The 119,592-nt window shown below is 44.5% G+C and overlaps 4 protein-coding genes and 1 pseudogene across 14 annotated transcripts in view; 4 read left to right on the top strand and 1 right to left on the bottom strand.

Annotated features, from left to right (window-relative positions):
* The window catches only part of KISS1 (KiSS-1 metastasis suppressor), a 3,657-nt gene extending 947 nt beyond the window's left edge, over positions 1-2,710 (top strand). The window contains exons 2-3 of the mRNA XM_053393202.1: positions 1,571-1,690; positions 2,391-2,710. Coding sequence (XP_053249177.1) covers positions 1,588-1,690; positions 2,391-2,665 — 378 coding nt within the window. The 5' untranslated portion in view covers positions 1,571-1,587 and the 3' untranslated portion in view covers positions 2,666-2,710. The remainder of the gene's footprint in view (positions 1-1,570; positions 1,691-2,390) is intronic.
* Positions 2,711-10,259: 7,549 nt separating this feature from the next.
* On the top strand, positions 10,260-18,823 carry REN (renin). Its single transcript, XM_053393199.1, has 9 exons — positions 10,260-10,439; positions 13,650-13,806; positions 14,436-14,559; positions 14,746-14,864; positions 15,587-15,783; positions 16,468-16,590; positions 17,277-17,421; positions 18,006-18,104; positions 18,473-18,823. The coding sequence occupies exons 1-9, from the start codon at positions 10,306-10,308 to the stop codon at positions 18,632-18,634; spliced, it is 1,260 nt and encodes a 419-aa protein (XP_053249174.1). The 5' UTR covers positions 10,260-10,305; the 3' UTR covers positions 18,635-18,823.
* LOC128416088 (39S ribosomal protein L32, mitochondrial-like) lies at positions 12,146-12,552 on the top strand (annotated as a pseudogene).
* A 4,818-nt stretch (positions 18,824-23,641) lies between the features above and the next one.
* On the top strand, positions 23,642-48,546 carry ETNK2 (ethanolamine kinase 2). Of its 6 annotated transcripts, none has more exons than XR_008331126.1 (9): positions 23,813-24,191; positions 32,732-32,991; positions 35,344-35,481; positions 36,965-37,113; positions 37,489-37,572; positions 42,001-42,194; positions 43,049-43,122; positions 43,694-44,013; positions 48,400-48,546. XR_008331126.1 is itself a non-coding variant. In XM_053393194.1 (8 exons), exons 1-8 carry the CDS (start codon positions 23,844-23,846, stop codon positions 48,416-48,418), a joined length of 1,266 nt encoding a protein of 421 aa, XP_053249169.1. In that variant the 5' UTR covers positions 23,642-23,843; the 3' UTR covers positions 48,419-48,546. The 6 variants fall into 6 exon arrangements, 4 of the variants coding, with proteins under 4 accessions (XP_053249169.1, XP_053249170.1, XP_053249173.1 ...); XR_008331125.1 differs by having other exon boundaries at positions 45,287-48,546; XM_053393194.1 differs by lacking the exon at positions 43,694-44,013 and having other exon boundaries at positions 23,642-24,191.
* Positions 48,547-54,256: 5,710 nt separating this feature from the next.
* Positions 54,257-111,262, bottom strand: SOX13 (SRY-box transcription factor 13). Of its 6 annotated transcripts, none has more exons than XM_053393193.1 (15): positions 111,111-111,262; positions 110,340-110,487; positions 77,767-77,974; positions 75,986-76,091; positions 74,787-74,873; positions 72,540-72,712; positions 70,287-70,355; positions 68,421-68,535; positions 67,481-67,563; positions 67,236-67,395; positions 65,227-65,336; positions 63,377-63,473; positions 62,473-62,616; positions 55,334-55,550; positions 54,257-54,572 (listed from the first exon to the last, which is right to left on the bottom strand). In XM_053393193.1, the coding sequence occupies exons 3-15, from the start codon at positions 77,971-77,973 to the stop codon at positions 54,293-54,295; spliced, it is 1,848 nt and encodes a 615-aa protein (XP_053249168.1). In that variant the 5' UTR covers position 77,974; positions 110,340-110,487; positions 111,111-111,262; the 3' UTR covers positions 54,257-54,292. The 6 variants fall into 6 exon arrangements, with proteins under 6 accessions (XP_053249168.1, XP_053249166.1, XP_053249167.1 ...); XM_053393191.1 differs by lacking the exon at positions 110,340-110,487 and adding an exon at positions 95,537-95,822; XM_053393192.1 differs by lacking the exon at positions 110,340-110,487 and having other exon boundaries at positions 111,111-111,261.
* Positions 111,263-119,592: the final 8,330 nt, after the last annotated feature.

Raw genomic sequence — 119,592 nt, 5'->3', positions numbered from 1 at the left:
ATCTACTGGTTGGACATCCCTTTGACCCTTCGGGTCCCTTCCAATTTTACAATTCTATGGTTCCATGAAATTTCACCCCAGCTTTGGAAGTCATGGGGTGGGGGCGGGGGGGTGCATTAGGCAAGTCTCCCTCTCTTGTCAGACTCAGTTTCCCAACTGCAATTATTACAGAGAGAAGATGCATGATAACGCATGCTTGAAGAACACAGTAGAGTGCTGAGTAATAATGATAATAAAGAAATAAATATGTGCTCAAGCACAGAAGTAAGGTTCTTAAAAAGGCAGGACATTGCAACAGGAAAAGGGGATCAGGCTTCCTCTGTCCCTCTCTTCTAAAGCAACAGTGGGGAAACATTTGCCCTGGAAAGAACTTTTCTAAAAGCTGAAAACTCCTTGCAAAGATACGTGACTTTTCATTGTTCACCATATCAATCAGGAGCCCATAACAGGCACATTAGTATAATGCAATGGTCAATGTGCCCTGGGCAGGCAACATCCCCTACTGGTGTGCTTCTACACACAAAGATGACTCAAATCATACACAATGCATGCTGATTAAATTTAGCTAAACAGGAAAAATGACCTGCATGTATTTCTAATATAGCTAAACAAGATTTTCCCTTTGTTTTAAATTTCCACAGCTATTTCGTCTCAGTATCATAAGCCCCCTAACACATACTTCTCAGGGTTTCTTCTAATTGCACAGGACATTGAAATTCAAAGAGATGAAGGAGCAAGTAGCTTAACTGGACATTGTTAGACATCCTTCGATTTGTAAGATTCCAAGGCTCTATTTTGTATTCAGATTTTGACTCAGTCCTCCTGAGTTGGCCACTGTATTTCCTTCTTTAGTAACTGGTGTCATTTCCCTAGAACTTTTTTCCCAGCTCTGCTTGTTCTCACAACAAGCATTTGCTGGCTTGAATGGCAAAGGAAATATAATATATAAATCTTTTCCTGCAAACGTATCACATTACCTTTTCTATTAAAACAAAATATTTACAGGTCAATAGAGACCTAAAAGTAATTATAATTATTTAACAATTGGAAAAGACACCAAAAATAGTTACTCAGAGAGTCAGCTTTGATTGGAACCCTGTGGTGGAGAGGACTCTTCCTACAATGCCATTGTCTTTATAAATTACTTGGTTAATTTAGACCAGGATTGGGGGACCTATGGCCTTCAGCTATTGCTGGACTACAACTCCCATCATCCCTGCCCATTGCTGGAGTCCAACAACATCTTGACTGAAATGCTTGATGGCCAACCCATCTCTAATTTCAGGGGGCTGCTGTCTCAATGGTGTCCCAGGGTAACTGAGGCTGAGAGGAACTGAACCAGAAAAGTCTAACTGCAAGATTTCAAGCCTTGTCACCCCATCAGCAGCCTCCCTCTCCTCCCCTTGCCGTCTCCTCCTCTTTCCTTCTCTTGTATATGTCCTTGTGATTTGGAGATCAGTGGCAAGAAAGTCATGCAACTGCCCTTTTCACCCTGCCAGCACTGTTTTTCTGCTGTGTTTTCCTCCAGCATTTCCCCACCTGCTCTCCTTTCCTTTATCTTTCCTTTCAGATCCGCTACATCCCAGGATGAGCCTGTTCCATTCCTCGCTGGTGCTCCTATTACTCTTCAGCGCTCCCTTTGGAGAACCAGCTGACAGCTATTTCCCTCTTAAGGACTCCTGGCATGCAGGTAGCAAGTGGTATCAGTTGTGACCCGTTCCTACATTTAACCTGCACTCTTGATTCCAAGATCAGGAGTGTCATTTTAGTATTTTGATTTTCAAACATGGGCTGCATTAATTCATGCTGGACCCCACTATGCCGATCTGCAGGGGACCACTGTGGGCTCTATAGTCCATGTGGCTAATTCTTAGGAAGGTGTGGGTATCGCAGATGTACTTCCCTCCTACCTGCCTCCCTTTGGGAAAGAACTGTGGCTCAATGCAAAAGGTCCCAGCTTCAGGCCCACTGCATGTGTAGGACTGAGAATGAATTCTAAGTGAAACCCTTGAGAGCCACTGTCAGTCAGTGTAGACCATGGATGAGGAACTCTTGCCCTCAAATGCTGAACTCCAACTCCCATCAGCCCCAGCCAGCATGGCCAGTGGCCATGGATAATGGGATTTGTAGTTCAACAACATAGAGAGAGCAACGAGTTCCCCTGGTATAGAAAGTATTGAGCTAAGAGGGCCAATGAGATGACATAAGGCAGCTTTCTACCTTCTCATGCCTTTCCATCACATGCCTCACTATTTGTGAAAGTTCATGGTGGGGAGGGGATAATGCAAACCCTTCGGAATTTACTTTTCAACAGGTTTCTCACCCCACCCGAACAGTAAGCCTCAAATTACCTCTTTCTATCGTCTCTCTCTCTCTCTCATTCTCCCTAGGGGAACTTTCCAAAAACATTGCCAACCCAAGCCACTGGGCTGATGCCATCCCATGTCCACAAAGGAAGTCCACACCACCTTTTATGGGCAAGCGTCAGGAGCAGCAGCAGCAGCAGCTACGGCAAAGGATGCCTCCAGGGAAGAGCAGAGTTGTCTCCGTCCCACAGGGGGCCTTGCTGGTGGAACGGGAGAATGACCTCTCCACCTACAACTGGAACTCCTTCGGTTTAAGATATGGCAAGAGACAAGCGTTGCCAGCAAAGGAGAAATTATGAAAGTGTGGGGCTGCCATAGCCAAGTATGGTGGTCCGGGGGGAGACCTCAGGGGAGAGGAAGTATTGTGGTGGGTTTCTTTCTTTGCTCTTCTGAAGGAATGGAAAACAGTTTATGGTTCTCAGTTCTCTGAAGTTCACAGTAAGATGCTGGCATTTCAGCAGAGCAAGGATGGAAACATATGTTTGTTTTTGAAGTAGCAAGCTGGTCATTGCTTATTTCTTTCACCAGTTCTAACTGGATATTATAATAATGACCATGTTCATTCTGTTTTCACTAAGTGGTGTATACTATATAGTATTACGATGGCGTAAAAAAAAACAGGGAAGGGGCAAAGCGTTTGGATGTCCACAAGTTGTTGTGTTAAACTTTTCTGTCTACTTGTCTATATCGCATGCATAATTGTATAAACTTCTATTATGTCACCTCTTACTTGTCTTTTCTCTAAACTGAAACTCCCAAATCCTAAAAACTCTTCCTCACAGGCCCGGCGCAACCATTAGGCGGGGTGAGGGCACTGCCTCAGGCAGCAGAAGACTCTGTGAGGCATCACTCCTGCAGGCACCCCACCTGCCCTGCTGCCTCCATCAGTGACAGAGAAGTGGCAACAACACTGGCACCCATTTTGGGTGAGATCTCACCCCAAATTGGTGCAATCTTGCCCCAAATCAGTGCTGATGGCAGCACTGTTTCTTGGCCAGTGGTGGGTGTGGCAGATTGTGTGATGCAGGTGGTGGCAGGTAAAGTGCGGCAGCTGTGGCGGCAGCAGCGGCAGAGCAGCGTGCCACTTCCCGATTCATCACAAGCAGCAAAACAGGGTGCGCCACCCCTGCTTCCTTGTAGGGGAGTTGCTCCACCCCCTTGATCATTTTGACGGCCATTTTCTGAACCTTTTGCAGCTCTACAATATCCTTTTAGCGGTGACACAACCAAAGGAGCTTTGGCAAAGGAACTCTAGGGCTGGGGGCATATGGTCTACATTTCCGTGAGGTATAGTCTTCATTTCCTAGTCTTCATTCCCATGATGTATAGAAACAGCAACGGTGGCTGAAATTAGTTGTAAAGGACACACACAGCCCCTAACAGCAGTTGGGTAAAGGTTTGCGTAGTTAGCAAAAACAACAACACAAGTCTCAAGTTAGATTAGACCTCAGATTTTGCCATTAGAATGTTCTGAACTCCCATAAAACTCAGATGTGACGTGCCCTGCTCAAACCTATAATTCATTCCCAGAACCCATGAAGCACAAATAAGGCTTTTCCAGAAGCAGATAATAACTAAAGACTGCTACTGCCCACTATTCTGGTGACTATTTCTGAGTCTTTCTCTTGCCCTTCTTCTTTTTCCTCCTCTTTCTTAGCAGTGTGAGCCCCTTGCCCCACTGCAAAGCATAATTTCCTTGTTCATTAATAAGCTCATGAAAACTACTGTATTTGCCTAGCTGCATGAACAATGCACAAAACCCTTTGGATCCTTTCAATTTCACTTTAGATCTCAGCTGCTAATTTCTACAGAGAGGTTGGGCCACTGGAGGAAGTAATTGAAAAATTCTTTGCAGGGACTTGGGCAGCTGAGAGACCCACGACTGCTTCTCTGTGTGCCAGGATGGCAAGAGGGGAGATTTAGGAACAAACTGCCCCTAGATTAGGGGAGGAAGACCAGGGTCTCATCCAGACTCCCTTTTGTGCCATGTTTCTAAGTACAGCTTCTGCGCATTACAGCTCCGTGTCCAAGCAATTTCCCCTTCCCCATCAGCGCTTTTCGCATGCAAACCTGCTCTTTATTGCTGAATCGGAGCAAACAGCAGTTCATGGAAAACCAAAGACCCTCCAAGTGTCCCTATTTTCCAGGGACAGTCCTGGATTTACAGAAGTTGCAGAAAGTCCTGTCCACAAAAGTTCAAGCAGCATGTAAATCACTTCAGAAGAAGCAGAGCAAACATCCACAACAACAGTAATGGGGCAGAGAAAAAACAATCATGGGGTGGAGAAAGTGGACGAGGGAAAGTTTTTCTCCCTCCATTCCTCACAAATCTAGAATTCAGGGTCATCCAATAAAACTGATGAGAAGAGGATTCGGGACAGACAGAAACAAGTGCTCTCTTTTCCTTTTACACAGGGCATAAACCATTGATGGAACTTGCCTCTGTAAGATGTGGTGATGATGGCTACTAGCTTAGATGGCTTTAACAGGGGATTAGACACATTCCTGGAGGATCAATCTGTCAACAGCTACTAGTGATGGCTATATGCAGTCTCCCAGTGGGCTCAACAAAAGGAGAGTGATTACCTTTGTATCCTGCTAGTGAGCTTCCCATGTACATCTGGCTGGCCACTATGGGAAACAGGATGCTGAACTAGAAGAGCCATTGGTCAGATCCATTGTCTTATGTTCTGAGCCCAAACAAAGCCACTTCCGGCCTTCCCAGGAGGTGGGGTTGCGGGTTTCAGCCGCCACGAGAACAGGGGAATCCCAGTCGCATCTGCCCCCCCAGCCAGCCAATCGGCTGGCTGGGGGTGTGTGGCCTGCCCTATTTAGGGCTGGCATGGAGGGGGCTCGCCCTCTTTTTGCCGGCTAGCCCTCACGTTTTTCCCCACCCTCCCTCCCTTTAGGTAGGCTTTAGGTAGGTCTTTGACTTTGCTATGGACTTCAGTCTGTCGCCGCAAGGGGCATGGTAGGAATTTTTCCCAATTGGCAATTTGTAGCCTTTTGGTTTTTCACCTACCTCGTAGCAACTCGTCACAACTCTTCGGCATTGGCGGTAGGCATTGGTAAGAAGGGGTTAAGAGGATGTGGGGGGGGGACGCCATCATCTCCCCCCAGTGAGTGAAGGGTGGTCCGTTAAAGGACTCCGGGGGGCGTGGCCCTGTCCGAAGCCTATGGAGGTGTGGGCCAAAGGCACGCCCCCGAGCGGTGACCCGGGGGAGCTCCTAGTCGACGTGCCTCGGCAGGAGACTCCCCCGATATAGTGTTAACCCTTCCCCGTGTCTCCAGCAAATGGGCTGGAGCCAGATAGTCGATAGGACCAATGCCTAAGCCAATGCCTCTCATTCCTGAATTCAATAAAGTTGTGGCCTAATTCGCCCAATTAACCTTAAATTATGGTGTCTCGTGTCTTTATTTATCCTGGTGGGGGGCGGGAACCCGCCACGCAACTCCTGCAACGTTGGGCATTTGTTTGCGTGAAGAAAAGTTACAAAAAACCCATCAAACGTTCATTGGCGCCTTTGGAGCTTTTATTTATTTAATTTACATATAAGATTTCCTACTCACCCTTCACAAGGGATTAATTTCATTTCTTAGGCCGAGCTGCTACATTTCAAATTCTGTTCCTGGATTCTCACCAGCTCTGATCTGTCTCCGCCTACTACTTTGATCTACTCAAGAGAACCCTGTCTCCTCCTCTAGTGCTTCTTTCGGTTAGCACTAAGTCGATGAGAAATATTAGAGGGGGAAACAGGAGATCAGAGGAATGCAAAGATGTGGATGAGCCCTGATTATCCAACTCAATCATTTTCCTGCCTGACACAGTTTGATACATGTCGGGCATATGCAGTAAACTGACAGATGAATGCAAAGAAATAAAATGCGAGGCAGGATCAAGGTCCATGTGAAGTTTCCACGGGAGTGAACCACATTATGACTTTATGTGATTGAATTGTGGTCTATGGATCCCTCAAGATGGGGGATTTTGTCTGTGTGTGCTTGTGTATGCTAATGCAATAGTAGTGGATTTATACTGGACTGCTCACATATCATTTCTATTAGTTGTTGTGCAATGCTTCCCCAGTTTCACTGCATTATTGCCATCTGGAGGGCCACTCTTGTGCAAACTTGACACTAACACCCATCCATCCAACCCAAGCGCTTGTGGCATGAAAAGTTGCAGGATTTCGGCAGGAAGCTATGGGACATGCACCAATTGGAAATGAAGCATTATAGTATGTATGCCTGCCCCAAAACCTTAGCATGCGAAAACGGTATTGAAAGTGGGGACCCTGATATTGTCATGAGCAGAAATCATAATGAATATTCAATAAAAAAGGACAACTGTAGCAGAACTGAGGATATCAGTCCCAACAACTCCTTTCCTCTTAATTTAAAACAATTCCTGTATCCTGAAGTTATGTGAAAGATACTGCCGTGATGGGATTATGCTCTGAAAGTAAACAAGGCCTACTGGGTGACCTGGAAGTGCATTTATTTCTGCAATCTCCTCTCCTGCATCTTTCTTATATCTCTGTCCCAGCTAGCAAGCAAATGCAAACAGGGGTTGGTGATTTTTTGACCCTCTGGCCATAAGGGTTTGCCTAAGGGCTTGCAGGCTGGGCAGTGTGACGCAGTCACTGGAGCCTTAAAGGGTGGGAGTCTCCCAGTCCCTGCGTGGGAAAAGGCCTCTGGTTCCTGCAAAGAAGAAGGCTCAACAATGACCTTGCGGAGCCAGGCTGACCAAGAATGGGCAATCTGTAAAGGGAAAGGAAAGGGATTAAAAGCAAGGCAAAAGGTGTTGAAGTCTACACTGGCATAGGCATAAAGTGAAGGTCTAAGTAGTGAAAATCAGCTGGGAAAATTGCATGCAGAAAACTCTGCTCTATCCCAACTGCTTGGATTCACATAAGCAAGAGTTGTGTGGATCCAAGAACAGTTTAACTGCATCATGTGATTTTCTTTAGCAACCAGCAACTCGGTCTGCCATTAGTATGCTACTGTATAATCCAATTTCAGTAGCTTTGGTTCAGGATCTGCATATGTCATGTATGCTCTAAGTATTGTTGCACACCATCCCAATCTCCGAGCAGCACAAGATCCCAGGGGTTCCAGTTTGTGTTTTCTTTGGAAATGACACAGAGCAGAGACTGTGGTGACTTTATGATATATGGTTTATTTACACATATATACAGCATGAGCTTACAATGGAGGGGTTCTCAGCATCAACACCCCAAGAGGGTCTTCATAGAATTGTAAAGTTGGAAGGGACCCTGAGGGTCATCTAGTCCAACCCCCTGCAATGCAGGGATCTCAACTAGATCATACACGACAGATAGCCATCTGACCACTGCTTAAAAACCCACAAAGAAGGAGAGTCCACTGCCTCTCTTGAGAGTCTGTTCCACTGTTAAACAGCTTCTACCACCAGTAATTACGTTCTTCCTGTTGAGACGTTGGTGGACCAGTGCAGTCTGGTGTGAGGATAGAAATGCAACGTGTTCCCCTGCTAATTCCTTCTCTTTTAGTAACTACTAAGAGTAAATGACTTCCTTTTAGGCTTTACTTCCTTCCTGCTTCTACTCAGTCAGTATCAGTATGAGCTAATACTGTGGTTCCCAACGTGGGGCACACGTCCCACAGGGGGACAATTTGATTTTTAAGAGGGGCAATTCGAGAATGAGTTATTAACAGTTAATGGCCTCCACGTGAATAGGAGTTCACTTTTTGAATAATAAGAATTATATGTCAAAGGGCGGGGGGGGGGCATCAGGATTTTAGAGATGCTTAGGTGGGGCATGGCCAAAAAAGGTTGGGAACCACTGAGCTAATGTATGCTAGTGTCAGCTTCTTGGCTCCAACTCAGTCGCATGTAAAACCTGTGCTCAGAATGGCTTTTTTGCCATGGACAATAAACCTTACTTTTTCTTCATCTCTTCAAGTAGCAGTCTCACCAGACTATTACCTTTTGCACAGTGCTGCGATACATTTATCAAACTCCAAGAGGGGGAGTTTCGCTCCCCTTACCCACACATTTCCATGGCTCTTTAAAGTGGCCCTCCAAGGCGTCTTTCGCACTCGCATCTGGAGATGCCAGGAATCCACTCGGCCGCATGCAAAGTGTGTGCATTCCCAGTATGCACTCTTCCCATATGTTCTGTTTGGCCCCAATATGCCAGTTGCACCACAAGTTAATGCAAATGTATATTTTTTGCCAAGATAGGTTTTACATTTGCAGAGCAGGCAGATTATTCAAGCTGGCGTAAGCTGTGTGCTTGTGAAAATCCATCAAACGCTTCCCATGCCTCTCTCCGTCATATAAAAAGTCTCACCCAAAGGTTACCGAGGCCATCACAACAGAAGTAACTTAGCTGACACTTGGAGGAGCTTGCTGTTATGCTGCCATATGTGCCCTCCTCCTCCCACCAAATCCCAAGTGCCTGTAATATTATATCATTGAAAGACCTTGTTGCCAGCCCCTTTGTGCCCTTTAACCTGTTCAGGGGCGGGGGATGAGCTTGGGAAAATCTCTGCTCACAAGCATGATGCCTGACACAGTGTGTGGGAAAACAGAGCTTATTTATTTACCGTGGTAACTGCCCACAGACGTAAAAGGTTGCCTTGGCCAAAAAGAGGGCAATTAGTTACCCCTTTTTTGAAAAGGCAGTCTAAAGCGGCAAACCAAACTGGGAAAAGACCCACTGAATTCCATAGAAATTATTTCTGAGTAGATATGGTTAGGATTGTACTATATTGATAGGGCCTGAGTGCATGACCATGACTTGTATGCTTCTGCACACCCCATAGCATTTGCCACCTGAAGCAGCTGCCTCACTCCACCAATGATAGGGCCATCACTGCTGCAAAGCACTTCTAAGATTTTTTTTTGAGGCAGAAATGCTGGGCCAGGCCCATATTTATTTATTTCACTTATATCCCACCCACCACAGGACTCAAGGTAGCATACACAGGGCACTGATCTGACTCAGACGTTCTCAACTTTAGCAAGGGGCAAAGTGGCTTCATCAGCTACCTCTGTATCATCGAGTAAGAGAGGAAAGCAAGAGATGTATGCAGTTATCTAGCTTCCCCCCTGCTTAATACCGCTCATAATACTCCCTACCACCACCACAAAAATAGATACTCCATATTCTGTGAAATAGTAAAGGTAAAGGGACCCCTGACCATTAGGTCCAGTCGTGGCCGACTCTGGGGTTCCAGTGCTCATCTTGCTTTGTTGGCCAAGGGAGCCGGCGTACAGCTTCCGGGTCATGTGGCCAGCATGACTAAGCCACTTCTGGCGAATCAGAACAGCGCATGGAAACACGGTTTACCTTCCCGCCGGAGCAGTACCTATTTATCTACTTGCACTTTGATGTGCTTTCAAACTGCTAGGTTGGCAGGAGCAGGGACCGAGCAACGAGAGCTCACCCTGTCGTGGGGATTCGAACTGCCAACCTTATGATTGGCAAGTACTAGGCTTTGTGGTTTAACCCACTGCGCCACCCGCGTCCCTCTGAGAAATAGTACAGGCCTGTTAATTTCAATTTTCACTATTGCTTTAGTAATTGCAAGTGTTCACTGGAGTCCACCTGCTAAGGATCAGGAACATAAAATATTTTCTAAGAAATGCTATTAAATAAAAAGAGCAAGACTGACCTACTTAGGGGTATGTTTAAATTTGTTCCACAATAATAAGCGGGATCTTGATTTCCTCACTGAGCTACGTACTCTGAGCTAATCATGGAAGAGAGTGAGTCTTCATACGCATGCCTTCATGGGCTCTGGCCAAGCTGCCCTTTGCCAGGAAGTGAGGTCAAGCTTAGCATCCCAAAGGCACTCCCCCCCCATCAGCAAAATTTATTACTCCTTCCCTACCAATCAGTACTGAGCAGAAACTCAAGTTCGGCACAGCAACATTTTCTATAAAAGCCCAATGGACGTGGGTTCTCTTTGTATACAACACCAGAGTGAAGGTTCTGCTATCCAAAGCAGCAGTAGGATGCCGTGGTCCTGGGTCTTTGTAGTGGTTTGCTGCTTCTTGTGCTTTTCCGGTGATGCCTTCCAAAGGTAATGTGCCTTCTCTTTTCAAGTCAAGTCAAGTCAAGGCCTAGTCTTGGGAGAACTGCCTGCTTCCTAGCGCACGATGAATGCGTAGGCTAAGTACCTGATGCAGCAGGGTCAAGGACAAATCAGAATTCCCTGATGAGGTGTATGTAGCTACTGTGCTGGGATTGATGTTAGCATTCACATGTTTTTCCTCCAGCCCATTTTGTATTATATGTGACTGGTGGCAGGTGGGAAGTTGTACTTACGTAGGAGAGAATAGACCACCATGGTGTACTTCAAATTGGGGGAAGGTAGAATTGAAGAAGTTGAAGGCATGGGTGAAGATATAATAAGAAACGAGTCAAAAGGCAGAGTTGGGGAGCAAGAGTATGGATAAAGCCTGTTAAGGCTGTGTAAACACTATATACCTTGTTTTTCGCTTTATAAGACGCACCAGACCACAAGGTGCACCTAGTTTTTGGAGGAGAAAAACAAGAAAAAAATTATTCTCAGAAGCCAGAACAGCAAGAGGGATCGCTGCGCAGTGAAAGCAGCAAGCCCTCTTGCTGTTCTGGCTTCTGGGATAGCTGCACAGCCTGCATTCGCTCCATAAGATGCACACACATTTCCCCTTACTTTTTAGGAGGAAAAAATACGGTACCTTTAAAGTACAGTGCTACCTCGGGTTAAGAACTTAATTTGTTCTGGAGGTCCGTTCTTAACCTGAAACTGTTCTTAACCTGAGGTACCACTTTAGCTAATGGGGCCTCCTGCTACCACCGCACGATTTCTGTTCTCATCCTGAAGCAAAGTTCTTAACCCAAGGTACTATTCTGGGTTAGCAGAGTCTGTAACCTGAAGCGTCTGTAACCTGAAGCATCTCTAACCTGAGGTACCACTGTACATTTGAAGCCCCTTCTTTCCCTCAAAGAATTCTGGGCACTTGTTAAGGGTTGCTGGGAATTGTAACTCTTTGAGGTATAAACTCCTTTAACTCCTTTAATCCCAATACTATGGAAACACCCTTTGATTTGATGAGTGGGTTCTATGTAAAAGGAATAAAAAAAGTGGACACAGAAATAGTAAGATCTGGTAACAAACTGTCTGGTGGAAAGGTTGGTGAAAACAAAGTCTAGACTGTGGTGAGGGGACAGATTGTATGGTGATGTTTTTACCAGAGAAGATCAAGAAAGAAGAAGAGGGTGGAGGGAGTACAACTTTGGACATACAGATTGGCATAAATCACCTCAGCAGAGAAGTGAACAGCTGAATTTGGGAGAAAAGCCTGCAATAAGCACATCCTTTCCTTTAAGCTGCTACTTAACATTCAGTGCTGCATACAGTATTGAGAGATGTCTCAGTTCCACTGAGAAATCAAGGCAGGTCTCCAGAAAATTGTGATTAGGCTTTGTTGCCTAATTTGGACTAAATTTAAACAAGCGTCAGCAAAGCTGTTTTGGAGGGGTGGAAGGTAGAGGAACACAGGGTTTTTTTCCTACTTTTGAGATTGAAACTGTGACCTTTCAAATGCAAAGCATGTTCTCTACCCCTGAGCTATGCCATTTCCCCCCTAATCAATGAAAGGGTCTCATAAGACGAACAACTGCTTTTTCCTCCCCATTTCTGGAAAGGTGCTAATAATGACATATCCTAGGTCCCTGCTTCTACATAACAATACACTTTCCCAGTAGCTATGCCACAGCAGCACTGCGGAAATTTAAATCTGGATGGCAGCCCCAAAATCAAGGCGGACCATTGAAGTAAATCGCTGCAGGTGAAGGAATCCTAGGAACCCTTATAAAGATAAAGTGAAACATTGATGTCTGTCCTCAGTGTGGCAACCTGAAAGAGAAGCATATTCTATGTGGCTATTGTTATGCAAAGGTTAAATGGGAGACAATTGCCATAAGGAAAGAAATATGGGCACAGGAGGGAGGACCACATAAGGCTCCACCTATAGAGACTGTTGTACTGTATGAGGGAGAGAAAGCTAGAGATGAAGATGAAGGCAAGCGGATCATAGAAAGAACAAGGAAGCGCCCATCTTTGTTCACACAGGACTGATTATGTCGCACAGTGGAATCTTTGGTCACAAAATCCTTGCTCTCGCAGAGTAAAAATAGCTGAAAAAATGCTACTGATAACACTTATCCCCAGAAAGGGTAAATTTTAATTGTATTTTTTAATTTGCCATTGTAGTACAGCATCACTGCTGTACTTTAAATGTTAACAAAGAAGATTCTAAGGGAAGAAGCAAATGCATTTGGTTATTGTACTTTTGGAAATGACTAATTTAGCTACTGTAAACTTAGCTGATTTTGTCATTGTATTGAAGTTGGTTAAGCAAAGTCAATCATTTGCAGGGGCAGATTCTTACGGCATCTATTTGGTCATATTACACTGTACTGTGTATTGGGGGGGGAACCATGGATTTAAACTGCATTTGTAAATGAAATGAAGCATATTCAGCAACCTGCCAAGTCTGGTTAACCATTGTAGACAGTAGTGGGATTGTGAGAGAGGGTGCCGCAAAGCAGGTATGGGAGTCACTGTGATAAAAAAGGAAGGAGTGGTTGGTCCTCAGGAATAGAAAAACAAGTTGTAGAGCAACAAATGCAAATAGTGATGGAGGAAGCATTGTGTAGGTGGGTGGCAATAAAGAATTATGCTTATGTAACAAACATGAAGCATCCTTCCCTTAATATTGGAAAAATAATAATTTTAAAAACATCCAAAATGTAAGGACCACAAATTTATGCAGGTTTGAAGCTGTGGACAACAATATGCAAGACTGAAGAACATGCTTCAAAAACTGCTAAATGACTTTTAAATAAAATCGTGTGATTCTATTCTCTCTCTCTTTAAACATAGATTAAAACTAGAGGAAAATTACTTGCTGACAGTCCATTGCAAGCATTTACTGCCATCTAGAGCAAGTGAGAGGTATCTTCCAAGCCAAGGCAGCTGTCATCTGTGAATCAAGGCTGCTTCCCCCTTGCAGCAAAGTCTGAAAGTGGCCTCAAACAAACTGTATTTCCTCACCAGCATGACTTTATTTCTTGCAGCAGTTTATTCAGCTCATTGTGAGGTGGAAGTGGGAGAGGCATTCTGGGTATCCCAGAGAAAACACAACAGCATTAGAAGAGCCCTGCTGGTTCAAACTAAAGATCCTTCTAATCCAACATTGCATTCTCACCCAAGTTTTATAATTCCTTTCTTAACACCTTTCAGGATTCCACTTAAGAAAATGCCCTCAATCAGGGAGACCCTGCAGAAGATGGGGATGGAAGTGTCTGATGGCTTCCCTTCCATGGAGCACAGTCTATACCATCTTGGCGAAGCGCTTCATAATGTGACAGCACCTACCACCCTCACAAACTACAGAGATGTGAGTGTTTGATGTTGCCCCATGAGCAAGCGAGTCAGCAGATCAGGAGAGCCCAAGCATCTTTGTAGAGATATTTATGGAGCGTGCTGTGATGGAGGGCCCTTCCACCTGTCCTTTTGAACCATGCATCCATGATGATTTGTGCTCATGATGGCAACAGGGTGGTTTTGCACGATCCTGCATTCCTCACTGCGTACACCTGCAAAGGTGGGGGTTTTTTTGGGGGGGGTGGATGCACTGCTTCATCTCCCATCAGTGCAGGTCCTGTAACTTCCTGCAAAAATGCTGTAATTTTTATGGTACAAATCTTTCAGGATTGTTCGTGTGTTGCACTTTTGTGGCACTGTAGAACAACACTGCTTACAGATTTGTTATTAGATACTGAGCAGCTTGTAAATGTTATAAATAAAAAAAATGAGAGTGTTCCCCTCCAGATGCTATAATAGGATTTGGAACACATCACAAAACAACTAATAAAGCAGAATAATGTGTAGTTGGTGCAGCATCAGTCTACCACTCATGCATTATTATAGCATCAATGATATCTTGCCAAATGCAGTCTGGAGGGGCACTAAGATTTAGGAATCAGCAGCACCCACTATTTATTTGTATTGCAACATGTCTTTCAGACGCAATATTTTGGTGAAATCAGCATTGGCACACCAGCCCAGATCTTCAAAGTCATTTTTGACACAGGGTCGGCCAACCTTTGGGTGCCATCCCACCAGTGCTCCCCACTGTACAGCGCCTGTGGTAAGTGATAGCGAGTACCATGCATACTCAGGGAAACACATGCCAACAATATAGTATGGAAATGCCTGGATTCATGGGTTTTTTTCCATTCGAATGCATGGTAATTAAAACATTTGTTCATCGTGGAGTATGATCTGTTTCTGGTGCACCACTTAATATAACCTTAGTGTCTTTCTTTCCTATTAGCTTCCCACGCCCGCTACGACTCCTCCAAATCAAGTACATACAGGCCAAATGGAACTCAAATTGCAATCCAATATGGGAAAGGACACGTCAAGGGTTTCCTTAGCCAGGACATTGTGACAGTAAGTACTACAATGGGGTAGAAGGCTCCTTTCTTTCCACTCATATGCCTTCTTGCTTCTGAAGGAGGGGAACTGGCGCAAAGCTTTCCTCTATCCTGGCAGACACAAGGCCATTCACAGGCCTGGATTCTTCTATACCAAATCACTGGTTGAAGGCTATGACCTCTTGCACTCAATCAAGGAGAATCCCCATAGTCTGGACCAGCCTTCCCCAGGTTGATGCCCTTCAGATGTTTTGGGCTACAACTCCCATCAGCCCCAGCCAGCAAGGACAATGATCAGGAATGATGGGGATTGTAGTCTGAAACATCTGGCAGGGGGAACCAGATTGGGAAAGGCAAGACCAGACTGCCATGTGTCACTTCAACCACTAGATCAGGGATAGGGGACCTGCAGCTGACCTGCCAGGTGTTGTTGTACTGTCACTCCCATCATCCCTGACCAGGAGCCTTGCTGGCTGCAGCAGATGGGAAGCAGAGTTCAACAATATATTGAAAGATTTGGCATTTAGCACTGTCACACTCTCCAAGTTATCTGAATGATGAGAAACTCCAGGGGCACAGTTCATTATAATTTGGAAGGAAGTAACGGGAGGCTGGTGAAGTTTTGCAAAATTTATCTTTATTTACAAATATGCAGGTTGAACATTGGGGAAGAAAAACCCATGCCTGCTTTGCTCCTTAGCAAAGGTAACCTTTCTTTTCCTTGTTTCTTCTATCCAGGTTGCTGGCATTCCTGTTTTCCAGGTGTTTGCAGAAGCCACAGCGCTCACTAACAAACCTTTCAACTATGCCCAGTTTGACGGAGTGCTTGGTATGGGGTATCCCAGTCAAGCCATTGATGGTGTTACCCCAGTGTTTGACAAGATCATGTCTGAACAGATTCTGACGTCAGAAGTGTTCTCTGTCTACTACAGCAGGTGATGGTTGTTTGGAAGCGCCTACATGCCAGATAACTGGGAGTATAGGTGGTCTGGACAAATCCTTCATAAGGAACCAAAAACTCATTATCTAGTTCAGGCCATCCCCAACCTTCGGCCCTCCAGATGTTTTGGACTACAATACCCATCATCCCTGACCACTGGTCCTGTTAGCCAGGGATCATGGGAGCTGTAGGCCAAAACATCTGGAGGGCCGCAGGTTGGGGATGCCTGATCTAGTTGAAGCATGTTTTCAGTAGTAGAGTACATGCTGCTTTCCAGGTTCAATTCCTAGCACCTCCCATGTTCAATCAGGGGCATAAGAAGGCCCTATCTCCATTTCTTTGTGGCAGAGGTTCTGGCCTGAGGAGTCCTGAGGGTCACACAGAGAGGCTACTGGGCCTTGATGTACAAACACTGGGGTTGCTCTTCTTTGCCTGGAAAGCTTAGTTTCCATTCACGCAGAGTTCGACACTGGCCCATCACTGCACCACTTTGAGTATCACTCTCCCCCTGCCTCATTCTCATGCACAAGAACGCTCTCCTCACATTAGTACCTATGCATTTTTTTTGCTCCTGCCAACAAGAATCTAACCAACAGAACCTGAGGTGTATCATGCCAAGTGTATCAGGTACAAGAGTGGGCAGGAAGGAGAAAGTGACTGCTTGTGATTTTTGTCCTAGGAATTCTGCACTGAACACTGGGGGAGAAATCATCCTGGGAGGCAGTGATCCATCTTACTACACGGGGGACTTCCACTATCTCAGCATCAGCCAGGAAGGCTATTGGCACATTGATCTTAAAGGGTGAGGGATACTGCTTTTTACTGCTCCAAGTAATTCACAAACCCTTCTAAGCTCCATCGCCGTGTGACAATCCAATAAACACTCCATTTATCAAACTTGGGTTCCTTTTTAAAAACAACAACAACAACCCTTATTGAGCTTTAAAATTGTACAAAACATTTCCCCCCCAAATATCCTTTCAAAATGATAACAAGGACTTTAAAAGCATTAAGGAAGAGAAGGGAAAGGGGATGTCGAGGCATTTTCATACGCCAGTTTATCCTTTCCTTAAATCAATATATGATGCAGCTGTAAAATCTACATTGCCTGGAATGTATAATTTTATTTATTTGTCTTTTAATGTATTCAGCGCTACATTCACACATTCATGGCCATAATATCACAAAAAATAGTCAAATAAACTTTCGCAAGTGTGCTTGGTCTCTAGGGCTGGGGAACCCATTGCCCTCTAGATATTGCTAGACTACAACTCCCATCATCACTGGTCTTTGGCCATGCTGGCTGATGGGTGTTGGTAGTCCAACAACATCTGCAGCGCCATAGATAACTCCATATATTAGCACATACATTCTATAGGCTACTTATCTTCTCTAGGTGTCAGAATGGCTGCTTCACTGCAAGGGCGAGGGTGGGTAGGGCATAAGGGTTTGTCTGAAACATGAAAGGCTGTTTTGCTTTCTCCACAGGGTTTCTGTCGGGGGCGAGCTGCTGTTCTGTCACGAAGGCTGCACAGCATCTGTAGATACTGGGACTTCCTATATCACGGGTCCAGCTAGTTCAGTGTCTATTCTGATGAAAGCCATAGGAGCTACTTTGTTTGAAGAGAAAGATGTACGCAAACTGAAAGCTCTCCTCCGAAAGCTTATCCTCTCTTGCAGTGGGTAGACAAAGAAATGACAGGTCAAAAAAGGAAAAACAGCAGTGGAACCCAAAGCCTGATTGCTTTTTCATGCATACAAACACTCCCTTGGTCCCCTTGAATGCTGTTTTGTTTTGTTTTTGTTTTGTCTTGTTAAAAAGTGAAGTGCTGGGTCTCATATATTAGTAAAAGTGCCATGCGTGCCAGCACAAAATGGCTGCCATAAGTAGCAAAAGAAGACATGACAGTACTCTATGCCTGAGACTCCCATTACAGGTGCAATTGTCAAGTCTGAAACTAGGAACCTTAGCACTGCCCCTTCTCCTTGTAAGTAATTTGCTGGTCTTCTCAAAAGGTGAAGAGTATAGACAGTATGGATTTGGAGGTTGCTTTTGCTTACATGAAACCTAGATTGAAATCTAGGCATGAGGGAGATACTCCGATGGATATTAGATGGGCTTGGTCTTCAACTCTTGCCTGAAGTACTTTGCCCCACAGTCTTGAGTACAGGACCTAAAAGTTTCATTTTCCTATTAACTCCTTTCTCCTCTCACAGTATATCATCGAATGCAAGAAAATTCATTTGCTGCCTGATATCTCCTTCCATTTTGGAGACAGAGCCTACATACTCAGTGGCTCCGCCTACGTCCTCCAGGTAAGATGCTGGGCAAGATTTGCAATAAACAGGAAAGGTGGAGGGCAGCTAGGAATTAGAGGAGTTGGGGTAGAAAAAAATTCCAGGGGATATTTTTTGAGGTCTGATAGTTTGAGCAATGGTGCAGCACTAATAGGCACAGTGGAAAACAGGAGTGCCTGGGGTGCTCTGGTCCATGGGGTCACGACTCTTTTGTGTTTTGAGACTACAATTCCCATCACCACTGACCACTGGTCCTGCTATCTAGGGATCATGGGAGTTGTAGGCCAAAAACATCTGGAGGGCCAAGGTTGAGGAAGCCTGATCTAAGGAAATAAAACTGTCTCACTGACTCACTTCCCTGCTTGGTTGTGCCATTCTCTCTGCAGCATTCTGAATATGGCCAAGAGTTCTGCACCGTGGCGTTCTCAGGTTTTGATATTCCTCCTCCACTGGGCCCTCTCTGGATTCTGGGTGCTAGTTTCATCGGAGAGTACTACACTGAATTTGACCGGCAGAACAACCGAATTGGCTTTGCCACATCCCTCTGACACGGAAGAGTCCTGTTTCAGAGATTACTAACTTTTGAGAAGAAACTGCATAAACTGTGAAAGAGAACAGCTTAATAATATATTGTTTTCAATAGCAAAAAGAGCTTGTGTCAATATGTATGCAAAGCCCTCCAATTATTCTGCTGCATTGCTAAAAGCTATAAAACAGTAACATCAAGAATAACATAATCCCTGGATTTCAATGTCCTCTTCCTATATTGTCCACTGAAGTCAGATAGCTGAAAGTTCTGCTTCCCATCTTAAAACTAGGATAGTTGAAATCTTTCCACCTTAAATTATAACCTGTAGACTTCCCTTTCCTGCTTAGAGGAAGTGACTGGGAAGTGTCCGTCTTCTGTGGTTACTTATTTCCCTTCACTTTTGTGGTTACTGACATCCATACAAAAAGCCGTCCTTGTTGTGAGAGGGACATTTCATACTTGGCAAAGTCCTACTTGTTTTCAAGTGAAATATGATCAGGCTAGATATGGAAATGATAGCCAATGAACAAAGGTGAGGAAAAACACAGTGTAAGAGAAAAAGAAGGTCCCATGCAACACATCTGAACAATCCTGAAGCAGGGTTCATCTGGCAGTCTGGGTTTCTCCCAAAGAATCTTGGGAATTACAGTCTTGTGGAGCTCCTGACACTATATCTTCCACTGAATGGGAAACATGACAGGATAGAACTGCCCTGGTTTAAGAAGTATAGTACAAAATCCTTATATGACACTCCCATTTGGATGTGGTAATTTTTTGCATTAACATTGCGTGTCTGTAAGTGATTGCATGAGGCAAGTTGAAGAACAGAATCTTCCATTTCATTTCACTCACTTAGTATATCTATATCCTGCCTTTCTTCTGTCACGGAATTCAAGAAGACATATATGGCATTTCCAGGCATTTTCCACCCAAATACTTGCTAGACTCTCTACACCAGGGGTTGTCAACCTGGTCCCTATCGCCCACTAGTGGGCGTTTCAGGATTCTAGGTGGGCAGTAGGGGGTTCTACAGCACGAGTGGAATCCTCCTTCCTTTGAGCACTGGTGGGAAGTAAGGAAATTTGTATTAGTGGGCAGAAGGTATAAAAAGGTTGACTACCCCTGCTCTACACTGACCTAACCTGCTTACCATCAGCCCTCAGACCATTCCGTGGGTTAGAAATCAAGCTAACGTTCTAATTTTGTCCATGGCCTAACCGTTGAAGGTATTGACTTAGGATGTCGTCAACTTCTTGAAGTCAATAGCAAGTGCATTAAAACAACGCATAGGATAGAGAAAGTGGATATAGACAGGGACAGCCCGTCCAGTTTTGCCACCTGAGGTGAAACTGGAATTGCTATCTCCTGTCTCACAGCCCACCAGGATCCCACCCAACTACTGCCACTTCTGCACCCTGCACCCCACCCCTGCCACCACTGGAACACCCTGGCTCTCATGGAACTTGACAATAGCTTGGGCATTCCACAAAGCATTGCCACTCGACTTCTCCTCTCAGGCGCAGGGAAGCCAAGCAACAACGTGGGGTGCAGGAACACCCTAGCTCTCGCCAAACCCAGTAGGAGTCAGGGCTTTTGCATGCCATTGCTGCTCATCTGCTCTCACCTCAGGGGTGAGAAAGACAAGTGCCAATGCCATGTGACAGAATGCAAACCTCTCACCAGTGAGAGGGAGGTATTCTGGCATCAACGGCAACAGTTGGGCAAGCAGAGCACTGCCTCTTGAGCTTTCACCACCTGAAGTGAGAGCTTCACCTTGCTTCATGAGCGGGCCAGTTCTGGATACACATATGTTTTTCTCCTCTCTACAATACTAGAATTCAGGGCCATCCAATGGCACTGAACGAAGAAGAGTCAGGACAGTTGGGCAACAGAGAGTACTTCTTCACACAGCACATAGTTAAACTATGGAATTCACTTCCAGAAGAGGCAGTGGTGATCACCAACTTGGATGGCTTTAAAAGATTAGAAAAATTCATGGCGGATAAGGCTATCAATGGCTAAGATGGCCATGCTCAAACTTCATAGTCAGAGGCAGCATGCCTCTAAAAGGCAGTTGCTGGGAATCACGGTGGGGAGAGTGCTGTTGCTTGTGGGTTTCCCATGGGCATCTGCTTGGCCACTGTGAAAACAGATGGACCTCTGGCTTGATCCAGTAGGCTATGATGTTCTCAGAGCCACTCCCCCTCTGATCCTAGCTGTGAAATATTACAACCACACCTTGTAGCCATTACAGCCTTATCCTCCACAAATTCCTCAAATTCTTTTCCAAAGTTGTCTAAGTTTACATTTACATTTGATTGGTAGTGAATTTCACAACACATGGTAGTGAATTTCACAACAAAACAGAACTTCTCTGGCAACACATTTTCAGTAACCTCAGTGAAGAAGAGCTGACACAGTAATCTCATCTCCTTGAGGGATGAGCCAAAACCAACAAGTGGCACAGCAGTTCCTAGCTAGCCTTTACCAACCAAGATGGAAGATGGACCTTTCACACCTCTGAGCAATGTAAGATTTAATTTGTATCCAGAATTAAATGACCAGTGAATATTTCTGCCATTGGGACTCTTCAGCTAATGCATCTGAATGACCCTTAGTTCAGCCTATTAACACCTCTGCCAATGTGGCAGGACAATTTCCTGCCTGCCCATTTTGTACAGGACAGGAATAGGGCTTTAGATGACAGCCACTAATGACCTGCAACCAGGAGGTATTAGCACTTCAGACTATAACCAACAAGGAGGACAATTATAGCCATTCTGATTAAAATAATTAGAGTCATTCTATTTCATGAGAAAATGAAAATCACTCTGTGTTGCTTCCTAGATGTTTGGGAAAGAAGCAATTCTTCCTGGTTAGAAATTGGCACATTTCAATTTGAAAAATAAACCAATCAAATGTAAATGATGATCTCCTATCAAAATACTTTAAATATTTTGCTCCCCAAAGTTTTTGGGGGTTATAATATGTTAAATCCCAGATCTCACAAGGAGTGGGTGTTCACTTATAACAGTTACCAAGGCTGCTGTCTTAGCTCTACTGATCTGGGAGCAAGTTTCACTGAATTCAGTAGGACTGACTTCCAAGTAGACGTGGTCAGGATTGTGTTTTAAGTGCTCTACAGTGATTACAGAAGTTAATCCCCTGCTCACAGCCTCACAATTTAATAAACACAATACAAAATTGGAAAGGAATGAGGAGGGTAGAGGTGAGCATGCAAATTCAGGTACCAGTTCTTGAAAGTTACATAATCTCCACAGTGTCATCTGATCCAGACAGCCAGCAGCACAACCAAGAAGTCCTTAGTCCTTTGGGCTATAGTTTAAGCTAGTTCCTTTAAGTTCTGCAGCTCTGGAACATGTAAATATCACTGCTTCAAGCTCTCTCACTCTCCAGTTTCTGGGAGACCATTCTCCTAACACTTTGTTCTACCCTCACATAGCCCAATCCCATGCCATTTACCTCTTGAGTTTGCCTTGTTGCATTTAGGCCCCCATTACAGCATGCAGGGTCTCTGGCACCTGCACCTCTCCTTATAATATGACAGCTACAGACCACTGCACTCCTCCATCAACAGAATTAGTCAAAGGAGCTCTTGGTTCAGGCCAGGCCTTATCTGTGTAGCCTGTATACATGTAGAGCCCTATTGCCTTTGCATGCCAACTAACAGATTTGTTTTCTATTAAGTACAAGCTGCTGATTCTCTTGCTGATTTCTCACTCTTCTGTGTGAAAAAGGTAACAGCCTCATGGTGTGTTGTGACTCCAGGAGCTTTTTTAAAAAAGAAATATGCTTTAGTGTGTGTTTGCATTTCACTTATGATCAGGAACACCTGTGCTGAGTTAAGCATGGACCTCTCCTTCAGGATTAGCATGGACTGAAGTAGCCAATGCATTGTGGGGTTTGAGAGACAGACATACACTGGATGGCCACTTCACACGTGCCCTTCAGAATGATGGTTGCTGCTACTCTTGTTGCAGATAGAGCATATCAGGGAGCACCTTTCCAATCACTGCATCTCCAGGTCAAGAAAATCTTAATTGCCTAAAGCTTTGCCTGTCATGCACCTGCCTTTAAAGGCACATAGCCACAGTCAGGAACAAAACTGGAAACCTTAATAATTGTTGAAGAAACTAATAGCTGAGCTATGGATCATGCTTTGGGCTGAAGAAACTGAGTTACGTATATTCAAGCAAAATTATTAGCTAACATCACCATCACATTTATGTTCCATAAGGTGGCTGGCATACATGGCCCCCTTGTTTTTTATCACCTCAATCTATGAGGTAGGTTAGACTGAGACTGACTGGCCCAGGTGAGTTTCAGAACTGAGTGGGGCTTTGACACTGGGTCTCACCAGTCATCTCTCAAATCCAGGGATGGGAAACCTCTAGTCTAGTCTTCCAGATGTTGCTGGATCACAACTCCCATTGTTCCTGACCACTGGCTATGCTGCCTGCAGCTGATAGAAGCTTCCCCATCCCTGCTCTAACCACTACACCACACATAATTGGGACAATTCTTTACAGGGCCAGCATCCCTGCTCACCAAAACACGCTGCCTTCAACTGATGTGTGAATAAGTACACATTAGACAGGTATAACATCCCCCTCTCCATACTATGGGGAAGCTGCTCCTGATGAATTCTTGCCTGCCATGCCCCTCTTTAGCTGCCAGATCTCTAAATATGTTTACCTGAACCTGAAATTTCAGTGGAGCTTACTTCCAAGTAAACATGCTTTGAAAATTGCAGCCTGGAAGGCCCAGAGCCTCTGCCAGGGTGGACCCTTTTCTCCCAGGGGACTTAATCACAGCAGCCTCCCCTAAGAGCCTTCCAGCACGAGACTCTTCCATGGGGAGCGGCGCGTTTACTTGATAGAGTCTCCAGCGCTGGCTGCCTGCTCGCTGCTGTCAACAGAACCTGGAGCCCCACCTGGCACCTTACCTGGCGGGATGCTGATGCTGATTGCAGCAGCATCCGCAGCAACATCCTTGGAGGAGGCGCGCTCCTGCTCCCTTGCCCTGGCCGCAGCATCTCTCCGCGGCTCGAGCTGGCGAACGACCCCCTCCTTGTGACATCACAATCCGGGCCGCGCCGGCTGTTCCACTCCGACCCCGGGGCGGGGGGCGGAGCGGGCGGACGAGTGACTCATGGATTCCGAGCGGGGCCGGCTCCTCCCCGGCCAGCCCCTTCCCAGCCCCTCCACATGGGCTCCCTCGCCGGCCTCCTCCAGTCGCGGAGGGGGTGGAGTTGCTGGCGCAGGCTGCGCTCGCCTTCCTTCCGCTTTCCCAACTCGCCCGCCGCCGTCGCCGCGCACCTGAAGAGAGCCGCGCTGTGGCCGGGCTGCCTCCGGGGCATGGAGGAAGGAGTGGACGAGGACGAGAAGCAGAAGCAGCAGCCGCCGCCGCCGCCACCGCCGCCGCGCGTCTCCACCAGCTACCGGGCCATCCAGCGTGTCGGCATTGCGGTGGATGAGACCAACGTCCTGCCGGGGGCTCTGCAGCTGATCCGAAAGCTGAGACCACAATGGGAGACCGAGCGAGTTAAGACCAAGGTACCGAACGCCAGAAGAGCACGGAGTTTTCGGGCCAAAGAAGGAAAGAAAGAAAGAAATCCAAACACTCTCTCTCCTCGGGGTAGCAGAGGGTGTGACGCTTGGGTTTGGAGGGGAATTATCCAGGAGGGGCGTCTGGGGCGGGAGGCTTGGCACAAAGGGCACTTCAGCCCCCAGCCAGAATTTGGAACATTCAACAGGTCGAGGCTGGTTTGGGGATGAGAGCCATTCGGTAGTAGGATGGAGCCGGCATTGTTCTCCCTTATGGGTAACAAGATCATTTGATGGAGGTTAGCCCTTGCCAGAACCACCCCAATGCTGCCTTATTATAGTCACCTCACCCTTTCCGTGCATGGTTCTGGGTCAAGCAAGAATTAGAATCCTTGTCAATAGTTGGGAGTACCGAAGGAGGCACTTAATCCACATGGATCCCAAGGCTGCAGTCTTGAATCTGCCATTCTGTCCTTCCTGGTTTCTAAACACAAGGTGGAACTTCCCATGCCTGTCCCTTGCCCCTCAAAAAATGCTCTGAGTGGTTATAATGAATTGGTCCCCAGGTGACACGCCCCGTACTCAGAGCAATGCTTTCTTGTTTTGAGCCTTGAAGACCACTTAGTGAGAGGCTCATGCAGGAGGCAGTGGGTGATCTAGGGCTTGGAGCCGAGGGATCTGGCAGTCGCTGTCTGTGTCTGCCCAGGCCAAGGAAATTCTGACTCAGTTTTCACATCTGTAATTCAGAAATGGAATGAACTGCCCTGTTTCCCAGTTGTGGGGCATGACTCCATAGGTGGAAAGACAATCCTACAGAGCCCTAGTGCATGGCTAGGTATAAACATTTAGCAAGCTTCCCTTTGCATTACAATATAGGCTGAGATGAACTGAAATGGGAGTCCTGCAAGAAGCATTTCCTGACCTTCCAAATGAAACAAGATTCCAAGGAGCTGCCTGGAGCTTTAACATCTTTGAGATTCCCACCAACTGCAGAGTCTGTAGAGAATAAAATTCCTGAAGGAATTCCACTGGAGTTCACGCCAGCCTATATTGTAATGCAAACATTTAGCTTCCAAAAATATTCATAGGTAGCCATGCACTGGTTTTGTATTTTTTTCCAGGTGGAAAAAATATTTACCCTACCATTCCCTGTTTATGCTCTGTTGGTGCTCAGGGGAACACACAGTCCCTGGCTCAAAGGATATAATGGTGCATACTTGCACCATGTCCACAAGTGCAACTTTGTTCAGGTGAACCTAATGACTCCCATCACTTTCCCTGCTGTTTCCCTGAATAAAATTGGGGTGCTGGGCAATCTGCTCTGGTGAAAATGGGAGAGCTGTGTTCATTTCATTTGACACACCTTCTCAAGAAGCAGGGCAATACCTCACTAACATCATGCTCTGGTGTGCTTTCATGAGGGCTTTGATCATCCCCCAATCTCTTAGGCAATGAGTTTACGTACTTCAAAGTGTGTTTGCACCTGTCTTTTCAAAAGAACAAGAGTTTATTCCCATATTCCTGAAGTGTAGTTGAATGTCATGGTTGTACCCCCGCTTCAGTGAAGCACAGAGAAACTCTGTTCCTCTTTGCTTTGCCTTTCTGCTGAGAAGAAAATTAGCAGCTATTCAGTATTCCCTTGTGTAGCGTAAGGGAGGATCTTTCTGCCAAACTGTTTCTGCCCAAGGGTGAGGCAGAAGAGTGAGAGCTAGTGCCATGTAGTGGTTAGAGTATTGTGTTTCCAGGACCTGGGGGACCAAACTTCAAATCCACACTTAGCCCTAAAGCTCACTGGGTTATCTTGTCCTACTCACTGTCTCTCAGCTTAACCAACCTTACAGGGTTGTTGTGAGGCTGAGCTCCTTGGAGGAAAGGTGGGATATAAAGGCAATAAATAAAATAAGCAATATTCAGCACTTTGCTTTCTATCTTTCAAGTAGTAGCAGGCAGACTCACTTTGGAATTGTGCCTAGCCAATTGAGGTATTTCCCAGCTCAGTTCCAGAAATGTACAGACCCCTCTATCACTCTCTCTCTCTCTCTCTCTCTCTCCCCCCCCCCCACACACACTCCATGAGTCCCTGAATTCTGCCACACTAGCCCTTCCCTTTCAGTCTTTCTGGTGGCAATGGACATAAGCTGCAAGTCTTGCTGAGAAGCCTCCATTTCCCAATATACTTGGGACATGGGCTGTTGTTGTTACTGCACTCACAATGCCATGGGACTGGGAGAGACACACCCTTTGTATATTGTAATCTGAGCTGAAGAAGAATTGTGTGTGTTTATGTGAATCATGCCCACTTTGCAAATGACATGAGCATTTGAATCTGAACAGTTTCATATCCTGGACCAGGTTATCGCAGACTTCCAGGATGTCCCTGCTAACTTTCATGCATCTGACTGGAAAGAGATCTTAACTGTCACTCTGGCTTCCTGCCCTAATATAATATCAAAAAGAAATTGGGTCATGTGTTTTTTGGTCTTCCACCTTTTTGACATAATTTTGCTAGCGGTTTCATGGCAGATTCTGACATGCAGTTGCTCTTCATTGCAGCCCCCACAGCCCCACCCATTCTAAGACTATGGTTTGCATATGGACTTAATGCAGGCATCGTGGCTCAGTGTCAAGCAAGCTTTCCTCCTTTGCTTTCCCCCTTCATTCCTCTCCTCCAACACACCTTTGCTTAATAACCAGTCTAATGGAAGAGTTTTGATTGGCTCAGAAGCTAGCATGTTATTTTGTTGACACATTTTGTGTCTCAGTAAAGAGATATTTGAATTTTTCTCCCCCAAAGTGGCAGTTTAACCCTTTGCCATGCATGCTAACCTTTTCCTTTGCTGAGGGCTTGTTTGGTGGCTTTCTGTTTGAGAAAAGCTTATATATTTGACATACAGAGGATTGGCAAATGGCACTCCAGGAGGCGACATCATCATCCACGCTGTGCAATGAGCGCTGGGGTTTCATCCCTGCTTTGCTACACCACTGTTGAGGGAGCTGATGAGAGAACCAGTGTAGTATAGTGGTTAGGAAGCTGGACTAGGCCCACAGTTCAAATCTCCACCCGACCATGAAATCCACTGGGGGAACCTTGAACCTGTCTCTCAGCTTAGCCTACCTCTCACAGTTGTTGTGAGGGAGGAAATGGAGCTAGGAGGAGCTGTGGCTGGTTCCTTCTGCTCCTTGGAGGAGAAGCGGGGTATAAATAAAGGAAGGAAATAAATACCAATTAAAAGAAAATTCACCAAGATGGAAATGGGTGCTGACATCCAGATTTACTATTACTGCCTCTGAGGTTCTGCAGGGCAGCAGAGGAAGCACTGCAGCTGCAGCCCCAGCCACTTACGGCGTCAGAAGGGGGGCGCAGGCAGATTGAGCCTGATCCCTGTGCCAGCTCCAGACTGGCACAGTAATCAGGCCCTGTGGTGGTTGGTGCAGGCTGTGAGAGCTTGGGATCAAACCAATCTTAGGTTGGCTAAGTCACACCCTGTCCATTTGGGGGCCTTTTGCTAGTCTCCACTGGTAGGAATACCACTGACACGCTTTCTGCCCTCCTGCCCATTTGGCAGGTTGGCATCACTCTGTCAGCAGTAGCTGGAGGGAGGCCAGCTGAGCAGGCAGAAGCAGGGAGAGGGATGTTTCCTCTCAATTCAGACCCCCAAACAGTTGCATTGCCGCCTAATATTCAGCCCCGTCTTGGTGAAAGAGTGCAATGAGCACCAATTCCATCCATAAAGGGCTCAAAGGCAATCTGTGCAGGCCATTCCCTTCTCTGTGCACCCCTCAAAAAGGATAAGGTAACCTCAAATGTGTGTTTGGAGGGTTCCCACAAATGGAAAGCATAACGTGGGTTTGAAAGGAAGAGAGACGGATCTGTTATATTTGTTTGCATGCCCAATTTGGCCGGGTGCCTTCAGCAAGCAGATTCCCAGGAAGTGTGGGGAGTCAGTGACAGAAGGATCATTACAAATTTATAAATTGTCAAGTGTAATCAAACAGAAAAAGCTGTGTGGAAATGAATGGTAAAGGTCATCCGCAAACAGCCGGGAAAGAATGAGGCTTCAAATGAGGCTGCAAGTTCTCTGGGGCAGAGATTCCGTCTGTATCTTATAGGGTTGCTCAGTTTATAGGGGAAGGGGCATAGGAGCCCAACCCCCTTATGTGACAGTCCTCTTAGGGACTGTTTTGGAAAGCTACAGGGGAGCCTTACTTTGGCTGAAATTAGCAAATGGAGCTTGAGGATATTTCCTGTATTTTCCTCCATAATTTGAGCTTTGTGCTTGACATACCTGTATACATAGAACACCCAGATCCTGACATCCAAAGCAGTGCTAGGCAACTTGTTCCCTTAGCACAGGGATTTATGCTTGCACAATGGAACTTTCTCCCCTTTCCTCCCTCTTGATGTCCCCTAAATCTGTTCTGTGGTTGCTCCCAAACCCTCTGTGGCAGATTTGGGGAGGGCAGGAGGCACATGTAGGGGGAGGAGAGGGGAAGTTCCATTGCACAAGTGTAAATCTTGGTGCTGATGGAAAGAGTGCATTGGATGTTACCCATGATCTCACCTCGTCACACCTAGGATATGTTGAACAGACTGGAGGAGTGCCTCTGCTGCAAGCTGCTGCATAGTTTTGGGTTGCTGGGAAAGGGTTTTGCCCACTCCCTCACCTTGGGGAAAGCAGTGTGGAACCAGCCTTCTGCTTCTACTTACCCGCATCTCTGACTGACCACAGTTCTTGCTTCATCAAGCTTGGGAGGAGGAACAGGTTTGCAAAAGTCCCTCCCCCTGCTTGCCCTTCCGGCCATCGCTCATACCACTGCCATGGGTGGTACAGCATGCTAGGCCCACTTCTCCGGATCTGGCCCAGTGCTATGGCACCAGCGAGGACCCTAAAGATACTGGGGGGGGGGAAGGGTGCAGGTTACACAACGAAGTGGGTCCTATTTGCAGAGGGTTATTGAGGATTAACCATTAAGCAGCTAAAATTCACACTATGGAATGCAAGGAAAGTGTTGTGGGGATAAGTGCCAGTAATCCTATTAAGGTCCACAGGAAATATCCTCCAAAAGCTTTATAGCAAAAATAAAGAATAAAAATTGAAAGCACAACCAAAGTTCATGTCATCAGCATGGAAGTCACATAGAAATACAGTTGCAAAAATATATGGAGAGGTGGCTGCTTGAGGCATTCTTTTGGCAAGGAACTGCTCTCCCCTTCCTCCACCCTGATCTTTTTAGATGGAAACTGCCACTGCTTCCCAATAATGATCAGACTTAAGGTCTTCCCAACTTAGCCCAGCTCCCTTCTCTTCGCTGAAGCCTTGCCTGTTTCTTAGCATCCTGGGATGTGGAGAAGACACAAGCAGCTTTTTCATATATTGTGCGTCTGAGGACTGACTGAGCCCAGGCAGGATATGAAAACAGGTCAAACCTTTATGAGCTTGGATCAAGGTAAACCCAGATCCCTGTGCACAGTTCACTAAGGCCAAAGCAGATGCATGTATAGATGTGCTGAAGGTACTGAGGATCTAATGCTGCCCTGTTAGAAATGACCTCATGAGCATGTACAAAGGAGCACAGAGGGCACACACAAGTCCAAGAGCTTGTTTTTTGAGCCTGGGAAAAGGGAGAATTCCATATGCTGAGGCAGGCAGCCAAGCGCCAGGGAGAAGGCAAAACAAAACCCTCTGTCCATCTGTGAGGAGCCGTCAAAGCAACGAGGGACGCGTCCTCATCAGAGACATCTCCATTGATCAGGCCCTCCCAACGCCACACATCTCACAGCTTGTTTATGTCTTTGGGTCCCAAGTTGTTCAGTATTAAACTTGTTGTGCTAATTCAAGGGTGTTTCTCTGAATTGGGGAGGCATTTGCACTGCTGTCAAGTGTTCCACCAGTTAATCCATTCTTTCATTTCAATTCAAAATGATCCTCAAGGTGGCATGCAATAAAAATAAATCAAATGCAATTACCCTTGGGCTCCTTCTACCCTCTTCGGCATGGCTCTTAAGTAGTAAACACATCCTTCCCAAGTGCCCCAGATCTTATTAAGTCACATCAACCTTTATCCTATTGCAGTCCCCTGAGTGTTGGAAGTTTATTTATCAAATGTAATTTTTGTGCCACTTGACTTAAAAATAATAATAAGTAGAAGAAAGTCCAAAGCAGTTGGGTGGTCCTTTGTTTGGCTGCACACTCCTTATTCCCTGGAAGATGACTGTGACCAGTCTTTACATTGTCCAGGGGCAGTGAGGGCGTGGCCAGGTGGAGCACCTGTGCTCCAGGTGAGCTGCTGACCAATGGCTTTTGGTGCTTCAGGGAAATAAAATTCAGAGGTGGTCCAAACAAAAGCTTCTGTAGTTGTTAACTATTTTATTTATAATGTCAGTATCAATTCAAACCATAAAGCACACACACACATGATTTACTCTCCACCCTCTCCTTCCCCTAGCTGCTGCCCTCCAAATGTTTTAGACTACAACTCCCATCATCCCTGACCAAGCTGACTGGGAACATCTGGAAGACACCAGGCTGCCTGCCCTACAGTGATGCTTTCCTCACAACTTAGGCACTTTTTTCTTTTTTCTTTACATTGCACAGCTTTGCTTTCCCACCATGATTTCATGGAGCTTGTATCCCAAGGGTTGTTTAAAATAATCCTTCATGACCACAATTCTGCTTTTGCAGAGATTTCCCTCATGCAGGTCAAACAGAGATGTCCACAGTCCCAGTTTGTACTTGTTGTGAGCTATTAGGACAGTCCACTCAGCACTGGCATAATGCAGTGCCTGGGCAAGGGGGAAAGTGACTGGGCATATGCAGAGTGGTTATGAAATCTGGCTTCTTCGTGGATCCACTTTTCTTTTCCCAGCATAGGAACTTAATCTAAATTGATGCTCAGATGCAGTAAGCCTTGGTGCCTTCTAAAACCAAGCTGGATTACAAGTCTTTTGAACCTATTTATCATTTTTTAATTGGTCCACCCAGTTATAATATTAAAATTACACTTGCATCATCTCTGTTGTCATCAGAGTACAACTGCTCCTCACTGCGATATCCTAAAATCCATCTTTTCTTTCATCTGGTACTACAGCACTACTCAAGCATGTGACATCAGCATCTCATTTCCACCCTTTTCGTACAGCAGCTCCTTTGCTGACTCTCATGCATACTAAAAAGTATCTAAGATAGATTCCTTATGTCAAAGAGTTCACATCACAAATATGCCTCTTACTGTGGCTCAGCCCTGCCAACCTGATTTCTCTCTTCCCACCACCCTTTGCATTTAGCTATTTTTTATCTTCCTCTCTCCCATTTTATCCTCACAACAACCCTGTGAGTTTGGTACAGCAGAGAAAGAGGAGAGAGAGAGACTGGTGTAAGGTTGCCTAGCTGAGTGGGGATTTGAACCTTGCTGTCCCTGGTCTTAATTCAAAACTCTTAATAACCATTATTACACTGTGTTGGTTTCCAGCACACAACCTGAACAAGATGCTTGCTGATGAGTAGTGTAAATGAGCTGTCCTGTGGCATATATTGCCATGATTTCAAGATATGATCATCTTCCTAATACCATACCTATCCATACAGGTTTGAGATTTCACAAGACTGTTTTGCACTGCATTTTATTTTATTTCATTTCATATGGAGGTGAACTTGCTTAGAAAGTGAAATTTAAGGAAATACCTAATGAAATGACATCATAGAAAATTGGTAATTGCTTCATTTTGAATTTTAGTCTATCTACCCAGAGCTTGAGGATCAAATGCACACAATTGTGGAAAGACAAGACATACAGGGAGAACTTTTGAATGGTGGAACCAAGCAAAGTTGAAGAAGCGACTGGTGTCGTGGGGTGGCCTCGCAGTTGCCTTGGCAGGGCTGCCACATTGATGGTGGTGGCTCTGCTGGTGTAATTGCACTGCCCTGACCCTCACCACTGTCCTGCTCCATTCCAAGCCCCATCCCGGTAAACAACAGCAATGGCCGTGTTTGGAAGGATAGGTCTGTTGTACCACATGCCCCACTTCTAAATAGATGATCAGTAGTATTATTTGTTTCAGAATCTGTGGCTCCGCAAACAATTTCTAGATATCAAGGACATGTGAAACTGAGAGCTACATATTCTTTCCATGCACTTTTGGCAAAGCAAACACAAGTGTCATTCTTCACAAAACATGTAATCTGTACTTTATTCCTATTCCTAGAAAATAATAATACTTACTAAAAATAAGAACAATACTTGGCCTTTTTATTTAGTATTATAGGCTATTAATAGGTTTTCTTTTCATGGTGGGTAGTATCCGACTAAATATTTGTGCTAGTGCATTTGCAATGTCAGGATTGGGTTCGTTTATTATTTTGTTAAGAATTACGCTTGGTGCTGTAATGAAACAGACTCTGGGCCACCAAAAATTGTGTCATAATAAATATGGTTAGTCTTTACGGTGCCACCCCTTTGTCATTGTTGCTGCCATAGACCAACACAGCTACCCCTCTAGACACTGCTACACCATGACCTAACCACTTCCTCTCTATCTATTCCTCACTTAGCTCTTCACTGAAGGCATCACCAACAAGCTCATGGCTTGCTTCACAGCTGAGAACATGGGGGATGCAGTCCTGGTGAGGGTCTATGGCAGGAAGACAGAGCTTATTGTGGACCGTGCTAATGAGCTGAGGAATTTCCAAGTGCTTCAAGACCACAGCTGTGCCCCTAGTCTCTATTGCACCTTTGAAAATGGCTATTGCTATGAGTTCATGCCAGGGAAGGCCTTGGGACCAGAACATATACGACAGCCAAATATATTCAGGTGTGTGTGTGGAATGGGAGGTGGGGGGTTGTGTATTTCCTACTCTAAACAGAGGCCTATTGCTTCTCTGTCAGAAGGAGTTCCTACACTTGGTGGACATACGAAGAGTTTTGTGGGTGCTTGGCTCCTCCCAAGTTGTTCTGCTGCTGTAATGAGTCATGGTTTGGTTTAACATATTACCCAAACCCAGTCTTGTGGCTTAGCTTTCCAACCATGAGCTGCAACCAGGGTTTATTCTAAGGTTTACAGCTTGTAGTTCATCTAGGAGAACTAAACTACAAGCCTGGGTCACTGACCAGACTAGCTGTGGCCAAAGGTAGGTCTTTCTATTGAAGGAACACAAGATCTGGCAGTAGCCTTGACCAGAGAGAAATCTGTGACACATCATGAGTTTTGTGTCCTTTGGCTGACCTCACAGACAGAGGAGAGGACCAGGGGGGAAATAATAATTCTATGATGTAGTAGCATCCTGTTTTTTCTCACATAGCTGTCACAGTGTGGATATGCTGAACATCAATGAATGGTGAAAGGGAACTTACATATTCTTGCTGAGTTTCCTGGAAGTATAGTAAGCCAGAGCCAGCAGAGCAAGAAACTTCCACTGCTTGACACATTCAGCAAAGTCTTGTATCCAGAAGGTGATTGGACTTTTATAGATTTAGAATCAACAGAAATCTAGGGAATTGCACATTTTGGGAACCAAGAATTATTCTCCCACTTTGCCTCCATTTAATAAGAAATGCAACTCCACTGGCAGGCAAAGAAGACTGAAGGCATCAGGGAAATTACTGTCAGTGTGAGCCATGTTAATGGCAATTTCACATGGTTTATAGACCACAAGAGGTATGACTTTTCACTGTACAGATCCCCTATAGGTAGGTAAGTGGTGTAATGTCTAATAGTATCATGGATTATCCAGTTTGACAGCGAACCAATAGCGCAGAGCCTCAGTTGCCCACAATCTAGGCTTAGAGGTAGCAACATGTTTGAAATCAGAATAAGCAGTCAGTAGAATTCCTGTGATAGCTTAACCAGAGGAGAACTGTTAATATGTGAAAGGCACCCTTTGTTCATTATTCCCTAGGAATGGAACTACAAATCTTACCCTAAACTTGAGCGATGTTCTTCTTTCGCAAAAAAGAAAAAGTGAAAAGTGAAATCTTTGTTGTTGTGGCCCTTTGCTACAGTGGGTTGGATCCAGGCTTATTCATGCTTAGAGCAGACCCATGGAAATCAATAGGAGTTGATAGTCACAACTAACTGAAGACGCATTGATTTCAATAGGCCTACTCTCAGCCAGTGACGTAGCTAGCTGCTCAGGTGCCCGGTGCTACGTGTGCATCCTGCAGCCGGGGGCAGAGTGAGCCATCCATGGGGGCGGGGTGAGCCAAGGCAGGGCACGCTGCATAGAGCCTCTCCACAGCCTCCCTCTCAGCTGTAGGGCAGCTGAGAAGGTGGGCAGACGCAAGCCCCCGCTGCTCAAAAAAGCAACATGGAGCTTGCAGGCAATCTGCCCACTGCCTCCCCCTAAGGAGAGACGCGTGGCTCAGGCATGCTGCAGGCCCCACGGTGTGGCGCCCAGTGTCCCCCGCCTCACCTAACTACCAGTGGCATAAGAAGGGGGGGTACAGTGGGTGCGGGAGTTGTTGTTTTTTAAAAAAGTGTCATGAGCCCAATTTTTAAAAATTTATTTTAAAAACACGTTGTTGTTGTTGTTTAGTCATTTAATCGTGTCCAACTCTTCGTGACCCCATGGACCAGGCACGCCAGGCACATATTTTGGCCGTTTTGTCACCACCCTCAGTGATGACACATGGGGCAGACCGCACCCCCCATATCCCCCTTCCTACGCCACTTCTCTCAGCATGACTAGGTCTGGATCCAACTCAGTGTTCTGTTTCTGAGAAGTCAATAGACTAGCCTTCGCCAATTTGATGCCTTCCAAATGTTTTGGACCACAGCTCCCATCAGCCTCAGACAGTGGTCAGGGATGATGACATATGTTGTCCAGCAACATCTGGAGGGCACAAGGTATAGGAAGGCTGTGGTAGACTATGTTCTACCATCTTATATATATTGAAGGTGGGTTAAGGGGAGTAAATGATGTTTGAAGCTGCTCCAATTTACAGAGGATTCGGTAGAAACATTTTAGATTTCTAGCAGGGAAAACCATGGAGCACTTTTAAAGTTAAGATACCAAATTACGTGAAGTTGAATTCACATGCCAGACTGGATTTTAAGTGGGTGTTTGGCTGCACGTTTTTATCCAGGTTTTGCTGTTTTCTAGAGGCTGCCATAGCTTCCATTAAAAGCAGTGTGTGGCTACTGAACAACTTTTGTGATTTATTTTAGGCTAGTAGCCCATGAAATGGCTAAAATGCACAGGATTCACACCAATGGAAGCCTCCCCAAGCCTTGCCTATGGCATAGACTGCACAAGTACTTTAACATTGTGAAAACAGAGTTTCCAAGAAAGGCATCTAATTCTGGGTAAGGAAATCAAGAGTTAATCTCTAATAAAGATATTCATTATCCGGTAGCTTTGGCCTGCTATGTTGTAGTTATTTCAAGCATACGACACAAGAACTGGAATAGAGAGAAGTCACAGGAACTAATTTTAAGAACACAAACACAGAGCAGAGTGGCAAAGTCGTAAATGGATCCTAGACTTTGCCACTAAAACTTCACAGCCAAAAGGATGCAACTAATGGTTCTTGCAGCTATAAACTATAAAGGGGGAGACAATTCTGCCTGGTTTCAAAAACTAAGCCTATTCAACACCCACTGTCAGGGTGGGTGTCAGGAACAAGTCAGCAATAATGCACAATGTGTCAGTAGAATTAACTCTTTATCCCAAAGCTCTTTAAGTCGTTTCCTCCCCCGGTCCTTCCTAAGCAATCTGAGACTCTGACACCTTGTCTGACTCTCCTACGCCCTTTTCATACCTCTGCAGGCTCTGGGAGACTTATGGGGAGGGGAGCTGGTCACAGCAGCAGGAGGAGACCCTCCCGCTTCTACAGAACCCTATTCATCATTTGGTTTGAGTCTAAGTAGCTAAACCACAGGTTTCCCAAATTTTGGGGGTGTCATGGACTGACTGGATGCAGAGGAGTGGTGGGAGGCACCAGCTGGGGAACCCCCATGGGGAACCACTAGGGAAAGAAGGCTCAGAGCCAGGGGATTGGTGGTAGGATGACAATGAATGGTCAAGAGGGAACAGATGGGAAGGAAGAGGTGCTGGAAGCTGGAAAGGTAACAGGGTTTAGTGAGCAGGAAGAGAGCAGTTCAGAATCAGAGTATTTCAGGCATGCAGACTTGTCCACCCTTGTCCACAGTGTGAGGTCACTTGCATTGAATTCTATGGATTGTCCTTTTTGCAGTAACATGTGCCATGATGAAACCGAGGTGAATCAAGAGTCCTAAATAGCTGCTTTCAGGCTGCACTAGCTTATAATCAATCTCTTAAGTGTGCAAGTAAATTAAAGAGCGAAGTAAAGTAAAGGCAGTTGAGCTCATAAAATAATTTTTTGTTTCTACAAGGAGAACCTCCTTTGATTTCATGCAGAAGCTGCAAAGAGTCCCTTTGGAGATGATCTGATCCTTCAGAGAGATTTTATGTTAGTAATATCAGTTTAAACTTTCAGGACCGTATAACAATGTTTGTCCAAGTAAGGAAGGTCTACACTAGTAATACAGTCTCATTTTGGTCAATTGGGGGTTTGAAGTTTTACAGCTAGTGATCACTGGCCCTAATACAGGATTCAATTCTAGTAGATCCATTCATCATGCTGGCTGGGACCAATGGGAGTGAAGCCCAGCAACATCTAGGGGACCACAAGTTCTCCATCTCTGTCCTAGGAAAATATTTCTCCAGAATAAGAAAACCCTGTTTTACCAGTTCTAGAAAACTCATCCCTTGCACTAAGAAAGGTTTAGCATCTGCAAGTGGCTTCCTTTTCTTTTCCTTCCTAAGTCTCCATCAGGAAGTGCACATTCCCAGCCTAGAGGTGTTAGAAGAAGAGATTCGGTGGATGAAAGAACATCTCTCCCAGCTTCGATCTCCAATAGTCTTTTGCCACAATGACCTTTTGAGCAAGAACATTATCTACAACAAGGCAGAAGGTTTGTTGCCTAACCAGCAGGTTACTGGGGGGGGCTGGGGCGGTCACAACTAAAAACATTTAAGACAAGCTGCAGTCACAGGAATTGAGTGGGTCCTGAAAACATATTTTTTGGAGTAATAAATGCTTAATGCTTTGCAAAGCACTCAGAACCTAATAACGAGAAAAAATGTCAAAATGCAAATGCCAGAGAAGCTCTCCTGTTTCTTTGAAGAGACACTGGGTCTAACAGTGTTAATCCTACTCACACTGGACCTGTTGAAAATAATGGACACGACTGCCTTAAGTCCATTAATTCCAGTGGTTCCATCCAACTTAGTGGGATACAACCCACTCTGCCCAAGAATCCCAACTATTTCTCTCATTGCTTTTTCAGGTCACGTCCGGTTCATAGATTATGAATACACTGGTTACAACTATCAAGCATATGACATTGGGAATCATTTTAACGAATTTGCAGGTGAGTTAAACTCACCTTTGGTGCTGTCTCTGCCCCCCCCCTTTCCCTCCCTTCTTCCATCTCGCTTTTTCTTCTCATTCTTATTCTTCATGGAAGCAGAAAATAGCCATTTAATTCCTTTTTACCTGTCTTCAGAGACATAAGCTGAAGCTTTTAAAAAACTGATTTGCAAATAATCGTATTATTACACACATTATCAAGCACTAGTAATTAAGTTTATGCATGAAAAGGAATTGCCTACCTGCCTACCTGTTATCCAATAAATTTCCCTCCAGAAAACAAGAGAAACATCTTACCATTCCATAGGTCTGAAAGGTCTACGCCATCAAGATGTTCATTCCTTTCCCACACAATCTGTTTTCTTACTAATTTCATAGTAACACGAACTACCTCTGCTCCTTTAAGGCCTAATGCTTTTATCTAATATATTAAATTACTGGGACCCACTTATTTAAACTCCTTTCATAATCTTACAGAAGGGCTGTCAAAGAAGTAAAGCAAATCTACACCTTTATTGTTCCCAGGACAGTATAGGGAAGAATTCAGCGTAGTGCTAAGCACATCACTCTGTCAGCGCAAGCATATCTGCTTGCCTGATGCAAAGATCTGCCTTCTCCTTCCTCTGCATGCAATTCTGGAGTTCTCCCAACACACCCTGAGACCATTTGGGGGAGCCTGATGGGAGGAGGCAGAGAGAAATCCCCGCCATGCTATCAAAAGTCCTTGTACGGGTTTTCCCCGCTGCGGCTTGCTAACTGAATCCTGCAGGTTATTTGGGTAGGCTGACCGCTCCCTGTACTTTGCTAGTTTTATCCTGGATCAAACAATAATGCCAATGCAAAGAGTGCAGCTGGTGCCACATGGTCACCCAGCACTGACATTGCCATCCCTACCCACTAGTAACGGCACAGGGGACCCTTCAGTCTGCATCACCACTTTGCAGCCACACCAGCTGTTTCCTCTCCACCACACCTCTTCACAAGTTGCTGTCACTTTTTCCCCTGGCACCGTTGGGCCTGCCCTCACTTAAGTATAGTGCACCCACTTCACAAGACTCCCAAACCAGAACACAAATTACCTGAATTCCTACAAACTACCCCAGATTATCATGTGGGGGACTTGTGTGAGGGAAAACTTAATAATTTTGAGTCTCGGGCAGGATTTGATCAAATAAACAAGAAAGATTTTATTAAACATTGGAAGTTTATGACACAAAGTGGTTAAACATAGGATACTTCAGATTCTAATGTTATTCCACTTCAGTTCTTTCTCAGTTGTTGCACAGCTGTTGCCGCTTAATACTTTGGTTCTTAAACAAGGTGGTATTTTCTGTCAGTTACATACCCCTTTGACAACCCTACTTCTAAGGTACTCCAGGCAACAGACCCAAGGGATCACCACACCCCTCTTAACTGGTTTGGGAGTCTTCTCAACGTAGAAGAATCTCTCCCCTCCTGATTGGAATGAGTCCTAAGTAGACTGTATTCTCACAGCTTCTACTTCTCCTGGCTCAGCCTCCCAGTTAATTCCTGGCCTATTACTCTTACAGGACACCACACACTGTCCTTCACACTAAGCTCAGAGACTCCTTTCTCTAGCTTGTGATATATTCCTCAGAGCAGATGTTTCTACCCAGAACCAACTCTCTCACCTCTCACTCCCTATCTCCCAACCTATTCTCCCAACTCTGGTCCATGGGGGTCACGAAGAGTCGGACACGACTAAACGACTAAACAACAACAACATTCTCCTAACCTCTATCCTAACCTATAAACTGTCTCTTAAAATCCTCTCCTTTTCAACCCCCTCTCCTGGAACCCCGGCCAATCATAGGCTGCCATTCGTTAACCATTTGCTGGCAGGGAAAAAGAAAAAGAAACAAAAACCTGCCCAGCAAAAACAAACACATCACAGCTGCCTCCGCCATCTTTCTTTCTGGAAGTCCAGTCTTGAATAGTACTGATGCTCTCTTATATTATGTGGATGTTTTTTGTTCTAGAAAGTTATGCATCCTCTGTTTTAAAAATGGCAAACTTGTGGCAAACAAGGCTAGCCGTACTAACGTATGGCAAAATTAGTACTTTTGGATTGTTAAAAGATTATTTCCACCCTACCCCCACCCCTTAATTCTAATTCAAAGGATGGATTAGAAGCAAGCTCCTTTGGAAGGACCTGCATGTAATTATCCAGGTCTCTATATTAATTCTCTGCTAACTGAGCTTTTATGTAAGACAGGAAATCATTGTGTGGCTAATTACATCTGCTCTCATCTCAGCTTGCATTCTGTTTCCACGAGGATCATAAAAGCCAAGCAGGGTCAAACTGGAAGAGTTTCAGAAGGGGACAGCAAGAATCAGGGACGATAATAATATGCGGCTGTTATTTTGAAGTTGTTGTTTTTAACTGCTATTTAAAATTGTGGAATTGGAAGCTTGTATTTTGTTGATGTGCTGTAGGCCACTGTGCAGAGGGTATTGGCTGTCTACAAATACAGTAAATCAGTGTTTCCCAAACTTTCTCCCACCGTGAACCAGGGGAAAATTGCTGAGGGTCTTGGTGGCCCAATTAATTATTTTTCTGCCTGTTATAGCAATTGTAATGAGCTGTGCTAAACACACTGTGACTTTACAATTGTATGTTTATTGCTTCTTTTATTTCTTTTTTTTAAAACAATATTTATTAGAGGTTTAAAAATTACAGAAAAAAGAAGAAAGAAAAGATGAAAAGTTAAACAAAACAAATTAATACCTTACAATACATAGAAAAAAGAACAAAAAACAATACAACAAAACAAAAAGAAAAACAAAAACAATTAAAAAACACATCCAATATTTCCATATCTTTATCTTTCATTTACTTGTTTCATCGACCTCCTCACACCTCCCTTTTTTGTATTCTAATTCAATTAGCTATTTCAGCAAATCCTTTCCATCTTTCTCAATTTTTGTTCTATAATTTATCTTAACACAATCTAACCTTAACCTTCTTTTATTTCTTATACAGTCGTACCTTGGTTTTCGACCAGCTTAGTTCTTGAATGTTTTGGCTCCGGAACACCACCAACCCAGAAGTGACTGTTCCGGTTTGCAAACTATTTTTGGAAGCTGAACATCCAACGGGGCTTACTCGGCTTCCGATTGGCTGCAGGAGCTTCCTGCAGCCAATCAGAAGTCGCGCTTTGGTTTTCGAACGTTTTGGAAGTCGAACGGACTTCTGGAACCAATTCCATTCGACTTCCAAGGTACGACTGTATTTTTTATTGTACTACAATTTGAATTCAATGGGGGGGATATAAATAATAAGGCAGTGGTTGTGCTATTTCCTGTTTTCAACCACAAAGACAGGAGAGCCAGTGCAGCTTAGTGGTTAGAGTGTCAGACTAGGACCTGGGAGACTAGGGTTCAAATTCCACTCTCAGCCATGAAGCTCACTGAGTGATCTAGGGCCAGTCATTGCCTCTCAGCCTAACCTACCTCACAGGATTGTTGTGGGGATAAAATGAGGAAGAGAACCATGTGCACCACCTTGAGCTCATTAGACAAAAAGGTGAGGTACAAATATTAATTTGATAGGCATGATGAGCACCATTGATGGCATTTCTACAAAACAAAACAGATGTGAGCCAGATTGAAATACTCACTTAATACTCAACCACTGTTTGTACCAAGCATAGGGGAGAAAACAACAACAACAACAACAATAATTTTATTATTTCTACCCTGCCCATCCGGCTGGGTTTCCCCAGCCACTCTGGGCGGCTTCCAACAAAAGATTAAAAATACATTAAAACATCAGTCAGTAAAAACTTCCCTAAACAGGGCTGCCTTCAGATATCTTCTAAATGTTATATAGTTGTTTATTTCTTCGACATCTGATGGAAGGGTGTTCCACAGGGCAGGCACCACTGCCGAGAAAGCCCTTTGCCTGGTTCCCTGTAACTTTGCTTCTCGCAGGGAGGGAACCGCCAGAAGGCCCACGGCACTGGACCTCAGTGTCCAGGCTGAACAATGGGGGTGAAGACGCTCCTTCAGGTATATTGGGCAGAGGCCATTTGGAGCTTTAAAGGTCAGCACCAACACCAAAAGCTTGAGGGAAATGAGAGCACAAGGACCAACCACTTCTGCCAAGACATAACACAGCTATAGGGAGAGTTAGTATTTCCTTCTCCAAACATGTTTGTTTCTTCCATTTTAACCTTAACACCTGCAGCTTTTAAAAAAGCAGTTCAGCTTGGAACTATGTAAGCCAGTTCAACTGCCAGGTGACCCAGCGGTGCAAACAACTCTTAGCATCCCTCAAAAGTGTCCCAGTGACCTCACTGTGCTTGCCACCATTGTTCTTGAGGCTTAGCTTTCAGGCATCCTGAACCCACTGAGCTGTCCATACTGTCCTATGTCATGTTCTGTCAATTGCCTTCTCCTGCTCCAGGACTGAACGAGGTGGACTACAGCCTGTACCCCTCCAAAGAGATCCAACTGCAGTGGTTGAGGCACTACCTGCAGGCCTACAAAAAACTAGGCCAGGAGGACCTGGGGGGAGGAAGCAAAAACAAAGGAGAGAGTGGAGCTGTGTCTGAAGAAGAGCTGGAGAGCCTCTATGTGCAAGTGAACCAGTTTGCTTTAGTGAGTATGTGCATCACGAAGAAAGTGCAAGGAAAGAGGGAGAGAATATTGCAGACAATGGACACTGATAGCACACAGTTCACATAACTCTGAGGGCCACTTTTACATTTTGTCAACTCAAGAGAGCTGCATCACTCCCTGTTAATGGTTCACCTCTCCCTTTTCACAATTTTTTCTCTGCAGTCTTTTTCATCTTCTTGTACCACCAAAGGTCTGTTTCCTCCACAATGAATTCTTCCATTTAAACGCCTGCTGATTTTTCCCCCATCAGGCTTAATGCAGGCAATTAAGACTACATCTTTCCACAATGGTTAACTGCTGTCTCTCTTAAACTTTTTGTATGATTTTAATTGTATGGTTTTATGTGCTGTTGTTGCAAAATTGCTCCGATATTTTTAATGACAAGTGGAATTCTTTGAAAAACTGTTGAAAAAAATCGCTCTAGTGTTTGCAGAAGATGATTGTGCTGGGGATGTCACAGGAACAAGTCAATATGTGCATTTTGCAGCTGGATTTTTCCTGGTTCAAACGAAGCCATACATTACACTTGCAGAGTCTTAGAATCATTGAATTGTAGAGTTGGAAGGAATATGCAGCTGTCCCATATGGGGATCAAACCTGCAACCTTTGCGTTATCAGTACCACACTCTAACCAACTGAGCTATCCATGCTGGGTCAGTTTTCGTAGCTTGGCCCAAGACAGAAGCACATGTACTTCTACTGAATGCAGTGAGTGGATTTTCGCATCACCTTCACAGCTTTTAAATTTGTATGCTTGTCTTCACTCACACTTTCGCTCACTCTCACTTAGGCAATCCCAAATATGTGTCCTTGATAATTCTCTTTTTTCACAGGCCTCCCATTTCCTGTGGGCTTGCTGGGGCCTGATTCAAGCCCAGTTCTCTACCATAGACTTTAATTTTGCCAGGTGAGTGTGATTTATTTGCATTGGTAAAGGAAATTTAAGGGAGATAAGAGGGATGCTTGTGGGTGTCATTTCTCCCTGGGGCAAGGATGATTCTGAAGCAATATACCATTTTAAAATTGGTGGTTTTGTGCCACGGGAGTTGCCAGTGACGATCTGTTCTCCATTTTGATTTGATATAGGCATAAGCTGTTGAGTGACCCAATGTCACTGTGTGATCTTCGTGGCTGAGTGGGGTCGAATTGCATCTCCCCCACTCCCAGTCTGGCACATTCCCTATAGCACAGTCACTGTAACGTACAAAGCACCTAAAATAACCATACTGTGAGCACTGGGTGAGATAGATCCATATATTAGGGTGTGAATAGAGATGTAAGGGGGATTCTTATCAGTGTGAATGGCGGGGGGAGGACCAAGTGGTGTGTGTGTGTGTGAGTGAGTGAGAGAGAGAAAATGTAAAGGCATGGTGCTATGAGCACCCACAAATAACAGTCATAAGGCACTGATAAACTAGAGTGGATTCATATAACTAGAACTTCTTTAACATGTCTCTGTCTCTTTCCCTTCTCTGCAGGTATGCAGACATAAGATTTAAACAGTACTTTAAAGCAAAACCTGCAGTGACATCCTTCAAAATGTCCAAGTGAGGTTAAGGCCCCAAAGTGTCTTCTGGTCCTCAAGATCCCATACTTATTTTCTCTGGGTGTAGAGCACCTGCCCCCCCCACCCGTCCTCCTCCTCCTCCTGCAGTTGCTTCAACGCTGAGCGGTCAGACATCATGAAACGGGGGATGGAAAAGGAAAGCACACCTTTTTTGAAGCCAAAAATTAAACCAAGCCCCTGGAACATGGCTGTGCCATCCATGGATTATCTGCCACGTGTTGCTTTCAGAAGGTGATGTTAGGACATGGCTGCTGGCAAGAGATTGCATTCACAGAGTCTGGGGGATTAAGGAATGCTTCAAGGGCTTCTGGGCTTAAGGGGTGGGTGGAAGGGGTTGGCTTAGAGACTTGCATAGCCTTGAAGGTCTGTACTGGATGGAATCTCCTCTGTTCCTTGGCTGGGAGGAATGGCTAGGCAAAGGGTTTTTAATAGTTCAGTCCTGTGCATGTCTGCTTAGAAGTTAAGCCCCACTGAGTTCAGTGGAACCTGCTGCCAGGTGAGTTTGTCTAGGATTGCAGTCTCAGCAAACCGTGGCATTCTCTTATTTTGATCTTGGGCTAAAGTTTGAAGAGAGGGGTGGTAACATCTCTATACTACACTGATAGGAATAGCTTGAGTCCCTCTCAGACCTCCCACCCCTCAATTTCTTTCAAGAGATTGAGATGGGAGAGTTTGGAAGATACCTTGCAATGCCCTGCAATGATCTCTTTAAAGATATTGAGGCAGCAGGAAAGCCCCAGACCGTACAACTTTAATGCAGCAGCTGCCTAATACATCAGCTGGCAAATGAGTTGTCTACATTGCAAGTCTTACTATAGGTTACTGGAGAGAAAACATCTGTCAGGTGGGGTATACATATACAATTTAAGCTACACTGCTTCGAAAAGGGCCAGTGTGTATCAGCATGGTGAAACACAGAAACACAGTAATGTTGGCAAAAAAACATGGATATACCAGGTTTACCAAATACTCGGCCATCATGATAGCTGGGGGTGGGACAAGTCCCCCAGTCCTTTGCGTCCCTCCCACTGCTGTGTTTGTCAGTTCTGTGTGACATCACCCTTGAGCAGGACTTTGTGCCATTCAGTATTTAGAGAATGTGAAACGACATGTTCCTTCTCCATGAGATTAGATCACAAAAGCAGGCAAATGAAATCGATGCCAGTCTAGCAGAGAAGACAATTGCACTAGTCAAGTCTAACGATGGACCTTTTGACCCCAAAAGCTGCTTGAGGAATACACACTAAACAATTGAGGCTGCAATCCTAAACCCCATTTGCCTGGGAATATGCCCCTTTGAATTCAACAGGACTGACTTCTGTGCAGACATGGTGCTGTTAATGGCCCAAAGAAAAGACAGACTGACTCAGTGGCAGTGCCAGTTCAGCGGTAGGGCAACGCATAGATTAGACAAGCCCAAGCTCAAATGCTCCTCCTGGCCTCCTCTACCACCCCTTTAGCATCCTGTTTTACTTTATATGTCAATATACCTTATTGTCCCTAGATGGTGAAAAACTGGAACCAACTTGAAACATTCCTTATGAACTGTGATCAGCTCACATGGTGCTGTGCCTCACAAGCAGGCCTCTTGGGTTCCTTTGACAAGAGGACCAAACCTACGTACACACCTCCTACTGGTTCTCCAGTCAGAATGGGAACATGGCTCCGGCTTTGCCCCAAGGATGGAGAAACATGGATGGGGAGAGGCAGAGTGAGAAACAGGAATCTATCAAACATGAGAAGCTGTCTGTATGCCACCCCCTGTCCCTTGGGATATTATTTTGCTTAGTGAACCATTAATAGAATCAGGAACAACAGATCCCTCGCTTCCTCATGATGTCCTCACTGCTTAGTTAGGTACTTTCATATCCCCAGTGATCAGATTTTCACTGAATATGTATTTTGACAGAACCAACCAGCCTCCTGCAGTCTTTTAATTGCTGTGCTGTTTTAATTAACTTCCTCACCTACAGGCTACTGCTCCTAGGATTCAATTTCCTGTGGTTTTTCTGCACTGGTATAGTTAAGGTAGAATCGATTTCAAGGGAGGTCATTAAGTGCCCTGTAGATGCTACTCTGCCAAAGTAGGGGGCAGTCCCAATTTGTCACAAAAGCAGAACTATGGGGAACAGGGTAGGGTCTGAAGTCTACTGAGTTTTGGTCTAAGACTGGCCACTGGTGAGAACCCAAAGCTTTCCAAATCAGTCCTTTGCACTAAGCAGGGGAGGGGAACCAGCGATCTTCCAGATTTGGGACTACAACTCCTGCCATTCCTGATCACTGGCTATGCAGCCTGGGGCTGATGGGAATTGGGAATTCAGCAACATCTGGAAGACCACAGGTTCCCCAAGGAAAGTGGATTGATATTTCACTGAAGCTTCCCAGAATACCCGGTCACCCATGCAGAGTTTCTCATTTAGGAATGTGGGTTTTAATATTCTTGAATTTTCTCTGATTTACTTGCTTTTGCAAGCACTTGTTCTTTTAAAGAAGGTCAACCATATGGGAATTTGTATATGAGAGACTGCAATGCAACGGGTGAAGAAGACAGTTCCAAGATCTTGCCTACGATCAGATCCATGAGCAGCAAATATAGCAATCTTGCTGATAGGCAAGATTCATGGGTTTCCACTTGCTGTGTTCTGCTGTCTTCATATCTGTTGTCCCAGGAATGACTTCAGTGGAGACACTGGAGGTGGGAGGAATCATGAATGAATGGAATGGTGATGCAAACTGGCCCTTCCATATGCACCCTTTTAGGCAAAAACCGTACTTTCATAAGCAAGGAGCAATGCCTTCCCAAGCTGCTCTGTCTCCAACCCCAACCCCCTGGTCAGCAGCACATGTGTGCTGCCGAAATGTGAATGTAGAAGTGATTTCTAACTACTAGGTTGCTTGGTGCACTTTAGGAAATGAGACCTTCACAAAATCAAGTTCTGTGTGATTTCTGTCCTATACCAGAGAGAGAAAGGATCAATGTGGAGGCTGCTGTCTCAACGGGGAGACCCCATAAGCTGCATCCTGGCCACAGTTTTTCTGGCCACCCCTGTTTTTCTAATCCCTTTCCTTATTCTAGAATATTTCAACATTTGAGGTGATTTCTAGCTGTCACACATATTTCCATGTGTCCATCTCAGTGTTTGGTCCACTAGATCACAGTGTGCAGAAGTTCTTTTTGGAGTAAATGTGATGCCACTGCAGTGTGGGAGCTTCAGCATAGTCCAGACTTCATAAAAACTGGAGCCACTCCTCTGAGAAATGCATGCTTGCTGCGCTTTCGTCCACAAGCACCAATTTTGCCTTGAGGGTCAAGTCCCCTCTCCCCAGAAGAGTTTTGCAGCTTAAAACAAACAGGCTGGTTGTGTTTGTATAAGCAATGCTCTAAACACAGGTAGCCCACTAAAAGCATAGAGGAGGAACCAAATTGGTGGGGGGAAACCCAGGATTAAAGATACATGCCCTTTGGAAAGTGAAGGCAGACACTGGGTCCATCCCACAGGGGCAAAGAAAACCCAAAACATACGTCTGTCCGAACCCTCATAGAACCAGGAGCCAAACCACTCATGTTCCAGAATGAAGGATTCTGAGTAACCTTTTGGTATATCAACTACTATCAATTTACAAGCATGAAAATGGATTTTTATTATTCCATATGATAAAATATACACTACACATACTAAGCATGCACTTCCAATATTCTGCTTATAGACCCAATGCCAACTGAAAGTTACTGAGCGCTCACTTCTATCTGGAATTTGGCCTACGAGCAAGCAGTTTTGGAGTGCCTTCTTAATGTGTCTGCACTGTGTATTTGATCATATAGAATATTAAGAATTTATTTTTGTAAGCTCGCTATTGAGTATCTTACCTTAACTCTTGTCTTTTTGTAGCTGTATGCTACCAAGATCAAACATTCTGTTTTTATTTTGACTATTGTGCCACATGACAGCTTTGAAAAACCCTGGAAAAATTATTGTTTAGGGCCCGAGTAGGCTTCTGGACACAAAACAAGTGTACAATGAACTGTTGATGCTTACGTGTTGTACTGTGTACTCAAGGAGCAGGTTTCCCTGTGTTGTTGTGTAGTGTAGAAAGTAGTCCTCAAAATATGACCCTTTTAAAGCTCTTGAGGGCTCTAAAGCTTGCACTATCTTGACTTGGTTGGGCAAAAGCAGGATATGCCAACAAAGGTGTGCCCTGTTAAAATGTGTAAGCTTTCCCAATCCAGTACAAAGCCACCAATCAATGGACGAGGCAAGACTAGTTTACCAAGAATTGGAACTACATCTCTTAACTCAGGGATAGTTAACATGATGCCTTCATGTTGTTTGATTTCAGCTCCTATTGACCGTACTGGCTAGGGCTGATGGTCTGCAACATCTGAGTGTGACATTGGCTATCCCTACTTTAATTGGTTACTGATACTTCTCCATCCCATGCAACCATGTTATATGCGTTCCCTCAAGTTGCAGGTGTGGACAGAACTTTGAGTTGTGACCCAACCACTTTCCTCATCAGTAGCGACCATGCGTTCAGCTCTGTGTATATAAAACTGCAAGATTTCTCTTCATTATGGTAGTTGCTGACACTATCAAATCGATTGTGTGTTATTTACAGGAGCAAATGGAATCAGTGACGTTTGTTCCCTAAATGAAGGGAAGAAAGGAACCCTTTTAACACCAACTGTGTCTCTCTTTATCTATAAAGCCAATGTGATAAAATTAAAACGAGTCAAAATGCTCTCCTCCCTCTTGAGCAATCTAATATTCATGGCTGTCGTGCAGTTCTTTGCAAGGTTGACTTTATTATTAGATTGCTGGTATTTTATGCATTCAGGAAACAGTCTGTTCAGACGTGCTTAAGAGATCCTTCTCTGATAGGAAGTATATATTAACTACAGCAGAAACATGTGCCTCTCTTTATATATATTTTCAGCAAAAAAGAAAAAAAGAGAGATAATTAAGACCCTGGGTGTGCATCATTTTGAAAGGCAACTAATGAATTCCAAGAAGTGTTATGCGGTTCCTTGAGCTGGGCTAGGCACTGGAGAAAACAAGACACGCGAGTGTGCCCCACAGCGAGCGCCAAATTGTGTAGCCAGCCACTCCATCCTGTTTGTGTTTTCAGAAAGTAGAATGTTCCATCTTGCCCTTAATAGGCAGGTGTTGGGTGAGAGGGGAGGAGGGAACTGCCACCAACCCAGCCACTGAATGACAGGCCAACATGGCTGGATGTCTCACCAAGGCAGACTGCATGGATTCTGTCTACCCCTTTTGTCCTCCAACAGGCTCAAAATATCGTTCACCTGCCCGAGGTCATTTCCGTCAGCAAACTATCCTTCAGATCAGCCAACAAATAATTCCATCACATCAACGCTGCGTAGCATATTTGCACTCCATGGTAGACAGACATTCTCATAACGAACTATGCACTAACAATTCAGGAGAACAAAGCCAACTTTCTCTGGCAGGTTAGAATTCAAATCATGGCCAAGAAATCCACATACATTTGAGCTGTTGAGCCTTAAGGCTTGCTTGGCGGGTGGTGATGTTTGGCTGGTGAGGCCGTTGCAAAGGAAAAGCTGCTTCTGGCCTTTGATGAAGCAAAGAAAAGATGGAACATTTTGCTAGATGTGCACCTCCTCTCCAGTGACATGGGGCAGATAAAATATGAGCTGGGAATGCTGTAGCTGGGACCAAGGCAAACTGGGTCTCAAGATTCCCAATTTCCATCATTAATTTAAGTGGCGATTCAAATCAACCCTACTTATAGGGCAGAAGCGATGGACAGAGCGCCGCCTTCTTACCTGACCCCCCCTTGTCTCCTGTCACTGGCACACCAGGAGGGCATGGTTCAAACATACCAGCAGAGCCAATCCGTTGGTGCGTTTGCACCACACTAAACTCATCACCACTTCATTCCTGTAGCACACCACAGCAGTGGCAATGATAGGTCAGGTAAACTACTGTGGAAGGCTGATTCTTTTTAATTTACAGTGGTGCCCAAAGTGGGGTGGTTACAAACTAGAAGGGGGAAAAGGAAGCGGGATGGTTAGTCCAGGCTCAATTATTTCCAATTGAATAGAAATGATGACATGGGTAAGTAGGTAATCTCACCCCACATCTAGTAGTGATTTAAAGGCTGGATTGGCAATCCCAGCATTTGGGACATTTCAGCTACACGAGAACTAGGAATCAAAAGCAGACACCTTCACAAAGCAACTGAAGCTAAGGACAGCAGGTGTATTTGGGGGGGGGGCCTTGAATACACTTCAAAGACAACTGCTGATTCAATGGGCTTTTTCCTCTTGTAAGCAAGTTTTGCAGGGGTCCTTACAGGACTGGGCTGCATAGCTCACATCTGCAGTTTCCTGGTCAGTGCCAACATCTGCACATTAACCCAGAGCAGGTTTGTCTTGTCCAATGTACCTGCTGTATTTAAGAGCATAACCAGTAAGTATTCTCAATCTTCACCTGCAGGCAGAAAGTAAAAAGGACTGGGGGCTGTTGCGTCAGCTCCACAAAACTAGATCTTGGCACAATCCTCTGCTCAAAAACATCCTTTTTATTGTACCACGGAAAAGAAAACCCATTATAAACAAGTATGTTGAAATATACAGGTTAAGTTACTAGTCTTATTAACAAAATAAAGCTCTATCTATATGTACAGGTGTCTTTGTGGGGGGGGGGAGACAGGGGACAAAACAAAACAAAAACAGCAGCCAGTTGCTAGAGAAAACCAGGGTGGGCGGGTGGAGAGATGGATGTGTTTATAAAAAAAACAGCAAGAGGCAAAGCCTTACCCATTCCCTCGCTAATTGTCTCACTTCCTCTCCATTGAGCCTGTCATGTGCCTTTCTTTGCTCTCATGAAGCTGTCTTTAACATAAATGAGAGTTGGAGAGGAATAAATAACCAGGGAGGTGCAGGTAAAGCCAGTCAGGGGAGCCAAAGCAGCCAGCACAGGTCACACGGATAGACAAGGGGAGGTTCCAGAGGGAATTCCTGCATTTGTCTGTTGTGGCAAAGAGAACAGAGTGTCTGGTGTGATAGCTCAAAGACTTAACACAGTCAGAGAGGAATAAACCTTTGTGAACGAGGGTCCAGGTGCAAGGGCATTAATTAGAGGTTTCACCTTTTTTAAAAAAAATGGGGGAACACCTTGCCACTCTTCTTGCAAGTGCCATTTTGCTTGTGATGCAAGGAAAGCAAGGAAATCTTGGTCCCTTAGGTTGGGTCATGTGGATAAAAAAGGTTGATGTTTCAATACAGTGGTACTTCTGGTTACAAACTTGATTCCTTTCGGAGGTCCATTCTTAACCGGAAACCGTTCTTAACTTGAGGTACCACTTTAACTAATGGGGTCTCCCGCTGCCGCCGGCGCACAATTTCTGTTCTCATCCTAAGATAAAGTTCTTAACCCGAGGTACTGCTTCCGGGTTAGCGGAGTCTGTAACCTGTGGTGTTTGTAACCTAAGGTACCACTGTAAATTACTTTTGCCCAAAGAAGGAAGGACTTTTCAGATGACATGTAGTTTTTCTTAAAAATAGAAGTGGAGCTGAATTGCTTTTACCTCCAACTCAATCCTCCTTTCTCTCATTGTTCATCTCCACATCTGGAACAAAAAGATGTGGTATACATGCACTGTTCCAAGATACGAGGGAGGAGGATTCCCACTTGGGACGGCCATCCTGTCAAAAGCCAGAGACTATCCATTTTCACTATTGAGATGAGGCAGAGTAACGGTGTCTTTCTACTATTTTTGCTTTCTCTGTGCCATTCCATCTTTGGCCAGTAGAGAGCAAACGCCTCCCATGTTTTGGAGCATCTCTACTTTTATATTCTCCATTGGCTTCTGCTAGATCATTGTCAGAGAAGACTGAGAAGTTTAAGAAGGTCATCAGGTGTGGTGAGGTGGGGGAAAGGGGTGTATGCAAACACACACACACTATACATCTATATATTTTAAGACCATGACCTTCTACATTCCCTCTCAATGCCCCTGCTTCTCTTTCCTTCTTTTCAAGTGGTGAAATTCAGCATTCTCCACTCATTGGCCAAGGACAATGTGAATCAGTACCAGAACTATTGCAGCTGCTTTGACCAATTCCACAAAAGAATAAATGGGAGTAGAACTGGGCCAGAAGGATGCAGGAGAAGCCCCTTCAGCACTGGGCCAAGGAGGACTTGTGTATATAGTCATACCTCATGTTACGTTTGTTTCATGATACGTTTTTTCAGGTTGCGTCCCACGGCGACCCGGAAGTACTGGAAAGGGTTACTTCCGGGTTTCGCCTCTGGTAAATGCGCAGATGCACAAAATGACATCACAGGCATGCGCAGAAGCAGTGAATTGCAACCTGTGAGTGCGCAGATGTGCCGCTGCAGGTTGCGTTCTATTCATGTTGCGAACGGGCCTCCGGAATGGATCCCATTTGAAACCAGAGGTACCACTGTAATAAGCAAGGAAGGGCTTGTGTTGTGACCACAGCAGGTACAGAAAGTTGACAGGGTGGACATCTAAATACATCTAAACACACCTGACAGGGTGTGTGCTATTGGCCCACAGTTATTTAGAGTTACCAATTCATTTAAGGTTTTAAAATGTACTCATTCAAATTACTGGGCCTTGAATGAGTCCCGTATTGCAATTTTTCCTCACAATCTCCCTGGGTTAGGAGAGGGGAACTCAAGCACCTGCTGCCTTCCTTGGCTGTGCTAACCATTTCTCTGGCTTCCTTGCCGGAACTGAAATCCGATTCCGCGGGGCCGACATGGTAATCACAGACCATGGCAGTGGAGGCACATCCTAATGCCTCCCTATCAATGTTAAGTGGTACTGTCTCTGCATACCATAACAACCACAGGTGATGGGGAACCAGGGTTCGGTTCCCAAGAGGGGGCCTGAGAAGCAGTCACCACATCCAAGGCAAGCAGCTCCTGTTACCTGTGCCATCTTAGACCCGCTTACCTGGGAGGAAGCTCCATTTAACTCAATGGTATCTGATGCTATGGAGACACATAACCAGGGTAGCATAACTAGAATTAACTCTGTAAGAATCTCTGCCTGAGTTGGGATTCTCCTCTTCTCACAGATATGACCAAGGAATCCTGACCTCCACTAAGGATCTAGTTAGTTTTGAACCCTGCTGCTGCTGCTGGGTGTCTCCTGCTGCTGCATATACTGAGAACTGGCAAGCACACAAGCACAGGAGGGAAACGGGCAGTGGCTTATTTTACAAACTGGGCCAGGGCTGCCAAGGGTAGAAGAGGGCCCCTCCGAGATGTCCGTTGTTATTCATTCAAGTCCAGAGCTAAAAATGGCTCTATGGGAATTTACTGGCAGGGCCGGTGGGAGCAGAAAGAAACAAACACAGGACAAAAGTGGAGTTGGGGTGGGGAGGGAGATGCAGAACTGGCAGGCATCCGGAACATACAGGGAACAAGCGTTCCACCCAGTTTGAGCAAAACTGAAAGGCCCCAGAGAGGTCAGATAAACTGGTGGTGACTGTGTGGCTACTAAAAGCTGGTGCAGAACGCCAGCAGGTGAGGCCTCTGTCCAACCAGCTGCACACACCAGCTTTCAAGGAAAGGAGATCAAGCAAGCAATGGACACAAGGAGAGATTTGCTGGTAAGCCACAGCACAAGTGAATGCTGCATGGAAGACACATGCAGTTGTGACTAGGAGTAAACTTCTCCCCAGTCTTGCATTTGCTCCGAAGAGCAAAAAGATTGGTGTTATATTGCTCAGTTGGATTCAGGAGATCTTACATTCCTGGATCGGCTTCAGGTTACATTCCCGGTTGTATACACTCCCTTGCCAGTCCATAATGGATTTTGTTCCCTCTTATATAAACTCACACCAGCTTGAGGAGAGAGCCCTGCGCCTCCACCCAGAGGGCAGGAGCGATGTCCCTCAGCAGTCGCAATGTCATCTGCATTCCAAGGCTCTCCTTGAATGGCGCCTCTCTTTGAGCCTGACCCTCATGCACATTCAGCAAGCCTGAGCCAAAATTCCTTCCTTTCAAGAGAGAAGATGATGAATGATCAAGAATCCCTACCAACACTATGGACACCAATGACACACAGGCCAGATCCTTTCTTTCTTCCTGCTCCATGTCTGTCTTTTATATAAAACATCTAGGAAAACACTGAGTCAGACCATTGGTCCATCAAGCTCAGTATTGTCTACTTTGACTGGCAATGGCTCTTCAGAATAAGAACCTTTTCATTGGAAGTGCCAGGGATTGACCTCCTGCACGCAGAGTGTGCCCCCCAATGCCGCTGAGCTACAGCCCATGGGTACAACTTGGTACAACTACCCACAGGTCTGGCTGCTTCCCAGGAATCTGCAGCCACACAGCGGAAGAACCTGGGGGTATTTTCTCTCTTCCTTGGCCCTCTCCCGCCTTCTTCCAAAGTCAGCTAATTATTTTGATGCTGGAAAGAGGACAAAGGCTGGGGAAGTCCCCTGTTTCCACACACCTCCCTCCCCCTTCACACCACTGGCTTAGTCTGTGAGAACCACCAGCTCGCCATCGCTCTTCTCCTCGCCCTCCGAATCCTCTTCTTCGCTGTAGTGGTACATCTCGCCATCGGGCACTGAATGACTGTCCTCAGCCCCATCCCCTTCCTCTGGCTTCAGGCTACGGGTGTTGATGATGACCGGCATGTTTGCTTCCATGCCACGGGGCAGGTAGTGGTCCATCAGGGGTGAAGCCAGCTGCATCCCAACTGACCGCTGGTACATGAGATCCGAAGAGGAAGGAGGCATCTGGCTGCCCTGAGGTCTAGAAAAGACATTACAGCATGAGAACCATAGCCTCCTCCCTGCTGCTCCGCCACTAACATATGCCCCACCTCTCCACAAGGGACTAGGGACTCAGCTGTACAGCTGCAAATATAACGTTTGAAGTGCATTATAAAATATGACACTAGATGGCGATAGTGAGCTTATGGGAAATTCAATATATTTTTCAAAACTTTTTTTTTATAAAGCATTTTCACAGCATTTCTAAATGTGTCTAGATTCCGCCTAGATTGCAGTGTGTTTGGGCAATGCTGCCCTCTAGGAAATGCAAGTGAAACAGAGGAGCTGTCTGCCACGACCCTTGCTGGATACCAGCTTCCAGGTCCTGGGAAGGGCTTTCGGGGCTGCCTGTCTTCTGTGAAGTGCCAGCTATGCTTATGTGATGTGATCCAGCAAAGTATTTAATCACATGTGTGATCCCTTCAAAGTCAGCGAGGCTATCCATAGGCTTAAAGTTAAGACCCCCGGTTTATTGTTTGTCTGGGTCAGTATAAATCAGCTGTGTCCTTGCCACCAAGGCATAATTTTTAAGAATGTGCATGCCTCTCTGTGGCGACTACCAAGGAAGCCTTTGCTGGCCACAGTCAGAGGTTTTGCTCGTGCAAAGGGCACTTTGCAGGGGACGTGCTGGGCTGTCTTTTGCTCCCCAAATCAGCCACTCCCTAAGTCAGATTTGAGCAACAAGAAGCTCCTGGCTGGGCTCGGGAGCAAACAGAGGGGAGAAGGGGCAGGGAGCCTCACGCAATCAGGTAGCCCTGCCTGGCGTCCTGGCGCCGATTCCTCATCAATGCCTTGTATTCGCCGACACGGAGCCGCTTCCCTTCCACGATGCAGGTGCGCTTGGGGCGGGGCTTGTACTTGTAATTGGGATACTTCTCCAGGTGCTGGCGGCTGAGCCGAGCCTGCTCCTCATAGTAGGGCTGCTTCTCCTGATTTGACATTGATTTCCATCGTGAGCCTGCAAAGTGGAAACAAGATGCAGAGGGAGAGGTTTAACCAGTTGACTTTGTTCTTGCTTCCAGCCACATATAGCTAGCCTGTTCTGCGCTGTCAAAATACTGCTTTTTAATGTAAACAGGAGAGGATGTCCTTAAAACAAAAGGAGAAGGGGAGGGACGACACGAAAATAAATGGATTTCAGATGTTGGAGATGAGAAATATAGGCAAGCAATTACTCTTCCAAGTCTGAAGTCTGAACCCAACAAAAATGGGTTGTTCAGCAGGCCATAAATTACAACAAACAGGCTGCATCAGGTAGATCACATAGTAGTAGTAGTAGTAGTTGAAGTAGTTGTACCCTGCCCATTTGACTGGGTTGCCCCAATTTCTCTGGGAGGCTTCCAACAAATATAAAAGCAGAATAAAACATCAAACATTAAAAATTTCCCCATATAGGGAATAGTGCTAATCTAGAAATTGTGCTAGACTTGATCAAGGCAATGGATATGCCAGATGGAGCACCCATTTCAAAAACAAAACAAATCCTATATCTCTGCATCCCCTTGCAAAATGCCATATGTGCCTTTTAAAGGAAGAAGAGCAGAGGCAGGTGTCCATCAAATATTTTCAATCCACTTAAGCTAGGAGCAAGGACCATAGATTCCTCCAGGTGTTCAGTTTGCACATTTTTAAATAGGTATATGTTTTATGTCCTCAGTGAACACTAACCCTAACGTCATGGTTAATGTCGCTTCACACTACCAGAAGGAAACGAAGTTATTCACAAGGACAATGTACAAAATACAATATACTATGAAATCCATTAACACGAAAGAAATATAATGAAAGTGCTCATCCACAAAAAAATTATCCAAGCACAAGATAACCACTGCAAAAGGATGAACACCAAAAATCAAACCAAACCACCAAAATCCAGGAGACGCAGTGCTTAATAAAGACTTCTTCACCTTGTAATGACCACATATAGCTGAAAAGTTTTCATTTGAAACTCTTAGCTATTGTCAAGCAGCAAACACTGACTCAGAAAGGTTGTTTACATATGTTATTATTTCAGAGAGATGCACTGCACATTTCAAACACTGCATTACTTGAGAGGTGGTAAAAAGAGCCAGACTGCAAGGCCCAAATGCCAAAACAGACAAGTGAGAATTTAATTAATTTTATTTCTTTCAGCTATTTATATGCCACTTAATCGCTGATGTTTCTAAATGGTGTGCATAAAAAATTACAAAAAGCATATGGTGAATAATATCAATGAAAATTAAACATCAGAACAGAGAACTTCCTTAAAATGCTTGCTGGAACAGAAAGGTCTTTTCAAATGCCCAAAGTTCTAACAGGGAGGGGATCTGCCTGATCTCAGCTAAGAGGAAGTGCCTCAGAATCAGGCCCACAATACCAAATGTACAGCTTGTGGGGGATACAAGTCGTGCATCTGAGTCACTGGGGACCACTAACAGTTGTTAAGGGCTTTGCAAATTAATACAAGAACCTTTAACTTGGACTGGTAACATATGAGCATCCAGCGCAAACTGTTTAAACCACGGCATTATGTGCTGGCGATAGTCTGTCCCCACAAATAGGATAGCGGTAGTGTTTTGCACCAGCTGGAGTTTCCAGACCAAGACGAGGGCTTGCTCCACCTAGAGTCCACTGCGGTAATCCAGCCTTTCCATATAAAAGGCCACAAACCACAGTGAACAGGCAGCCCACCTATTGCTAATGAGAACCCCTCCCTCCTGCTGACCTTTCCTGTCACCTTCCTATGCTGCTCTTTTTGAATTCTTCCCAGCACAAGGTATGGTGAGCAGGTGCAACAGCTAAAATAGGCTGCCCCGCTGTAACCTGAATTCCCTGGGCTGGGTGACCTTTACTGTCATTCCCACCAGAAAGTGTGTGAAGAATGCAGGCTGGAGAGATATGGAAGGTTTCGTCCAAGCAGGGGAAGAAGCAGAGGAAGAAAATCAGCCCAAGATTACTTTGGCAGACAGGACTAAAAACAACAACACAGCAAGCATTCAGGAGAAACTCAGCCTGGACAAAATTCACTTGGTCAAGGCTTCTTGGGAGAGGGAAACTACAGCAAAGCAGGGTGGGTTGAACTACCCCTTAACTATTAAAGAAACTCAAAATCAAAACAATGATGAGTCCTGAGGCCAGATTTGCAAATACAGCTGAATGAGGTGGCAGAATGGACCATTATCATTTCTGACTGCAGGCAGGGGTGCCATTTATGAATATTTACCTAAGTACAAAAAACCCACAAAACACCCCTCTTTGCAGCAGAAACTGGCACACCGTGAAACAGCTCCCTCTTCCCAATTTTTACTTGTAGGTAATAAAAATAAAAATGGAGAGTGTTAAAAAATGGCAACATCCTCATCTGCATTCAGAAGAGATCTAGTCGATTCTACCGTCTCCTTCTGATGCAGCTCCAACCAGTGTTACATTCATTAATATCTGTGAAGTATTCAGCTGCTGCAGTTCATGTGGGCACAATACAAATTTGCACACCTTCAAACTATGCCAGAAAGATTCTGGTGCAAATTCCCCCAGCTAGCTCATGAAAACTTTGAGATATGCTCTCTCAAATAAGTAATGTTTAAGTAACACAAATCCATCACAGTGGCTATTTGTAGGTTGCGGGGTGAAAAAGGCAGTCTACCACAAGGCCCCTTGATGCTGAAGGTCAACGTGGGTTAAGAGCACTCCTTTAAATAAAGAGCCCTTACTTTTATTTTAGCAACAATACACAAGCCCAGATTAAACATGTGGAGAGTAACCAACAAACCTCCAATGCTGAAGCATAACATGTTCACTCCCAGCATCAGTGGACTGAGACCTCCTTCAGAAACCACACCAACCTCTTTAAATAACCACCCAGGCTGTGCGACAGCTCAACACTAGGCCACATCACGGGAAACACATGCTTGAGTGAGACAGCACTGCCGCTAGTGAGGGTTATTTTTGTTTAGCATTAACAAAACATGACATCTATATTAGGTATTGTGCTGTTAACTTCTACCTGTGGTGTACAAAAAGACCAGACAAGGAGCTGGATGTCACACAAAGCAAGGGTGGAATCCAGCCTAGCACTAAGACTCGTGTTCCATCAGCACAAGGACTTCTCCTTCCACAGTGGAACATTTCCTCCCTCTTTTCCCTGCCATGCACTCTCTAAATCTCTTCTTGGGGCTCCCCGCAACCTTCTGGAGCAGATCTGGGGAGAGTGTGGGATGTGCATGGCAGAGAATGGGTGAGTCCCACTGTGCAAGTGGATGTAGCAATTGAATACTGCCCTGTGTTTTTAAGGCTCAAATCCTATGCCCACTTACCTGGCAGTAAGCCTCATTGAGTTCAACAGAAATTTACTTCTGAGTAGACATGGATTGCCCTGAGTGTATGCTATTATCCAAGAGTTCAATATCTTCTACTTAAATTTTGGGTTAAGATTCAGGTGATGAGTGATCATATGATTTCTCAAAATATGCTTCTTGGAACAGTCTTCAAAATATACCTTATATAGCAAGCTCATTGTACTTTATTCTCACAACCTGAATTTTCAGAACTATGTGTTCTTACAACTGGGTTCCCTGCTTACTGCTCTGACGAAGAAGAAGAAGAAGAAGAAGAAGAAGAAGAAGAAGAAGAAGAAGAAGAGGAGGAGGAGGAGGAGGAGGAGTTTGGATTTGATATCCCGCCTTTCACTCCCTTTAAGGAGTCTCAAAGCAGCTAACATTCTCCTTTCCCTTCCTCCCCCACAACAAACACTCTGTGAGGTGAGTGGGGCTGAGAGACTTCAAAGAAGTGTGACTGGCCCAAGGTCACCCAGCAGCTGCATGTGGAGGAGCGGAGACGCGAACCCGGTTCCCCAGATTATGAGACTCCCACTCTTAACCACTACCCCACACTGGCTCTCATTCTACAAGGTAATCTCATTCTAATCTAGTGGCAGAGCATATGCCAATTTTTGCTCAATAGTTTAGGCTGGAAACCACCCACCAGCTGGGAATATTATACAGCAGAGCTCCCTGCAACTAAGAAGAGTTCTCATGTCATCATTCCACTTTGTTTACTGACCCCATTGTCAACGTTTTTGATGGGCCCCTGTCCCAAGAAGCTCATTGTCTTTTCCCCTCTTAAGTTAAACTTTAAAGCACCATGTACGTATATCTACACTGATGTAGCAGAGCAACAGCATACAGCTGCCAGGTCTAAGAAAAGTTGTGGAGGACCAGGCAGGGGTTGGGGCAAGCCACAGTGACTGGAGCAAAAGTGTTCCTTCACCCTCAGGTTTTCCCCAGCCAGGCCTTAGAATTCCTTAGAATTGTTTACCTGGACTGCTTGTAAAACAGGATGGGAAAGTTGCGGAGGTACAAATCTACTTATAGATCTACTTATTATTTTGGTCCTTTATAAGCAAGCCCTTGTGGTTGTTAAGCTTGCTAACAGGGATAATTGCCATACACTGGGGTTTTCTATGGAATGAAAAGTATGCATAAAGTGGCTCAGCTTGCTATGGCCACTGCAAAAAGCCTGGGGCTACTTTCTCAATTCAAATGTTGTGGGTTGTCATGGCGATACTTTGTAAGAAACTGAGACCTGGGAGTTGCCTTTTATATTATCATTTTTAAGCGAGATAATCCATTTTATCAGGTGTACACATGTTGTGTGTCTTACCATTGGATATACTTCACAGATTATGATATTTGCTGTTGGCACAAAAATAGTTATTATATCTTTTGGCAGAAAACTGTAAAATTGATCGGTTGACCAACTTGACTGTTCCAAACTGGAACACTCACTTCTGGGTTTGCGGCGTTCGGGTTGTTCGGCAACTAAGCCGTTCGAGAACCAAGGTTCCACTGTACTCACTGCAATGGATGTGCCATCTCCCATCTTCAACCATAAATCCACAGGCAAACCATGGGCCATCTCAATGAAGCTTATGGACCACTGGTGGTCCAAAGGCCACACTTTGTGGACCTCCAAGCTATGGGATTTGGCCTGACACACAGGCCTTTGTTTTAACCATGTGTTTCATGAGTGTTGCTGAGGGCAGAGATCATCCAGGAAGGATGGCAAGGCCTAGTGTAGCACTGTTGGTACATAGCTGTCAACTTACAGATTTGAAAATAAGGGACCAGCAGCCTTGAAAATAAGGGACCAGCAGCCAAAATAAGGGACCTGCAGCCTCACCTGTTCCAGGCACTCCACTATTCCTGTCCTCCTGCAGTCTGGTCAAACTCATGCTGGTAGCTTCAAGAACACTGTCCAACCAACTTTGTAACCAGAGGTTCAACTGAATAGAATCTGAATCACAGGCACCACAAGGCCTATGCAGCCTCAACTTAAGATGGCTCCCCGGCCTGGCTTTGCACTGCAAAGTTTGCAGCAGCACATGCAACAAAATGGCATCCAGCATTCAAAAACCCCCTCAGCTTGCATTAATTAGCCACACACAAGGCATGCAAGCTCCACCCCCCAGTCAATCTTAGACTTCTTATTGGGTGAGCAACACAGCCAAGCAACACAGTTGGAGCCTCCCTCCTCCCTGGCCGGCAGGGAGGGAGGGAGGGAGAGGAGCTGCTTCCTTTGAAATTTAAGGGACATAATTTGAGGGACATCCATCAATAAGGGACAGCAGTGGGACATGGCGCTGGAATAAGGGACTTTCCCTTCAAATAAGGGACACTTGACAGCTATGTGTTGGTAGGGAAAATATTGTCTACGGGGAACAGTGATAAATGGAGATAAATCTAGATGGTCAATAATTTATAATTTAAAGAGAGATAAATCTAGATGGCCAAAAATTTATTGTGGTTCCAATAAAAGCACTAGAGAAGTCAACACAGGTTGCTCATCATTTCCATGTCTCTTTCAGAGCAGCTCCTACACTGCTTCGTTTAATTCACACCCCCTTCGCTTCCTTGTGGTCCAAGGCAAGATACTTTCACTGCTCTTATCACTTAGGCTGGTTTGTGATAAGACATCCTTTCTGCCCAATCACCATGGGTTCCACAGGTAATCCTGCAGATTAGAATGAATATAGGCATGTTGTAGATTGCCACCTAATTAGCACTCATCAGTACCAACCGATCAGGATTTCTGCTGGCTGTGAATTTCAGAATAACTTCACATGCCGGGCATCTTTAGGTCAGCTGCATGCTGGTGTGAAGAAACAAAATCGCCTACTGGAAACCTCTCTTCTAAGTTCCAGGTTTTCAAGCACCAGTTCCTTGGGTTGGCGGCAGTCCACAGACTGCCTCCCACCAACCCACAGCTCAGAATCCTGTTCCTGGAAGGAAGCCTTATTTTGTTCCTTCTTCCAGCAGCAAAGCTCTAAAGAACAAGAGACAGAATAGGCTTGCTGCTGAATGGAAGAAGTGCTAAGTCTGTACAGGCTCACTCCTGAGGGCTACTGGGAAAAGCTGGCTGCCTGCTGACTTCACAGCTGCCAAGGAAGGCCTAGAACTGCTTCTCTAGGTCAGTGCAAAGCCAGCAGTTTATGTCACTAGCTTGCAAAAAAAAAAAAAGGCCCACAACCACAGCTGTATCTATAGCTCCCTGAGAATGGGCTTCCTCTGCACATGTGGGTTTTTGCTCTCTTTTTTTCTAATGCAAAAAAAGACCTTAAAAAATAGAAAAGACTGCTTTCACATCTGCTTGTGTGCTCAGGTGTCAGAGCCAAAGAATCAAGACAGCTGAGAGAGAAAGAGAGAGAGAATATGAGGAGGATTTGCTTTTGTGCTTTTGTGCTTTTATCCTAGCGCACAGCCTGCTGGTAACCTGCATGAGATTAGCAGTAATTCCTTGCCTGAGGGTGCATGGGGCTAACAATGTGCCTTACAGGAATCCCAAAAGCCATGGAGGGGAAGGGGGGGAGCAGAACGAATAAGGACACCCGCCCACAGACTTACCTAAAATCTTACTGATGCTTGAGTTGTGCATGTCTGGGAAGGCCTGCAAGATCTTCCGTCTCTCGTCCTTGGCCCACACCATAAAGGCATTCATGGGACGCTTTATGTGGTTGTTGTTCCTGGATTCGGGGAAATGTCGTGAGCCTGTGAAGGAAAGACCAAGGAACAGCCACTATAGAGACACCGGCAAAGCCAAGCCAATCAGAACTGGCAAAGGATTAGGGCATTTAGGAGCAAGCAGCAGACTCAGTTTAGAAAAGAAAATACTTCTTCATGCAGTGTGTGGTTCAACTAGGGAACTCGCTTCCACAGGAGGCAGCGATGGCCACTAACCTAGATGGCTTTAAAATAGGATTGGACAGATTAACAGAGGAGAGAGATATTGGTGGGTAAAGTCTGCCTCTGCAGTTAGAGGCAGCAGCCCTGCCCTCCCCAAACCACGGACTTCACAAATTCTCAGCCTCTTTGCAGTTTCACTTACAGCTGACATGTGGAAACCACATTGTGCTACCTATAGGCCATGTGTGGAGAACCTTTGGCCCTCCAGGTGTTGCAGAGCTACAACTCCCTGACCATTGACCATGCTCACTAGGGCTGATGGGAGTTGAAGTTCAGCAATCTCTGCAGCCAAAGTCTCCTACACCAGCTATAGATAGCACAATGTGGTTTCTGCATATCAGCTGAGTGTGGAACTGAAAAGAAGCGAGAACTTGTAAAGTCCATGGGGGAGGAATCTCATTATACAGACTAAATGGGATTTTTCAGCTTTGCCTTTTCCCCACCCCAATTATTGGGCTTTGGAGACCTGAAAGATGTTAACTGCAGCAGAAGCACCTATGAGGAGCAGAAACGGGAGGCACCCAATTCTACCATAGATAATTTTTTTATGATCAACTATCATTACCATCCCCATCACAGGTTAGCATGGACTCATCCAGTCTCTGCAAAGAAGTCTCATCCACCTGTTCTTTTGCAGGTGAAGAATCCAAGCTGACGTGGTCCTGAAAGCACATGGGAAGGTGGTTTACTGAATTTTACCAGGGCAAGCAAGGTTATGAGTTACTCAAATGAAAACTTCAACTGAAGCATTTACTGGCATGCACTTTTTGCTAATTATTATTATTATTATTATTATTAATACACACACACACACACACACACACACACACACTTATTTATTTATACCCCGCCCATCTGGCTGAGTTTCCCCAGCCACTCTGGGAGGCTCCCAATCGAGTGTTAAAAACAATACAGCATTAAATATTAAAAACTCCCCTAAACAATAAATAAATAAAGGCTAAAGACTGTATGCTTTTACTTCTTGTTAGTCAAAAGTAAATGACTTTTGAGAAATAAGGAGCCCCAAAATGCAGAGCTGCATAGCCTTAAAGCTGGACAGCCAAGGACCAGCCCAAGACCAGCATGCAGCACTATCTGCAAGACAAAGGGGCCTGGAAAGGTTGTTTAGGACTCAGCAGACAGGGCAGGAAAATATCAGAATCCCCTCAATTTAGAGGGAAGCCCCATTGAAACCAGAATGGAAACTCCAACAATCATTCTAGATCACTTCTAAAAGCATCACTCTAAAGACAAAAGTCATGGGAGCAAGATCTTCTTGTAACTTTATGACAACAGAGCAAGAATTCTATTTAGTGATGCTCCTGAAGTTCAGAATTGGAGAGTTTAGGGCACAAGCTTCCCAGTTCAGAACTTCTGGGCTAATCCTGAGCCAACCCCCGACCCTCTAAGGTCCAGAATCAGATTATAATTTGTTTGGTTCCAGCAACAGCCTCCCCACTGCCACACCTCTTCCCTTACCCACTGAATCAACCTGGCAGTGTTGGAGGTGATGAAAAGGGCCACTACTGTTACAGCTTAGGTCCTGCAGCAGCATGGGAAGTCCTGGAAAATATAATTCCCCAAAGATTCTAGTGTCTTAATAAGAAAGCTGAAGAGCTGGGAGACTGAAGTTCCCAGGGAACCTGGTACCTGGGATGCTGTTGCTGCATCTAGACCAGGCATCCCCAACCTGTTGACCTCCAGATGTTTTGGCCTACAACTCCTTTGATCCCTAGCTAACAGGACCAGTGGTCAGGGACGATGGGAATTGTAGTCCAAAACATCTGGAGGGCCAAAGGTTGAGGATACCTTATCTAGACTGCAGCATTAGCCCTTCTTGTTGCCTTTGCAGAGTATATTTTGGGGCAAAAAGATGGGACAGTGGAGGTAATTATGGAATCCTCACTACATTGTCTATTGGGGTAGAAGCTCAACTAAGAAGCTCACAAGGCTTCTCATATTCCTGATGACCTTGCTAGAAGCACAGGCTCAGCATGCCTCAAGTTTAAAAATGTATACCTAAATTCAAGTCCAAACCAAGTTCCAATTAGCTCATTATAAATGAGTCCGTTCCTAATTGAGCCTTGGCAAGTTCATTCTTCGCTATTACAAAAGTTGACTTTGAAAACTTGGGTACCAGCTACGTTCCTTACAGGTGATGGGTCTATGCCTCCACATATTCCACATTATACTTATCTGTATCTACTTCCTCAAAAATATGGTTTTCACACCTGACTTTTAACAGAGAGTGCATCTTCAGGGTGTTATAGGAATTCTAAGGTTTTATATATACAGAATAAATGTTCATAAATGTACAAGGCAAACACACATGCATAAGTACAGTGCCTGAAACAGTACGGAAATCCCGACTCTCTTCCTCTTTAGGACCAAACCTGTCTCAGAAAAACCACTTACCTTCCTATAGGGATGATTTGGAGATCCATCCAACGCTCTGCTTTGGCTGTGCAGAAGCTGCCGGGCATCCTGGATTGCTTTGGTGATAGCATCTCCCTCCCCCAGGAACCCTGAAATTTAAAAATGGAATGGAATCAGTGTCACAAGATCAAGCAGGGATATCTGGTGCCCTTGCACAGAGCCCATTCTCAGAAAGGTACTTGGGGAAGAAAGGCATGCCACTTAAGTTCCAGTTCCAGCAGTCTTAGATTCATTGTCTTCTAAAGCACCCAGTTAATATTCTCTCAGACCCATCAAAAGATTTTTGTCTTATCAGAAAGAGAAAGCTTTAGTTATCTTGTGCCTTCCATGATCATGAAGCTGCAGGGTGAGCCCCTCTCATGCAAAACACATAAGATTACATCCAGGTACTCTGCAGCTATTTATTTGGAAATACTAGCACTGTACCATAAAGAATGTTGGGATGCAGGTGGCGCTGTGGGTTAAACCGCTGTGGGCTTGCCTATCAGAAGGTCGGCGGTTCGAATCCCCTCGGCATAGTGAGCTCCCATTGCTCGGTCCCAGCTCCTGCCAACCTAGCAGTTCGAAAGCACGTCAAAGTGCAAGTAGATAAATAGGTACTGTTCCAGCGGGAAGGTAAGTGGCGTTTCCGTGCGCTGCTCTGGTTCACCAGAAGTGGCTTAGTCATGCTGGCCACATGACCTGGAAGCTGTACACTGGCTCCCTCGGCCAATAAAGCAAGATGAGCGCCGCAACCCCAGAGTTGTCCACGACTGGACCTAATGGTCAGGGGTCCCTTTACCTTTACCATAAAGAATGGAGATTCAGGTCCCCACTTATGGAGATTCATAAGGATGCATTTGAAAATGGGGAGAAATCTACTTTTCAGTGTTCTGTATTTGACCACAGCAAAGTGGTTAAATGGGAAACAAATCACATTTTAGTGAATTTGAATACATGCTTCTAGAGCAGCCCTTTCCTAATCTAGTGTCTTCCATAGACGTTTAGGATCACACATCAGTCCCAGCGAGCATTGCCAATGATCAAGGATTACGCAAACTTTGGTTCAAAACATCTGGAGGACATTGGTTGAAAAGGATGCTCTAGAGTAAGGTTACCAGATTTTTTTTCAATGAATCCAGGGACACTTTTCAACTTCAATGGATTTTGTATGGGGACTGATTTGTAAATCCGGAGACTGTCCCCGGGAAATGGGGCCGTCTGATAACCTTACTCTAGAGTGAAAGTATATTTCTCATGGTATCTTTCTTTTCAAAACCAAAGCAAAAAGCTGCCATACACAAGCAGGCTTGGGATTTTAAATTACTGAAAATTTAAACATATATTAAATGAAACACATTTAAACAGAGCATGTGGACATAACTGATATGAAGTTGTGTTATACTGAGTCAGACCAGGACTGAGCATTGCCTCCACTGATTGACAGCAGCTCTCCAGTCTTCCTTAGTCCTGCCTGGAGATGCCAGGAATTGAACCTGGGACATTTTCTGTATGCTCTACCAATGAGCTACAGCCTTTCCCCTTCCAACACTGGTGCAGCTGTACCAACAGACAAAGACAATGCCAAACAGAATCCTGAGGAATGCCAGGTTCAAGTCCTTCCTAAATCCAGGGATGGGTGCAGATCTTTTCCCGCAGCAAATCAAGAGAGTAAGGTAACAAATCATGATCTTGCAGTTGTTATCCAAATGCAGAAGCACTTCTGTGCCAGCTCGGAACCTTACTGTTATGTACTGAAGTTCTCACCCTGGGCCAGCAGGGGGATACTGTAGATAGTTTGCACTCTGGTCCACATATGCAAATAAGAGATTGAAAGTGACGTTCAGTGATTGGATAGTTACAGAAAGTGGTTACTGTTGCGTTGTAGTGGAGCTCTATATAAGCAGGCTGGCTGAACCCTTCAGTTATGTTCTGGCCTCTGAATAAACAAGAGCTGTTTGAAGAATCACTGTGTCGTCTGATATGTTCACCCACAACTTAACACTTACCCAAAGGGAGGCTGGGAGGGCTGGTCTGCAGCTCCTGAGAGACCCCATGGTTAGGAGTGAGGGACTGGCAGCTGCTGATCTTTAAGCTGGGTGAGCTGGAGGAATTGGGGAGCTCGGAGCCTTTGGGCTTTGCTGTTAAGTTCAGTGGCTGTGAAGATTCCTGAAAAGGAAAGAGAGGAGGAGAGTAGAAGCACATTTCCAGAGGAGTTTGGGAGCCCACAGAGAAAACAGGTTGGGGGTTGCACCTGGATCTGTAGGTGGCCTGAGCTTGAGGGTCTCTTCAGTGCAGACAGAGGGGGGCTGTGCAGCAGTTGCATGGGGTACTCCACTGCAGATGGGACAGGAAAGAGAACAGTCAGAGATTAGTTACCGAATCAAACAGCTGCTCAAATCTTTTTCCCAGCGAAATCTCGCCAGGAATCGCAAGCTTTCTGCATTAAGAGCTAGAAAACTCAAACGGGGCTCTCAGGGTTAGGCAACCCAAAGACAGGTTTGCATAAAATTGAAATCGGTTTAACAGCTAATCAATAGTTCCCTGGTGTGTGTCTCTGAGCATTTGGGGGAGTCATGGTCCTCTGATGCAGAGTCTTCCTATGACAGCAGCCCCAAGGAGGAGACAGATCCACACACTGGTCCTTCTCACGTGAATCCACTGGCATTGGAGCCTACATCTTATCCCCTAACCCCTGAAAAAACACCTCTGATAACTAAACCACAGACTCCTCTGAGGGTCAGGGGAGCCCAAATGAGCTTTCCCCAAAATAGTTCCTACAGATGCAGCACTTGGCAGGGTGGGGGGCAGGGGACAGAGGCCTTCCCTCTTGACTGTGCAGCCCAGACCATAAAGCTCTGCCAGTTCCTCCAAGACCCTACCGAGACAATTTGGGATTTTCTGCCACAGCTGCAGGACCACTAACTGTAATCCTGGATGGTTTCTTGGCCCTTTTCTGAGGCAAGGCTAGCCCCAAACATTTTGCTGACTCAAGTGAAGGCCACGACAGGCTAGCTGGAACCAGCTCTTTAAATCCAAGAAGCCTGACTGATTTGGCTTTAATCGAAGATACTAATTTGCCAACCGCATAGACTTGTGTGGTCCCATGGACATGCAAGACAACTGTGCAGAAGCACCCAGAAAGACTGTGTCTCATTAACCAGAATTCAGCACTTTTCTTGGATTCTTCGTACCTGGTTTACAAGGGATTGGCTGGATGGGAAGTGCCATTTGAGGATCTGGGGAGACCGAAAGAGGCTGGTGGCTGGGAGGAAAGGCTGGAATCATTACATAGGGCATGTTGACCTGCTGGAGAGAAAAGGGTGAGGGGGACAGACAGACAGACAGACAGACAGAGAGAGCCAAATACAAAGTTACCTTTAAGCAGTGCATTTTCTAGGGGGTACTCAAGGGTACGTAGTACTGGCACCTCTTTTTTTGGTTTAAAATGTGTCATGGGTGTAGCCAAGGAGGGCACCTGCCTCCCAATCAATACAAATCAACACAAATCTGAGGTTTTGCCCCCCCCAAAAAGCCTGCCTCCCCCAAACAAAAATCCAGGCTATGTCCATGCTTATCGTAACAACTTCATTTTGAGTACCAGCTCCTGTTTCTCTAGGAAGAAAGCATTGCTTTTAGGGAACAACACGATCTATCCAAAAAGACTTATCCAAGATCGGGTGAAGGAAGTTGTGGAGAGATCTCTATGGCCTTCTTACTTTTCACTCCATTAGGTAAAGGTAAAGGGACCCCTGACAATTAAGTCCAGTTGCGAAGGACTATGGGGTTGTAGCGCTCATCTCACTTTACAGGCCGAAGGAGCCGGTGTTTGTCCGCTTCTGCAGACAGTTTTTCCAGGTCATGTGGCCAGCATGACTAAGCCGCTTCTGACAAAACCAGAACAGCGCACGGAAACGCTGTTTACCTTCCTGCCAGAACGGTACCTATTTATCTACTTGCATTTTGACATGCTTTCGAACTGCTAGGTGGGCAGGAGCTGGGACCGAGCAATGGGAGCTCACCCTGTCTCGGGGATTCAAACCGCCTACCTTTCTGTACCCTCCCAACATATCTATGGAGGTAAAACCATGCCATACTGCAGTGGAGGGAAGGCTGAAGCTTAGGGTCAAACTACAGTGAGAATGAGATGGGGAAATGCATTTCCAGTGCCATTTTTTGCTTTTCTGTGCTCAAGGAAGCCAGAAGGGATGGGATGGTGGGAATTTGCAGTGCAGGAGGGCGATTTGGACAGGGGCTGCAGTGCAGGAGGGAAATTAGGACCTCCCCTCTGCACAATGGCTTTGATCAGTTTGCCTTCAAAGTGAAGGGCCTATGGCTTAGTGGTAGAGCATGTGCTTTGAATGGGGAAGGTCCTGGGTTCAGTCCCTGGAATCTTCTGCTAAAAGGGTAACAATCAGCTGCTCATGAGTCCTTGCAGAGTGGCACATATGGTGCTTTGAAGCCCTGATGTTTAGCTGGTTGTTAAGGCTTTAAAGCACTATATACACAGCTATCTGCAAACACCAGCGATCAGACAATTGCCAAGGCTTGCAAAGAGCTGTGCAGGGCAATATGCACAGCGCTTTGCAGGTGCCACCAGCCCCTTTACAGCTAAGAAAAATCTTTACCTGCCCCATAACTGATGTCATAGATGACTTCAGGTGTAAGGCAGGTGGCCTCAGAGACCAAATGGGGAAGCATGGCAAGCCTAATCAGAACTGTGGGCCACAGATTAACCAACCCTGATGTACAACATACACTCCAGTCTAAAACACATTCAACTTTGAAGTGAGACCCATGGATTTTGATGGGATTTACTTTTAAATAAGGGGTTTAGATTTGCAGCCATTGGCAGACCTATCTTACAGTTTGAATCCATGTTCAATTCACTGTTGTCCTGCTTCTATGTCAATTTCTGGACAGCTAGAAAAAGAATTCATGTGACACTCCTAACCTAGTTACACAGGGAACATCTGGCAGAGCCAGGTGCCAAACCTTTGTCTCCTGATTTTCAGTCTATCTTCCTTGCTATGTGCAGGGGGAAAGGAGACCCCTTTTACCTGGATTTGCTGCTGTAGCAGGTTGATCTTGTGTTGCTGCTGGATCAGCTGTTGCTGTTGCTTGGCAATCTGCAAGAGGAGAAGACTATGAAGGGCCAAGGGGCCAAATGAACACAGGCAGCCCATGAGAGCTGCTGCCTATGAGAACTTCAAGACACATGACGCTTGCCATTCAGCTTTCCCAAGCGCTTCTCCATCTTTATTACAAAGGAGAACCTCCCAGCCCTTCCATAAGCCAAGCTTGAGTATTTGTAAGGAAGAGGTGAATGAGCACATTATTTGAATCAATCTGGTATCAGATCTGCACATTATAGAGCAGAAAACAAGAATATAATGCAGGGTGAGGAACCTGCAGCCACCCAGTTATCCAGCAACAGCTGGAGGACCACAGGTTCATGTCCCCTGATATAATGTGTACAGCATTACATTAGAACTGGGCCTGAAAAGTGGTAGCATTTGATGGTTCTACGGAGTTGGAGTTAGGTAGTGGTATCCCAATACCTAACCTCATCCTAAAATCTAAGCCCTTGGGATTACTTCTAAATCATGAAGGCTTGCTGTCTCTCAAATTTGGTAGCACTGCAATGCATAACCACACCTGATGAAGTAAATGATTGTCCTTACTTAAAAGACTCAAGTGGTAATAAAATAGGTAGTTTTGATGACTTCACAGGAGCTTTTATCTTCTTTGCCGCAGCAAACTAATATGCCCACTCCTCTGGAATCTCATTTTCTTAAAATTGTTCAGTTCTGGAGGTCCGTCCGCTGGTCAAAACGGTACGCTAGAACAGGCGTCTTATGCGCGTGCGCATTCAGCGGCAGCCACTTCTGCGCATGCACAGATGGCAGAAGCCGCTTCCGCGCATGCGTGAATCACGGCAACCCGGTTTACTTCCGGATTTGCCACGGACGCAACTTGAAACGTCTGCAAGACGAGGTGTATGTAAGTCGAGGTTCCATTGTATCCTACAGGGGCTGTCAACTTGTCTTAGTCCTATGACGAGTATAAACTGGCAACTAATTTGTACATAACTATGACTGCTACTTGGTTTATCATTTCAGAAATACGACAGGTGTCAAAGTGCAGCTGACGTGCATGTTGCAATTATTCTTCCATGTTAACAACTGCTTGATCATTATAGACCTTAAAATGGAGAAATGAACCTTTGAAAAGTCTTGACTGATGGACCTGGAAATCACAAGGTTGAAACAATAATGTTTTCTTTAGTTTTGGTGTTTTTTTAAAAAAGCTTTCCTTTTTGTTCTGTATGTTTTCCTAATTTTTCCTCCATATTCACACATATCATGGAAACTGTACACTTTTTAACATGAGGATCTAAGAATTCCAACAGGCAATGATATACAGCGAGATGAATCAACGTGATTCACAAATCACTGTAAAGTGGTCATAATTGCACTTAACCGTTACAGTTCTATAGACATTGATCAAACTACATTTATAATTCATGTAGCTCATTGTAAGTAGTTTGTGGAACTGAATTCTACATGCATGGGGAAAAGGCACTATCATTAATAGCTGGTTCTCCCACTCACCCCCAAATTATCATGCTTGCAAATACTGTGTAACTATAACTGTATTCCATTTTTTAAGTCTACAATTGTAATCCTAGTGAGGCTTGCAGCACACTAAATATGCATAGGATTATGCTGTGTATGGCTACAGCTAATAAAACCTTTAACTCTTCCCTGTCACCATGCAGTAGCCCAGATCTACCTATTCCCACTAGCATCACCTCCCTACATCTCCAGAAGATAATATGATATGTGACTTGCAAACCTGTTCACTTTGCACCAGTTTTCCCATTCCAAATAAGGGTGATATTCAACTCAGTTTTAACCAGAGTCAATCCACTGAAGTTACTGGTCCTAACTGAGTCATGTTGATTAATTTTGATGGATTTGTACCTAGTAAAACTTACTTGGTGCCTACCCATTATTTGATTTGTGTAGTAAGGCTTTTAGGGCTTTAGAACAGATTGTGTGAGTGACTCTCACTGCATTGTGACTCCCACGCCAGCTACACTACTTCTAAATTGTTTTTCCCCTAAATCACTTGAGATATGTAAAGTGCCAGTAACCCCTGTAGCACTATTATATCAGAGACAGAGTTTACAAGATTCTTTGCCAAGGTCACATGGGCTCTGCCAACCTGCATCCAAGCCACTTCCTGAAGACCTATCCCAAAGGTTGAGAATGGCAAACACAGCCCAAAAGTTGTGTTCTACTTCCTACCTGTTCCTGCTGCTGCCTGGCCAGTTCCATCTGTTGCTGCTGCTTCTCAAACAGCATAGCTGCCATGTTCTTCTGCTCCGAGTGGGCAGTCAGCAGCTGGTCCCGCAGGATGGACAGCTGGTTAATCATGACCAGCAGCTGCAACTCCTTCTCTGCCAGGCTTTCTTGGGTTCCTGGGACAAACAAGAGCCCAAAGGAAAAAAGGAAGAGGAAGAAGAACAAGAAGAGAGTTCGTAAATCCAGGTCTGCAACATCTAATTCATTAAGCACATTGTGGAGAGTGAAGGGGGTTCAAACAACACACACATTGAAAGAAAGTGTAAGGGGACGAGGTAGGTTAGCCCTGTGCTTGATGACCATTTGCACAGGGATCAAGGCTCCCTGTTCCGTCAATTTTTGAAGGGGATCTACTCACATGCTCATCTGCACACACAGAAGTCCCCATAAATTGGTGGGAGGCAGCAGTCAGGGTCCCACCTTCGCATGAAGTTCTGCCTGTGTACATCAATGGGCAGGTAGAGCCCCTTCACATATCAGCCATATGTGCAGATGGCATGGGTTGGCACTGCTACACACGGGCAAGAAAGGCAGGGCTGGCTGATCAAGCCACACAACCACCTTCACACATTCTTTAAACACATAGCTCCTCCCCCCAAGAGTTGGAGAAATCTAGGTCTGCAGTGTATAATCAATTAAGCATAGCTGATTGCATATCTTTTGATTCATTAAAAAGGTGGCTGCAATTAATCAGGTAGCAGATTTTTTGTTTTGTTTTAAAAATTAATCAATTCTTTTTAATGCAGGTACTCACAAAATTGGGGAGCGGGGAGGCACCTTCTCAGAAAAGGCCATCACCATCACTCTCCCACCCGGAAGAAAATGCCTTTTCTAAGATGGTTCCTGCTGGGACACACGCATGCCTCCCCCCCCCCCTTCAGAACTATTGTTCTGTATGCAGATAAATGCAGATTTTATTGATTAGCTGCTATACAGATCAATTCAAACTCAGTCAAGATTTCTGAGGATCAGAGAGGAATCCAGCAAGCCATGATTCCAAAGTGGACAAATATTATGCTCAGGGCAAGGATTCACTCTGGAACCCATACAGGACTGGATTCCCAATCTCTTATGAATTTTCTTACGAGGTGGTTCAAGGCTGGCCGGCCTGTCTTCCTTCAAAAGCAATTCCAGTCGCCTAAGAGCAGCTAACTAGCCCATGGAGCTGTTTTTGCTGTACATATTGAAATCAATGTGGCAAATCCCGCTAGGATTGATCCATTTTTAATGATGTGTTGTCACTCTTGGGGGGGGGATGTTGCTATCCTACATACATTTTAAGTGTATTTTACATATTTTACAAAGACTTTAAAGGTGGCGGGGTGTGTGTGTGTGTGAATGTAAAATATAAAATGTATGCAAAATTTTCCAGAGAACAGCAGCACATCATCAAGGCCTGCCATTACTTGCTACACTGGTTTCAATGCATGTAGTGGCAGGAGTCCTCTGAGCTAGCTAGATGCTCTTAGGCAGATGATTTTTTTTAAAAAAAAGAGAAAAGATGGCAGGCAAATAGCAATTTGACCACCTTGTAAGCACAAACAATTTGGACCACCTTATGTTTTTTTTCTTAATTTCTTATGTCAAAGTGTGGTATTTAAAGATTATATATGTAGATTTGTCCTTGAAAACCTGAATGGAAATGGGATGGAACAAACTTTGGTTCCACCTTGCGATGAACCGGCCCAACACGGATTTTGTTCCGGGGCCTATTCCTAGCAAATGCCCTAGAGAAATCATCACATGCAATCAGTTTTGTGAATTATAAATAACATATACAATTCTCACCAAAGACCAGGGGTTGGGGACCTGTTCTTGCACCATGTGTTGTAGGACTACAACTCCCATCATCGCCAGTCTGCAAGGTCAGGGATTATGGGAGCAGTAATCCAGCAACTTCTGGGGCGCCTCAGGTTCCCCACCCTTGTATTAGAACATACACTAGCTAATTATGGGAAGCCATGTCTTATATTTCATTGGTTTTGTATCCTCTGTAATAAGGCAAAGCTTTATGAGGTGTGGTGATATTAATTCAATGACAGTAGGCTTCATAGTTTAACTTAACTGATGTGGGAGAAAGAGGGGCTGGGGGTCCAATATTGTCGCTCTCTAACCAATAGAACAAATTATGCCTGCTCTCTGTGGTCTGGGCCTTAATGCAGTCCCAGCCAAACCAGACCAGATACTCACCTTTCACATCTTTGGATTCCATTGGATTTTTCCCCAGAAGTCTCTCTTTCCAGTCACTGGACAGTAACTTCTCAATGGTCGGCATCACTGTAGAAATAAGAATGTTAGTGTACAACATGTAGGTGGCTTTCTGATTTGAAAGGAGAAAAGTTTCAGAGTTTATTTTAAACAATGTATTCATCAGAAATGATGACTGGAACAGCTCATGGAGGACAAATCTCCAAGGACAGATTCCTCAGTGGCCAAGATGATTAGGCCTTTTTAAGAAACCAACTGCTGAAAGGTGGGACTGAAGGAAGGGGACAGATTATTCTATATCTAAATACTTCAGTTTTTTAGTGTCTCGGAAGCCGAACCTTTCAATTTTCGAACGCCGAAACCCCAGAAGTGAATGCTTCCATTTTCGAACGTGCCTCAGAAGTCGAACGGCTTCTGAAGCACATTTCTTCATTCTTTTAATGGAATTTGCCGACCGCCCATTGCGCCTCGGTTGTCAAATATTTCAGAAGTCGAACAGTCTTCTGGAATGGATTACGTTCGACAACCGAGGTACCACTGTGTTATTTACTCTTTAAGTCATGACACTTGGATAGCCGGACTGTTTGATCCAGTATGAACATTCTAAAATTATTATGCACATTTGTCAGTATAACTACATCCACCTGCAGCAAAGGAGCCACTCCAAAAAGGAAATGATTCAAGCGGAAGGGGCCAGCATGGTGCAGCTGGGCTGTAGAGCCATTCTCCTGACAATGGGGTCACTACAGCTTATCTGGGTGAGGCACAGCAGCAATGAGGTGGGGCCTGTAAGATGCGCTGACAGGAGCCCAGATTGGCTCCACTGTTGTAACTGTGCAGCCCCAACCTCACTGTTCCTTTGCTGCCCCTCTTCCAGGCAAGCTGAAACAATGCAGGTGCCAGGAGGATGGCTCCATAGCTCTGCCCTAGCCACTACTGGATATATGAGTAGCTACCATTCTCTAAATCCCTCTTGACAGGACCTCCACAAGGTCCTTCCAGCAGGTTCTTTTCCTACTTAGCAACACAAGGGATTTTAACTAGAGATGCCGTGAATCTTGTACCCTGTGAATGCAAAGCTTGTGTTCTGCCACACAATTATGGCCTCTTCCTAGAAAAGACGGCAAGAATGAAGGAGGTGGACTTAACTGAACGCAATGGTTGTAAAGCACCCTTCCTACCTTCTTTTAAGTTTCTGTTGAAATCCAATTTTTCCCGGTTGCTCACTGCCGCCTCGAATGAAGAGTTCCTGGAGTCTAATGTCTTGTCCACTGGAGATGCAGATTCCTGAAAGAGAGCGAGCCATTGAATCACCAATAGCCTTCAGGAAATTAAAAAGGAAAGGATAACAGATAGAGCTGATCCTCATGAAATCTTCCTTCTGTGCAGGGTGTGTTCGAGCATCCTCTTGAGTCAATGAGCTGCAGACTCGCCTGGTGAATCAGGGTGCTCATTTCGAAAATGAGAAAATTGTGTCGCACCCACCCAAAAATCTTTTCAACTCACAAAGCAAGGACAAAATCAAATTGCTGCAATAGTATGTGGGTCAGCCATTAAACTAGCTGAGGGAGGGAAGAACAAAAACCTATGGAACGGTTAGGAAAAGTTACACCTTTTTCAAGACTGTGGATTTAAAAAGGGAAAGTAAACATTAAATTATGGCTCAGATGTCAAAACATCATAGACGGGAAACTAGCCCAGTACTCTTCTATTGTGAGTGGTAGTGGCTCACCCAAATCTTAGGAAGAGGCACCTATAGTTATTTATCTGTTATTTGACTTAATGGCTGCTCATTACAAAAGGGTCTCTAAGCAACTTGCAAAAAGTTCAGATTTAAGGCCAAGCATTAAAAATAAATATTGCACATTACAATAAACCAATACAATGGCCCCCAAACTGCAGAACTTCAGCAGCAAAAAAACAATTTGCAGTAAACATCAAAACACTGATCACAATCCATCAAATTCCTGGGGAAAGAGATAGGTTTATATCTGGTGCCAAAAGGGTGTTAATAGCCCTCACTAGGGAGAGGATTCCACAGGACAGAAATGACAATTTAAAAGGATGGACATGCCAGGTATTGAATCATAGTCCCTCCCCTTTGATTAACAAAAATAATAATAATCCCCAAATCTTGAGCATTTCCCCCCACTTTCCCCCCCCACTTTTTTACAACATGTGTCTTAAGGGAGCAAAAACTTAATGGCCAGGCCATTTTTAAAAAGATGTACACCTAGCCGTTTAGATGAGGGTTTCTATCGCTACACATTCAAACTACAGGAGATTCACGATCCCAGGGGCTCAGTCAACTGTCAGTCAAGAGGGCCCCCTATTTTGACTTGAGCAGTAGGGTTGAGGGGCAGCTCCCTGTTGCAACTTAACATTTTGAATTCCTTCCCGCAAAGCTGCTCTTTGCCCCCCCCCCCCGATAGTGTGTGTGTGTGTGTGTGTGTGTGTGTGTGTGCGCGCGCGCATGTGCGTGTATCCCAAGCAAAGCAAATTAGCAACTTCAAGTGAGAGAACTGCAGGGGGGACAGGACAGGACACTGAAATCCTACATACTGTACAATGATGCTGCTGGCTGTTTCTATGTAAAAACCAAAACACCAGGAGGTAGGCCACATACCCATATTCACAGATGCTAATGTAATATCGGAAACTCACTCTGGGCTAATTCAACCACTAGCTAAAGTAAGGTGGCCACTTCTGGAGGCTGATTTGAGGTGTCCATTATTAGATATTTAATTTATTATTGTTGAATTGAATAATGCAATAGGGGAAGGTCTGTGTGTAAGAGTGTCCATGTAGAGACCATGTACTGCTCTGTCTGAGTTTCTTGAGCCAGACCTGAGTGGAATTATACATCCTAGTGGCCTGGCTTATGCGCTTTGAGTGTAGAAAATGTGGGGTGCCCTGCCTCAGGACAAGGAGGAAGGATGGAAGCCAATAGACTTTGTCCCACCTGTGGAAGCGTTTGGGGCTCAGTAACTTCACTCAGTGGCGATGGTGAATTGTGTGGTTTCTCAGAGCCAGGAGGAGCACCAGTCACCTCCCCCTGTGTAGACTGGTAGCAGCTCTCAGTCTTCTCTTCTATCTTAACGCTGCAGTTCACCATGTTCCCGGCTCCATCGAGCTCCAGCTGAGGAGAGGCAGGGCTCCTCATGGACATCCTGTGGGGAGAGGAGAAAGAGGGGGGAAAGGTAGGAAAACATCACATTGATGGATTTGCCAAAGAAACATGCCTTGGCATGGTCAGAATTTGGCGGGAAATAAAATTCCTGAATTGGGTACAAGACAGAGCCTCAGAGTGAAAATGGCATATATACACATTGTATGTGTGTTTCATTGCACAGGAGTGATGTTAATGCCACAGGAGAACTGGCCCTCAGACGGCTCTCGGCTTGGACTTTCCAGGCCCGACAGAACCAAAAGCACAGCAATGCAACCACACAGCAATTTCCTGGCACAGAAGCACAAAAAGGGGGCTTGGGGCGAAAGCAGCCATTGCAACTGGCCAAGTGCCACCATCCCTGCCACTCGGAGCTCTGGAAAAGCGCAGGGCAGTAATTACATAACAAACAAAGCCTGTCTCAAGCTGTGAATTAATCAAACTGCTGAAAATAAAACCTTCCTCTCAGGAACTTCAGACAAAAGAAATGAAAACAACAAGGCTGGCTGGGTAATGAAAAGCCAGCACACTGAATAGGGGACAAAAGGAAGTGGAACAATAGGGTGTTGGACAAAAGCAATAAAGTAAAAGGAAGTGTGACAGCTGAACAATGGGGCACTGTGCACGCCAGAGTTTCTGATCTTAGCAGGGCTTTTTTATCTCGGTTCCCTGCCCTTCTCTGAACAAATCATTGTGCTTTTCAGGCTATTGGGTTTCCTCCGCCGCTTGGTTTTTGGCTCCTACTGCCATTCCAGTCTGAAGCCTGCGCCCTTCCATTTTCATCCCTGGTACGTTCCTATCCATGCCGCAGCCCACCAGAGACCAAATAGATTCATCTTCTGGAGACAAAAGCCATCCATGTGTTGGGGAGGAGCACTGATAAGTGACAGCAACTCATCCCCCACCCCACCCCACGAGGCATGCCAACTGCATTATGTAGTCTCTGGCTCGCGCGTCCGATGGCAACAAAGCAGGTCTCTCTCTCTCTCTCTCTCTCTCTCTGACACTGGTGCGCCGCTGCCACAGGAAAGAGCCTTTGCTCTCTGCTTCCTACGGCTGCTCCACATCATGTTCAAGGAGCTTGGCTGGGGTGCCCAAGTCTCACACTGAGCAGTTTTCTGCATTCCTTGACAGCACAAAGGCACGTTGCCGCAGCTTCGACCACTTAGTGCCAGGTGAGAAGTTAATTAATAAAAAGTTAATAACTTCCAATTTCTGTTTGGCACGAAGGCTAGATGAATGCATCCACCACCACAGAGGTGTTTCCAATCCCCTTCAAGCTCAGACAGCAGAGCAAAGGATCAGCATGGTCAGGAGAACTGCCACGGCTGATTGATTGATTGATTGATTGATTGATTGATTATGGTGGCAGTGTCCAGAATTCGCCAGGCGCATTTTGCACCTGGCTATCAGACACTTGCTAAAGGTGCCTGGGAGTGTCAAGATGGCGCCTGAAGTCGCCACCATCTGGAGGTACATGCCTGGGGATCCTTGGATCTTGACTGTTTTCACACACTGGCAGTGCATCCAGCAGAATACTATCCGTTATATTTTATTTGCACAATCAGAATGAATTTCAGGAACAAAAACATTGTATTGAAAAATACAGCTTTTGAGCTGTCTGGCCCTAAAATGGCAACTAGGCATTCTGTTTGGCAACTATAACCTTGGTTTAAGGAGCCATTTGGTGCCTAGCTTACATATCTGAGTTTCTAGCTAGGCGTCAAATGGCACCTTAAACCTAGGTCATCACAACGGAATATCTAGTTAACCCTTGGGGTACCTTCCAATACTACAATGCTACAATTCTATTATCTCAGCTACATTGCTTGACTGTAGCTTGCTCTTACAACAATTCACTTGTCCCAGAAAGCAAGAAGGAAAGACACACACAGGGGAAATGGAAATGGTATCAACTATAGACAAAGACAGAGGATTTTTAAAGTGTGGTGAAATATACTCAGAGAAAAGCCATCGGTTTCATGGAGTTTATTTCAGTGTTGTGATAAAAACAGTCAGTCATCAGGTGTGTCTCCCTCTGGCCCCTCCCAGACCCCAGGCTATATATCCTTTATTCACATCCTAGGCTAGTTCAAACTTCCCTTCTGGAGCTGGATTGGACGGCCCCAACGGCCAATCAGATGCTACATTATAAAAACCTCCCTGCATATTATTCTAGGATCCAAACTCCAGACATAACATACGATCTGTTCCATTTGGGTGGCTTGTGGAAAGGATACAGCACAGCCAAATATATCTGCACTCAGCCCTGCCCTTACTTTGCTTGTTGGGGTGATGGAAGACTAAGATGCTCAGCAAGGGGTCGACAGCAGCACAGAAGCATGTCTTTTACTGTGCACGAGTCAATTGCCTCAATGGAGCTGTCAGCCACCAACCTGGCACCCCAGAAATCTGCATAGTCGCAATTGGACCCATGGCAGTAGCAAATTGCGCTAGGTGCCTGGGGAACTTCGAACACTGTTTTGTCTCAGCAACCAGGTGATCCGGCACACAGTTCCTCATAAGGAAACTTCAGTGTGTTAAGTTTACTTCCTAAGATTCTGTGACTGTGTATGACTGCAAGTGAGACATTGAAAAACAGGCCATTATTATCTCCACATTTTGCAAAGGGGGGTGGGTAGTGATGGAACTGGAGGAACTGTCATGGGAACTTTCTTAAAAGTTCACTGCAGAAGTCATGTGTGAATTAGGGACTGCCTGGTTCATAGCTCAGGATAGCCTGCCAGATATTGTTGGGACTCCCAACTCTCATTGGATCTAGCCAAGATGGCAAATGGTGAGGGACGATGGGATCTGTTGTCCTGAAACATCTGGAGGGCATTACGCCGGCCACCTTTGCAACACTGTTCTCAGCAGACAGCAGGAGCCCTTGAAGGGCTGTTATATAACCCACTGTGCAACTCTGTGTTTCTTTATTAAAAGGCAGTGCGTGCCAAACTTCCAGTGTGGCGCTAAGCTGCAGAACCACCAGCAAAGCAGGAAGCTGCCATCTAGGCATGCCCCATGACAGATTAGATTGGGTGAGAGATTGAGCATTCACTTCAATAAGCGGCACAATAGGCCTCAAAAGGAAATGATAGGGCACCACAGTCTGTGATCTTAGCAAGCATGCAAGAGTGCTGGGTGTGTTGTTGAACACCACATTCTTTCTGAACAGATATGTGTTAACCTGCCAGTGATCTAAGTTACCCACTGTAGAAGAATCTGAGAAAGATGGCCTCCCAAAGGATTTACTGCAGTGCAAGTTAACTTGCCATGCCAACATTTCATGCTCCCCCCCCAAAAAAAACGCAGTGATAAATATGAACTAAATACAGGTGAGCTGACTTTTAGGTACACATTCCTCTTAAGAAAATTTATTTATTTACCATTTTATGTATTATATGTGTATGCTGAGACACTGGCTTGTGCAGTAGAAAGGAAAACTGACAAGATTGCTGACGTTTTATCTAACTTTGATGAATGAATATTGCATTTTAGTGTTTATTGATTGCTTTTATGTGTTTTATTTGCTGTGATCTGCCCTGGTGTCCTATGACAAAGGGCAGGATATAAGCTAAATAAATAATCAAGCAAGCAATCCTGCCTTTCTTCCATCATAAAACCCCAGGCGGCATACAGACGGCTCCCAGGTGGTCAATGACCAGATCCAGGCCCGCTTAACTTCAGAAAAATAGTGGCCTTTTGTGCTTTGCGACCAAACTCTGCTCCTTCTAAATGCTTACAACTGATGAGCAGGAGTGCATATTAACTAACTTACCCAGGAAGGATGGAGATATGCTGAAGATAATCCCCAGTGGAAACCAGATGGGATAAAGTGAATTTGCTTGTGCTTGGGGACTCATATTTGTGTAAGGGCTCATTGGACTAATACCATAGGCAGGCAATATCAAGCTTCCAGTCTGGCTAGTCCTGATATAAATGCTAGACTGAGCTTGGATTTCTGCCCTTACTTGTTTATGGAGCGGTATCTTCTACCTGCTATGCTTCAAAACTTCAGCTTCTCCAAAGGCCTACCCAGTCCAGTGCTCTGTTTCCACATGGTCAACTAGAGGCCTATAAGAAGTCCACAAGCAGGACATGTGTGCAACAGTGCTCTGCATTTGAAAGATCCAAAGTTCCCAGTAAATTATGGTTCCTGAACCTGTCATTGGCCTACATTTGCAAACATACCATTCCTATTGCTTGCAACATACAAGCCGCAAAACAAAAGGCAGGTTTAGCAGTTGGCCCTCCATTTTCCATTTCTGATGCAAGGGATGTCAGTAGCATAAACAGCTCACGCTGTAGTAAATGGTACATGGAGGACCTAAGACCATCTTTGCCAACTTATCATACATTTCATTTTGCAGAAGTGCTCAAAGAACCTACAGAAGGTCAGAGTGAAAGAAACATTAAAAAAGGTTTTTCAAGGCACCCCGTCCCGCAAAAGGCACAATATGCAGAGATGAAAATGAACTGAGCAGAAAGGAACCCATGCTTTCGTTCCAGTCCTTATTACTTCAGAAAGAATGCTGAATGCATAACCCCATTATGCTGAGGGGGAAAGAAAGCCATATTCTTGTTGCAGATCCCGCTCTCACGCTGGCTGGTATGCAGCCATGTAAGAGGGCTGCATTGTCATCCGGACAATGGGGGAATCAAGAACAATCAGTTGGTGGCGAGCTGAAAATGTATTCATTTTAAAAGAGAACACAAAGAGAAACTTCCAATCCTCCGGCAGGTCAGATTCGTATTGTACTTAACCTTTTGGTACCACTGGAAGTTTACTCTCAAAATGGGTCTGTTACTTTAATAGGTGTCTGTTTGAAAAGGGAGCCATTGTATTTTTATTACATGGTTTGCTGAACAAAAATACAGCCAGTTATCTTGTTACAAGGCTTGTTCCAGCACTGGGCCTGTTCCCCATTCTAATAGTCTCAGGTAGTTACCTCAAGGGGGGGGGCGCTCTGAAGTGCAAACAATGGGAACCGGAACAATTGGCCTGGGACATGGAAAATGTCTTCCTGTAATAGGGCTTTCCTTTTAATGTTTCCTTTTCTTGCACTGGGTGGGAGGGCTAAGCAAAGCTTGAAGTCTTCGAATGTACAAGACAAAGAGAAGGGATGTGGCAGAGGCCAAGAATTTCAGCAAGATTCAAAGAAAGATTGGCACTGATGCGGGTAATGAAACACCCCGTATGCTAAAATAGTTAAGCCTACAAAGCAGTGACTTTTTAAAGTTATGAAGCAATTGTTATTTGTTAATTTGCATCTTACCTTTTCACCAAAGGGTGCTCGTTTATGTAGCATTTGCACGTAAAATGTTTGGGGGTAAGCTTGCCTTTTCTTTCATCCTGATGACAAGTGGTCTTTTTTCCCCACAGAGACTGGATGGTGAGACTTAAGAGAAGTCTGTGACTTCTCCATCTGATTACAAGAAGCCGCCTTATACTAAATCAAACCATTAGTTCATCTAACCCAATAGTGTCTATCTCAACTGGCCATAGCTGTCCTTTCAAGGTCCCAGGTGGGGGTCTCTGCTAGCTGTGCAACTTGAGACCCTTTTCAAAGGGAGATGCCAGGATCTGAACCTACGGTCCCCTGCAGGCCAAGTATTCACATTCTCTGTCCCCAAGTTATGTTCCCGTTCACCACTGCATCCTCAACTAAACAAATCCAAGTGTCTTGTCTTCAACAGCAGCACTCTGGTGTTCAGTGAATTATGTTAGCTTTGAGGCAGGAGGAGGTACGTGATTTCCTAAACATTAGGAAATAACTATGTGTAGTTCAGATGAGAATTACATGAGGACACTGCATCATAGCTGCATTCTGAAGTTATGGTATGTCAGCACACATTATGGCCACATTCAACAGTCAGGTAAATTTACTTGCATTTTCGGGACCATATGTGTCAATTTATCAGGGACCTGTTAATTGCGATGTGATAAACAGACCCATCAGAAGCAGCTCTGAGCTATCTCTTAACCTAACTCGAGAAGTGTGATGCTGGTCACTTCTTTAGTTACAATGCTGAGCTGACTCAGGATCCTGGGTGCTTCACTGCTGCTTAGCAACAGCCCCTACAGAGAGATCAGTCTATGCTTCACTGAAAGGATAATGTCATCACCAACCTTTAAACCTTACTCTTAACATCCTGACTTATACATCATGGGGTGGTGGGTGGGGGGAAGAGTTATCTCATAAAATTTGGGCTTTGAGTGAATATACAATAACCATTGAGAATAATCAAAGCTGGGCGAATTTATCTGTAAGCCCAAAAAACTGAAATCTTGCTATGGCGCCAGACTCTCTCAACAGCGGCTGCACAACTTCTTTCTACTTCCATTGTTATTTCTTTGTGGCACACATCCTGCTATTCTCCCTCCCTGTACTGCCACCCTTCCTGGCTAAAATCTATCTCTCCTGTTTATCCAGTGCCAATAACAAAAAATAGCCACCCTGGGACTGGCAGCATGTGAACATTTGCAGGCCTCACATCTGGAAATGGCACCTTCTTGGGTAGGGTGAAATCTCAAGGAACCTATGGCATAGCCATGTGTGGATTTGAAAGTCTGAAACGAAAGAGGCAGGGTGGCTGCCATTGTGTATCATTGCAATGTACCCTCCAATTTTGATGGCTTCAAGTCTGTTAATGGTATCTCAAATGGATCTGCATGGAACAAGATCAATAAAGTTTTCTCAGTGAAGAATGGGCACAAAATTACTACCTTCCTTTGCATGATTAAGTTGTGACAGGATTATTTCTAAAAAAACAGCAGTGGCAGCAAAACCACCTTCCTCTATGAATTTGGCCATGACTGGAGAATCACTTTGGGAGGGGACAGTTTGCTTTTTGTGCCTCCAACTGCACAGAGACCAGCTTATCTTACACTGTCCCTCCCATAATAAAAACCTGTGGGTCCAGTATTCACCAGCCTCTTTGGCTTCAATACCAGCTGCCTTCCCACTCCAGCTGAGGGAGAGGAAAGGGCTGAGCAAGGGAAGCTGTCCCATGACAAGGAAGGAACACTCAGGTTTGCAGTGGGGTGTCCCAGGCCAAGTCCCTTTCTGAAATTGTGCCTGTCACCCACAAAAGAAGTAGGTGGAGTAAAACTCAAGCGGTGTTGCAGCACGTTGGATATGAGTAATGCCAGAACAATGAAGTCCATGGGTGTCCAAGAAGGGGGGTGCCCCCCACCAGTAAACTATAATTCACAGATCCCCAGCCTTCATATTATTATTATTATTATTAGTGGTAGTAGTAGTAGTATCTGTGCCAAAACCGGATCTGAAATGGATCTAGAAAATCAGATTCTTCCAAGAGTGCTTAGATTTGAATAAGCTCAAGCATTTGTAGAACCTGACACATGAAGCAAAATGTACAGGCACTGTTCTTCTAAGTTTTTTCTTAGTAAGAAACTAGCCTATTCTTCACTTTCAGTGTTTTACTTTGCCCCTCTCTGCAGAAAAAAAAATCCTCTAGATGCCCATACTGACACAAATTCAGCTGGGGAAGGGTTCTGAAGTGGTATTCCAACTGCTGGGAAAGACACATGTAGTATGGTGTTGGGTGTTTATTGGGCAGCGTCTGGGGTGGGATGGATCCTGAAAGACAAAGAGAGATGCCTGGGGTTGCCAACTCGTTGCTCCATCAGGACTCCTGTGCCTCGGATGTAGGTGTAATTTTAGGTGGGTTATTAGGAGTAAATGGTTTGAGGGTTAACAGCCAAAATATGAGTAGAATAGAAATCCCCTATGCTACACAGTGTATAGCTAAATCATATTTAGGCCCATATATATGAAAAATTTTAATACACTGGATTCTATTCACACCAAACATAGTACAAAGGCAGACTGCTCACAATGTCCATATTGTAAACGGAGGCTTCAGTTCATAAAGGTTTGCCTTGACAAGAATGAGTGCACTACAGAAGAACCAACAGACAAAACCAACATGGGTTTTGTGCTCTATTTTTCTCCCCTTGGATTTGCAATACCCCCTTAGACAGACCATCAATGCATGAACAGACCAGATCGCCAACTTGTATAAATGAACATGATGGCACTAGCCCTCTGCAGATGATCATTGGATGACACTGTGCAACAGCTAAGAGAATAGCTGTTGATACAATCCCTCCTTTTATAGATATGGCTTGCCTTCTGTTTGGTACTGGCATCCTTGCATAGAACTAGTTGGTATTCCTGCTAACTCTGCAACAGATTTTAATTAACAGTTTGTATTTAAAGTTACCTGATTCCAGTCATTTTTTTAAAAAAGACATAGGAAAATCTATTGTTTATGAAGGAGCTAAGAACCCAGGCCCCTTATGGCAGTAAGAAAGCAATTACACTAAGCATGATTTTCATCCCCCCTTAAGGTAGGCAAGAGTCTTTCTAATCAAGAGTGTGGGAATTTGGGTGCCTGAAGCTACCCATCAGGTGAAATTCTTACCACGCATCTACTAACACAGCCCTGCTACTCTGTGCGTTCAGCTCCAAGAAAACCTGGAGATAACAAAGAGGACAACAGTGAGGGTTGCCAATTACAGAGTTTGGTTCATTCCCAGAGCCCTGTGCCAAATACGCTAGTTTAACAGTGGCGTATGCACTCTTATGCTTTAAAAAATATTCTACATCACATACATTCTACACAAACAACAGTGATCTTGCAAAATGAACACATCATGGTAGCACATTTGCATAAGAGTGTTCATTTATTATTACAATGTGTTGTACGTGGGACTGCCTTAGAAGACTGTTCAGACACCTCAACCAGTTCAAAATACAGTCACAATATAGCTGGCTGGAACCACTTGATGGGAATGTATTGTATCTGTTTTTAAACATATTCACTGGTTACCAGCCAAGTAAAATTTAAAGTGATGGTGCGTACTTTTAAAGTCCTGCAAGATTTGGACCTGGATACCTGAAGAGATGATGACTTCAATATCAAACTGTCCAAGATTTTTGTGATATCATCAATATTGTTAATCAAGAAAGTAAATATTTTGCTTACATGTAATTGTCACTATCTGTTCTTCATGCATTTCATTTTCTTCTGACCTCACTCCTACCATCCCCCAAACCATGTGTATGTATATATGATTGCCAAGTTAGGATCACAAGTCATGATTCTGGTGAAGTGGACTCTAGTTGCAAATGCTTGTGCCAGACTACACACATTAGTCTTTTATGGTTGTTTTTGCTGCAACCCTCTAGAAAAGATGATACTCTGGGTTTCTTCTGTTTCTAATATCTGGTTGCTCAATCATAGGTACAGTCAATTAATAAGGACAGAGAGAGATCATGTCAGATACACTGATTTGGGCAAACCATGAGCTAGGCTTGTTGATTTAAGCACGTCCATCCCATCGGTTGACTATGCAAAATGTGATGTTTCACAGCTGAATGTGTGAACTGACTCAACTGCAAGGCACTGTGAGGTGATATGAAAGATCTGTCTGTTTGATGTGTGATGGCTCATTCACACACATATATCAACACTTGCTGATGCATGTGATCAGTATGCATGGGAGAATTGCTTGGGACAGCTCCGAGAAAGAAGCAAGAGAAAGTTGAGAGTTTCTCAGAGGGAAAAAATATAGTGAGGTTCAGACATTCCAAAGTATTAAATGGAACCTGCTTCCAAATAGCACAATGTATCTTCATCATCAATTTATTCATTGCCTTCTACACAATATCAAGGTGATATACAATAGAAACAGAAAAACAATATTTAAAAGCAACAAACAGCAGATACATTTAAAGCAAGATCAAAACAATACAAGATAGACCTTCACAGCAAAGACCCATATACCCAGAGGGGAAAGCCTGCAGGAACAAAAATGTCACCCACTTGCAGATAGTGGGTGCCTGTCATATCGGAATGGAATTCCACAACAGGGGCAGCCACATTAAACTCGCTGCTCTGAGTTGTTCCAAGTCTTTGGAACTTGCAGGAGAAACTTTCCTTTTTCAGCTGGCTCTTAACAGTCTACAGCTAATGGGCATGCTCAAACCTCACTGGGGTGTTATTTGGAGTGGGGGCTGTCACTTTAGGGGATTTTATTATATATTTTCACACTTCTGCAAACCCCAGGGTTCCCCGTGGTTTCTCAGTGGCTCCATTTTGGCTCCTATCCTGTTGGCGTTTACCACCTGAGTTGGCTATTACAAGGAGCGATGAGGTTGAGAAATTACAGAACAATCAAAAGTACCCCATGCTTTTTATGTACAAAAAGTCTTGCTTTGAGTCAATTATTGTTGTTGTTGTTTAGTCATTTAGTCATGCCCGACCCCATGGACCAGAGCACGCCAGGCACTCCTGTCTTCCACTGCCTCCCGCAGTTTGATCAAACTCATGCTGGTGAGTCAATTATTACTAGTCCCTAAATTCAATAATAGAGGGATGTTCTATAAATTTTATAGTAGGACCAAGAAAATGCAAAATGACCAATTTTGATATAAGCATGAATCACTGTTGGAGAGGGACAGATGGCATAAAGTGGGATAAAGATCCAATGCCACATCTAGAGATGACCAGAGTGTTTCCATGAGGACTAAAAGAGGTTACTAAAAAAAAAAAAAATTAGGTACATGCTTATCTGTACTTACAATAATTTCTCCAATATCCCTTTGTGCCCTTGTTTAGGCACCAGAAACACTGCAAAGCACTTTGCAATGAACAGAAATATTCTTCTATTAAAGTGTTTAGCTAGGAGCAGAGAAGGATAAAAAGGAACCTAAAAACCAACCTTGCCCTCAGCAGCTGCAATCCGACATCCCACTACCCTCCAACTGACTCAATATATATTCAGCATTGATACTAATGGCTGCCCCAGCTGCTGTGCCCGTTTGACAATCTAACAACATAACTTACCAGCAATGTCAGAAGCGGCTCCATGTTATATTAAATGTCAGAGGATACGCACGCACACACATTTAAACACACATATTTGAAGACCAACAGGAACTGACTCAAAGCTTCCTGTCATTTCTTCAGCCGAAACCGAAGAAAAAAACCTAAAATTAAATCCCCACTAGTATATTTACTGCAAGTTTTTCATTCGTCCTTTCCGCTCAGCACTCCACCATGGAGCTCTGGGTGACATACCTGAGCTTATGCCACTTTTATCTTCCCAACATCCTTATGAGGAAAAGTCAACGCAGTGAGCCCCATCACTAACCAGCAACTTAAGACCAGAGCTCTGCATTGCTCTCTCAATCAAATGACTCTGGCTTGCTCCTATCTGAGTGTATGGGAAAGCAACGAGGAAGTCCCTTTGTAGCAGACTTTCCCTTCCCATCCCCCAGATCACTTTTTTTCCATCTTCCACATAAAACTGATGTAATGCAGTTCTTTGAGCTGATGACACGACCATCTCGACTCTCCTTATCTTTGTATGAAATCAGTGCTCTAGCATCATATCAATGTGTGCCAATATGAAGCCTCCCAACCAAATCTAAGTATCAAGACCACATCACTGTTTATCAGCATCACAGAGCTGACTTAAAAGTTCCAATTTTGCTCAGAATTTTTATCTGGATATACTCAGAACAGCACTTCAATTGCTGACCTATTTGGTTTTCCCTGTTTTCTGTCCTCCCTTGGCATTGCCATTTATAAATCCCTCTCAACCTCTCTCCTCAATGTAAGAAAGAAAGTGTGGCTTCCTAGGACATACATGCAACTGTTCTGAAGCAGCAGCTGCCTTTGTTATCACGGGAGGTGCATGCGCTGAACTGAAAAGCGTAGCAGTTCAATGTCTAAACAATATCTAGCAAATTAGTTCTGTGGCACTTCACCACACACCTTAGGGCCCACTACAATCTGGATACTATAAGCTAATTTATTAAAGATTGTGCATTAATAAGATACTTCCTGGAAACACAAGAGGAAGTATCTTATTAAATAAGTTGCAGGGAATGGTAGTTCATCTGAATGCAGCTCAGTATCAGAAAGTTTTTAATATTTGATGTTTTATTAGGTTTCTATATGTGTTGGAAGGGCCCAGAGTAGCTGGGGTAACCCAGCCAGATGGACAGGGTAAATAATAATAATAATAATAATAATAATAATAATAATAATAATAATAATAATAATAATACATTTCTGTTGTATCGATCCTGCTGCTATTCCATAGACTAGAATCAATAGTACTCTGATTCGGAGAACAGATCACTTGCAAATGTGATGGCATGGACTTTCTCTTAGTGTGTAAAGTGCTTTACTTTCTCCTTTTTTCTATTTAGATTGTATCAGTTTTTGCAAAGTTACAAAAATAACACCGCAAACAAACAGCCCTCCCAGCCCCTCCAACCAAAACTCATGTAATTATATATAAGCTAAGATTATTAATATTTATACAGCTTTTTCAGTGCCTCCTCTAAGACATTCCTACACTCTATGACCAAGATAGATATGAAAAGAGGAGGGGGAAGTGGGGGAAAGACAGCAAAACATGAACCAGCTTAATTAGTTTGCATTTTCGCTGCCACGAGCTAGTTACCATATAGTTTTAGGAATGGAGCCAAAATGCTGCATATTTGTACTGGTGACTCAAGGCAATTGTTCTTTAACTGTTAGGTCTAATAAGTTCATTTCTCTGAGGAGCTGAAAGCCTTCCAACTTTTGAGAAATATGTGCTTGGCTGTGGTTGCTGCTTTGAGGACCCACGATTTATGCCCCTGGTCCATTTTCAACTCCACAGGTAAGCACCCTAAGATGCTGTGAAGTTAGGCATTCGGGTCAAAATTAATCTTCCAACAGCCTTCTCATCAAAAGGATCTGAATACAAGACAAGATCAGAGCGCATAGCTCCACCTACTGCTGAGCATCTCCAGAAGCTATTGTGTTCCAGGGATTTCTGACAGATGCAGTCTATCAAGAGTCTCATATACGTGTAATATGTGTAGCAGCCTTGACACAAGTTCTATCAATTTCACAGATGGAATCGCAGTCCTCCTTTCTCACAGCAACTAGTGACTAGCCATCAAACTGGAATAAACAAGGGGAGGGGGGATGCAGGAGTTATTAAGCACTCCAATTAAACATTCTGGGCTCGATTCAGCTAAGTTGTTGCACTAGCCAAAGCCAGAAAAATGAGTCCCACAAGCGGAAAAGAATTTCCCCTCTTCTTCCCCCATGCACCCTGCTTGCCATCTCCCAATTTGCTTGAATGGGTCCAGAGAACTCCTAGAACGACGGGCAAAACAGTAGGAGTGGTGAGATTACTTTGTTCCCTTGCCTTAATTTTCACAGAAATGTATGTCCTTTGCACCTGCTCACCAAAATAAGTGATGGGGGTCCCAGTCCTACAGATATGCACAGCTCTGATGGTGCACAGAGTAGCTTTCCCCAGTCTGCTCAGTGTCATTGCAGTCTCCCTTGCAAAGTTTGAATGTAGCCCGTCAGCCACTGCTTAAGATGACTGCTCTCTTTTCAGGATTGCCCAGGGCCAATACACCATGTTTTTGTTCAACACTATCATGGTGCCTCTCCCAGCTGAATATTAATTTATTCTGAAATTTATATCCCCACCCTTCCTCACAAAGAAGACCAGGGTGGCAAACAACAAGCAATAAAATGATAAAAAACAAACCTCATTTGGCGCCTGGACAGGGTATCTTAATGATCTGAGAAGTCTGTCTGATAGGAGATGAATAGGGTATGTGCTGCTACAACCAGAAGCTTCCACTCTCTGACCCCTTTCAGTCCAACACTTTCAAGCTTTGAAACCAGAATTGTTTGATGCCATTTCACACTGCATCCAGACAGGACAGGGTGTGGTGGAGCAAGAGGAAGAGACTGCCCTTTGCTAGCACTTAGGTGCCAGTGAGATTAGCCAAATACTAATCTAAGGACATTTTCACATATGAGACACAAGCCATTTTTTGTTTCAGGTACGGTAGTTTGCAATGCTAATGTAGAAAAAAACCCCAGCACAGGGGTTGGCTCAGTGCCACTAATGGGGGGGGGGAATGTGTAAGTGTACTATGGTGACACCACACAAAAGCATCTTGCAAAAATCAAAACAATCCTGCAATTGTGAATTTACAATCCAAAATTATTAATTTCTTTAGGGATTTCTTTCCTGCCCTTCATCATAAGGTCCCAGGGTTAGGTTACAACAACAATCAAAACCAACATATGCTAAATTCTTGCTCTTAATCAGGGGCATATAATTTGTGTACCATATCAACTGTCCATAAAAACTTAATTGCAGCAATAAAGACATAACAAGTTACTGAACTTGAGGTTTCCTCTCATTTATAAAAGATAGTACAATCAGAATGGAATCTTACCAAAAATATTATTTCTATGATCTTTGCTAAAACAAAGACAAGGAAGACCTACATTTACCATTATGATTACTGATATTACGTTGTTCACAGAATTATTCTCAGAATCTCAACTACAATGTACTTAACACAGCACATGCTTCTGTGGCATCTTGTTATTCCAGAACTTGAGAAATAAACTCCATTTCCCCATAAAACAGTTATCTCTCATACTTCCTTCTCTAATAACATTAGCTAATTGGACTGTATCACAAACCATATTCTCTAGCGCTCAGGTCAGGAGCCACTCGGTCAGAGAGTAAGGTTTAGACTATAGTCATTATCATTATTTTGGAAATAAATATACAGGGTACTACATATCTTCCCGTCCTCCCATTTGCCAACAGAGTAACTAAATGGCAGCTGGGGGTGCAGGCTCCTAATTCATTGCTATCTGTTCATCCTAAGGAAAGTCCCCATTTTTATTTTTGTGCCTTGGAGATAACTAAGAAAGGGCCCTGCCATTTGGGCAGAAAACAAGTTTTCTTTTATTGCAGAGTAATAAAACAAGAGAGTTTCAAGAGAGGAGGAAACTTTGCCTCTGCATTGTTTGCTGGCATTCAGTTACACCCGACCCACCCTAAAAGTTTAGGAAGAATGGCATTTGTTTTGTTCTCCAGCTCTGGACAAGAGACAAGAGGCTCTTTGTGTCTCTCGGACTCCTGAGGCACCTGTTCCCCGCACCACTCCATTCCTCACAGTGCGCCCTTATTTTATCCCTGCGTGTCCTGCTGTCTGTTCTCTCCAGCAAACAGCTTTGGCAGCCCCTTCCTACACCTGCCCTGATCTGGCACCCAGTTCGAAGCAGAGGGATGTGGGCAAGGCACAGTTGCTCTGCAGGCACAGAGCTGCACTTATGTCAAGCATTTGTTATGGGGAGCACACGGCAACAGGGCATGGAAAAGAGAGGGAGGTGTGAGAGCAAGTGGAGGCGTTCAGTGCTGGCCTGGCAAACTGGCACTGAGCTGACAAACCCCTCAAGATGCACAGCTGCCACAGCCAAGGACGGCTCTGGGGCTCAAAGGGCACGCACCAAAGCCCTATAGCCAGACAACACAGACCCCATCTCCCTGAAAGCAGTATCATACGACTTTAAACAGTCACGGCTTCTCCCAAAGAATCCTGGGAGCTGCCGTTTCTAAGAGTTGTGAGGAGACCCCTACTTCCCTCACAGAGCTACAACTCCAAGTGGTTTAACAGTCAATTCCTCTTCCCAAGGAACTCTGGGAATTGTCGCTCTCTGTGGGGAAAGACCCAAAGAAGATTCCCACTATTGCAAAGACTTTTTGATAACTCGTCAGTATTTTTTACTTCCAAACATCACTTGAACGTTTTCCGTCTACATATTTAGACATATTGATCTGATAATACTCTCCCTTGCTGTACTTGCCTTCCACTTAAGATCGAGGGACTAAGAAGATGCAATTGCGCATATACAAACCGTTTCATGCTAACATGTGGGCTAGAAGCTTTAAAGAAGCAACCACAGACAGACATCGAGAAGGCAAGTTCTGCACTACACCCAGCGTTGAACAGGCGCTGCTTTGAGCCTCTTTGCTTCAAGTCATGGCACTATAAGATGGAAGGCAGAGGTAACTCCTAAATGGTCCTGCATTTTAGGGACAAGGTCCATGCACCCAAGGTGCTGGAGATCAAAGCAGGACAAAATTCCTGCTCTTCCGCCCCCAACCTCCTCTTTGTCTCCTAGTTGGGTGGATTTCTTGGTTATAATCAAGGACACCTAGCAAACAATGTTGTAAACCTTTAAGGACTTTGCACCACCAGGAGCCATATTGTCCATGTCCCCACTAAACAGTCTCGCCCTCCTCCCCACTCCAATTCAGAAAAAAGGCCCTTTCTGGCACAGCATGAAAAGCAATGGTATTCCTTAAAGGTGACACTTACTTTAAGTGCTCAGCTGGGATTGCTCTCTTCTGTGGACTGGTGTCTCTTTTACTGCCGGCAGCCCTGCTGGGCTCAGGGTCATGCTGAGACTTTTGAAAAGACAGGGCAATTTTCAGTGTCTCTTCTACGCTGCTTATATTTGCAAGTGAGAAAGGTGGCTAAAAGGACTTTCACCCTGCTGTGATGTGTTCTGCCCCCCAATACCTGCCAAAGGTTTCTCAGTATGACCTGGTACCATGACGTGAGCTCTCTTCTTTTTCTCCAAGTGGATGCACAGTCACTTGTTTCTAACACATGAACACTACAAATTGTGTTTAGGAGCCTTCGGTGCTGCAAGCCACCCTTGTGTCAACTGGATCTGCATGCCGTAGCCCAGTTCCTTCAGAAACAAAAGGACCTTCCTGTGGTATCAGGTATGCATTTGGTTGGCAGCAGGAGAGGACCTTTCCTGTGGCTGCACACACCAGGACTCTTTACATCCTTTCCTGGGGGGAGCGGGTCCTACTTCCCTCACTCTTTGATGGCCACCTACTGTTTTGTGAATACCTTTCCTTTTAGACAATGGGCATAATTTTAGTTCTCCTGGCATATAAAACCTTGGCTTTCAACTATTACCCTCTGTCTCTGTCTTCTTTGACTGAAGACACGTCTCTATACCCTGGCCTTTGTCACCCAAGATATAATATTCAGACCCAATCTGTTCTTGTGACTGTAATTTGTTTTAAGCTATTTTTAATATTGCATTTTGGGGACGCTGGTGGCGCTGGGAGTTAAACCACAGAGCCTAGGACTTGCCAATCAGAAGGTCGGTGGTTCAAATCCCCGCGACGGGGTGAGCTCCCATTCCTCGGTCCCTGCTCCTGCCAACCTAGCAGTTCAAAAGCACGTCAAAGTGCAAGTAGATAAATAGGTACCGCTCTGGCGGGAAGGTAAACGATGTTTCCATGCGCTGCTCTGGTTTCGCCAGAAGCGGTTTAGTCATGCTGGCCACATGACCCAGGCTCGCTCGGCCAATAAAGCGAGATGAGTGCCGCAACCCCAGAGTCGGTCACGACTGGACCTAATGGTTAGGGGTCCCTTTACCTTTACCTAATATTGCATTTTAAGTGGTTGAAACTCACTCTCGCATGACTTAAAATTTTTATTGGTAAGAAATATGGGATATACTTTTTTAAAAAGTAAGTTTTTCTGAAGGTCTTCTGCTCCAAGGACTTTGCCTTTTCTACCTTGCTACCCGTGATGTCCGGAACTGCCTCCAAGAACACTTTCTATATGCTTCCCCACATTCCTCCTTCAAACCCTTTTTCAAAGCTCACCTTTTCCATGAAGACTTTGACATGACTCCTTAGCCCTCCTGCCCTCATGCAATGGTGGAGGTCCTATGTTTTCTCCACATGTTGTTGGATTCTAACTCCCTTCAGCTACAGCCAACATGGGCTATGGTCAGGTATGATGCGAACTGCAGTCCATCAATATCTAGAGGACCACAGGTTCTTCATTCCTGTCAATGAAACTCTGTCCATATACGTGCAACAGAAATTGACACACATTATTCGCTTGTTTATCCTGGATTCTTTTTCTCTCCTCTGCCTCTGTTACCTCCTGTACATCAAATTTAAAACAAAAATTAATAGAAATGACCCAGATGAATAGATGAAATCAGCACCTTTCTTTGTCTGCACACATATGCTTCCCATGTCACTGAAACCAAGAACCACTTCATATGTGACCATATGAATATACCATGTGTGCACCATGTGTGTTCAATGAGTGTACACATGTCTAATTGGATGCATGCACATATTTTAGGAAGCCCCAGTCATTACAACTTCCCACTATGCATTGCTCAATGGAAAAACAGACACATATGTGTTGATCACACCTAAGAGTCTCTCATTAGAGTCAATATATGATAAACATATTTTCCTACCAAAAAATGTTTTGGAAACATCAATGCTTGTGAAGATGTTCCAAGACTGGATTCCAAAACAACCAGTAATCCAAATCGTCATCTGCATATTGATATAAAAACCCAGAAAACATAAAAGTGTGGATAGACTAGGATTCCTATCACCCTAAAGCCCTACTTATAGCTCCAGCCATATTAGTTCTACCATCAGCTACCGATACATTTCCAGCACAGTAAATCAGAAGAGCTATAACTCCCTAGTTGAAACATGGCAGTAAGATTGCCACAGGCTATAGCTGGACGATGTGGTCTCTCATAAGAGTCAATACCACAGCTGGTAATAGTTTGCAAATCCCTTACGGTACTTAGTGCCTGCTTTGTTTGGTTATCTAGAAGAGCCTGCCAGAGTTCACAACACTACAGATAAACAACCAAAAGGGTTTGTGCAAATCACTGTTACTGTTAGAATGTCTGAATCCGCTCTTTAAGTTTCCCATAAAATCTTGACTGTTCCGAGTTGCACTGTGTAGTCCTGTTTACTCAGAAGTAAGTTCCACTGTGTTCAATGGGGCTTATTCCCAGGTAAGTGTGCATAGGCTTGCAGTCTTAGTTAAAACTCTCATTATACTTTTCAAACAACTAAAATGAGCTCTGGATCAGGTGAAAGCACAACCACCCAAGACCTGGACATGCAACAACATGGTTACCAGGCAGTGTGTAGCTGATGTTTCCTTCACCTTTTTATATAGTTAGTTGAACTTAATTTTATTCAAATAGGTGGGAATGGAGTCATTGTCCAATTAATTTTAACAGTCTGAATCCAAACCTAAGTGCTTCACATAAGTTGAGCTGTTTAGTAACTAGATTCATACCTCTTCAGAACAGCTTATAGGATTCTACTCCTGTTTTTGCATCATTGGGGAACTATTTTGCCCACTCACTTTAATTACTTCTTGCAAATTTGCACTGGTTCTCTGCTTCCCACATTTCCTGCTGGAAATGGCTCCCTCAGGCTCCTTTGCTAAGCACACATGGGCTAAAACTGCGCACAGGAGAGCAAGGGAATGCATACAACATCCTTGTTTCAATCACATTCTGAGCAAGGAAGGTCTACAGGAGCTTTGCATTTGGCTGATTGCAAGTAGAACGCCTCATGCAATCAGGGCCCCTGCTTTGTCAGGATCCCCAGTAACATGGAGAGCTCTACCTATGTTCAAGCAAACATGAATAAAAGCCCCCAACGGACATTCCTTGCTCAACAGAGGGGAAGTGGGGAGCTGAGCTGGCAGGGCAAGCAAGAATCAGGGTGTCGGGGGTGGAGCTTGCACAATAGTTGCTGCTTTTAAGCAGAGGATAGCCATCTGTCATTAATGTTTTAGTTGAGATTCCTGCATTGTAGGGGATTAGACTAGACCCTCAAGGTCCCTTCCAACTCTACAATTCTCTGATTCCCATCCATGGATTCAGCGTTCGAAACTCCCATTGTTCTAGATGCATTTTGCGATAGGGAAATTCATTAGTGTGAGCAGCTTCTGAGCTCTAGGTGTGGTACTGCGCCTAAGATTTCAGATTAAAACTGCAGCATGGAAGGAAAGGAGGACCTTTTTCTGCCTCCCCACTTCCAGCTACTTTCTGAAGACTGGAGAAGAGACCCTCTTAAGAATATTAGGGGAGTGGGCAGGGGAAAGACTAGACCATGGGTAGGCAAACTATGGGCTGGGGGCCGGATCCGGCCCAATCGCCTTCTAAATCCGGCCCGCAGAGGGTCTGGGAATCAGTGTTTTTTTACATGAGTAGAATGTGTCCTTTTATTTAAAATGCATCTCTGGGTTATTTGTGGGGCGTAGGAATTTGTTCATTCCCCCCCCCCATATAGTCTGGCCCCCCACAAGGTCTGAGGGACAGTGGACCGGCCCCCTGCCGAAAAAGTTTGCTGACCCCTGGACTAGACCATGTGAAAAATGAACATAATATTTTAGCTGCAGTTCATTCATTTTCTGCTTTGTACTCTGGTTATAAAAAAAGCATGCCTAGGCATTCCATTGTTGCACCCATAACCTAGGTTTAAGGTACCATTTAGCTCCTAGCTTTCATAGCTCAGTTTCTCACACTGCATGGATTCACATTTGCTTGTTCAGTCAAATGCTTGAATACACCTAGGGAGGTTGCTGTAATTTGAAAACTGTGTTCAAGTTCCTTTAACACTAGCCTCCCTGGTTTGATAGGAGCTTCTGTTGAAATGCACCAGGTTGGCTAGTAATTTGAAGGTAGGAGGGCCTTTGCATTAGGATTTTTTTAAAGGAGCATTTTGATATATATGCCCCATGTTTTCATTCCACAAAGGCGTTTGTCAAAGGGGCTTACAAATATAAAACAGAACAGAAAAACAGGAAGGAGCCAACCATTAAACTATCAAAGTAAAGCTAGCGAAAAAGCAAAAACAAAACAAGAAGGGAAAGAGCCATGCTCACATACAATACAATAAGCAGCAACAGAATCAAAAGCTTGCTCTAAAGGAATGTTTTTGATTGTTGGGCAAACTCAAAATCTCTTACAGTAAGACAGATCTAAGTATTCTTTTGTTTAGATTTTTATTATTGCAAATAAGTTTGCATAGGACTGATTTCACCCTTTGCTACCACCCTTGCGCTGTGATGAGCAATTTCCCTATACTTCACACCTGTTGTTATTCAAGGGGAATCTTACAGCCTGGATTAGAGCACTTGCGCCTATATCCATGGATGTTTACAACCAAAGATGTAAATGTTAATGGATACAGGTTCAACTGCTATAATCCAAGCTGTATGTAAACAAGATTTCCCTTGAATAACAGCAGTTGAGCTGCTAAACTGATCTAACCAACCTGAAGGGGATCATTTAAACACAAACATGGCCCAAAGCCCAGTTTTCATGATTCTGAATGGAACTTAACATAATTTTATTTAAAAGAGACAAAGCTCTCTCATCATTCCATTATTTTTAATTTTTAAAAGCTGCTTACTTGCTTGCCTTACATCTGCTTGCATCCCCTGCTTTTTGGGTTACCAGGCTTTGTCCAATTCAGGCAAACCCCTCATTTACACACATTCAGTATGTGTGGGACCATGCACAAGCACATCCAGAAGTGACCCAAAAACATCACAAAAAGGGGCAGGGGTAGAACGGAGTGTTTGCAGGCTTTTCTGATGGTGTTTCAAATATATGTGATTTCACTGATGCCTGTGATGCCTTGGACCATATCCCCTGTGTAAATGGGAGGGTTGCCTGTACAGTGGTACCTTGGTTCTCAAATGCCTTGGTACTCTAACAACTTGGAACCCAAATGCTGCAAACCTGAAAGTAAGTGTTCCACTTTGCGAACTTTTTTCAGAAGCCAAACATGCTCTGATTTGAGTGTTACGCTTCCGATTTGAGTGCCACACTTCCGTTTTGAGTGCCACACTTCTGTTTTGAGTGTTACTCTGAGGTCTGTCTGTTTTTGCTATTTATTTTGCATTTTTGTTTTTGTGGCTTTTTTGTTTTGTTTTTGTGACTGTGTGGAACCCGGTTCAGCTACTGATTCATTGTGTGACTGCAGTACATTGTTTATTGCTTTCATTTTATGGAACAATGGTCTCGTTTGATAGTCAAATTCATGTTAAATTCATGCTGTTTTAGGGGTTGTTTTTAAAAGTCTGGAACGGATTAATCCATTTTGCATTACTTTCTATGGGAAAGCACGCCCTGGTTTGGGAATGCTTTGGTTTTGGAACGGACTTCCATAATTGATTAAGTTTGAGAACCAAGGTACCACTGTATAGTCAATTGCCACAGAGAGCACTTGCAATGCACTGGAAGAATCTGTCTCCTTCATTCATAACATGGGGATAAGGAGACTTGCTAACATCAACAGAAACACTACACATGGTTAACCAACCCTATGCTCCTGAGTGTCCATATATTCTGGTATTCAACTAAGTTTTACTCAGAATAGACCAACTGAAATTAATGAACATGGCTAAGAGAAGTCCATAAATTTCAACAGGACTGCTTTTAGTAAAACTTAACTGAATGCCACCTTACAGGTTTTACCATCAAAAAATATGAAAAGAAGTCCCTTGCCTTATCTGCAAGAAAGCAATATAAAAGACAAGAGCATTGTTAAGGTACATTCACAGAAGAGAGTGGACCTCTTCAAACATTGCATTTTTCATATTATAAAATGGGTTTCTCTTGTCACAAATTCACTGAGGGGGAAAACCTAATAGCATTATGTGACACTTTGCAAATTCTGGTGGGCATCCATTTGTCCTGTATAGATGAAGCAACCCTGTTTTGCTCCTTGGTATTTGGAGATTAGGGTGATTTGGAAAGGGGAGGCAGTCAGAAAAACATAATAGAGATGGCAGAATCCTTTGTGTCTGAGAGGATGAGAGGCTTGAATTGGAGATATATATATATATATCCCAAATACAGCCCGGTGAGAATCTCCTTCAATGAAAACAGACACTAATTTCAGACCCTAAAGTACTGCTATCATCCTCATTCAGCCATGCATGCAAAATCCCAGTCAATTGCTTTTCTCCCCTTCCAACTGTGCAAGTGAAGCAGTGCTGATCATCATAAAAGGTTACAGGCCAGTAGATTGCACAAAGGGACTAGTAAACATTCTTCCCATTTCCCCCCACCCAAGGCAATTCAAAACACTATTTAATTTCATAATGAGACTCCAGAACGTAGTAGCTAGCAGAGGACAGCTTGGCTGAAAAGGTACTACTAGATTATGAGGCACATGAAAAGAACTGACGATGAAAGAAGCATGGTACTTGCATAAAGGCAGGATTTTGGATCCACATATCCCCATTTGCATTTTTCAGAGGTGGCTGGAAAGGAGGACCTGAATGGAAGGATATGATTAGGGGCAGGAGGCAAAGGAGAGAAAAGATGGAAATCCTCTCTTGATTCAACAAAATTAAAACGGGGCTAGTCTTCAGCTTAGAAGGGTATTTAATTGACGTTGCTACAAATGATGTATCTACCACATTGTTAGGTATTTAAAAGGATGGTTCAAGCAAGCAAGAGAGGCTGATTGCTAAAGGAAAGCAAACATCCTCCAGGCTCACCATTCACATGGTAATTTTTGGATCAATAAAAACATCCTCCCAATGCTAGAATGACCATCTTCTATCTAGAATTTTTTTGGTACTTAGGCACCCATTGGCCCAAACTCCGAGCAGTTTGCAAGAGACATTCTGTTTCTCTCTCTTCAGAGTCTGCCTTTATTACTGTTACTAGTAGGCCCAAGTCAGACCAAAGGCCATTGTTTCAGGACTGGAGCTGTTCCAGGTTTAGACATATGGCACTGAAGCAGGTGGAATAAGGAGGAGGGGAAGAGTGTGCGTTGGTTGGGGAATGGGGCAGGGGGTGGGGAAAGAGTCAAATGTTTTTGAATAACAGCTAAGTTTCCAAAAAGTTTCAGCCTCCAGCTAGGCCAACTTTCCTCCTGTACAAAATGAAAGGAGTTCTTTGAACTCAACAGCTTCTCAGCCAAGAATCCAATGATTAAAAACTCATTAGCGCAAAGGAAACAATCTGGATGGAGGTGTACACAGCTTGCAGCCAAGTCAGCAGCAGAGTAGTTCCTCTATGCATAGCGGGGAGCATATTTCACTCAGTGGGGATAGTGAGATACTCTTCAAAGTGGGGGAAGAGGGTCAAGAGAGGCTATTGATTTGCTGTGATGTGAAAGAACCATCTATTCCAGTTGTTGGGCACTTAGATAGCTTGCATCTGTCACATGCAATCTGTCAGGCAGGGAACAAGGTAAACAAGACACCACCATCTTTTGCCCCTTCAAATAGTTCTAAAGATCAAGAGGTTAGGAACCACAGCCCCATCTTTAACCATTTAAGTTATATGGTGACCAGGAGCAATGTTTCATTTGTCAAATGCTGATGGTTATGGAGGGATCTGAGCAAATGGTGACCTTGCAAACAACCAAGATAGCAGGGGAGGGTTTCCATAAGCCACTAGCTTCTCATTTAGGTGTGTACATAAACTACAGCGAGTTGATACAAGAAAGGAAGCTATTTGGGATGAGAATAGGTGGGGTGAGGTCTGTGTAGACCAAGAGAACAATTTTTAAGTTTTCTTGCTTTAGGTTGACCTCCAATGCCAACATCACACACACTTTCCTGCCCCACCTAGATAATTTGGATTGGGATTCCTGCCATGACTGTGACCTATTATTTTCTCCCTTTATTAATTCTTTTATATAAAATATTGTAAATATCAGTGTGACCTTTCCAAAGACTGAACACCGAGTGTGTGTGTCCGCCATTCCAGCTAACATGATCAAGAAACTCAATCTGTACACAGTTGAGATGAAAGGGCTAAGCCTGCCCCTCAGACTCCAGGAGCACCAGGGGCAGGGGGTAGGTTTGCTCCACCTTGGTGGTGTTCTCAGATGAACCCCTGTACATATTCATATGGTTGCCCTTCATTCCTACAGAAAGAGAAAAATAAGTATCGCATTTGCTGACAGTGTCGTACTGCGCACAAACTCCCACAGACAAGTATCCTGTAAGGGGTGCAGTGAGTGGTTATCTGTGCACAATGATACAATGGATCCCTGAGATGTCTTTGCATATTCCCATCCTTCCTATACATACACACACATACACCCCTCACGCACACAATTACAGGCATTCTGTCTCGTACAAACCTGACTGCCACAAACTTCCCATAACATGTTCCACTTGAACACCTGGCCAATGGCCCTACTCAAATTTGCCAATGAAGGACTCCAAAAATTTCTGCAAGAGTCATCAGCCGATCCCATCTCAATCCTGTTGATTCCAAACATATGCACTTTGTTGAGTTTTACAAGTTTCTCAGGAACAAGCGGTTCCAGGCCCTACAAACAGACACACACACACAGCGGTGGATAGCATGGTACAATGGAGGCGCGCACTGCTGCTGCTTACTGCAAGGGAGACATAGTAGGTGCTGGTGATGTCAGAATGGTGCAAATGCACAGGTTGAGCCAATCCAGTACTGCTGCTGGGGTGACAGATAAGTGCCTCCAACTCGCCACACCATCCACTATAAGCATGTACTTACCAGAAAGCGTCATTGTATTCAAAGAGATGTTCTTCAGAATTCACCTTTTGGCTCAGACAGCCACTCTCAGACTGGAGAGTGAGTCCTACTGGAATTAATGTGCCTTGATTTAGGATCAAGATGGGAGTATGGGGCAGAAATCTGATCGTTTTAGTTAAACAGCATGCACTGAGAATCAGAGTTGTTCCATACTAGAGACACTAGCTCCCCAAAGCACTTCCTCTCCTCCATTTTGCTACCTGTCACACATTACGTTATGTTTTACAGTTTGCAAATGGAACATTTTATCCATGCACTTAGAATGTGCAGGCAGGAACAACATATGAAATTCTCAGCTTTGTGTACAACACAGATATACACAAGAGGCAGCTGGCATTTACAACATGCATATATCGTGGAAACCAAGCGTATGCCATTGTATGCAAGTAACACAGGAAGCAAATGTCATGCTTTTCACACTAGCTCTGAAAGTGTCCGGACATCCTTCCCAGATTGTGACCCAGGAGGACAAAAATCCAGACTCACTGGCCTGCCGAGGATGAAAACTAGCAAGTCAGGTGGCAACTGGTCAAAGATTTCTAGTGTGACTATTTGCTACATGTCTCTAAGCTACCTATCTTCCTCCTTGCCTCAGGGAGAATCTTTTGGACAACTATGGTCTTAGCAAGAGACTCATAAATAGTGTACATATCATTATGCCATGAAATTTCCTCTACCAGCCGGTTAGACTGGGCTCCAAAGAGTTAGATTAAGCCTCCCCCAAGGAGCTCCGATCTCTCCAAGGAAATATTTTAGTCCCTCCCCCTGCCTCTTTGTCATATTGCAAAATGCTTTTGAGTCTCCCCTCCGATTCCAAAAGTTGTTTACCATGTGGCAAAGGAGGACTGTCCTATGAGAAACACATGCACCTTTGGACACATACAGACATTTCTTTGGATCCTGGTGACAAAATGAATGATACCGGTTCAACATGCAGATGTGAAAAGGGAGGTTATGTCTTAGAAAGAGAAGAGGAAGAACAAACCGAGCCCTTGTACTCTCTGCTGCTTCAATGAACGGGCAGCTGACACAACTCCCTTCTCTACAGATACTGTCATGGCAATCACCCTCTTATTTTGGTGCCTTGGGTGCAACAACTCCTCTAGTCCCTCCATTAAGATTCAAATCAGTGACCCTGTGTCTAATTACCATTTTCTGAGTCATAGAATCATAAGAGTTGGAAGGGACCCCAAGGGTCATCTAATCCAATGCCCTGCAATGCAGGAATCTCAACACAAAGTCCCCCATCCAACCTGAAACCATAACAGACCCTGCTTAACTACAAATGCGCTAGCTGTTTTATTGCTGCACCACTCAGCCTTGCAGTTTCCCCTAATATCAGTATTACACACCCTTTCTAAGAAGTCTATTGTGCAAAACCCAAAGACAACGTTGGAAGTTTGAGTGTTGTCTGGGCGACCCCTGGAGCAACATGAAATTAAGCTCCCTGAAACAACAGGCTTGCTGTGATTGACTCACTACACACATGGAACGAAGTCCTTTTCAACAATCCCCCAGCCCACATCAAGCCCACTGGTCAGTCAGTGTGGTGTAGTGGTTAAAGTGTCAGACTAGGACCTGGGGGACTAGTGTTCAAATTGATAAGCTTGCTGACCCTGACAAGAACGTTTCCATCAAATAACAAAGCCCTATCCATGATGATAGCCACTTCATGCAACTGAGCTATCATACGAAAGCCTAGCTGAACCCTAGAAATTCCACATATCTTCTTCCTCTCTTTAAAAATCCAAACCACAGCCTAAACAGAAGAGAACTAGGAACACGACTGCCAGTTTTGCTAGACTTTCTTGCATGGTAGCAAATTGAAGTTGAGGCTGGTTACTGTCTGGTTGTTTCATGTTTATGCCCAAATACCTATTATCAGTTCTCACGTTACTGACCCATGGAAGCTGTGGGAAGTACTTCTGAGCAGCAGCAGCAGCAGCAGCACCAAGCTCATCTCAGACACCTCAAGAATACTGCCATGTTATGGGTACCACAAGAAGCTACTATACAAGTGTTTCCATGGAAATAACTCCCTTAGTTTCCCAAAGGAGCTCTTAATGTGCGAATTTGTCCCCCCAAATGTGTTGTGTACAGAACCATCACTCTGCTTAGTTGGGGAAGGGTCTAGGAGAGGGACAACATATCATTTTGGAAGGTGGCGGAGGTGAGCACATAATCATCTTGAACTTTAGAAGAGTTTCCTGCAAAGGAACTAATCTGGCGGTCATCATATGCAAATGATCATGTCATACTCATAACTTTCAGTCCCAAAGGACCCCCCCCCCACAATGGCATACAATTTTTTAAAACAACATGATTTCTTTTTTTACAACAGCTATAAAAACATTCAAAATAAGAAAGCAACAACACAGCCTTTAAAGCAGGGATAGACAACCTAAGGCCTGTGGGCAGGATGTGTCCCAATAGCCTTCTCAATCCGGCCCAAGGACGGTCTGGGAATCAGCGTGTTTTTATATGAGTAGAATGTGTCCTTTTATTTAAAATGCACCTCTGGGTTATTTGTGGGGCCTGCCTGGTGTTTTTACGTGAGTAGAATGTGTGCTTTTATTTAAAATGAATCTCTGGGTTATTTGTGGGGCATAGGAATTCGTTCATTTTTTCCGGCCTACCACATGGTCTGAGGGATGGTTGACCAGCCCATGGCTGAAAAGGGTTGCTGACCCCTGCTTTAAAATATCTCAGTATCCAACAGAACAGCAATCATAATGCTAACTTCCTCCAAAGGCCTTCACAAGCAACATCATCGTCACTGCTCTTCCAGAGCTGAGGTAGAATAAGCCAGGTGGATTTCCAAGACCAGCTTCAGGTTTGAGAGGCCCCTGACCAAGTGCCCTCCAACGACAACCCTCCTTTGGTGCTGAGCCTTGGTTGTAGTGGCGGGCAGTGGCAGCCCTCAAAGCAGCCATGGGGGGTGGCGTCAGCAGCCATTTTAATTTCCCACAAAGCCCCACAGTGAAGATATGTTGGGGGCATTGCAGGAAAATAAAAGCAGCTACACTCAACTGGCTTTGATTACACCCCCCACCAAAAAAAAATGCGGCCCCAGGACAAGTGACAGCATTGGGCCCTGCCAGAATGTTGGGGCCATGCCAGCTGCCCAAGAATGTCAGGTGCTGGTGCCAGCCCTGCAGACATTGCTCAGGAGTGACTCTTGTGGTGCCACCATCCAAAAGGTTCTGTTCATTAAGGGTGGGACCAGATGTTGCAAATGACAGAGAATGGAGGCATACAAATTCACTGGGTGATGATGTCACATCACACACCGAGAAACTTCGTGTATGTTATGATGGAGAGAGAAGCAGGAGATGTGGTGGTGGTGCTTTCTTTCTCTGACAAACTTGTATCATTCATAAAGCCTTCTGATAGGCAGAGATTCCCCTATATATTTTACTTCTATTGTGCTTTTTTGAGTATCATGTGGAATTCAATGGCACACACACACACACTGCCCCAATTAGGTGAAACTAAGATTAGGACAATTAAAATGCCCAAGAGCAAAAACAAAACAAAACAAAACACTCACATGGACACCTGAACATTGAGTAATTTTCTCCCACCTGACTGGGGCAACCTTTGTCAGAAGCGTGTTATTTGACACAGGGTGCTAAAGCCTGGCAGGCATCCAAAGGACTTAGCAGCCAAAAAAGATATTGTTCCACAGGGAGAGCAAAACTGGGTTATAGTATTTGTTTCAGAAAGGAAAGACTGTCCTCAATAGGTTGTTCTGCAATCTTAGATAAGGCTTGGAATTCAGGTGCCAGCATATAACCTTAGGCTATTTGCCTGTTGCCTCCAGATAAACTACATTCATTTGGATGGAGGACAAGTCACAAGCATAGCAGCGGTGCTAACTCACTCCGGCCAAATCCTTTAAAAAGTCAGACTGAATTCTCAGCAAACATGTGTATTCCAAGTAGCACAGTTCACAGTACTTAAAAAAATAATAATACACTAGCTGAAAGTTGAGAACAAAAACACGTATCATGATTCTGCTCCTCCATCCCTGATCCCCTGACTTTCTTACTGGTTTAACCACACTTGTTTAGGAATCTGTCAGGAAAAAAATAGCCAAAGGATATTAAAACATTTTCATCTTTTACTTGCAAGTATGTTACCAGGCCACATTGATGTTTTTAATCTGATGTTTAATAGCAGCCCAAACTGTGAATTGCCTACAAAGAGAAACGTTCAAATAAATGACAGGTGATACTGGGGGAAGGGGGCAAATATATTTCCAAATAATAGTCCTAATCAGAGAAAAGAATCTTAGTCTAAGACATATGAAACTGTCAAACAAGGATGAATCTTTGGGTCAATTCCCACATTATGTAGAGGCCAACCTGGGTTTGCCCCTAAGTGTGCACTTCCTACAGACCATCACAGCTCCCTGATGAGTATAACCAGGCGACACACTAGTTTGTGAACCCATATTTATCATATTCATACCTCGGATCTCACCACAGTCAGTATCCAAAAAGACCAAGGGGGTTGCCAGTTTCTCCTTCCAGTGGCAGCCTGTGAGACATCATGGAATGTCGCTCAGAAGCTTTCCCCTCAGCCTGCAGAATAGCTTTTCTGGGGGCAGAAGCTTCCATCAGAGGCAGAGGCCTGATGTGTGTATGAATCCTTTAGATCTCAGCCCACAGCTGTACACTTTTAAAATGCAGTGTGCAAAAACACCTTTTGCAATGGATTTCCTATTCCACTCAAAGGATTTACGCCTTGCTCTGATATCATGTGAAAGCCTGCTCTGCTGGTATTATAACCTTTCCCACCCGCCCACCCTTTGAACTTTAGCACTCTGTGAACTTTAGCATTTGCAAGTGTCTTGTGAATCATCTTGATAGTCCTGGATACAGCAGCAAAAAGGAGCAGGAGTTGAAAGAGTCTAAACTCCAGCACATGCAAGGCCTCACTGCCAGAGTCCAGACCTGCCTTAAGCACAGCATAAGGACGTAAGATGAGCTTGCTGGATCAAGCCAGTGGCCCATCTAGTCCAACATCCTGTTCTCATAGTGGCCAACCAGATGCCTGTGGGAAACTTGCCAGCAGGATTTGAGCGCAAGACCAATCTCCCTTCCTGTGACTTCCAGCAGCTAGTATTCAGAAGCACTGCTGCCTCCAACTGTGGTAGCAGAACATAGCTGTCTCAGTGAGCAGTCAATAGCCTTCTCCTCCTTGAATTTTTCTTATGCTCTTTCAAAGGTTAGTGGCCATCAATGCCACTTGTGGGAGCGAGTTCCATGGTTGTAACTATGTGCTGCGGAAAAAAGCACTGTAGCTTATTTTCTCAGCCACCAGTAGCGATGCTGCACCAAAGTTTCCCTCTTGTACTTACAGATTACAAGGGGAGACAAAAAGCAGGGTTGGGACACCAACCTACACCAGGGAGAGGGAACTTGTGGTCCTTCATTGTGTTGGAACCTAGCTCACATCAGACACAGCCAAAGCGGTCAATGGCCAGGGATGATGGAAACTGTAGCCCACAAACATCTGAAGGACCACAGGTTCCCCTTCTACACACACATCTTTGCACTCCATCTTACACATTATCTGCTTATTTACGGTATTTCACAAACAATTCACATGAGCTACCAGCAGGTGCAAATACGCCTAATAGTAACACCCAATTGTCAAGGTTAGTGAGAGTCGAGGAGACCGCAGATTTCCTACCCCTACACTAGATCTGCACCAATTCTTAGTAGATCAGATTATCAATCCTCTAACTGCCTTCACAGAACCAGTCCTATGGATGTGATTTTCAAGGGAGAAAAAGGAGGGAAGATTAGGCCACGCTGAACCAAAGTTAAGTGCAGCGAACTTTTAGGCTTAAATGTTCTTCACTCGTTTTGAAGCTGATGCTAAATGCTGAGATACTGTCTCCCTCTGCACTTGGAGCAGGGGCTGAAAGCAACTGGATTATCTTGGTTTCTGTACCAAGCACATGCAAAGGCCCTCTCCACCCTCCCCTTTAAATGCACCTCGGGCAGCCATCAGGTTTGTCAGATAGGTTACATAATGCACACCCACCCACACACTCCGGTCACTGCACTCCCATTCCATATACTCAAACTGGAGACAAAATACTGTGGACATAATAGAAAAACAATAAGAATATGATTTGTTACTGTTGTTGTTGTTAAAGCATTGCCTACCCCAACACCACAGAAGTGTCCTATCATGCAGAATAACAGTGCTACACAAAGGGCAGTAAAAGAGGAGATCCAGAAACAGGCTGTGCTATCTCCAAAATGTAGGAGGGGGGAGACTCTTATTTATAAGCAATCAACAATTATGAACATGCTACAAATCACCATTCCAACTCTACAATTCCACGATTCTATGTTAAAGGAACTTGAGAGTGATCTACATAAAACAACACATTGTTCAAGAAAGCAAACAAAACAAACAACCAGGGAGGAAAATTCAGGTTAAGGTTATAGTCCTGCCAGCTCCTCTTTGTAAGTGAGAATTAACCTTTTAGCTGGATGATGTCTGGCTGCTTATTTTATAACATGCTTGGTGACCTCTGCTGGTGCCTACAACTGTAAGAGCATCACCCTGCCTATCACCCATTGACTATGAAATCATTGTGTTACAGAACCCCACAGACTGGCTGGCGAGACAGTGCCCCTAGTCAGTTATAAATATGCTGTTTTGTTTTGGCCAGGAGATGCGAGGGGGAGAGAGAGAGAGATAGAAAGCAGGAAATGGGAAGAGGAGAAAGTAGCTCTGATTCTCCTTGAAACGATCGCCAAGTCCTGACCTATATGATTAAGTTAGCTCTACCTAAATGCATCTTATACGGTCCCTGTCCGCGAACAGAGAAAGCCACACTGAACAGAAAACCATGCGAGACGGTGCAGAAAACCTGATGGTCTGGTTTTATTTCGGGAGGGGGGAGAGAGGGTGCGCGGGCGCAAATGATACTTTAACCCCTTCCCTTCTGGTGCATATTAGGGAAGCAGGGGGCTCACTGCAAATTTTATTTTGAAAGCACTTTTTTTCTGGGGACGGAGATCTTGAATTAATACGCGACTTACTCCAGAGTAGCCGCACAGTCGCTCCACTAAAATCCACAGAATCGCTCCCAAACGAGATGTCTTGATGACTGTAAGGAGAGATTCACCCGCCCCCTTTGCAGCGCCGTTTGGTTCTCATGGGGCATTCCTGGGTAAGTGCATTTATGGACTGGAAGAAAGTGATTCATTGATTCCCTGCGCTGGAGTTGTCCCGTCGATTTCAATACATGCGTACACAAACATACCCGCGCGCGCCGGGTGAGTAGCTAGCGCACAGAGCACCCTTTATAAGAGTTTGCAAACAGGGACTGGAACGAGCTTTAAAAGAAATAACATTTCTTTTTTAAAAAACAAAACAAAAAACACACCACATGCCCTCCCCCGCAAAAAAAGAAAAGGCCAACCAGGATGCTCCCCTCCAAGATGAATGAAGTTCCCATTTCTTAGACGGAAGGATTTTTTATTAATCGGTGGATTAACTACAATTCCGCGCGAGAAAGAACCCAAGCAGCGCGCGCCTTTGCGCTGCGCTCTCTCTGTCTCTCCAAACACCCCAACCAGCTACAAGTTCCCAGAGGCGCCCGCAAAACCTTCCAATCCATTTGGGGGGTAGGGGGAAATCTCCAGAGGCTTCCCTCGCCCACCAGCCTCGGATCGGAGAGAAATGTCATCCCCTCGGGGGTCGCAAGCGGCGTGGGGAGGGTGGGGTGAGGCGGCGGGGGCGGGGGCGGGGTGGCGAGCGAGCGAGCGAGCGCGGCTGGGCTTCCCCAAGACCCGGCCGGCGGCACTTACTAAGCTGCTTGGCGCTGGCGACTCCGCGCGGCTCCCTCCAGCATCAGCGAGCGGTTCCTTGTGTCGGGCTCGGGCTGTTGTCTTGCAAACGCCGCCCCGCCCCAGGGGCAGGCCGGACCCGTCCCTCGCTCCCTCCCTCTTCCCTCCCCGTTGTATACAAGAGGCGGCCGGGGCTGTCCGATCGCACGCGGCGGGCGTCGCAGGCTCCGCGGGGAGGGGAGGGAGGGGAGGGGAAGTGGGCAGGACGCTCCTCCGGCCACCCATCCGTGCACTTTCCAATGAACATCTTCTCCGGCAGCCCCCGCCCGCCAGCCAGCCTCCCTCCTAGTGGGGAGGATAGGTCAGGGATGCTGCTGCTTTCGCCCTCTTCCTCCTCTGTCCCAACCAGCCTTTCTTTGCTGCGCCGAGCAGGCCTTCCTGGGCTGACGGTGCGCCAGTTGCGTTTCTCTCTCCTTGGCGCGAACTTTCACGCGGTTGCCCGATTTTTATTTCTTTGTTCGTTCTTCAAATTATTTATTTATTCCGCTTCGTTTGTTCATTTATATACTTCAATTCAGTATGTGTATTACAAAATTGTAGAGTTGGAGGGGAACCTGAGGATCATCAAGCTCAACCCCTTGTAAATGCAGGAATATGAAACTGTCCCATATGAAGATCGAACCTGCAACCTTGGCATTATCAGCACGGCACTCTAAGCAGCTGAGCTAGCCATGCAATTTCACTGTTTAGAAAGTTGCGGTCATCTTAATCTGTTTTAGTATTTTATGCCACAGCAGGCGCTATAACCCTCCAATGGTTGTCTTCATCCCCCCCCCAAAGGCGTATGCACCCCTCCATTGTCTCCTGAGACAGAGAGATTGTCAACAGCAATGTTTTAAAGAACAGTTGTGATTTTTTCTTGGTTTTGCTGTTATTATCATTCTGCAAACTGCTGTGAGGTGTCTGTTTTTTTACAATCAAGCGGTGTGCAAATGCTATTAAATAAAATAACCTAAATGTATTGGTACATTTTAGAAGACATCTGAGCTCACTGGAAGGACAGATCGTGAAGTTGAGGCTCCAATACTTTGGCCACCTCATGAGAAGAGAAGACTCCCTGGAAAAGACCCTGATGTTGGGAAAGATGGAGGGCACAAGGAGAAGGGGACGACAGAGGGCGAGGTGGTTGGACAGTGTTCTCGAAGCTACGAACATGAGCCTGACCAAACTGCGAGAAGCAGTGGAAGACAAAAGTGCCTGGCGTGCTCTGGTCCATGGGGTCACGAAGAGTCGGACACGACTAAACAACAACAACAGAAGACATCTGAAGGCAGCCCTGTTTAGGGAAGCTTTTAATGTTTGACAGACTATTGTATTTTAATATTTTGCTGGAAGCTGCCCAGAGTGGCGGGGAAACCCAGCCAGATGGGCAGGGTATAAATAAATTATTATCATTACCGGTACTTTTATTATTATATTACATAGTACAGAACATCCCTCCATCATGTAAATCGGACATATGCGATAGGAGGGAAGGAAAAACAGAATTAGCATCAGCAAGCTCCAAGCCAGCTCAGTTTCAGATTAAACCTCCAAATCTCTAAAACAATTTATGGCAATATAATCTAACTCATTCTAATCTTTTTTGCAGCGAGTGCATAAAGAGCCACTTTATGTGTCACAAAGCTATTAGTGTCACTCAAAAGAAACGGAACTTTTTCTGCCAGTGTGTAACTGCTTCCATGTAAGAACAAAGGCTTTAGAAATGGATCTCTTGGATTCCCATATAATTTGATTGATTGATTGATTGATTGATTTCATAACATTTATATAGTGCTCGATCCAGCATGTAGTAGTTAAGTGTCAGACTAGGACCTAGGAGAGCAGAGTTTTTTTTTTTTATTATTATTATTATTATTATTATTATTAAATTAATTAAATCTGTATACTGCCCTTCATCCACATATCTCAGGACAGTTCACAACATTAAAAAAAAACCAATATAAAATCACAAAGGTTCAAATCCCCACTAAGCCATGAAGTATACTGGGTGACAGTGAGCCAGTCGCTGCCTGTCTCAGCCTAACCTCCCTCACAGGGTTGTTGTGCAGATGAAGCAAAGATCAAGAGAACCTTGAGCTCCTTGGAGGAAAAGGTGGGATACAAATTAAGTAAATAAATAATTGGAGGCAGTAACCCCTTCAAAATCATTTAATAAAAGAATACAACTATTATAAGGAAAAAGAGTTGAAAAAACTATTTAAAACAATAATTAGAAAAACAGATTAAAACACCAATGTTCTATATATCTGGATAGGCTTGCCTGAACAGAAATGTTTGTAGCTGATGGTGAAAAGAGTACAGTGAAGGCTGATGTCAATAGACAAGAGTTTCAAAGTTTGGATGCTGCCACACTAAAAGATATGTATTTCTTACAAATGCAGAGGAGTATTAATATGTGTGATTTTGAATTAGGGTCTAGAGAGTTTCTACCTTCTTGGACCAATGGGATAAAGCAAATCTGTTCATGTAGGAGACCCAGCAGTGGTGAAAGGGAGGATGCAAAATTTCAAAATATACTGAGTTCTTCCTCATGCTAAGCGGCTGCAGGCCCCTTCCTTTTTCGAACTGGAGCGGCAACACAAGTTAGGCCAGGATGTCCTCTTGTGCAACTTTTGTGGTTAAGAGGGGCCTCAGTATCTAAACACAGAGTTGGGGATCTTTTTGGCCTAACTGTAGGAGCTCACACACTTTTTATATTTTAAAATTAAGACAGCAATCCAAAGTATTGTTACTGGAAGCGCCATTAAAATCAGCTGAAAGTAAATATAGTGAGAATCATCATATAAATAACAGTGTGACTGTGGTTCTTGAAACCCCAATAATAAGTTGGAACTTCATATGATTTTCCCAAGCATATAGGAGTCCAAGGGTGCCAGATTCCCCTAAATTCCTGGATCTAGTAAGTGTTAGAATTTCATCAAGCCTCCTGAACCCCTGGCTCCAGCAGGGCTCAAAATATAAGCCAGGACGGCTTCCTGATGAAGTAACTACCTGCGAGATGAGCTATTAAGAAAGCCATGGAGAGGGGGCTCTGTGCCAGACTGGCTAGGGCCTCTCCTCCAGTTTAGAGTCAGATGACAAAGCCAGAGTTTGAAGTAGAGTCGAGAGTTGGCTGCAATGTGACCTAAGGGAGAAAAGGTTGCAAGTCGGAAAAGGCAACAAACTGGAAAGAGGGTCAGAGCACAATGACTGATTTCCGTTTGGCTCCAAGGTTGTGACTATGGAAGAAACAAAACCGTTTTAGGGTGCTAATGCTGTGGACCCCTCCATTGTAGCCTCAGTTGGTTAGAGTGTGGTGCCAATAACACCAAGGTTGCAAGTTCGATTCAGCTGCATATTCCTGCTTTGCAAAGGATTGGACTAGGGTCCTTCCAACTCTACAATTCTATGAATCTGTGATTCTATAGGTGCAAATAAGCCAGATATCATAAAGACGCCACATTCTCTGCTCTGACTCATTCCCAAAAGGAAACATAAATCCTAGGTAAACCCCTGGAATCTCGCTTCACTCAGAGATTGCGGTGGCCTGCAACAATATGAATGTATTTGTTTATATTTCTATTTCCCCCTCTTCCTTCGAAAGGAGCCCAGGACAGCAAGAACACCATTAAAAAATTAAAGCAACTAAAAGGAATTCCAATCCAGATGTAGACCGTACAGAATTTGTAGTAGTATGTATTTTGACATGTGTAAATGTGACTCAGTGGGGCTTATATCTGAGTAAATAAAGTGGAATGGAATGGGTTATGATTTTTTAAAAAGTGTGACTTTTCATTTTGTTCTCTCTTTTTACATCAGCTGAACACAAACTGCCCTTAACAAAAGAGAACATACCATGTAGAAATTAGAGCATTACAATATTGGGGGCAAGGATGGCTGCCTGACCTTAAGGCCATTACATAGGAACAGTTTTAGCGAGAGACTGCAAAACTGGAATTCATTAACAAAACAGCTTTTCTTGGAATTGGGTGGAGTTATAAGAACGGTGTGTTACAAAAGGCAAGTGCCTCTTATTTGTTTAAAATTCATGCTCCGGTGTTTAAGCAAACATTTCCATTGTATGCATGGTTAGCTCTCCAGGTATCAGCTCCCTTTAGCACTCCTGTTCCTTTAGTTCACACCTTGTCATCTTGATTTAGACCCCCGTGCACTTCAGATCAGTGTAGAAAGTATGGATTTCCTCAGTGCACCATGCACTTGATGCAACAGGCTATTGCCTGGGAAAACCTATGTGAAACAATAAGTCAGTTCTTTAAAAGTGGCAAAAAATATTCTGGTTTTCTGCTACTATAGACCAAAATAAATCCTAGAAAACATCTGTGGGAATTATTTCTTCATTTTCGCAAGCAATTTAGGGCACCACAGCCTTCCGACATGTGTATTTAGTTTAGACCCATACACTATTTATTTTGTTTTGTCATGGTGCATTAAATGAATCTGGAGGTCCTCCAAGGAAATATAGATAGTAAATAGGTCTTTTTTAAAACAACAACAGGCATTTTGCTTTAAAACTCAGCAGAGATGCTAAGGCTAAAGCTGTTTAAGATGAACTGCTTCCTGACACTTGGCCATGGCACTTTGGGAGCAGGGGATAGCAAATGAATGCTTTTTGGTAGCACAGATGTAACAGTTTCCTTTTTAAGGTGTCTCAAATGAGAAAGTCTACCAATATCTAATGCTAGCAAGTTTTGTGCAGTGTCCACACATTGTTTTCATCAAAATGCCAACCTGTATTTTACTCTATTTAATCCAAAATTCCTTTTTTTCTGAGGAAAATCAAGTAACTTAAACAACTATATCATGTTGCCAATAACCCATTTGTGATATCCATTTAGAATATTAAGCCCCTGTCTGGAAGCACCCTTTATCACATTCACTGAATGTGGGACAAGTCATTACTGTGTTGGTCCTTTTTCTGTTTGGGTGAAAGCGACATAAGAAATAAAAATTGTTACTCTCTTAGCTCCTCTTTTTCAATCTGGAAGGAGAGGAGAATAGCCTTGACAGGCTAGTTATCCAAAAGAGTCCCATTCCCAAAGCAGTTTGATTTGCCATTAGGGCAAATCAGAGATGCCTACAGAGATGTAGGCACAGAGCGATTTCCCCCCATCAATGTCACGGTCATGCCATCTGAACGGCAGCTTTCAATTTGGTACTGAAATTTCAGGCCTGTGAATAACTGACATCTTTTCTTAGTGCTATATGTTAGACTGCATTGTTACAATTTTAAACTTGAAAATACAAGTCTGATCTACACAGGTACCTTTTTTTCTATACCGAGACTTGGGGAAGGGAATAACGAACAAGTGTGTATCTTCCTTAGCTTCTGAAAATGAAAATATCCTTAGAAGCTGGAAATGCCATTTCTTTAGTAAGATAGTTACAGTGAGATAGAATGGGACCCAATGTCTTTTTATCTAGGAGGCAAGATAAGGGCACATCCAGGGAACCGGATCATATCAGATTTGTTTCTGGAGTTTATAATTCCCTGCCTCAGATCACAAATTTGTTCAGCTTATAATACTCATATTATGAACAGAGTGCTGTTTGCCCCATAAGTTATTTTCTGGCTTGGAAGAAACTGTGCATACACGCTCAGAATTCAGACTGACTAGGATGGTTTGTGATCATGTGAACATTTTTTAAATACAGCTTTTTAAAAAGTAAAGGGACCCCTGACCATTAGCTCCAGTCGTGACTAACTATGGGGTTGCGGCATTCATCTCGCTTTACTGGTGGAGGGAGCCGGCGTACAGCTTCCGGGTCACATGGCCAGCATGACTAAGCTGCTTTTGGCGAACCAGAGCAGCGCACAGAAATGCAGTTTACCTTCCCGCGGTACCTATTTATCTACTTGCACTTTGACGTGCTTTCGAACTGGTAGGCTGGCAGGAGCAGGGACCGAGCAACGGGAGCTCACCCCGTCGCGGGGATTCAAACCGCCGACCTTCTGATCAGCAAGCCCTAGGCTCTGTGGTTTGACCCACAGTGCCCCCACCAAACTTTAGATTGGTGTGAAACTACAGGAACAAGTGTTTCGTAGGTACATGTTGAGAAGTTATTTAACATTAACTTGTTACTCTTGAGGGAACTCATTGATGGTTGTGCAATATATATCCAGAGCATCTGACCAGACAGATTTCTTGGGTGTGTACGTCCTTTGTTGTTTTAAAGATCTTGTTTTAATTGTGCTGTTTTCACAATACTTTTTGGTTGCATGTTTTAAATATGGTCTATTTTACAATGACATTTAACCAGTTTTTATAATTTGTAAACAGTTTATAATCCTATTTTGGCACTGAACACTATATTCTGTCATTAAAATACTTTGGGTCAATCAGTTACCTTCATAGTTTCTTCCAAACATTTTATAGGGATAATCTCTAAGCCCCTTTTTCTTTTCCCCAGGTGCATTTGTAGCGGGGTGGGAATAGTTGAATTTCCAGGCATCTCTCTGCCTCAACTGGTGTGGTAAGGAGGGTGCAGAGCAGGTGTGAAGCCAGACTACAGTTCACAGGGCAATACAATAAGGCACATGGCACCATCAGCATGTATACACCAACACTACAAGCCAAAAGAGCTTGTAAAGCAGATGAGGTTTTCCCAAGAATTATTGGAGAACATTCATAATACTGAGCCAATTCAGAATCTGGCTGTGAAAGCTGTTCCTGTGCTTCTAGAGCAAGGGTAGGCAACCTAAGGCCCGTGGGCCAAATGTGGCCCAATCGCCTTCTCAATCCGGCCTGTGGACGGTCCGGGAATCAGTATGTTTTTACATGAATACAATGTGTCCTTTTATTTAAAATGCATCTCTGGGCTATCTGTGGGGCCTCCCTGGTGTTTTTACATGAGTAGAATGTGTGCTTTTATTTAAAATGCATCTCTGGGTTATTTGTGGGGCATAGGAATTCGTTCATTTCTCCCCCCCCCCCAAAAAAAATATAGTCCAGCCCACCACATGGTCGGAGGGACGGTGGACCGGCCCACACCTGAAAAAGGTTGCTGACCCCTGTTCTAGAGAGATGCTGGAACATTCATTGTCCGAAGCACTCTAGGAACACACAGTGTCCTTTCCACCATCCTTACCCACAGGCAGGTAGCTCCAAAGAGTGCACAGCTCCCAAGTGTATCAATCCGCTGTCTGCAGTGGAGGTGAACCAGTAGCATGGGGGAAGCATGCATTCAAATGTGCATCTCACTGAAAGCAATGCAGTATGGGAGGATGACATCCACATTCAGATTTTCCTCTGGATATAGTTTTCATTCACTCACACGTCATTCATTCACCTGGGACATGTGGAGGGAGGAAAAGACAAGGATAAACCTTATGCATTTTTTATTCATTCATTCATTCATTCATTCATTGCATTCATATCCCACCTATATCTCCAAGGAGCTCAAGATATCTTACATGGTTCTTCTCCCCTTCATCATTTAATTCCCACAACAAACTTGTGAGGTAGATTAGGCTGAAAGAGGCAGGCACAGGCGTAAGGTCTTCATAGCTTCTTGGCTGAGTGGGGATTTGAACCCTGGTCTCCTAGGTCCTAGTCCGACACTGTAACCACTACACCACACGGGTGTGTAGTGGACATGTACAAATGAGTCCAGATTTAGAAAACCTACATTTAGTGCTACAACAAGTGAGCTAATGTGAATCCAGCTTAAGACTCTCCTTTCAGACCTTCCTGTTCAATAGGGGAAGGTCAGGGATGAAGCCAGTAGTAACACTATGTCAGGAGCAAGGCTGGCACATGTGATCTCCACCTGCTCTTCCTCCTCCATCACCACATGTTGGATTTCATATAAAGAATAATAATTACATATCTATAGCTAACATTCGCCTATTTGTATTCCTATGATCTGTTACAACAGGAAAGTTGATTTAAAGTAAACATGAGTAAGAACTTAGAGGAAGCTATAAAATCAGTAAGCTTCCCAGAAGAGCTGTGAAATTATTATTTTTTGGTGTTTCCTCCTCGGATAGGATGACTTATCAAGTCTTAGGGATGGGAATGGGGTAGAAGACACTTTAGATCTCCTTTATTTCTGCTTAAAAGTAGCTAAAATGGAGTTTATACTGTTCCATTTGAAATACTTCTATATATTTTTATGTGTTTTTATAATTGTAGAGTCTTTTGTAACCTGGGATCTTATGGTGAAGAGCTGGTAAAAACTCTTAAAGATAAATAAATAGCATTTGCCAACAAGATCAAAGACTGTCAGTGTGCTATAGTGTGCAGACTGCTGGACTTTGGAGACTTGGTTTAAGTCTCCTTGCTCACCCATGAAACAAAGGAAGCTTTTTAACACCAGATCAGATAATTTGTTCATTTAGCCCAATAATTTCCTGGGGAGTAGGCTAACAAGAAATAATCTTCTGGCATCTTAAAGACAACTGTATAATGTCATATAATCTTTGTGTAAAATGCATCTGGTG

This window comes from Podarcis raffonei, chromosome 6 (genome assembly GCF_027172205.1).
Source record: "Podarcis raffonei isolate rPodRaf1 chromosome 6, rPodRaf1.pri, whole genome shotgun sequence".
NCBI lineage: Eukaryota > Metazoa > Chordata > Lepidosauria > Squamata > Lacertidae > Podarcis > Podarcis raffonei.
The sequence above is the reverse complement of the archived record's forward strand: the minus strand, read 5'-3'. Positions and strand labels throughout refer to the sequence as shown.

Excerpts from the sequence above, each read along its gene's own strand:
- REN (XM_053393199.1), top strand. The coding sequence starts at position 10,306 with ATGGACGTGGGTTCTCTTTGTATACAACACCAGAGTGAAGGTTCTGCT. Across the intron at positions 17,422-18,005 it reads CTTTGTTTGAAGAGAAAGAT|TATATCATCGAATGCAAGAA; the intron begins GTACGCAAACTG and ends CTCCTCTCACAG. Across the intron at positions 18,105-18,472 it reads GCTCCGCCTACGTCCTCCAG|CATTCTGAATATGGCCAAGA; the intron begins GTAAGATGCTGG and ends TTCTCTCTGCAG.
- ETNK2 (XM_053393198.1), top strand. The coding sequence starts at position 23,844 with ATGGGCTCCCTCGCCGGCCTCCTCCAGTCGCGGAGGGGGTGGAGTTGC. Across the intron at positions 24,192-32,731 it reads CCGAGCGAGTTAAGACCAAG|CTCTTCACTGAAGGCATCAC; the intron begins GTACCGAACGCC and ends TTCCTCACTTAG. Across the intron at positions 37,573-42,000 it reads TCATTTTAACGAATTTGCAG|GACTGAACGAGGTGGACTAC; the intron begins GTGAGTTAAACT and ends CTCCTGCTCCAG.
- SOX13 (XM_053393191.1), bottom strand. The coding sequence starts at position 95,559 with ATGTCAAAGTCTTCATGGAAAAG. Across the intron at positions 74,874-75,985 it reads CAACAGAAACTTAAAAGAAG|TGATGCCGACCATTGAGAAG; the intron begins GTAGGAAGGGTG and ends TTATTTCTACAG. Across the intron at positions 62,617-63,376 it reads GCTAACCTGTGATGGGGATG|GCTCACGACATTTCCCCGAA; the intron begins GTAATGATAGTT and ends TTTCCTTCACAG.